The 140617-nt window shown below is 53.9% G+C and overlaps 2 protein-coding genes across 8 annotated transcripts; one reads left to right on the plus strand and one right to left on the minus strand.

The window, feature by feature from the left end:
• Positions 1-24346: 24346 nt before the first annotated feature.
• On the plus strand, positions 24347-90496 carry RAP1GAP2 (RAP1 GTPase activating protein 2). 7 transcript variants are annotated; one of them, XM_075033105.1, is made up of 25 exons: positions 24347-24664; positions 28642-28677; positions 60490-60574; positions 67939-67974; positions 69110-69154; positions 69731-69763; positions 70106-70315; positions 70885-70988; positions 71541-71619; positions 72068-72121; positions 73435-73518; positions 74698-74798; positions 75488-75617; positions 75862-76017; positions 76691-76762; positions 77188-77274; positions 77502-77636; positions 81634-81771; positions 82150-82268; positions 82579-82692; positions 83231-83348; positions 83741-83867; positions 85141-85220; positions 85441-85479; positions 86455-90496. In XM_075033105.1, the coding sequence occupies exons 1-24, from the start codon at positions 24585-24587 to the stop codon at positions 85447-85449; spliced, it is 2232 nt and encodes a 743-aa protein (XP_074889206.1). In that variant the 5' UTR covers positions 24347-24584; the 3' UTR covers positions 85450-85479; positions 86455-90496. The 7 variants fall into 7 exon arrangements, with proteins under 7 accessions (XP_074889206.1, XP_074889207.1, XP_074889211.1 ...); XM_075033106.1 differs by having other exon boundaries at positions 85144-85220; XM_075033110.1 differs by lacking the exon at positions 67939-67974 and having other exon boundaries at positions 24348-24664.
• On the minus strand, positions 89521-95288 carry LOC142032500 (tapasin-related protein-like). Its single transcript, XM_075031140.1, is given in 6 exon segments — positions 89521-89615; positions 93486-93566; positions 94352-94405; positions 94440-94712; positions 94863-95070; positions 95073-95288. Coding segments are annotated over 6 exon segments (927 nt in total).
• Between the last annotated feature and the right edge of the window lie 45329 nt (positions 95289-140617).

Consider the following 140617-nt stretch of genomic DNA (forward strand, 5'->3'; position numbering starts at 1 on the left):
TCGAGGGCTGCACCCGGCAAGTGATGATGGCCACATTCCTACGTGGCAAAGCAAGGCAGGAACCTTCAGCCTATGCCAGAGGCACGAAAGCCAAAGCACAGAGACTAGGGCTGTCATTCCCAAGGATGCTAAGAAGCACCAGCTCCCCTCGCCCCAGCCTCGCAAGCGCAGCTCCCAAAAGGATGGTTGTACTGCAGCAAGTAGGGTTGGGGCTGGAAGTGACCCTGGTCTGATCCCTGCCTTGCTGCTGTAGCTGTTACTTTTCTTTTCCAGACTATTTCTAACTTGCCAAAGCAACTGGTGGTGGAAGCCTTCGCAGTGACCATATACTCTGTGGCTTTGAGGAGTTATGTATGAGGTTAGAACTCTAGAAAACAACCTCATCCATAACAAAAGCCAAGGGTAAGTGATAGCCCTCTTTAGCTTGAAGGATGCTCTATGCCCTCGTGCTTCTGACAGTTGGACATATACACACACACAGGGCTGGAAAGAAGGCAGCTACCCAGAATCAGCCGAACGGTGATTTCTGCCCCTGTTCAAAGGTGACACCTACAGTCTGAGCTGGCCCCTTCTCCCTGCGGAGCTGTAGCTGAATGGCTGTCTCCAGTTTTGGAGACAGGACATCCAAGGGGCTCTGCTCTGTCACCAACAGCTTTCCAGGAACAAGGCTCCCTTGCTGACCATCCAAGATTTGGAGCACAGGACTCCCAAGCCTCTCCCTAGAGTTGCAGGACAGCCCTCAGCAGAGCACTTGGGACCAGATCTTTAGCTTTAAAAATGCAATTTCCATATCTTAACCCTCAACTGCAAATCTACTCAGAGAGGCTGTGAAAGCCGGATAAGTTAGCGGAGGTTTCTGGGCTGCTGAGCCCAAGCAGTTCATGGGAGTCCGCGTGAGTGCAACCCATGAACACGAACATGGGGAGATATTCACCAGGAATAGGTGAGCATGCTCCAGAACGAGCCTCGGAGAGCTGCTCCCTGCAGAGAAAGCTTCCCTGCTATGCCTGCTATGCTCAGCCACCCCCTGCCCACTGCCCCTGCCCGGTCCCTCGGCAGAGGGGTCCCTCGGCCAAGCCCAGGCCACGGGCTGGCGCCCGGTCACGGCACTGGTGTGGGGTGCAGCGGCGCTGTGCTCAGTCCCCTGCAATTCCCCATGCTGGGTGATCGTGGGCATGGTCTTGACTGCTGAGCCCTCCTGTGGGGCCTGCCCCCACCTCTAAAACACATTTTTTTGCCTCACTCCTTACCTTTTCACCATGTGACTACAGTCTTTGGGACAAGGCACGTTGGGAGTCCTGGGTGTTTCAAAAGTGCTATCAGAAGACCTCAGTGAGATTCGTAATTTCATCCCCATTTATCAGAATTCTTCTTTCACAAAACAAAGAGACTGAAGCAGCCTCTTGAAGTAGCTACAATGACAGATTTAGTTGCAAGTTTACTAAGAGCTGATGTCCTTTGCACAGACAGATTGTTTGAGGATTTGCTTCCAGGGCAAAACTATACTGATGTCTGTTGTTTAATGCCAATCAGAATCCCAAAACTTTGACCCAAGAGAAAACCTCAGCTCCTGATGATGCATTTGAAAGGCAGATACGGTATCGCATGTACACATACCCCAGCACAAACACCGTCACACCGAGATCCAGCCCTTATCCGCGTAATCATTTTTCCCCATAAATGGCAAATTAACTGGGAGTCAGAGGGCACAAACAAGGTTTGCAGGAACAGGTCGATAATTTGTCCTGCTGTGGTTGCCAGCAACCCCCTCTCCATCGCGTTAAAACATACGCAGGAATAAACACTGGTACGTATTAGAAATCTATACCGCTTAGTATTTACGATTGCAAAGAATACGAACACCAACTTTGCAACAACACCACAAATGTGAGGAAAATGAGGCAGCAGGAAGCTAAGAAACTTGCAGAAGGTCACAGAGGTAGTGGCAATGCCAGGAATAGAAACTGGAGGTGAAATCCTGGCCTCGGGAAAGTCAGCGGGAAACCTTCCCTGATCTCAGCAGCGGCAGGATTACACTCGAAGTCCTACGTGCTATTCATGATCTACCCGCATCTATTTAAAGACAAAATCAGTACGAACGTTGATTAGAAATTACTGTGCTTTCTCGCAATTCTCTAAACACAACTGCCTGACTAACAGCCAAAGCCGAAGCGTGTCGTTCGGTTGCAGATGCTGAAAGCAAGGCCGTGTTTTCTCCTGCCGGCTCCGGGGGAATTAACTATGGATTCAGCTCTCCGTCAGGAGCGGAATTTGGCCCACCGTCAACGCTTTGAATCAATCATCCTCGTAAGCGGGTGATCCCCGCGGTGCCATCCCGCACTTCGGGAATTTCGGAGCACCGCTTTCCGGTCCCCAGCTCCAGACACTTAACTCCGGAGCTGCCAGCGCCGGCAGGCAGAGCCGCGCCGTGCTGGGAACCGCTCTGCAGCAGGAGGAAGAGCGAGCCCTCGGTGCTTCGGTACCGGCTGGAGCAACTTCTAGACCAGGCACGGCAGGGGCTGTGGGCAACTTCTGCGGGCGCAGCCCCCCCCCAAAGGCGCAGGACCCCCCCATCCCTTCCCCGGGCCGGGGGCTCCGCGCTGCCGCCTCGGGCGCCGCCGCCCGCCGGGGCCGCGCTCCCTGCCCGGGGCCGCGCTCCCTGCCCGGGGCCGCCGCCGCCGCCATCCCCCGCGCCCCGCCCCGCCGAGCGCCGGTCCCTTACCTGGGGGGAGCGGCGGGGCCCCGCGGGGCGCCCGCTGGGCGTCATGGGGCGGCGGCGGCGGCAGGGCCGGGGCCGGGGCCGGGGCCGGGGCCGCGCCGGGCTCCCGCGCTGCCCGCGCTGCCTGCGGCGGCCCCGCCTCGCCCGGCCCGGCCCGGCCCCGCCGCCCGCCGGCAGCCGCGCCGTAAACAGGCGGCAACGTGACCGGAACTGGGGAGCTCCGCCGGGGCGAGGCGCGGGCGGGGAGCGGGGAGCGAGCGGGGAACGAACGGGGAACGGGGCCGCGCCGGGAGCCGGGCCGAGGACACGGCGCCTGCGGGGCGCGGCGGCTCCGGCAGCACCGGGGCGCGGCGGGACACCGGGGCACCCGCCGCAGCGCCGGGGATGTCGCCCCCCCCGCAACCGGGACGCGGCGCCGCTGCCCCCGGGGGGAGCCGCATCGGGGCCGGGGCTCGGCTCCCCGGGGACCCTCGGGGCGGCCGGGGCTCGGGTCCCCGCGGACACCCCCCCCCCGAGGCCGGGGCTCGGCTCCCCGGGACCCTCGGTGCGGCCGGGGCTCGGGTCCCCGCGGACACCCCCCCCCCGAGGCCGGGGCTCGGCTCCCCGGGACCCTCGGTGCGGCCGGGGCTCGGCTCCCCGCGGACACCCCCGCCCGGAGGCCGGGGCTCGGCTCCCCGGGACCCTCGGTGCGGCCGGGGGTCGGGCCCTGCTCCGCCGCCGCTGTCCGCGGTGCTGAAGCCGCCCGGCCGCAGCCGCCGGCAGCTCAGCCCCGGGTGCGCCGGCAGCCGCCGAGCCGCGGGCCGGAACCGGGGGAACTCGGGGTGTGCGGGGGAAACGGCAGCGTTCGCGTCCCCCGTGGGGTTTTTAGGGCTAACGCTACTCAAGGGGGGGGGACACGGACGCAAGTCCAATGTGGGATGGTGCCCGCTTCCGCGAGGAAATCGGGGGGAAGAGCGAGTGGGGAAAGAGCCTCCCAGAAGCTGCGGTCAGGTGAGAAAAGGTTGTTTGCTCATGCGGTTACTAATTCTTCATGCCCTTTTGTGTGTGATATCCAGAGCAGCTGGGGCTCCTCTTTCAAAGACGACTAAATTCATTGCGCCTCTTTCACAGCAGGGGAAGCTCAGATGCGGTGGCCTGTTCCATGTGGCGCGGCAGAGAAGTGGTAGCGTCCTCCCCATCAGCTGACAGTCTGCTGATTCCCGTGCCCTCAAACCAAACCCTGCTACGGAGAGCGTGGTGTTCCTGGTCTGGTGCTCAGCTGGATTGTGCTGCCATCCTCACGTTAAAGCTGCTGCTGTTCCGCACGTATCGGTCTTTAGCGCGCAAACAGCATGTCAATGTGCGGTAGGGCAGCCCGCAGGGTATGGTTTGTGGTATCATTTTGTCATCCCGCATCCTCTCTTCCCCATGGATGTTTTAAACCTCTGACCAAGTGCCTGTGCTACACAAAGTGGTCGAGGGCATGCCGTGAGAAGTAGCCCTGCCTTGTGCCCGCGGGAGGGCAGGCAGAGAAGAGAATAATCTAGGTGTAGTATGGTGGGTTTGTAGCATCCCTGCACTTTAACAGCCGAAGACTGGATCCTTACCTGATGCAAACTGGTGTGGTACGGCCTGGCTTGGTGCTGGCTGATAGCAGAGGAAGCCTGGGCTTGGGATTAGGGCTCTTCTATGGAGAGTGAGTGTAACTGACACTGAGAGAGAAATTGTTAAATCAGGAAAAAAGGTGACCAGTGAGGTCTGAAGGCCTGCACATACACACACAAGCTTCTGATTTGCACTGAATTATTCAGACACCTCTGCTTAAGGCCTCAGCCAGCGCAATCAAGAGCTTCAGTGCTTCCTAATACTCATCCGGTCACACTGACTCCTCTGTGGGCCTCCTCTCAGCTTGTTTTTTTCTGAAAAAAAGTAGTTCTTCCTGCAATGACAAGTTGTGAAGAGGTGAAGGATTTCTGTGAGAAGGGGGAGAGTGCAGACTTTCTTATTCAGAGAAGTGTTGTCTCACTAGGAGCACCTCTCACCCAGTTGTAACCATCAGGTCAACACTTGCCAAGGTGTTGTTTGTCTCTCTCGGTGCAGTTTGCTATGTTTGGGGGGGCTGTTTTTAATATCTCACCATGTCTTCCCCTAACTCATGTGCTAACTCCAGTAGCAGTGAATTACAGACAGGGAGGCGGGGGGAAGAGGGAGGGGTGATGTCTGAATGCGTCATGTTTCACCAGGTTGTACAATTTTCATTGATTTTCCACTGAATAAAAGAGAAGCCTGCAAACGATCAAGGTCAAGCATTTGGGGACAGACAGCTGCCTCTCTAAATGAGGTCATCGCTCCAGGATACAGCCGTGCTGCGAGGGAAGGCAGCGGAGCACAGTGCATCCTCTGCACCCAGCATGGTGCAGGATAAAGCCAGCTGCCTCTGCAGCGATTGCCTGGCAGCTTGGAGTCAGCCACAGTGCACAAGGCCACTCATACTTCCCATCGCCTCTCTCGCCTGCGCTCACCGTTCCACAGTGAACTGCTTTCACCGGCAGCGTTTTGCTCAGAGAGCTGCTCTCAGCTTTTTTTGACCGGGACATGACCTAGCAGTCCCTTAGCTAACGCCTCCAGCAACCGCGATGTCCTGCACCGCAGTTACACCGCGACCCTTCCCCGTTCCCCCCATGCTCCGAGAGACAGGAACCTCTTTTCTGAGGGCTCTGAGGTGGTTTGTGATCAACATAACGAGTCAAAAATGGCAGGAATGCCATTTCAGTCACAGGAGGAGTTGTGGGGTCCCCGCTGCCAGCCCGGGTGCGTGACCCAGCCAGCCTGCTCCTCGCCTGTTGTAACCGGTGGGGAGTCATCCAGCCGGAACGCCGCCTGAAAGAGGGTACGGACGGCACCCACTCGCCGTGACCCGGTGGGTGCAGGCCGGCGCTGCAGCAGCAGGGTCGTGGCGGGGCTCGGGGGGGCCGGCGGCTGCGGAGGGACCCACCCGAGCGCCTCGGCCCCAGGTTTTGCTGCAGAGACGTGGCTCTTCCCCTTGGAAACCTCCCCGGCGAGAGGCCGGCGTGGAGGTTGCGGGGACTGCAGGGACTGCGGCTGGCTGTCGCAGGCAGCAGCAGCTCTGCCGTGCGGGGCTGGGCGCGGGCAGCCGCCCCGCTGCCTGCAGCTCCGCTCCGACGCTGACCTCTAGCGGCAGCGGTGCGGGCAGCCGTGCGGGCAGCCGTGCGGGCAGCCGTGCGGGCAGGGGCAGCGGCAGCTCGCACGGCCCGCGGGGTGACACCGGTGACACCGTTTGGTCCCATCTTGAGGGCCTGAAAAGGCGGCGGTCATCCCGCACTCCGCTTGCAGCCAGTGGAAGGAAAGAGGGAGCCGGGCAGCGCTTCAGGCTGCTCCCGGCCGGGCATCCCTCTTTCCCCCGGCTGCCGGAGGGGCTGAGGGCCGGGAGGCTCTGCCCGCAGGTCTGCCTGGTTTAAACAACTCGCGTTAGGTGAGACCAGCTCACATCCGAGGTGACCGGTGCCGGGATAAAACAGCCACTTCCCAAAGGGAGCGGGCACTGAAGTTAAACCTGCCTCCTGCGCCCTTCTAGACTATGTGGAGTGCCTTTAGACCACTGCTCAACCCGCCCCCCCCCGAGTTATTTAATAGGGGAATTTTTGCATTTAATTTAAAAATGAGTTTAACTTTGCCTCAAATGTTATTTTTCAACCTAATTGAAATGTAATGTGTGTGTGTCTTCTAATTGCTCTGAAGAACCTAATAAGAAGCTCCTTAAAGCGATGGAGGGCTAAAAGCTAGAGGGTTTTGATAAATTTAACATTAGCTTAACAGTTCCACGGCGATTTGAAAGTATCAGACTTGCAAGAATATTTACTTGAGCTAAGTAATGCAATTTGTCCTTCTTCAGAGAGCCTTTGCTCTGCCCAGCTGACTGCGGGGAGGGCTGCAGCATTCCCAGTGACACTGGGGGAAGAAGGCAGGGGAGCGCGGTCCCATGACTCCTGGCTAAATGGAGTAAAAGCTTTGGGAGATGATGGGCCAAATCTGTCAGCCTGGTTCCGGCACGCTGGCCCCGGAGGGATGCCCGGCTGGGATCAGCACGGTGCTGGCAGCATGAAGGGGCACATGAAAGATGTCAGATGCATTAGCGTGTATGTGCTATGTGAACACTCCAATTTAAAAAATTTCTTATTATTTTAGATTTATTTTTTTTTAAATAAAAGTTGTTTCTATTCTTTAGATCTCACAGGCCTGCAAAAACATATGTGTGCTGAAACAGGGGTGGGGCAGTTCCCAGGCGCCAGGGGCAGAAGGGAGAGCTTCAGCCTCTCCTGTGCCCACTCCTCCAGCCCCACATCCCCACAGGGTCCCATCGCTGCTTCCCACTCGTGACCTCCTGCAGCGGGTGCAAGCACTCGAGACTCATCCGTCAGGACTGAGACTCTCTCTGTGCTTACAAGTGTGAAATTCAGCACGGCTCTCAGGCTCTGCAGAGCAGGGATCAGGTTTTTTTATCTGCCCTTGGCTCCAAATCTGATCGTGAGCAACATCAATCCAGGCAGAGCTGGTGCCTGACGGCTGCAGACAGCTGATAACAGGGCCTCGCTGATGGGCGAGCTCGCTTGCTGCCCAGCTCATTAAAACATGATGTATCAACAATTTCCTGGTCATAATTTCAGCCAAAGTATTCAGCTGAGGACCAAGCTACCAGCCCCCTGTGGCACAGTGAGCTGCCAGCTGCCAGACCAGTGTATGGACCCAGCATCACTGGGCGGTTGTTTCTTTCCAGCATTCAGCCCATAACTTGTAAGAGGCAGCAGCTCCTCCGGAGGGTAGGTCACTGCCCAGGATTTAGGAGACCCTCAGCTGAATTCCCTTTACGTGATCCTGAGCAAGGCACCACCTCTCCAGCCAAGGTGGCAAAGCACCCCTCTGTGTCCTAGCAAGGGGCAGCTGAGATGGAGGCATTAATGCCTTTCAGATGTGTTTGGGTGCTACGAGAGTGGGGCTCTAGAATTACCGGTAACAGGTATTTACTTGAGTAATTAATGTCATTTGATTTAAATGAAGCTGTTGCATTATGGGAGCAACATCTAGGTTTGCTGAGTTGTGAAATTGGGTTCTCAAAGATCAGAAAAGTCAGGATTTAGGGCCAGAACATCACTTTAGAGAAATAGCTTTTAGTGTGATTTGAAGCTCCTTGAAATAACGTCTAGATGCGCTCCCAGTTTGTTTCCTGAGCAGTATGGGCCAGCTGTGACTGAACCTGCCCCGCAGCTCCCAGGGACTTCGAAGGGAAGCCCCGGCTCAGGCAGATGGCAGGTTTTAGCTTTGAATCTATGGGAGAATAATTTTCCCTCGGTGTTCCTGGACCTCACGCAGGTGAGTTCTGCTGGGTTGGTTGGTTGGTTGTTTTCAAGGGTCAGCAAGGACTGATGACAGAACTGGGGTTCAAGGGGTGGGCTCCAGCCCCTCCGGACTGCGCTGGTGTGACCTGGAAGGTGCGACCGTGGGGGGGCTCAGCCTGGGCGAGGGGGGGGAGCCCGTTTCTGTGTTTATTGCCACCGGTGACTGTTCCCGAGGGACGTTGCGATACACGGCTCAGACTTGCTCTGAGTGTTTGGGGGGGTGCACGACGTGCATCTCTCGGGGGGGCTCCGGTGGGATCCAGCGCCAGCTCTGCGGGGCCGGCAGCGCTTACGTGCAACCCGGGCGGCTCGTCCCGGGGGGGAGCGGGCATTGCATAAGGCTTTACATAACGGGGCACGGTGAGGTGACCCCCCCCCGCACCTGCCCGGGGCGGGTCCCGTCCCCGTCCCCCCCCCGGGTGCCGGAGGAGGCGGGGGCGCGCAGGAGCCGGCGCAGCCGCCCCAGCCCCCGCGGGGGACGGTGCCCGGGCTCCGGCGCTGCCGGGGGTTCAGCGGGGGTGTGCTGGCGGGGATCCCCCCCCCGGCCCATCCCGCCTTCCCCCGCCCGCCCTGCGGCAGCGCTCCCGGCCCCGGCATGGCCTCGGGCAAGGCGGCGGGGGAGCGGCGCTGGGAGCTGGTGCGCTGGTGAGTGGGGGGGGCACAGAGGATGGGCCGGGGGGGGGCCCGGCTGGTACCCTGGGGGCTCCCGGGAGGCTCGGGGAGGGGGGACCCGGGGGGCCGCCTTTGGGGGGGGGTAAGTTTGCAAGGGGGTCTCGGCTTTGGGGGGGTGGGGTGTGCTCCTCGTCCGGGGGGAGTCCCGGCTGCTGAGCCAGGTGAAGAGGGGAATCCCGGCCGGGGAGGGCTCCGGTGGGTTGGGGGGGGGGCACGGACGCTTATCCCCGGCACCCTGGGGCCCTCCGGGGCACTCCAAGGGTCGCAGCGTTGTCGCGGGTGTGGGGCTGTGGGGGGTCCCTGCTCCAGTCGGGGGGGGGGAACGGACACGTCCCCGGGCAGGGAGGGGGCGGTTCGGGGCCGCAGCTGCTGCGAGGAGGATCTCTGGCATTTGGGGTCCGGTAGAGGTAGAAGAGTCGGATCCCAAAGCGAGATCCTGCTTCTGGGAACTACCCCTGCCCCGCACGGCAGAAGCGGGGGGAGCAGCAGCGTCCGGGTCCCGGGTGTCCCTGGGTCTTGTACCTGCCAGCGGGAAGTCTCTGGGACACGCGGGGGACGCTTTGGGGACACCCTGGCTGTTGTCGTGGGTGTGGAGGGATGCTGAGGCTGCGCTGGGCTTTGGTGTGTGGGGACCCGCTTCTTCCTGCTGGGGACACGGCGATTGCGGTGACCGGAGCAGCCGGGACGGGCTGACATTGGAAACAAGCTTTCTCTGTATTTTTTTTATTTTTAATTGTGTATGTAGTTTGTGACGTCCAAAGCTTGTGACTTTTGAGCAGGGTGCTGTAGCGATGCCAGGCTGTGACTGGGGTGACTCCCGTTACAGCGTGGTGCTGCTGATGTAAGAGCTGGGAGCGGGCCCAGGGCTCATCCTGCATCCCAGCACCGGCCGGGTGGGGAGCAGGGCTAGGCTGGGTGCTGGGGCTCCCAGGTGTGGGTGGGAACCCTGCAAACCTGGGTCAACAGCCAGAGTGGAGATTGTCAGAGCACTACTCTCAGCTTGTGAAGCTTTTTTTCTTTTTTTTTTTTTTTCTCCCCCCCCCCCCCTTGGCAGCCTCCGGCACTTTTATTTCTTGCAGGCATAGACCCAAACTGTTACAATGACTACTTGGCCTGGCTGTTCTGCCATCCCCACTGCCTCACCCCCCCCTTCCTTCCCAAAAGACATTCTGGCTTGCCTGCTGCTGCTTTGTGCAATGTTATCATACGCAAGAGCTGCAGGGGAGCATTGGGACTGCAATGTGCTTGGTTGCTTATACCAAGAAAATTAGTGGGTCAGTCTGTAGCAGGGATACTCAAGGAGCCTTTTGGGTTTCCTTTTGGTGAGAGCGGGAGGTCCTGACTCCTGCGTTGTCACTGCCACCCGGCTCTAGCAGGACCCCGCAGCGCTGGGCTGGGTGAGTTCAGGCAGGCAGCAGAGCCCAGCAGCAGGGAACAGCTCCAGCCATGGTCCTGCTCATCAGAGCTGCAGGGAGCCCATGGTACATTGGCCCCATCCAGGCAGCATGGCTGGATCCCTGTGGTTAATGGTGGGAACGCACTGCCTGGAGCATCCGCACGCAGAGGAGAGGACCGCAAACTCACCCCAGCCCTGGCTGGGGTTTCACGGATGCCGCAGCTGTGTGTGCGTGCGTGTGTGTGTGTCTCCAACCAGTACTACAGGGGCTTTAAATAATTAATCACTTGCTGATGAAATTTCATGTTCAGAGGAAGGTGTGTGAAGCGCAGCTGGTTGTTGGGGCGGAGGCAGGCAGCAGATTTGTGTTCTAAAAGATGGCAACAACTGCGGTTACCGACATTTTGCTCATGTAACAGAGAACCTGTACTTCTCTAATCAAAATAAACACCATCAATTCATCACTTGAATATTACTTACTAAGCCTCAACATCTGGCCTGACATTTGAAATAAGGTTAGAAAGGCATTAGCCTGGTCTTGGAGCCGGTGATAACGCTGGGGACAGGGCTGGTGGAGAGCAGCCGGGCAGGAGCTGTTGGAGGCAGGCTGTGCCCCAGGGTGATGGGGACCGCTGCTCTGGTGGCAAGGAGCAAGGGTGGCCGGGGGGGCCACCATCCCCTCCCATGGGGGTTGCCCTTGAAGGGATGCCCCATCACAGCCGCGGCCGTGTGCTCGTGAGAGCGTCCATTGATGGGAAGGGAAGGACAGGGACGGCGCAGGGATGCAGACAGACGGGGCTGTAATGTCATTTTGCTGTTTCCACTGAGGAACACGTCAGTGGTGCTGTTGGACTTGCAGCTCCGAGCAGCGTGACTGAGCCAGTCGCTCTCTGCGTCCTGCAGCTCCCTCACCACAATCCTGTGCTAATAAATATTTCAGTCTTTCTTGCTGTTATTTTTAGGTACGTGCGAGAAGGCCGGTTTCGGATCGAGGAGAGGACGCTGACGGCTTTCCAGTGGCTGTACTCGCCCCACCAGCACCGCATCGTCAGCCGGGCGGACCTGGGCTCACCCAGCAGGTAAGGGGGGGCCAGTGGGTGCAGGGCTGGGGGCCGTGGGGAGCGCTGGCATGTCCCCTGCCAGTGCTGCCGGTAGCCTAGTCTGTCATGAGCCCTCGTGGTTTTGACATGGGTCTCCTGAGCCTCAGCCTGTCTCTGGAGCCCTGTGAATACCCAAGCATCTTGGGTTTCATTTTAAAGTAAGGTTCCAGATGCAGGGGTTGCAGCTGGGAGCTGCAAGCATCGCATAAGCACCCCTCTGGTTTAAAGCAGTGGAAAGCACAAATTACAGACTGCTTCCCCAAACTTTTATTTTTAAAACCCCCATGCTTCTGGTCAAGCACACAATCTTTTGAGGATCTGCTTCATGCATGTAGGACGCTTGAGATTTACTTAAAAAATAAATTGGAAGCCAGGGGCCGTGTATCTCCCAACCATAAGTTGTCTCTTGAAAATATTTGTTCTGATACCCCGATTTCATTTGCTGCTTAAACTCTCCCCTTCACAGCTCGTTGAGAACATGTCTTGGAGCCACATCCTGGGCATGTGCCATGACTCTCCCTGCGGATGCATATGCATCGATGTCGGTTCAGATCCCAGTGTTTGGTGATAAAACGCCATTAACATAAAAGCCTTGTGGGCCTCAAGACACATATAGCGCAGTGTCTGTTTTCCTGCCTGTTAAGAGCACTGAAACACCCGAGTCCCGGTGTGGCTACACAGCTAAAAGCTTTTCCCTCTTCATTTCAGCAGTAGTTTTGCTCTGAGAGCCCTTAAAGCCCTGAAGTATTTATCTCCCCAGAATCACATGTACCAGAATAACAGCGGGAGGGAGGGGGTGTCCGAAACGCACAGCTCGCTGTGGGGAGCAGGGGCTGGAAGGGGCTGTGGGTGCTCTTGGAGGTCCCTGCAGGGTGAGGGGTCTCTGGGGGTGGATGGTGCAGTAGAGCCCCCAGGCTGGCTGGAGAGGGCCCTGCCCCACTCGTGGGGAGCAGGTGGGGAGGTGACATCCATGCTGGGAAGAGATTTCTAGGAGCAGGAGGGAGGTGCCCCCCACTTTACTCAGTGGGAGCCACAGTGTGCACGTGTGCCGCGGCCAGCCGCTTCCTGAGACGGCGATTCCTCCACCTGCTGCTGGGGAGGCCTTCCAAAAACTGAAATTACCTTGCTGGTTATTGATTTTAACTAACTTTTGCAAATCACTGTCAGAGGCTGCGTTAATCTCACCCCTGATGCACATATATCATGCAGTATGTGGAACTTAAATGCATGCGGTGTCATTTATAATTAATGTTAAGTTCCATTGGGGTTAACTCTACTGGATTAATTTGATTTCCCAGTGGGCTGGGAAGTTACCTGGAGAAGTCTGGTAGAGTGTGTGGGACATCAGTGGCCAGTTATGAATGGTGCCTGCATCGCTCTTAAGCAGATAAAATCTTTACCCGGATTGCAGCTGGGACTGTTGCCCAGAGCAGCCCAAGTGCAAACTCCAGCTCAGCAAGTCCTGGGTTTGGCTAACTCTGACTCTACAAGCAGACAGGAGAGCAGCCCACCTGGGCAGTGCCTGCAGACAGGGAGCAGGGCTGCTGGCCCCGCTCGGGGCACAAAGCTGCCGTGGGCCATGTCATGCCATTTGCTTCAGGAGCTGCGGGACAGGGGTGAGGAGGAAGCCACAGCTGGGGATGTGTTATCATCTTTAAGCCCCTCGTTTGTTACTGGCAGCAGCGAGGTGTCCTGCAGCCTCCCGGCCCTGGCGTGTCCCCGCTGGCATCAAGGGACAGGGCACGGAGAGCGGGCAGCCGTGCCCACCTCCCAGTGCCGATGCTGGTCTCAGCCATGGCACGTTGCTGCAGAGGCTTTGGCTAGGGGACATTTTAGTGCCGCAGGTGGCATGCTGACACTGAGATGCTCTGTGGCATTTCAGTCTGTCATGTTATTTATGTGTCATGTTAATCAGATCACTGTCTCTTTTGCACTTATTGCTTCTTCTTCGTGTAATGGTAGTGACACAGCTGAGCAAGAGGCTGGCTGATCTGCTGGAGGGGATGATGTAACAGGTGTATTTTATTATGTTTATTATTTGTACACATTAATGTGCTCATTGGTCCCACTTGAGCAGCACTTCATAGGAGGACAAGAATATGTGTCCCATTTCCTATGGCTCTTCACACAGCCGGGTTGGTTTTGCGCTGGTCCCACACACACAGTGTCGTGTTTGGAAGCAGCAGGCATGCTGCCGCTGGCAGAGCTGCTTTTCCTGGGATGGGCCTCTCCTTCAGCAGGGGAAGGCTTTTGGCAGCTGGGCCCAGCTGCCCGCTGCCAGGGAACAGTGCCGTGTCTGTGGCTGTTTGGTTTGCAACACAGAGCAGACCTGGGTGCGAGAGACTGTGATGGATTTAGAGTTGGGTGGCTGTTGGTCACCTAGTGCAAGCGCTGGCCGTGTGTGCTGCTGGCACGCTCTGGCAGGGACCGGGCAGTGCAGAGGCAGGAGGCTGGGGAGCAGCGTGGGGTGCAGCGGGCTGCCCGGCTCAGCCCTGAGCGCCTTCGGTAGCTGAAGTCACCTACGTCGATGCTGAGTGATGTTAAATGGGTTTCAGGGCTGCCAAAAAAGGGAGTTGCGTTGGTTTCACTGAATCTCTTTGGGAACCAGTGGGACCAAAGTGATGCAGCTTGTGACGACTGGGCTGAGCTCTGTGGTGCAGGCTCATTCTTTGGGCTCTGCTGGGTGACAGCAGCGTGGGGCTGGGGTAGATGCCCTGTGAGCTAGGAAGGATGGGCCCGTCGGTGGGAATGGGAATCTTGCCTTTCCTTTCAGTGGGTCCAGAGTTTGGTCCTGCAAGCTCTTCTTCTGCCTGGTCCAGCCTGTGTCTGTCTTTAATTCAGCTGTAATAGATGAAGGGGCTCACATGCAAGACTAAAGCCTGCTTTCAAAGCTGAACCCAAAGGGGTTTGCACCATTTTCTAGTTGTTTGTTCACAAAACAACCCTTTCGCTCCAAAAAGCCCCAGGCAGGTTTAATGGACAGGATCTTCAGCTTTCGCTGGCTGGCGCTGCTCCAGCGATGCTACCGAACTCCCCTGGGTGAATAACCCTTGCCCAGGAGCCCACCGCACCTCGAACCCCGTATTCTTTCCTATCTCCCCCCCCCGGGGACCCAGTCCCAGTTTCCAGCTTGCTGCCACGCTTTGCCTGAGCAGCTCTCCTTCCTCTACACGGGTGAAGCGTAGGGGCGTCTGCGGGCAGGGCAGGGCTGCGGGAGGCGGCTCTGCCCCGGCAGCCCCCCCCCCAGCCCCCAGCTCGGTGCTGGCTGCAGCAGGGCTGCCAGCGCAGCCCCCCCCCGCTTCCCAGCCGCCGGGGGGGGCGGGTGCGCAGCGCCGGGCGCGCATTCCGCGGAACCCGGGGGTGCGGTGGCTGCGGGGCTGGGAGACCGCGCTGCTCCGCACCCCCCCTCACACCCCCCCCCAGCGCCGGGGCTGGCAGCGGCCGCGGGTTCTGCAGAGAGAAGAGCGGGGACAGCAAGGTAAGATGCTGCCGAGGGTCGCCGAAGCCGAGCCGGTCTGCGGAGAGCGGCGTCTCGGTAGCGTGCGGGGACCGGGATGTGCACGGGCAGAGTAAGCCTTTACCGGGAAAGGTTTAAGTCCGTGTTTGTCCTTGTTTTCGCCCTGGAGGGGCTCGTCTGAATGCGAGCGGGAGGCAGAGCCGGGAGATCTATTGTTGAAACGCTTCACAGCTCTCGGCTTCGCTGTTGGCGTTTAAATGCGCGGTGACCGCTTCGGGCGTGCAGGCTTTGTGCGCCGGGGGCTGGGGGACGGGCAGGGTGGGATCCGTGTGCCCGCCGTGCCCGTGGCCGACGCTCGCGTTAAATGAGGAAAATCCGAAGGAGGCAACTTCAGGAGGTCTTCTCGGTGCTCCGCTCCCATGTCTTTGGGGGTGCGCGGCGTTGGCGCTCGCTCCGAGCAGGGCTGCCAGGGCTTGCGGTCCTGCCTTTGCAGGGCACCTCTTTGCTGAGGAGCCCCAGGTTTTGGGGTTTTTTTGCGTTTGACAGAAACAGGGCACAGAATGAGGTTTTTCCGAGTGCCCTGTTTGCAGGGGTGACCCTCCTTCCCCCGTCTTTGAGCGAGATTGCGGCTTATCTCCGCCTGAGAAGCAGCGTAATGTCTGCTCGCAAGGCAGAGCAGAGAGCATCTCTGCGGGCAGAGCTCCCGTGTAACCTGGTGTGCGAGCTCCGCGGAGCTGGTAAGGGCTGCGCAAGCATGTCGCCTGCATCCCTGGCTTATACAGGACATGAGATGGAGCCTGCCAGGTACTGCCTTGTTTCCTCATCTTCTGCGCGCTCCAGGCTCCTCTGTTTTATTTAAGACTGCTTGTTGGTTTAGTAGCACAAGGGACATGATATCTGTCCACACGGCACGATTTATTGAGGGTTGGAAACATGCCAAGGAGTCTAAATTCAGATTCAACAAGAAGCGTGATTCCAGCCAACAGGCTCGCTCTCTGTACACACCAGCTTTAACAGATATTTTGTTCTCCCTCTGCTGCTGCTTCCTCCCAAAGGGCAGCTCACGATAACCATAGCAGCAAACTGCCTTTTTGCTTTGCTTATGTTTGTTTTATCATCCTTCCTTCCTCTTCAGCCCTAAGCGTATCCGTATGGTAGCAGGGTCCTGGGGGCTGCTCGGAGAGTCCCTCTGCTGCTGTTGCCTGTCGTGGACCTGAAGTCAGATGCTCTGGTTGTCCTTAGCGGCTGCTGTGGAAACAGGAACAGGACTTCAACAGCAACAGTAGGAAGAGACATGTTTTCCAGGAGCTAAAAACAGCTCAGTCTCCCCAGACCTCTTTCCAACTTCGTGGGGGTAGATGAATCCCTGCTTAGAGTTAACATCTGCCTTCAAGTTGGATGCCAAACCAGAAAGAGCTGTTTCTTGATTTTGATTTGAATCTAGCCCAGCTCTTTCAAAAACCACCCAAACCGGTAGAAAAATACAGGTGATATTGGCAAGATGTAGCAGGGTTTTGAAAAGCTTGAGTTGAAATCCTGTGTGTCTTGTTTGCAATGTTTAAATGGAACCATGTACAAGTTTGGCCTTGAATCTGAGCCCTGACTGCTGCCTAAATCTAATCCTGTGCCAGCACATCTTGGCTTCAGGCAGTCGCTGCTTAACCATATGCTGTTGGAGGGCAGCGTGTGGGCTGTGAGGAGAAGCCCCTGTGAGAGGAGGGTGCGAGGGCACGTGCTGGTTCACCGAGCCCAGCTCCCTGCTGCTGCAGGCATCATCTCGTGCAGTGTCTTCATAAACATGCTGACCATCAGTTAGGGTTGTTTGTTTTTTGTTTTTTTTTTTTTTTGTTCTCCTCCCCCCCCCCCCCCCCTTCTGTTATTAGGAAACTCTTCCAGAGACTGTTTGTATTAAAGATTAGAAACCTCCTAATTCCCAGCCAAAGCATGTTCAGGTCTATCTCATATCCATGCTTTCTTCCCACCCCCATGTTTTGCCAGCCCTGGTTTTTAGTTTAAACAGTTGTTTTTTCTGTCTTGTCACAATTTCTTCATAGGCTGCAGTTGCATCCCTTCCCCATGTTTGTGGTGTGATCTGGGCCAAATGCTCTCTTTTCCTGGCGGTGTGCCAATGCCAGCCTGCCGGCAGGAACAGGGTTTTGTCGGTTTTTGCCCTAACGCATCTTCTCTCCACTGGCCCATGCAGTTCCCTGCGGGGAACAGGCGACGAGCTCCTGCTCCTCTGAACAGCGGCAGCCTGGGACCAGGGGACCGCGGTGTGGGATGCACAGTGGATGTGCAGGTAGCCGTGGTGACGGTGCCCAGGGACCTGGTGCTGGGCATGGCCAGCTGCCTCGCCTGCCAGCTCGCCTGCCTGCCCATCTGCCTGCAGCAGGGTTGGCCCTGGGCGCAGGAGGGGGCACGCTGGGGGCAGCGGTGCCTGCCCTGCCTGGGGCTGGGCTGTCTCTGGAGCATCCTCGGCAAGGCAAGGCACGCCACGTGTGTGTCACAGCAGGCACAGAGAAACCTTCGTGCCTGGTCCTCGGGGGAGGCACGGTGTGTGTGGACACGGGCGTCTGCTGCTCCTCGGAAGTATCCTCTCTCAGGCTCAACTTGCTTGGAAAGGGATGTGGTTGGAAGAGGTAGGGAAGAGACACCCAGAAAATCTTACTAAAGAGAGAACCTCTCTGGGGAATTTCATCCCCTCGCTAACAAGACAGAGCTCCAAAATGGGTGGACCCGAGAAAACAAGCAACTCTGTATGTTAAATTCAGAGTGGGCTGAAAGAACTTAATGAGCCTGGAAGTCTGTGTGATGACTTTCTGTGCATAGCGCTGTGATCAGACAAGATCTGTGTCCCTCTGCAGTAAAGAGCTGGGTTGTGTGATGCTGGGAGAAACCAGTTGCTACTGTGTGTCAGGCTGGGTACCTGGAGAGCATATGTGTGTCCAAAATGTGAATGCTGGAGATGTTCTCGGTGCTGCAGGGTGCTCAGCAAACCCAGTTACCCCCAGGAGGCCTGAAGGCAGCAGCCAGGGACCCGGAGAATCATGTCCAACTCTCCCGACCCCATGCGCAGTGTGAGCTTCGGAGGGATGGGGAGTCGCCTGCTCTGCGTGGCAGGAGAGTGGGGTTTGCTCCTGAACATACAGCCTGGACAGGGCTTTTCTCGCCTCCCCTCTGCACTGCCTGGAACCAACGAGATCAATACTGCAAAGAAAAGACAAGTTAGCGTTGATGGACTTCAGACCCACAAACAGTTAAATGCATTGATTCCTGCTGATGTTACCGTCCTGAACCAACGCAGGCTTTGCAGAGTTTGGCCTTGTTTTCCTCCACAGTGGTCCCGCAGAAGCGTTTGCATTCCTGCTGCCCTGCCAGGCTGAGCACGGCCCTTGCTGGCTCATCCCAGAGCCCTGCTCCCACCCATTGCCAATGTTATCTGGGATGTGTGTGATGGGGGGCTCGAGGACGGCCCTTTCTGTGGTCCCCAGCTTGGCTGATCAGAGTTTGCCTGTCCCTGCTCGTCACTGAGCTGCCTCGTTTAAGGAATGGATCTGGCCTCCCTGGTGCCTGGCTGCAGGCACGGCGTGATTTGGAGATCACTTTACGGTGAGCAGCGGTGCTACCCCGTTCCTGCTGCCCAAAGGTGTTTGGGTATCGTGGGGGTGGGTTCCCCAGCTCTGAAGTGTGTGCGACAGGAGCCCTCCCTGTGCTGGGCTCAGTCCGTCGCTGCAGCCAGCGGGTTCCTCCACCTCTCTTGGTGACCTTGGAGTGGGTCTGGCACAGCCCAGGGCTGTCTGTGCCTGCCCTGGGGGCTCGGTAAGGTGGAAGGCTGCAGTGCCGGCCATGCCGTTGCCAGTGCCTTCGGCTCATGCCAGCTCCTCCCTTTCACGGCGTGCAAAGAGCTGGCCAGAGAGTGCGGGACAGCTGCTTGAGGGGGCGGAGAGGAGCTGGGGGTGCTCTGGGCTGGATGCGGCCCCATGTGGCTGAGTCATCCGACCTTCCCGTCTCTCTGACATCCCCCATGCAGCTCGGGGCAGCAGTGCCAAGAGCTTATTAGAAACCTGAAAGCTGCAGCTGAGCCAGCGGCTCTGGCCCTGGAGGCTGTGGGGGGCACGGGTGCCTGGCCAGCACTTGGGGTAGGGGGTGCTCAGCCAGTGCCTGCGGCTGTTGGTTTCCTGGGGTCCCCTCCTCTGTGCTGTGGTCCCCAAGGTGTAGCCGGGTGCTCCCCAGGCTGCTGGGAATGCTTGTGGTGCAGCGCCTGGCTGTGGGGTCTGGGCTGGGTGCACGTACCCCTGTCACCACTGCCTGAGAAGTGAGTTGTCACGGGTTGAGCGGTGGCTGCCTCCGAGATCTGGTTTTTAGCCATTTTCATAGAACTGAGCAGGAGGGACCAGATTGCTTTGGACGTAGGGATGAGTCCATGAGCTGTTAGTGGTGGCAAATGGCCTCAAGAACGTGGAAGAGGAGCTGGAGCGTGGTCTGCAGCGTGGGCTGGGCATAACCTTGGTCTCTGGAAGGAAGAGACTCTTGGGCCTTATCCAGTACTGAATCTGCCCCGACACGTACATGCTGTGGGTGGAAAATGTGCTCCCCGGAGCCCTGACCCCAGCGTTCGCCCTCACCGTTGCCGTGTTTCTGATGTCCCTGGGTGGGCTCTGGACCCTGGCAGGGGCAGGAGCTGGCCCGCCTCTCCCAGCTCCCCGCTGTCCCTTGCCCCCACCTCGCTCTCCACCAGCTCACAGCTGATGCTGAGCAGAGCATGCGGGACGGGGTGAAAACAGCAGCGGGGCTTTCCATGCGCTGGGCTCTGTGGTGTCTAACCCAGCCTCCCCCCAGCATCCCCAGAGCGGGGACCACAGCCATGGGTGCTGGGGCTCCCGTGGAAACCCTGGTGCTTGCAGGAACCAGAGCTGTTAGCTGCAGGGTCGCTGCTGCTGCCGGCTCCTTCCAGGGGACGAGGTGGATGTGTGTGGATGTGGATGTGTACTTGCAGTGGATGTGTACTTGCACTGGGGGCTCACTGGGCTGCAGTGCATCACCTCTCCTGTGCTGCTGGTGCGTGGACCGTCGAGCCTTGTCATCAGCCTGATAAAACCTCGGTGCCGAGGTCGGAGGCACAGTCTGCCTGTCTCCCCAGGCACTTTCAGCACACTCTTTCTTCCTGTTTTCTGTTCCTCTGGCTAGGAGCATCTGGAGCAGGACTGCCTTTCTTAAGGAGGCTGCTAATAATTTACATGCTGAACTTTCTTTTTCTGGCCAGCTGAGCATTTTGCTGGGCATTAGCTCTTAATTTCTGCGTGGGTGTGTTTGCAGTTCTTGCTCTCTTCTGCAGGCTGATCCTCCCAGTTAAACCTCAGATGTATTGAGCCCTCCCTAATGAGTTTAAGAAGCAGGCTGTAGATAAGCAGGCTGTGCGGCTCAGCAACCCAGGCTGCGGTCTGTCCCTAAAGAACAAAGCAGCAGTTTGGGCTGTTGGAAGGAGGCAGTCATGGAGTCCCCTGCAATGAGCAGCCCTGAGACCGATGGAGGTACGGTACGGTCTCTGGAAGCTCTCCTCAGCTTTACTGTCCTTTGGCTGAAGCTCACCTCTTGGGCGACAAACAGCGTTCCCCCTCCTCGGTGCAGTGGCTGGGGCTGAGGGAGCATGGTGGGAGCCGCTTGGTGCTGCGGACCTGTTGGCTGTCGAGCTCTAAGTAGCCACCTTTGACAGCAAGCTGGGTTTTGTGGGAAGCTGCTGTTTAAGGCAGTGAGTTCCTCACTTCATTTCACTTCAGCAGCACCATAAAGGGGAGAAAATACTGTTAAAAATATTCCATGCACTGAGTCAGAATTAATTCGGACACTGTTTTCCTTTGCTTTGTGCATCGAGGCTGATGATATGCACAGTGTGTTCTTCCTGCCAGGACAAAATCTAATATTTCTGGGTGCCCACAACCTTCCTTAGAATCATAATAGAAAGATGAATACCCTCAGTGCGCCGCATGCAATATTAAAGCACTAATGATGCAATCAGTCTCTCTTAGCCCCAGTAACAAAGGAAAGAATTACGCTGCCCTTCCTGGGCATAATTCTGCTCAGTGGTCTGGGCTCTGACTGCCTAAGAGATGGCTGGGTACCCGTGCTAGCCCCCTCCTCTGCCTGTGCCTGCTGCTTGTCCCTCGGCAGGGGCAGCACCATCCGTGCCGAGGACTCGCGTGGGCAGAGGGTCGGCCCCAGGGCTGTGGGCAGAGGGTCAGCCCCACGCTGCCGCCCGCGCCGAAGCCCCTCGCTGGTGCTGTGTTGCACGGACCTTTGAATGCCCCAGTTTTGGTGGTCTCGCTGGCAGCCGGAGATTCGATGTCAGGGGTGGTTCAGGCCCCGTGGTCCCCCATTAGGTGATGAGAGAACTGAGTCAGGACCATGCAGAATTAGCCTGTGCTTCCTTTCGTAAACAGAATCGCAGCCCGGCAGTTTGTGCTCATTAAGCTCTCGTGTCAGGCGGTTGTCAGCACGCTGCTGTCGGCGCAGCCTCGCGCTCCCTCCCCTTTCTCGCTCTTTTGTTGTGCCTGGTTGGGGGCTGCGATGGAGCCAGCCAAAACGGGGGCACTTCTCCCCCATGCTGGTCCCCCCACGAGCTGCTCCGGGTGCTCCAGGCCCGGGGTTGTGTTCCAGGGAGCTGCAAGTGCCTGGTGCTGCAGGGGAGTTTGGTTTATTAATCAGCTGTTAACAATGGGGCTCGCTGCCCCAGCTGTGTGGCACCCCCTCCCCAGTGTTACTGGTGGGGCTGGGGCTGCTCACCGGAGTCGGGAATGCGGCCAGGGCAGGTCAGGGCAATGGGCTCCCAGTTCTGGCAGAGGCCTCTGGGAAATGCTAATTTTGTCTGGTGCAGATGGTACCAAGGAGGCATCCTCCCCCAGGCCTTTGTTTCTTAATTTTGGCTGATCAGTTACGATTTGGCTGTGCCTCCTCTGAAAGGAGGAGGGTTTTTTTTTCTTTTGTTTTTGAGCCCAACTGTGTGAAATACCTTGGGGGGAAGAGGAGAAGCGAGAAAATGTCATTGCAGTCAAACTATTTCTGGATGCGCTCCCGTGCGGGCGAGGTGATGCTGGGCAGGCGCTGATGTGATACCCTGGAGTCGAGGGAGGCTGGTGGCCTCTGGGAGTTGGAGTTGGGTCCTTGGTATGTTTTTTAACCTTTGCCTCGTTCAAGTGCTGTTTGTCACCTGTGTCTGTGGGGGCTGTGGGACGCGTGGGGATGGGGAGCAGGGAGAGCTCCGCTTCTGTCCCCACCAGCCACGGGCATCCCCGGGCGCTGGTCCCACTGGTGTGGGGCGAGGTGGGCTTCGCGCGGGGGCTGCCTCGCACCTCTCCTGAGCAGCGGGAAATGGAGACAACATCCCTGTGGCTGTATCAAGGTCCTGCCCTCCTAGGCTCCGAAATCCTGGGGGAGGTATGTGAGTCACTCTTCGTGCTTTGGCAGAACTGTCATGCTGACGAGGCATAAGGAAGACCTGCCAGACTAATTTTGACCTACTGCCTCCTGTTAAAGGGGAGCCTGGCCCTGCCTTGCTGCGTGTCTCCCCGTCGCCCTCTCTGCTTCCATGTTGCCTCTGACGACGGCGAGTTCACGTGAGGACTGAAGTGGCAGAACAAGATGCAGTAATTGGTGCTTACAGTGCTGCAAGAGTAAATGTTTAAACGAAGAGCTGGCTGTTTTCCTGGGACTCTCCAAGTTGTTTCTGGTGCGATGCCAGCTGTAGATTGATGCTTCCCATGGCTGCTGTCACTACCTGCCACCGCACCTCTGTGTGCGGGGCTGCGCTGGAGCTGCAGCAGCTGGGTGGTGTTCTGATGCACTGCAGAGCTCGGCCATGCGGGGAAGCTTTTATTTTCAGGCATGTAAATCGTGAGCAGCTCAGTAGAGCTGGGCAGAAATCAACTGGTATGAGTGTAAGAAAGACGTGACCTGGGGGAAGATGAAGTGAGAGGATAACGTCACACTGCTGTTGATGCAGAGCTTTAACACGGAGCATGCACGCCAGAAACAAATGTGCTCCAAGCAAATGTCTGCTCCAAATATTTCATGGTACCTGAGTTATAGCTTTCAAGCCTGCAGCAGGTTTAGGATTTTTTTTTTAAATAATGTCCTTAAGAGCTCTAAAATGCAAAGGACTTCTATCATTTCATCCCTTTAAGGAGAGATGGCCGTGGGCAGAAAAGTAGGAGTTGGTTGAAATAGCTGGATTTCAATCCAAGCTTTTTCCCTGGAGTTGAGTGATTTCTCTCTCCAACTCCCAATCCCCCCCCTCCTTTCACACATCAGACGGAATCCAAATGTCTCTCAATTTAAAGCTTTTGGGTGCTTGGATGAGAGTCTGACTCCTGCAAGTGCCAAGCGCTGGGCTAAGAGCTGCCTCAAGTCCCCCGGGAGCCGCGTGAGCCGGGCACTGCCCGGCGGTGCCGAGTCGAGGGGATGTTGTCTCTGCGCGCCAGCCCTTATTGTAAATCACCAGGGTAGGAGGTGAGTGTTCAAGCAGCCGAACCAGTAGGACCTTGGCAGTCGGAGGCTTTCTGCTGGTCTTCAAACTGCCAGGACTTTGGGAAGCGAGCTTTGGGTTCCGGTATCTCGCGTGCGGTGGACGATGCGCGGCCACGCAGCTCGTCCTCTCCTGGCTGTGGTGCGAGGCTCCACTCTGGTGTCACCCGCACCGAGACCCACCACGGCCCTGGGGCAGTGCAGACCCCCCCCATGCCGCAATTGCTGAGGGGTGCTCGGGATTCCCACCCTTCCTCCTGACTTTGACCCACGGAGGGTGAGCCCCTGTTGCAACCCAGATGTGAGTGGGTGCAGATGGGTGCTGGCGGCTGGTTTGGGGAAGCAGATGGTGTGAGGCTGGGGTGCCCAGACCCCCCTGGGCACTGTGTCCAGCCCCCGGCACCGGCTTCACTTCCCCACAGGCTCTGCTGCGCCATGCGATGCCTGAAGGCTGATGCAGGGAACGATTGTCTGTTTTCTTGGGACTTTATGATTGATAGGAGCTCATACCCAGCTAGAGGTCAGCATTTCCATTTAAATGGGGTTTCTGAAGCCTGCTGTTAAGGGACCAGGGGGGTTCGGTGCTGGTCAGACTGCAGACACGCGCTTCAGTGTTACGGAGCTGCCGAGGAGAGAAAACCCGAGTGCCGCGGGGGCCGGGTGGGAGATGCCTTGCCAGGCTCCGGGGCAGCCAGGGATCTGTTTGCCGTGAGAGATGAGGTGATGAGGTTTTTGCTTACTGAGGTTTAATGCTTTTAGCGAGATGTCCCGTGAAATACACTGGAGCATCAGTTGGAGGATCCCCTACCGGGGAGCCAGCCCGGTGCAGTGAACGCAGCCCCGCCATTCTGGGGACAGACAGGGGAAGAACCACTCTGTGAGGCAGACCTTGGTGTTGCCACCCGTGACCCTTTGCGTCGGGCCCCGGTGGCAAGCAGGGTGGGGGCAGCCCCATGGCACAATGCTTATGGGCGATGCCGTGCCTGTGGCTCGACCGCAACACCCACGCTGCCTGCGCAGCGCTGCCCGCAGCCCCTGCCATTAGGAGAAATACGATATTTGCAGTGTAAGGTTGTGAAAAGCCTGAGGCCACACACACACAAAGAAAAAAACCAAACCAAAACAAAAAACCAACCCCACACCAAAAAACAAAAAGGAAATGACTTTTCTTCTGGTGCTTGTATGTGTGCATGCGCTTCTGCACTGACCAGGAGGTGCTGGGGCAGCGCCGTGCACGCCGTCAGGAAGCGCCCGCCGTGGCCGTCCTCCACGCGGCTGGCACACGGGTGCTGCTGGCCCCGTCACCGCGTGTGTCCCCCCCGACCCCGCCATGGCTGGAGCGCCCTGGCAGCACCGAGCCAGCACCATGTTCCAGAGAAAACGCAGCGTCTCCTTCGGCGGCTACGGCTGGTGGGTGCCTTTCCTTTCTCTCTCCCCTTTGCTACTGGGAGCGTGGGGCTGTGCGAGGAGCTTTTTTTTTTCCTGCTGTGGCTTCAAAGGAGGAAGAGCCGCGGCACTGCGGCACGGTGCCCTTGCGGCAGAGCCCTTCCCGCTGCCCCGTGCCAGCAGGAGCGCGTGGGAGTCGGGATGGACCTTCTTTCCCCCCGCCGTGCCCTTTGGGAGCCCTGCGGGTGCCAAGCAGTGAGGGGACCTCCCTGGGGGCTCGTGGTGGGCTCCCGTGGGCATGTCACCTGCAAGAGGGTCCTGTGGTTCTCCCCCCCCTCCTTTTTCTCGCTGCTGAGGACCTGCTGCCCACTCGTCCTCTGCCCGGGCAGCGACGCTCACAGCCGCCTTCAGCACCTCACAGCGAGGTCCCACCTGGTCCGTGGCACGTTCCCGGTGCCATCGGTGTCTCCCAGAGTTGTCCCCGCTCTGTCTGTGCTCAGCAGAGCCCCACGGCTGCCGCCGGCACCCCGGGTTCGGAGGGACTGTTCGCTTCTCATGTCCCTGCCCTCCGAGATGTGTTGATCTATAGGGGAATGGTTTAAGAAAATGGCACTGTTCTCCCTCTGCCCTTCCTCCAGTTTCCCTCTCTCTGAGGTATTTTATGCCCGTTCCAAGACTGTGCTGCGTGACTGTGATCGGGCTGTGGGAGCTGATGACCAAATTGGCAATTTTGTAATGATTTTGGCTGTGTGGTGCTGGCGCAGAGGGTTGCTCTGCCTTCCTCTCCTGGTGCCGTGGTTGCTATAGGGGCTGGGGCTGGGCAGCTGGGAGCCCCAGGGGCTTTGGGACGAGCACTTGTGCCGGTGGGCTTGGAGCTGCTAGAAACCTGCTGGGGGAAATGCTGAGTACCCGAGAGGGTTGTGGGAGGGCAGCGAACTTGTCGAGGGTTTCGGCAAAGTCTCCTGGGAATAGAACCACGCACCTTACTGAAGCCAAGTGTTTTGTCTCAGCTGGATTTTTTTTTTTTCTTTACATAAAAATGGGAAGGAAGCACTCCGATGAACTTCTGTAAAAATAAGTTTTGTGAAATGTGGGCTCGTTCTGTGGCAGAGAGAAATCGCAGCTATTGGGCAGCTTTGCTCCGCAGCTGCTGTTGGGAGCAGTGGCTCTGGGGCCCCGATCACACCAGGCGCATCCCGGGAGCTGCTGCTGTTGACAGCTTCTGGCTGTGACGGAGCGGAGCTGTTACCCCAAACCCCTTGCAGGGGCATTCAGGGCCGTCTGGGCTTTGCTCAGTTGTTTTCCTTCTGCGCTTTGGCAGTTGCAGGGAAAAGATAACCACGAGCCGAAGAGTCATGCAGGAAAATGCGGTCTGCTGGCTGTTAGGGGGCTGTGCCGCCGTCATGGTCTGGGGCTGGCAGGAAGCAGGGTGCGCGCTTTCCTTTAAATATCAGCATCGGGGTCTGCACAGTGAGGAAGACAGGCTAGGGGGTACGGGGGGGAGCTCCCAAGCAGGGTTGGTGCACGACTCCCTGGGGAAGACCCCGCATCTCGCAGTCATGCGTCGCCTGGAGAGCACCATGCGCGGCCGGGAAAACGCTTCTCCGGGTGTTTACGGGAAAGGAAGGGACCTGCGGCAGCCCCGTACCTGCATCTGCATCTTCTCACGGCTGCGACCGACACACCCTTCCTGTGGGGACCGCGCGTGGGGCGGCCGGGCACACCCAGCCACCGCTGTCGGTAGCTGCAGTCGCTATTTCCAGCCCTCCGCGGGAGTGTAAATCGTTTGGGGTTTGGTTTTTTTAATGTCTACTGGCCATATCTGCCAGCAGCGAGGTCCCGGGAGGAGTGTGCTTGTCCTGGGGCGGCAGACGTGGTTCTGCTGCCCTTGGAGGTAGGGATGCCCATCGCGGGCGATGCAAAGCCGTGGCGTTTGCAGCCCGGGAGCTGCCCCCCAGCCCTGCCTGCCCCCCCTTCCCGGCTCTCTGGGACCCCAGTGAGGGATGCAGGTGCCAGCCTCGTCCCCTCTCCTCCCAGGCCGTGGGCACCCAGCTGGCGTCGGCCGCTCCTTTCCCCCGGGCGCCGCTTTTGGCGGCAGCGGGGGGGAGACACCCCCTTTGCTGGTGCTGCCAGGTCTCGGGGAGCCCCAGGGCCGTGCTGGGGTGCACAGGGAGGAGTCTGGACCGGGGCATGCGGTGTTTCACTTCACCCCACCTCGGGAGAGGGCGCAGGGCAGGGCCTGACGAAGCGGCTCTTGTAACTTAGTCATATTGCAACTGCGGTTTCTCCAGCGAAGGGTTTTGTTTCTCACGTGTTTCTTTTTTTTTTTGTCACTTTTTTTTTTTCCTCTCCAAGAGGCCAAATAACAGCAACTGATTTTTCTTCCTGCCGTTTCGGATAAAGCTGCTCGGTGCAGCTCCCCACTCCGGCGCGGGTCCTGCAGAAGCTGCCCCAGCCACCCGCTGTCCCCATGGCTCATTTGCACCTGCCACCGAGTTTGGCAACAGCTATTTACACCAACACGCTTTAATGTTCAACTCGATTTAATGATCGACAAGGTCTGCGGACAGGCTTGTTAAGTATTAAGTGACAATAGCGAGTGCCCTGGGTCTATTTTTAGGAGCAATAGCGTGCCGGCTCTCCAGGAGCGGACGTTCGGGGAAATGCCTGGAATGAAGCTCCCGTGGCCGTGGGGTTTTGTGAGTGCAATGTCAGTCTGAGCAAGAGAGGGACCCCGGGAAGGGTCGTGGTGCGTGCAGGCAGGGTGGGCTGGGGTGTGCAGGGTGGCTTTGCCCTCGCCCGTGGGGAGCGGGGACACCCCACGCGGGGTTCCTGACGTGTCTGCCCCGGTGCCGGCTCAGCCTGTGGCGTGGCGTGCCGGGGATCCGGTCCCGCTGCGTCACCTGCGGGTGCAGCCTCCTTGTGATGGAGAAGTTCAGCCTGGGAGCGGAGGGTGGTAAAGCTGCGAGTAGAGGGGAAACTGCATTTCTGCAGCCTTGCCCTGTCCTCTGTGATTGCAGTGCAAAACAAGTGGGGTTTGGGGTTTGTTTTGGTGTGTGGGTTTTTGATTGTTTCTTTTTTTTTTGGTGGTTTTTTTTTGGTTTGGGGTTTTTTTTGAGATGTGGAATTAATTTCATGCGGCAGATAACAGAGCATTTGCAATGACTGCCAAAAGACATAATTTTGCATTTTGAGACATTACTATGATTTGCATTAATTAATATTAATGTGACTTTAACCACAATGATTCTGTGGAGATAGGCACTTATTAACGGTGCCAAATAAATAAGTGAAGCAACTGGGCCTACCGGCCCCGTGCGAGCTCTCCGGGGCTGGGAGCGATGGGGCCGCTCTGCGTTCCATCTGCCCAGGGCTCTCGGTGTGTGCACGGGTACTCGCAGCGGCTGCGGGCGGGTAAGGGGGTAAGTAAAGGGTAAGTCGGCGGCTGGTGCCCAGGTGGGGATGGCACAGCCCTGCAGGGATGAGCCTGAGCTCACGCAGCGAGGCAGCGACCAGCCAGGTATGAAAATCCTGCACCCTGCTGTATCCTTGTTCCTTCCCCTGGAAGGCGGCAGGGTCGAGTTTGTGGGGTTTGGCGTGATCTTCCCAGTACGTCGGGTCTGTCATCTTTAAATATGTGTTTTGTGGGAGATGTGAGCCAGTGCTTCGGAGAGAGCTGAGACATGGATAATGCCCTCTGGTGCACAGTTCATCTCTGGCATTTTGGATGAGGAGGCAACAGTTCTCCACTGGTCACCACCAGGAAGTCACTGGGGGGATTTTGTTTTACTTGCTGCCAGGCTTCACTTTGGGTTAAATGTTGGTTGATTTTATTTTCTGGTCAAGTCTTTCTGTGGTGATCATCGCGTCAGCCAGACCGATGGCACCTCCGAAGGAGATGCTGGGGCCGGGTTTGCCGGCAGCCCCCGTACCCGAGTCGGGAGGAGGGACAGCCCTCCCTCCTGCGCCCGCAATAACGCGCTCCTCTGCTTTCTCCCCAGGATCGACAAGACGATGCTCGCCAGCCTGAAGATCAAGTGAGTACCCGCACTCTTCTCTCTTGTGTAAAGCGATTTCCCTGTGAGATGCGCGGTGCGGAGAGACGGCTTTGTGCATGAAGGATGCTTTCTTGTTAGCTGGGCTGTCTTCCAGGGTCCAGCTCTGTGCAGGGGTAGACCAGCCGTTATCTACCCGTTCCTGGAGATGTGTTTGTGCTTGTCATACAGCTTGTTCTCCTGTCAAGTCCAAGGTGGTTCAGGCACTGAGCGTTTATAATAAACGCAGTGACACAGTCGTGGTATGATCAGTGGGTTAAGGCATGCATGGTGCAATTCAGGGGGCACCAGCTCTGCCTTGGGAGGGATGGGGGTGGGAATCAGCAGGACGGGCTGCCACCAAGCTTCTGGTTTGTAAATTCAGTAGAGTCTGGAGGTTTTTTTAATTTTGTTTTTGCCTCTTGCAGTCTGGAAAGGGGGTGGGTGTCTGTGGGATAGTGGGTGCCTGTGCTTGTTACCCAGCTCCAGCTCCCCTGCTGCTGGGGGGGCTCTGGGAGTTGCTCTGGGAGGGGCGAAGGTGCTCTTGGGGCCCAGGAGGGTCTGTGAGCTGGTGGTGTTGCTTGGTGGGTCCATCTCGGGTTTGCCACGGACTTGGTGAAAGCTGACAGTGTGGGCTGCATGACCTCTGGCAAGGCGGCCGCTGGGCCAGATCCTGCTCTGTAATGGAGTGAGGTGTGCGGGATCACCACCCCTGCTGGAAAATGCCATCAGCTGGATGGGGAAGAGCAAGTGAGAAAGGACTGGGAATGGTGGTACCGATGCTCTCTGTCCTCCCAGCACTCGCAGCTGTCTGGGACCTGCCGCCCGTCCCCACCGGGCCTTGTCCTCCCGGCTGTGCGACGGGGGGGCCGATCCTTCCCTCCCACCGTGGCGCATCCTCCCCTCTCCCCAGTTTCTGGATAAGCTCCCCAAGTTGGGGGTTTTCCATTGCAAGCGCATGCTCGGCTCCGGCACTATCAGTGTAACTGTGTGCTAATATAGAAATATTCTGGCCAAGCCTCCCTTGAGCTCGGGGTAATGTGTATGGGTAACGGCTCATGTGGTTTCCCTCTATAATCATTACTTGTGCAAATTATTCATTAATGGAAAAGTGTACAGAAAGCCTTGGGGGAACCTGCTGCCTGAATGAGCCTGCAAATGCCCATTGTAAATAGCACAACAGAGACGCTGTTGCTACGCTCATTGCTCAGGTTTTTGCTGAACTAATGAGAAGTTTAAATCAATGTTTACCGCTTTTAGGAGTGGAGGGAAATCTCAGTAGACTTGCCTTTTCCCATGGAGCTGAGAAGGATTTAGCTGCTCCTCGTATGCCGCCATACACTGTGCCCTGATTTTTTTTTTTCCAGGGCCTGTGCAGCAAATTTGCTGCAGAAGTACCATTTAACCCCCTTTCCCCACCATGCCGGGCAATTAGTGCCGTGCTTGGAGTGCTGTGCCAGTGCCGTGGGGCATGCTGCCATGCTCCTGCTCGGGCAGGGGTGAGGGTCTGTGGCCACGTTTCTCCCGCCCTCCCTCCTGCCCCGGCTGGAGGAAGGGGTTTGCTCAGGGCATTTGGTGAGCATCCACTGGAGTTGTTTTATCCCAGCTACTTGCAGCTAATGCTTTCCACAGCTTCATAGCGCTTCTGGTTTGTGGACAGATTGCTTCATTAAATGGTCCTGTAATTGGGGCTCAGCCAGAGCCACATTAGGTATTTGTAAAAGCTTTCAAAAATAAAAAAATAGTTTTGGTTTTCTAACGCCCTCTTATTATTGCTGCAGCCTTCTGGCTAAGATACCAGGCGTAGGCAATTTTCTTTCAGTGTGTAACTTGTTAACAAAAAGACAAGCTGCTTTCTGCACGCCAAGGAGCACTTCACAAAGCCTCGTGCGTGCTGCAAACATCAATATTGACTTGCAGAAACCTGGCAGGGAAGGAATAGCGAGCGCGTGGTGGTGGATGTGGCCCCGAGAGGGGGTCCCCGTGCGGCCGGGGGGCTGCAGGACCCCCCGTCTGAGCCGGCCCCTCCTGCCCGGGGCGAGGGCTGTTTGCTGGGGCAGCATCGAGCCCCTCCGTCCCAGGGGAGCGGGGGGCTGCGGGTCCCAGCGGGCTCTCGGGGGGCGAGAGCGAAGTCGGTATTTGGCGAGACCGAACCGGGCAGCGGGAGGGCCCGAGCGAGACGCGGGGCTGCTCGCCTGCCTGCCGCCCTTGTTCGGCGGAATAAACTCGCACACGCAGGTGGCACTAGAGCATCAAAGCAGTTTTCCCTCTGTCTGTTTCTCCTTTTTCTTTTTTAATTTGGGTTTCATTAGTTCCTATGGCAACCATGAATATGTCTGAGGGACTCAGAACTGGAGAGAGTGAGTAGACGTTGCGGAGTGGGAGTGTCGAGGAGAGGTGATGGATGGAGAGCCCTGGCATTGCGGTCAGGGGCTCGGCTGGCCCCGTTTGGTGATGGGCACCGCGGGGAGGTACCGGGGCTGCGCTCAGGCGGGGAAGGCGCTGCGGAGGACCGAGCATCCCCGGAGCGGCTGCTGCTGAACGGCCACGTTCGCGCTCAGTCTCTGAAATGCCGAGGAAGCTCTGGTGAGTTTGGGACTGGCTCTGCCTCGGGGAGCTGCGCCCGTGCCCTGGCAGGGCAGAAAAGCCTGAAAGTGTCGGCTCTCCAGCGGGGAGCTTGTGCGCCCGGTCCCACTGCTTTGGGTTTAAACGTGAGGCTGGCAACGGGCCGTCCCTGGCTCTCAAAACCACTGTTCTGGGACAGGAGAGAGCTGAGTTGCTGGCTGCCACGGGGAGCCGTGGGTGGCTCTGGAGAGCTCGGGCACACTCCCACCTTGTGTGGCTGGGGGCTGCTCTTGGGCAGCCTTGCAAGGCACCCAAAGGCAGTGTATGGGGGATGGAGAGTTTGGGGGAGAGCTTGGAAATACTCTACTTGCTGGTTTTGGGGGGTGCATGTCCCCGGGGTGGCAGCAGGAGCTGGTGCTGCGGGGCTCGGGTGCCGCGAGAGGGGCCGGGGCTGCCGACAGCCGCTGGGACGGGGGCCAGCCCCAGGGTGCTGTGAGACGGAGACTGAGGAACTTGTGCAGTAAATGGGATTTGGCATGTGTGGACCCAGGATTTTGGCATGGACCAATTGCATTGTGATCCCTGTTTTTCTGCTAAGTTTTTTTTTTATTTCTTACCAGCTTCATGGGAAAACACTGGGGGCAGCTGAACCCCCCAGGCTGGCAAAAGGGGCATCACGTCCAGAAGGAGCCCTCCAGACCTTGGCTTGGTGCTGGTGTTTTCCTGGGTCGCATCAGGTCTCTGCAGAAAGCTAGCAGTGTCACTGGGATGGTGGGATGCTCGTGTGGTGCCCTTAGTGCTCCTTGGGGCACAGCTTCATGCAGGGCTTGTAAAATGTGGTGGAGTTTGAGGTCAGGTTGTGCTGCCGGGGAAGGGAAGAGCTGACCCGGACGGCAGCTAAACCCACTTCCCGAGTGGGGAGGTCACCCTGGAGGAAAACATCAGCCTATCGAAGGATCTTTGCATATCAGAAATCAACCCCAGCCAGATGAGTCTGCCTAATGAGTGTGTTTGCTTCTCAGAACTGCCCTGCACTAACCCCAGGCAGCACAGCAAGTGCAGGGGTCCCGAGGGGCCAGGCAGGGACCCCCGAGCCCCCTCTGCTTTGGGACATCCTTGTATTGGGGATGCTGGAGGTGGCAAGGTGTGATGGGGACAAACCCGTGGGGACCTTCCTCTGATGGGGATGAACTTGTGGGGACCTTCCTCCTCCATCCATCCAGACTTCTCGGGAATGCACTGGTCGGGTGATGTCCCGCGCGGGAGGTTAGCCAGCCCTTTGCCTGCTGGTGGCCCCTCAGCCCTCTGCGCACTGGTTATTTTCTCTTTGCTATCACCAGTGGGAAGTACTGAGAAACCACAGAGTATTTAAAAAAAAAAAAAAATCAATAAAAAAAGTCCCTTCTTCAGGCAAAGAGTCACCTCTTGCTTTAGCCTTATAAAGCAAAAATAGCAATGAAATAATATCTCTGTGGAACAGGAGGGCCTTGTACACCAATTACCGAGAGTCAGTGTGTGTACAGCTAAAATTCACATGAAAGAGCATGTGATGCTCATCTGGTGATGGGAACAGTGGTGGAAAATAAAGGTGGAAAGAGAAGAGATGAAAGATTTACTTGACCTTCGTAAAACGAGCTGTGTCCAGGCTTGAGGCTCTTTAATATTTGATGGGCCAGAGCTGAGTTAATGGGAAGATGTGGGAATGATTTAGCTTCTTGGCTGTAGCTGCACTGACTATTGCAGTAATCTCGGAGGTTTGTGCTTAGGTCTTGTGAGGACAAGGTCTGGAGAGCAGATTGTGTCTAAGTAAATTCCTTAGACTTTATTACCACCTTTTAAAATGGATAATTGCATGCAAATGTATGTTTTGCAATTATACTTTAGCTGCAGTAGCATATGTGTTACACTGCAAAAAAATCCCCCCAAAACGCTATCAAAACTACTGCTAAGCAGCCGTCTGCAGCGAACAGGGGAGGCGGGCAGGCCTCCTATTTCACTTGATTTGTAACTGCTTATGTCCAAGGCTGCAGGGTGAGACCTCCTGCAGCCACCCCCTCCCAGCCGGTGTGCTGGGGAGGCAGGTATTTGGGCTCTGGTGCAGAAATGCAAGAGAAGAATATGGGGGGGGTGGGGTGGGGTGTCTCAAGGATGCCCTGGGACTTGGAGCAAACTTTAAGATCAGTTAAAATCAGTGTTGGGGCTGAAGGGGCAAAACGAGGTATGGGCCGGTCCAGGCTCCCGGCCGAGTGCTGGGCAGAGTCTCTAAATGGGTCTGTGTGCAGATGAGCGTTAATTGGGTCCCCAGCTGAGGCGAAGGTTGTTTAATACCCATTGCCCTGCCGGCTTGGATGTTCTTCACCCTGGAGTGGTGCCTCTCCCTTTCTGATGTTGTTGTTGTCAGTTATATTAATTTTTGCTGATGTGCATGTGGCTTGTCTAATCACAGCAAATTCTTCTGAGCTTTTCCTAAGCCATCCTTCTCGGTCCCCTGACTCTAATCTCACCCTGATTTTTTGTAAAGTTTTGCTGGAAACTTAAACCGTCCGTGATGGGTCACGAAGCAGCAGTCCCCTCGCAGGTGTCGGGTGGGTTCTCGCAGGATTTCCCCTGTGCTCGTGCAGCAGCAAGGGGCGAGGAGGCAAAGCATGCCCTGAAATGGTACAGTCCCCTCAAAACGATGTTGTAAACCCGGTTTTACCTTGTTTAACGTTTCCCCAGCGAAGCCGCTGCTCTGCCTCCTCTCCCGGGAGATTCCTGTCACACCGTGGCTGTGCAGGGCCGTGGCAGCTTGGAGGCACATGGCTGGACACGGCATCCCGGGCAAAGCGAGTCCTTGTGTCGGCGGCAGGTCTCGTGCCCAGGTCCCTGCTGGGACAAAGCCCCTCACGAGTGCCAGGGAGGCTGCAGGCGGGCGGCCAGGAACGGTGACAGGTCCCTGTTGCTGCCGCGGGCGCTGGCTGCCACTGTCCCCGCTCGCCGTCTGCCGCCTCCGAGCCGCCTCCTGCGCGCTTGGGCCAGCCCTCGCCAAGGCCGGGGGATTGGAGGGCTGCACCGATAAATGTCAGTGCTATCCTCACGCAGACCCGAGGTGACAGCTCTGCCGGGCGGGAGACTGGCTGGTGGGGGGAAGGCGAAGCACCTGCCCCCCCCGGGGCTCCCGGTGCATATGGCTGGTGGGTGGCTGGAGCTGCCGTGGGCTTTGGCTGTGCCGGATCCAGATTCGAGTCCTTCACTGATTCAGTGATGTTCTGGCGGTTTGCTTTTTGTTTGTGTTTGGGTTTTTTTGGTGTGGTTGTTTTGGTTTTTGTTGGTTTTGTTTTTGGTTTGTTTGTTTTTTGGTTGTGTTTTTTTGTTGTTTTTTGTTTGGTTTTTTTTGTTTGTTTGGTTTTTTTGGTTGGTTTGTTTGTTTAGAAAAAAGCAGCCCCACTGACCAGGTTCCTGCTTGTATCCAGACCCAGGTGGTACGATTCGACCCTTCTCTTCTGGGAGGAGGAGATGGACGTGTGTGAAAGCATTTCCAAGCCCTCCTTTACTTGCAGCGCGGACGCAAACAAGCGGGGAGCGGTGGCGGGTCGCTGCCCTGCGGGACCAGCCCGGGCTCTTTCGGAGGCTCTTTCCCAGCCCTGCTGGGGCTGTCGAGGCCGGGGGTCCTGCCCGCCCCCCCCCGCCCCGGTCCCCGACGGTGCTTCCCCGGCTGAAGGCTCTTCCCAGGCGTGCCAGCAGTGGGCATACGAGCGCTCGGCTTTTCCCTGCTGCCGGTTCCCGAGGGGAGCCCGGGCATCGGGACTTGGGGTCCCGCTGCTGCCTGGCCGTGCAGGGGCGACCCCCCCCTCCGGCCCCGTTCGAGGGGGTTTCTGCCTTTTAGCGACCAGGCTGCTGCGGGTCCCGTCACCCGGTTCCGGCCGCCAGTCGCTGTGCGGTGGTCGTCCCTGCGGACCCCGGTGGGAGCGATGGGCGGGGGGCTGCAGGGGACGGGGCAGCGCTCGGTGCCCCGGAGGGGAGCGGGACCGGGCGCTGGCTTCGCCTCTGCTCCTGCCGGGGGGGTCCTGCCCAGCGCTGCGCCCCGGGGACCCTCGCAGGGGTGAGCTGTGCTGCCGGCCCCCGCGTCCCAGCACCCACGGGGGGCCTGTGCCTCCCCGGGCTGGGGCTCCTCAGCGCAGCACGGGGAAACAAGGGTGGGAGTCGGTGACTGAAAAGGAGGAACGTACACCCCGCGAAAGCGGGGTGAAAGTAGGGCAGCGCGTCTGGGGGCCGGAGTGAATCATCAGCCAGCTCTCGCTGCTGCTGCTTTATTTGCTTTTTATGCAAAGAAGTGAGTCAGACGCGTTTTCGTTGCCAGTTTAGGGTCCGGTGGCCTGTGGATGAGCAGGTCAGCACCCTGCCGTCGCCCAGCCGCGGCTGCTGGGGGGCCCGGTGCCTGGCAGCGGTGCCCAGGGTGGGCGCAGGGCTGCTCACCGGGGCCCTGGCTGGAGCTTGGCTGCGGTGCTGGCACCTCAGTCACCACGGAACCGGGCTGAGCGGGTCCCGCTGCCTCGGGAAGGTCCCGTCCCAGCCCCAGCCACTTCTGTGAAATCTGGGCTTTGCCCTCGCGGCAGCACTGGCTGCTGGGCTGAGATAGGGACGGTCCCGTCCCGCGCGGGCACTGTGCTGGGGCTTGGCCCTGCTCTGCCCAGGGATGGCGTTGGGGTGCAGAGATACCCCTCATGGCCCCAAAATGCCCTTTGCTGCTGCCGGAGCCATGTGCTCGTTGGGGCTGTGAGTAGGTGCTGCTGATGGGCAGCGCTGCCCTTCTGCCTGGGCGCTTGGGATGGCCACAGTAGGTGATGCTGGGAGTTAGACCTGATGTCCCTAGGACAGAAATGGATTCTGGGGGTTTCTTTTGCCTTAGTGGTGTTTTTTTGGTATCTCTCTTTTGTGACTAAAGACAAACCCAAGCAGGGCGAGTGAGTCTGCCTCTCCTCCTTGCTCTCCAGCATGCTTGGAGATGAAGGGAAAGGGCTTCTGCCCATGGAGGGCTGGCACAACACCAGGGTTTGGACATTGCAGCTCGGTTGGGGGCAGCAGCTGGTGGAGCTCAAACAGCATGGCATCCCACCAACACCATGTTCAAGTGTAGAACCAACCCCAAAAATTGTATCTATTTTCTAGAGGGGAAGAACAACCTGGGAGATGGGAGTCTTAATAATATGTTACTTTCTTTATGGACAGAAATTACTTTCAGTGGGTACCAGAGCTGCTGTTTTTGTTGAGGCACCATGTGATTTTAGGAAGAAACATCACAAAGGATCTGAGGAGCCTTGGCAAGGTCTGGTTGAGCAGAGACACAGCTCATTGCCCCAGCAGTGAGGATGGGGCAGGGCCCCAGGAGCCACCCTGGGGCTGGGGGCACTGACCCTCCGTGTTGCAGAGGGGAGTGTTTGGAGCCCCAGGGCTGTCACTGCTGCTTGGTACCTGCTGCGTCAGCCGGAACGGGCAGCAGTGCAGCACCAGCCTCAGGCAGCCACTGGCACGTGGGCACTAGTGGAGAATGACAAGCTGGGGGGTCAGTCTTTGCTCATCAGCTCCCAGTGGTGCTGGGGTGGGTGCTGGACCGAGGGTCCCCTGTGAGCAGCATCGCACAGCCGGTCACTGTGTGTTGTGTTGCAAAAGACCTTTGCATGGGTTGTACAGCCGTGGTCAGGAGGTGATGAACAAGGACACGCTGGAGACACTGGCCAGAGGAGGGGTGGTCAGGGATCGGCGGGGAATGGGGTGCAGCCCAGTTGGGGGTGCTTGCCCCAGGAGGTGAGCAGCAGCAGGGGCATAGTCAGTCCTGCCTCAGCCAGCCCCAGGGCTGGCTGGGGATTTACAAAATCTAGCCAGTCCCAACGTCTCCCCACTATCTCCAGTGAGCAGGCGGGAGTGCTTCCCTCTTCGCAGAAGGGCGGTTATCGGCCCGGCTGCCCCTGGAGACACCCAGCCCCGTGCCCGCGCAGCATCCTTGCAGCACATTTCAAAGCCTGCCTGGGATGGAGGAACCTTTCCCAGGAGGAGGAAGGTGCTGTCAGCTTTGAGAACGCGGGGTGTTTCAGCCATTTAATCTGGTAAGATTTATCTCTCTAAAATTTTGGGGGGGGAGGGTACTGGCACAGCTCCACTGATGCTCCCGCCCTGGGAGACTACTCTTGGTATTTGGCTAGGTGCTTTCCTCTCAGTAGCTTGCTGTAGATACTTGGGTTTATTTGGGGGCTTATTACTGCAGAAACCCCAGATACAGCGTGGAGGCAGTGGGCTGGGATCCGGTGATGCAAACGCTGCTTCCCGGTGACGTTGGAGGTAGCGCAGCGGCGCGTTATGCTTGTGTGTGCTACCCAGTCCCATATGTTAAAATGTTGTTGTTGCTGTCAAAACAGCATTCACATATTTAAAGCTAGATTATCCACAATTACATCTGCCCAGAGGACTTAGCAACCCCACGTGGGTCTATTTTTAGCTCTGTTTCAGGACTAATAAACTGTGCTGGTTTATATATCTTTCCTCCTGCCATATTTATAGCCTGTCAAAATAGGAGCTGTTTGCAGACAATTGAAAGGCGGCTGCTCGAAAGAATAACAGCCTTCTAAAAGCAAATATTGTTGTGACAGGGGGAGGGAGCCTTAATGGCTGGAGGGATAGAGACACCATCTGCCTGCGGGTACATGCTCCCAAATATCCGGGTGTGCAGGAGGACAGGGTTGTGTGTGGGAGCCGAGGGGCTCAACCGGGGCAGGGTCCCTGGCTGCTGGCGAGTGCCGGAGGTTCAGAGGGGCTCTTACCCTGCTCGGCATGCCCGCCGGCCTCCCCTTGGCCATGGCTGCGTGTCCGCTTGCCGCTGGTGTGGGTGGGATTTGGGGAGCGCAATCAGCCTCGGCTCTGCTGAGCTGAGGAGCCCCGAGCAGGGCAGGGAGCGCTGGAGCAGGAGCGCAGGCGCTGTGCCAAAGCCTGTGGTTTGTTCCTGATGATAATTTTGTTAATTACTGTACCGCTCCCACCGGCTGTCGCTTTTCCTTCTAGTCGGCAGGGTCCTGGCTTCCCAATGGCAACCGGCGCCGGCGAGCGCCGCGGTGCAGCAGGGACGGGCTGGCCCTGTGCCTGGTGCACGGGAGCTGCCTGGCAGCACTCTTGTGCCGCGGGAAGGTTTGGTGCCAGACGGTGCCGGCAGGGCCTGTGGCCCCTCTCTGGAAACGGCCCTCTCCATCGCCGGTGTTTTATTTCTAGTGGGGCTCGTGATGCTGTTTTCATGCTTCCTTAGCAAATACCAGTGTCAGCGTTGGACCCATACAATAGCTGAGGACCTCACATCTTCCAAAGCCTGTTGTAAAACCCTGGCTCGTCTCAGACTCCCACCCAGAAGAGATGTGTAGAGGCTTGACAGGTACTTGAATAGGTCAGAGCTACATTATGAAGTCTCTGTGAAGACTCAAAGGTCAGTCCTTTCAGACGCCGTCCTGCCTTGTTCCTCTCAAATGTTACCAGTGTCGTGCCAGGGACTGCGACAGCTCCTTCCTCCTACAAGCAATTTGGTGTTAATCCTCTCCAGTTTGGAACGCAGAACTCGATGTTCACGTAGGGGTGATAAGCAGCTGTCCTGGCTGCACTGGGGGCTTGGAAGAAGGGCAGGTTTTCCATCAGGTCTTCGCTGGAGCTCCAAAAACCCAGTGTGACTGTGTTGGCAGAGTGATTCACTCTTTGCTTGCGTGTTAAGCTTGAGGACAGGGAGGTGTGCTGGCAGGCAGGGGAATGAGAACATGATGGTAAGAGTACAGGATCAGACCGGGGTCTGTGTCTGCTCCGTGAGAAAGTGCTCAGGGAAAGACTGACAAATGGGACAAGTAAGTTGCGTCCTTTCATCTGAGGTGCCAGTCCCCTCACGGGCTCTCTGCAGCCTGGGCTGGTAGGAGAGTTTTCCTTTCGACTGTGTTTGTACCATTGCCCACGACTGCTGCTGCTGCAGCAGCTGCTGGCTCTGTGTATGAAAGATGCTGCCTTGACCAGGGCACTCCCGTGCTGCTGCAGGCACGTCTCCTACTAGAGAGAGCAAGCAGCCATCCAGAGACCCTATAGCAATATGGGCAGCGTGCACGTGGAGCCGGTATGGAGCAGGTATCCCTCTCTCCAGCCTCCCTCGCGTGCGGGTGTGGGTACCAGCTGCCAGCGAGAGCTCCTGCCCACGGGCCTTGGACGCCCCCCTGCTTCCCAAAGCCCTGGCATGCTTGATCCAGGTCTCTTGTTCCTGATCATTGATGAGGTTGCACAGTGCGAGGTGATTTAACGAGGAAGATGGCAGGTTTCCAGCTAACAACTGCATCATTTTCTATCTTTTTGATCTGGAACAAGAGGCAAGAAAAAAGCCATAGAGCAATAGAAACCCATTTCTGAATGTGATTGACTTCAGCACATTCCCTATTGTACGGATGTGTCACTGAGATAATACCTGTGTTTTAGCTCCACAAATTATATGTCTTTTAACGCTCTCACATCAAACAAGGTGTCTGAGGGAGACGGGTAATCGAGATGGCGGCATCTCCTGGGGGAGCTGCCGAGGGCTGGGGAGCTGCTGCTCTGGCTGCTGCCCTCCACGGCACCGGGACACGTTCCTGCACGAACCGATGACCACCCCTCGCAGCTCACCACCGGTGAGCGCAGCGAAGCAGGGCACTGATCTCCCCCTGGGGGTTCTGGAGGTGGAAACTGCTTCTCCCTACGTGGCACCCATCTGTGGTGCTGCCTGGGTGCTGGTGCTGTTCCCACGGGGCAGGGGAGCTCATCGCAGCACGGATTCATGCAGGGGCAGCTACAATCCCTCCCTGTCACCAAAACACCCCAGCATCGAGGGAAGTCAAGACCCAGGGACAGTACGAGGTTTTTCCAGGGCTCCTGCGGACACCTGCGGCAGTGCCAGGCTGGTCATCCTTGCAGGCTGCCATCTCCCCATCACATCTTCAGATTAAGTCACCCCTCCTGATGCGGGGGCTGCCGCTGCGGTGGTGGGGGGCTCGAGAGAGAGCATGACGGCAGTGCCGCTGCCTTGTCAAGCGGAATTAGAGAGGCCTGGGTGCGCACTCTACTTGGCTGGGCCTCCTCTTTTACATAATGCGATTAGCGCTTCTCTGGAGCAACCCCTCCCCAGCCAGCTGAATATTCAGCATTACCACGAGGATCTGCATTTGCAGCCACCAGCTCTTCTGCTCGCTCTGTCCAGGCGCGGACCCGCTCCCAGCCTGCGCCAGCCACAGCTGCAGCCACCCGCGCCGGACCCCTGCACCACGGCACCGGCGTGCCCAGCAGTGCCGGGGGCTGCCACGGCCCCTGGGGCCAAGTTAAGCAAAACCTGTGCCTGGGTTTTAGGCCGTGTAGCGTGGGACCGGTGGCACGGTGCTGCATCCGACGCCGTCACTGGATGCTTTGGGATGTTTAGTCTGAGACTGGCTCTCATAGGGATGGGGCTGAAGTGGTGGCTTCCTGCAGCGGCTGCGCTCAGGGACGTGGAGCAGCATCGCCTGTTGCTGCAGGAGGAGCAGCGCTGGCCGGCCCCGCGCCTCTCCCGGCGTTCCCCTGCCCGTGGCTAATAAGAGCCCTCTCAGGGTGGAGGGCAGCTCTCCCCGAAACGCTGGGCTCCAGTGAGCAGTCCCTGGAAGGCTGACCCTTCTGCCCGAGCCCACCTCGCTCCTCCTGCTCTCTGTCTGGGATCTCCCCCCTGCTCCCGCATCCCTCGCAGCATCCTCAGGAAGGGGCATCGCTTGGCTGTGTTTAAAGCTTGGGCCTAATCCTGAGCTTCCCAGCTGGATGTAGATGGCAATTGATTGGAATAACAGTGCCAGGGTTGGTCTTTGTTCTACACGGGGAGCTGGGGAAGGACCAAGGGCTAAGGAGGGTGCTGGTGGTGCTGGAAGCGTCGGGCATGCGGCTGATGTTAGTTTGCTGTGCATCCTGAATCTGGCTTTATTAGTGATGTTAATGATAAATGATGGCATTTAGTTCACTGATTTGCTAGTAAAATTCAAAGGATCTGCTCATGCCGTAAAGACTTATTTCCTCTGCTGATTTGATCTAATTTAATTCAATGCTGAAATCTTGGAGCTCATCTCTTCAGAAAGCCTGTGTTCACAGGGAAAAATACCCCAAATTATCAAGAATACAATTTCCATATAATTGTGCTGCTGTCATAGGCGTGACTACCTTGTACTGTGTTTAACCATCAGAAATAATACAGTCACTCAAGGGAGCAAACCGGGCAGGGGCTGAGGCTGCACCCGAGCCCCGGGGCTCCCTGCCCGCCCATGGCAGCAGCGTGACGCACGCCTGCCTTCTCCTCTCTGCCCCCGATTTGCTGCCCGGCCTTCGGCAGCTCACTTCATCTCCCCGTGCTACCGTTTTCCAGTCTGCAAAACGGCTTTGGTTTATAGCGGTGCTTGCTGGCCCCGCAATGTGCCAAGGAGCCAGGGCCAGCGCTGCTCTGCTCACTGGCACCGAAGGGCGGGCTCAGCACCAAAACGCGACTCTTGTTTTGAAGTCCCAGATGTGTGTGATGGGAGAGTGCTCTCTAAGAGCTTCTTATCAAAGCTGTGTCTCTCTGGAGGCTGCTGAAGGAGGAATGGTTCCAAAAATAAAACCAAGAGAACCTATAGATGTATAGATGCATGTAGATAGATATCTGTAGTTCTTCTTGCATAAAGCAGATCCAGCTGCCTAAGCCACCTGGACTATCAGAGATGGTTTTATCCTGAACACAGACTAGAGAACTGGATGTTCCTGTCTGACCACAGAGAGTTTGATTGGGAAAGCATTGCTGTAGTAGCCCTGGAAGAAGAGCTTTGCCATCGTTTGCGTGGCCTGGCTCTGCTGGCAAGATTTGCTTTGCAAGTCACAATTATAATTTTGGTAATCTTCCTGGGCTGGATGAACCCTTACTGCCATGGACTGCTGCGGCTCCTCCAGCAGTGATGCCAGCTGCATGGGACTGATGAACCCCTGGAAAAGCGTAACCTGCGCCTTGGGTGGTGCTTCATCCTGAGCAGGGCTAATTATGCGGGAAGGGGCTGGGGGGGGCACTTCTCGTTAGGCTTTGCTGCCCTGGTCCCCAGGAGGGGGGACTGGTGCATCCCTGCCCTTGGAGGGAGCCGGGCTGCTGAGGGCTAAGGTTTGGGCCGGCTGGTCGGCTTTTCGGGCTCGTGGCCGGTGGGTGCGCGGTGCGTGCCTCGTGGTGCCCGTCCCACGGTCCAGCCCTGCCTGCTCGCTGCAGGGACTGGGGCCACCAGAAGAAATGAGTGAGCGGGTAATTTGCAGCTCATCTAATTAAAAGGCTGCGATTTTGAAGGCTGGTCAGGGAAGATGAGAAAGGATGTGGCACTGAACGAGAGTGGCTGCTCGCCACTGCCTGGGGACGAGTCCCTGGCCCCAGTACCAGCAGCTGCTGGATGAGGGGGGCCGAGGAATGGGTGCCCGTGGGTGTGGGGGGCACGGTGATGGAGGGGGGGGTGTTGCTGCCTGGTGCTGGTGGAGCAGACGCAGACAAGACCCGTGCTCTGCGGTGCAAATCCCAGCAGCTCTCGCGCTTGAGCAAATAGCCATTCGTTTGACCTCCTGCCAGCCCTGCTAAGTAGGCAAATATTTGCTGCCTCCTTCTCTTAGCTGCTGGATGGAAGGTGAAGGGAAAGGGTATCCTGCTATTGCAGAGCGGGCAGGTCTTGTGGGCCAGCCGTACCACCACTGGTGTTCTGGTACGGGTTGCCTTTCTAGGGTATGAATAGCCACGCTGTAACATCCACTTTCAGTCTTTTGTGCTCAAAGTTTAATTACACTGTGATAATACAAATTCTTTTTTTATCACTGTGCTAACGCAGAGTTATCTTAGTTTGTACTCTGCATGCTATTGCGATATACGGCAGCATCAAAGGGCTACTAGTAACACCACGTGCAGAAGTGTCCAGCTGGATTTCATGGCAAAACACCTCTCCCTTCCAGCCTGCTCCATGCTGGCCTCAGACCCTATCCCGTATACAGCCACACCTGATCCCTAGTTTCCCACCAGTTCTTATCTCAGTTTGAGTGCTCTAGCAAACAGCCCATTTCAGGTGTATTTTAAAGTCTGATTAACAACATGAACATAGCAGCAGTGACATGGTGCTTGGAATCATCTGTACACTCTGCAGCAGTTAACAATTTCATCGTGATGCTCTGGAGACCGTATGACCCTGAGCAGGGATGGCCCAGGGCGTGCAGGGAGGAGGTGCTGCCAACACCTTCCTTAGCTGCCGCTCCTGGACCCCTGCTCTGGTTACCCAGAAAAGGCTGCGTAACTTGCCAGGACTGGGATCTGTTTGCAAGCAGCAGCAGCAAACAGCTGATTGCACTGGGTAACGTTTGTGACGAGGGACTTGTCTTGCTCTTCTCTGGAGAGTACAGAGAGCAAACGGAGGATCTGGAAGGGCTGAGCCTCTTGGTTCCCAGAAGGGAGCAACTTGCACCCCCATGGCTTAATCAAGTGGCGTTTCCTGCCTCTCACTGAAGCTTAATTTGCTTCTTAGTTCTCCTCCGTGGGGCACGGGGTTGTGTGCGAGTCTGGGTGTCTGCCAGCATGGAAACATACTGTGCACAGCCGAGGAGCCGCCTCTGCAGCCCCTGCAGCCAGCCTGCCGCCGGCCGAGGTTTTGCGGGGGCTCTGCCGACTGATTTCTGCGCGGTTTTGGGGTGGGCAAGGAAGGACAGGGGGTGCCGCCGGTGTTCGCAGTGCCGGTTTCCGCACCAGTGGGATGAGACAGGGAGGCTGCTGAGCGCAGCGTGTGTGCGGGAACCACTGCTGGTATCCAGGCTCTGCCCCAGGAGCTCGCCTCCAGTGCTGGTGTCGCTGCCCGGTTTCATGCTGCGGCACCACAGTGGGAAAATTGTTCACGTTTCGCCCTGGAGGTGCTCATAAACCGGAGCAGTAAGGGCTGCAGCCTGCCCTTAGGACCACCTAGGCTGGCCAGAGCAGGTACCGAGGATTTTTGGGCTTCTGCCAGCAGCCTGGGTAAAGCCTGAGCCCACCCCGCGGCATGGGGACCCTTGCTGCCTGTCGCAACTGGGGCTGGAGGGTGCAGTGCGGGGTCAGGGCTTGCCCCGACGGTGGCCATGGGAGCTGTGGGCACGCAGGTGTCCCAGGCACCGGCCACGGCTCTGGAGACGATGTCCTCAGGAGGCTGGGAGTGAGGGGAGGGCACCTGGGGCTCAGTTCCCGCATGGGCCGGGAGCGGTGGTGGCGAGGGCAGGGGGGGCTGGCAGAGGGGGTATCTGTGTCTGCCCACCCTGGGGCACCAGGATCCTGCTGGGGGAAGCTGTGCCCCCTACCCTGTGGGGCCTGTGGACGAGGGGCATTCTCCCCAAGACCCTTTAGTCTCGCACGTGCTGATGAAGGCAGGGGAGCAGCCAGGCGCTGGGATGGCTGACAGCCAGGAACACGGTTCCCTGTAGGGAAGTGTGGATGCTGTGGTCCTTTGAGGGCTTGGCCCATTTGCTGTGGCTTTTTAAAATTTTTTTAAAAATTTTTTTTTAGTACCAATGCCTGCTCTGAGGTGCTGGGAGGTGCTTTCGGTGCTGCTGCCTGCTTCTCTTGCCCTGTTGCTGTGCAAACACAGCGAGGGGACGTCACGAGATGCAGCGAAAGCTGTGCCCCATCTGAAGGGAAAGGGTGGCTTGTGCAGAGGATGCAGCCAAAACGGGGTTAGGTCTGGGGCCTGCTAAGCCCCTAATTATTTTTAGATCATCTTTCGTGTTCGCTTTACATACTGAAGTCTCTTTTCTCTAAGCCTCTCTACCACAGAATGGGTGCTCGTGTGCACCTGTGCTGCTCTTTGCTTATCCAGGCTCCTGGCTGCTTCCCAGCCCTTACGGGTGCCGTATCTGCAGTGCCGTTGACCGTCGGATCCTGCTGCCGCTCTCGTGCGGGGCCAGCTTGTTTTTAATGGGTGGCAATACCTGGCTGAGTCTTGGCTTCCTTCTGCAGCGAGAGGTCATTCGCTTGTAATGAATTTTTGTTCTTTCATTGCAGCTTTGATTGCTTTCCCTGCTTATTTCCTGGGAAGGCTGATAATTGCACTGGGGAGATGAAACATCACAGGCTATGCTCAGCTCCAAGTCAGGCAAAAGGTCGATGCTTGTGTGCGCTTGTGAGGGGGACAGGCTCTGGATGGGGGACAAGCCCATTACGTTGGCTCCCAGTCAAGCACAGCAGATAAATTTCTTTTTGCACATCAGTCCAGTACTTCTGTACAGGAGCCACAGTACCGGGGCGCAGGGAGCCGCCAGGGTTTGGGTGCTGCGGTGCGGCGGGGAAGCCTTGCCGGCTGTGCCGGGGCGGGAGCCAGGGGAGCTGGGTCTGCTGCCCCCGTGCCTTGGTGTACATCGATCCCTCTTCCGATCACTCTAAATTGACAAGGTGCTAAGGTTGCTGGTGACGTGTTGTGCTTGTCTCACACCGTTTCAAGAGAGAGAAAACTTGCTGTGTTCTCACTGCATTGCCTGCATGGAGGAGCTGGCTTCATGCTTTCTTGGTATTTCCTCTATGTCTTTCTAACTGAAGCCATAAAATAAATCTCTAATCAGATTACTTAGGGCTGGATGTAACATAACCTGAAGCTCTATTTCTTGTGATATGTCTTTTAAAACTGGATGCACCCTTATCCTCTTCCTGCAGCACCGTTTGAAACACTGTAATCGCTTTCTCCCTAGTTTGCAAGCTCCCAAATCCTTTTCTTCCTATGCCAGGGAAATGCGAATGTGACTGCTCCTTTGCGGAGAACCGACTACTATTTTTGTCTTTCGGTCCGTGTTGCTTCGGTTCCTTTGTTCCTCTCTGGCTCTGGGTCCCTGGCGCAGCTGCCCCCCCCCCCCCCCCCGCCCCAGCTCTCCCACCTGGGTGGTGCAGGTGCCTGCGCCAGCCACGTCCCGCTTGGGTGGGGGGAAGCATCCACGGGGGTCTCCGGGTGAGTCCCTGGGATGGTGGGGAAGGGTCCCTGGGCAGAGCTCTTGGTGCCCCGTCAGCTGCCACGGCGCTGCGGGGACGGGCTGGCTGTGCCTCCAGCCCAGCCGTGGCAAATGCCGTGGCAAATGCCTGGCATAGCTCGTGTATTTCTGTCTCTGTCCCTCGTGAGTGAGGGAACCAGAAATATCTCTCGCAAAGGGAGGCGCAGAGGGCGTCAGGGACTTATCCTGCACCGTCTGATGAGGCAGCGCCGCGGCTCTGGCCGGAGAAGCCCTGAGTCACCGGAGCGGGACTCGGCTGTGCCCGCCGCTCAGGTGTGAGCGATGGGGCTGTGGGGGTCTTAGTGGGTGGCAATGTGCCTGTGAGGGGCTTGGGAAGGTCGATAGGCTGCTCACCGGTGGGGGGTTTACTCTCACTGCAGCATTAACACAAAAGCCAAAGTTATTCCATAAATATATGGCTTATTAATAATATTAATAGTGTAATTTATTCACAGGAGATTCAGTAATATCAAGGATGAAGGCTTGATCTTGTCACAATCTGTTGTTTTCTGATCCTTCTTTTTTAGCAGAGTGTCCAGAATAAAATGCCAGGCTTTGCATAAATGAGCCAGCCACCCAGGTGATTTATTAATCACGGCGTGTAATTGTCCTAACCTGCCGTGAGCTCTCTCCAGCCCCTTGGGACCCGGCTTCCTCGTTAGCTGCAAAACTGTTTTCTCTGAAGCACAAACATCAGGGCATTTTTAAAGAGATATTTATTTCTTCATAAAACAGGGGCAGCTGCTTAACTTGGAGGTTATTTAGTGATTTTTTTAAAAGAAGGATGGAGACCCAGAAAAGCCCAGAAATGCCAGGGGTGGGGAGGGAGCTCGTGGTCTCCAGGCCAGGCTCCATCGCAGAACAGGCTGTGGCTCCCTCCAGCCAAGCCCAGGAAACCTCCACGGTTGGGGGCTGGCAGCCCCTCTGGGGACCTCTTCCAGGGCCGACCCAACCTCCTCGGTTTTCCCGATTTATTTCCAGTCTAAGCCTCTCAAACTGCAGCTGTCTGTCTTACGAGATGTCCTTTGGCGCATCTGTGCAGACACCAGTCGGAGGGCTTCCGCACGTGCTGGTCCCGACTGGGCGTCCCTCTCAAACCTTCAGGAGGGCGATGCTCTGGTGGCGTCGCTGCGGGAACCGGAGGCTGGCCGGAGTCACCCCGGCCCCGTGGCGTGGGGCTGGGGAGATGCGCTGCGGAGGTGTTCCTTTAGCCAACAAGGACGCCGGCAGAGTACTTGCCCCTTGGTGGGATCAGTTTGACGGGATCCTCTCTTGGAGAGAGTAAAGGCTGAGCTGGGGACGCGCTGCCGGAGCCAAGGAGACCTGGCTCTGCTCCCAGGTCAGGGTGCCCCAGCGACCCGCGGCTGGCGGTGCGATGCAGCTCGCCGTGCCGCGCAGCCTGCCGCGCCTGCCCTGCTCCTGCTCCTCCCTTTGGCAGGCAGAAATGACCCGTGTGTGCACGGTGTGCCGTCCCTTTGCAAGGGGGACCCGCCGGGCGTGAGGGGGGAGCAGCAGGGGCTGGGGAAGGCAGGCAGGGGCAGGAGCTGTTCAGATGCGCTGGCCCTGCCGCCTCCTCTGCTTCCCCTGGCATCCCACTCCAGTCTTTCCTGGAGCCTTTCATCAGACGGCAGAACATAAGAAATAAAGGGCAGCTTCTTCAGGGACCCATCGCAGCCACAAGCGATGTCCTCGGGAGCTGGAGGTCCCTGGTGCTCCTTCACCTGTGCGCCCAGTGGCTGAGCATCCAGACCTCCTAGGAAAACCCACAGCCTCGTAGGAAGATGTTGCCATCACCAGATGGGAGCTTCTTTGTGCTGGGGTGGGGGGAGCAAAGGGGGGTCCGGCTTTTCCCTCGCAGCCCTTTCTCTGTGCGAGAGAGGAGGTAGGTCCCTGGCGTGGCGTGGCGTGGCATGGCATGGCTGCAACCCGGGTACCAGGCTTCTGCCCTGAGCCTTCACTGCCCCGCCAGCCCCTTGCCATTTATTATCTTGCCCTCATCCTATAAATTACAAATCAGGTGCAACAGAGTGCAGAAGAAATTGATTATAGCGCAGGCTCCCTTGCTGTATTTGGGTGGAGAAGAAAATATGGCTGAGTGTGTCTGCTTAAAGTGATTCTCTATTTCCAAATATGAAAGAACTGAACATCTTTAAAAATCAATACAAAGCCACTTCAGCATAAAACAAGAGGAGATTAATACTTAACTTGTCTGGAGAACGGGAAGAGAGACGCTGGAAAATGTCTCCAGAGAGAGAGACTCAATGAAATTCAAAGCTGCCTGTTTAATGCAAGAGGTAAAAGGCTTAAAATTAAAACCCCTCCCCCACCATTAACTGGAAGCTAATGAGGTGCTGGAGAATTGGTATAATTTGGCATGGAAACAGGTTCTAATTTCTTTTCTTTTTTTTTTTTTTTTGCTGTGCCTGAGAAATTTGTCAGACTGATGATTTCTGCTTGAAAGGAAGCAGCCAGGTATTTTCTGCAAGAACAAAGAGATTTGTTGGTCCAACAAAAACTTTATTAAAAGGCTTGGCAGTGCGAGTTAAGCACTCTTCCCTGCCAGTGAGGATGAAGGTAGCACCCAGGTTTAACAGAATTCTTTCCTCTTACCCACTCGCATTCTCTCGCCCACCACACACGGTTTGGCATCATCTGATGTCGTACTGAGGAGGCAGAAATGTGTTTCGGGGTGTTTTGAGAATGGGTTGGGCTTTTCCTTGCGGGGAAGAGGGGACCTCGACACTCGTCTGCTGGAATTACTGTGCTGGAGAGACCTGCTGCTGCTTCAGCCTTCCCAGGGACCCGTCAAAATCTGTTGAAATACAAAAATAGTAATCTTGGATTTAAGTTTAGACCTTGACTCTTTGAAGAGCTACCCGTGTGCTGTGTAGGTCAGCGTGGTTGGTGTGGTGACGGCTGAACTGCTGTCAGGTTCTTCTGGGGTGAATTAATGTGGCATGTTGACAAAAATAACATTTCACGTGTTTTTATCTGACTTACAGTAGAATGCATAAAGAGATTACGTTGATGATGGTTTTTTTCTATTGAATTTAAAGAATACATCTGATTAGAGATTGTGCTGAAACATTTAGATAGAAAAGAGCAGAGCTAAGGTTATGTTGATCACCTTAAGCGTGGCAGGCAGGAGGAGGCAGCGAGAGCGGCTGCTCGTGCCAGATGTGGGCTGTGGCTTTTGCGTTTGCTCCCCAGCAAACACATTTATTACAGACTTTGCCAGGAGAGCCACAGGCTGTTAATGATTGACTGCCCTGGCCAGGGAGTTTCCAGGCACCTTGTGCTCCACGGCCCACCGAGGCTGCCGGGCCGTGGCAGCGTGTGGGATAGCCTCCCGGGTGGGTGAGGAGCGGAGGGCCGTTCTCCCCATCTTTCCCCAGGAGCTGCTGCGGGGGGGGGGGGAGTGTCCCACCTGGGTGCGATGCTCGTTGCGGCGTGGCCGTGGTCGGCCCCGCAGCCCGTGCGTGCCCCCCAGCAGGCTGCCTGTTTGCGGCAGGATCCCCCCAAAAGCCCTGACCTGTATTCGGCTGCGAGAATCGGCCGAACAGCCGCTCCGGGGGTCCTGCAGCCCGCTGCCAGCGGGACGTTGTGCTCTCCCTGCTTTAGGGCCAGGCTGGCTAAAGCGCACGCGTGGGAACACTTTTATGGGCTTGACCAGGCGATGCAGTAGGATTGTGACGACTTCTCGGAGGCTGGCCGCAAAGATGCGGAACAGCGGTGGGTTTTGGGCAGATGCCGATGTTTCAGTCCTGTGCGGGGCTGGAGTTTTGCCTGCGTGTTCTCATACGTGCCTACGGCAGGGACTGTGTTTTTATCCCTCTAACCAGGAACACGCTCAAAATGCGGTAGCTAGTCCTGCATCTAATTCCTGCGAAAATTAAACTCGCAGAGGAGGAAGGTGAGATGGGAGGTGAGGGGGGGGCAGAGGCACCCGGGTGTTTTATCACCATGGCAACAAAGACTTCCAGGGAAAGGTGCTGAGGTTGTGAAGTAGATCATTTACAGTTTACTTAATTAAAAAAAATATATATATGTATTTCCTGGAACAAGCTGTGCGCCAGCTCCCCCGTGTAAGAGGCAAGCCGGCGGGCTTGTGCTCGCTCCCAGGCCCGGTTCCAGCTCAGCCCCGGGCGGGCGGGAGGGATGTTTTCAGCCCCGGCCGGGAGGGACGATGTCCAGCCCCGGCCGCGGGGCCGGTCCCGCACGGGGAAGGGTCGCCAACGCCTGAAACGGGCACCAAAAGCCGTTTGCCGGGCAGGAGCCAGCCCTTCCCGCCGCGCAGGCTGCGGGGGGAGCCTTTCTCCCGGAGCTCGGCGTCGCCCCCCCGCCCCGGGGCTCCGCCGCCGCCGTCCCCGCTCGCCCCGGCGGGGCCCGGTCTGACGCTCGGCGGGGCGGGGGCGACAGCCCGGCGGGGAGGGGAGCGGAGCGGAGCGGGGAGGAGAGCGGCCGCCATTCCGCAGCCGCTCCCCGCGGGGCCGGCGGCCCGGCCCGGCCCGGCCCGGCGCGGCGCTGCCCGCGCACGGCGGGAGGCGGTCGCGGAGGCGGTCGCGGAGGCGCCGCCGCCCCCGCGGGTGCCGCCGAGCGGGGCCGGAGCTCGGTCGCGGCGGCGGCGGCGGCGATGTCCCGGCCGGGCGGCGGGATGCGGTCCCGGCGGGCGGGGATGCGGGCGGCCGTGGTGCTCATCGGGCTGCTGCACCGGTCCCGCCGGCAGAGCAAGGAGACGAGGTGACGGGCGGGCGTCGTTGCCGGTGTCCCCCCCGGGGCGGGCGGGAGCGGGAGTCGTTTGGCCGGAGCCGCTGCGCGCTTGCCGGCCGGCGGGCTCGGGTCCTGCTCGCGGGGCGGGCGGGGGGGCTTGCGCTTCGGGGCCCCGGGTCGGGTCGGGTCGGGTCAGCCCCCGCGCCCGCTTCTCCCGCTGTCGAGGACCGGGAAAGGACGGTCCGCTCCCGGGGACCGCCGGGCCGGCAGCACCGCTTCGACTCGGCTCGACGGCTGCTGGCTGGGCGCAGCTGACGGGCGGGCTCGTCTTCCACCGGCCGCGCCGCGGTCCTACTTCACGTTCAACTCCGCGTTCGGAGGACGCAGCCTGTTTGCGGCCGTGTGTCTGCTCGGCTCGGCTCGGCTCCGCTTCCCCCCCCGCCCCGCTCCGCTCCGTACGGGGAGTTGCTGTTCGCTTCAAAGATTTGCCCTGCTCCGATTTATGCGGCGCGTCCTCGGTCAGGGAGTTCTCCCTCCTCCAGGACCGTGCTGCTCTGGCAACTTTGTTGGTAAAAATAGTAAGAAACGTGCGTCCAAACCTCGGCGGTGTGCGTTTCCTCTGGTGCGGGGTGGAAGCGACGTGGGCACTGCTGCAGATTGAGGTGGTTTTTTGGTTTGGGGGTTTTGTGGTTTTTTTTTTTTGTTTTTTTTTTTTTTTTTGTTCAGTTTGTGATTTAGTACCAAAACCCTACGAATGAAGCATTGATTGTTCAGAATCTTTATTGTAAAGTGTGTGGCCCCCCTGACCCCCCCGCAATCCATGAGCCTGAAAAATCAGGGTAAGGCGATTGGGGATGAAGCTTTAGCTCTTTACCCACCCACAGTTTTGGGTCACAGGATCTATACCCCGTTTGTCAGTGCTGCTGCCGTGGGTGCCCTTGAGAGCAGGGTTTTAGTGGTGCCTTTATGACTTAATGGTGGCCTTCCTGTATAGTTCATGTGTTGCTGTTGTTGTTCTGGGCTATTTTCTTCTCCTTTGCTGGGGTTTTAGGTAGATCATCAAAGCTGAGCAGTTGAAAAAAAACCAACCTGCAGGTCCTGATGGTCCTGAATGAACAGCAGAGATGGATGCTTACCTGAGCTGAGCCGTGCCACGGCTGTGACCCCTGTCCTCCCCTGCCCCCAGCAGGCTCGGCCGTTCCCATTCCCACTGTTGCCCCTTGGGTTTTGTCTCATTTAGCCAAGACCCGTCCCTGCTGTAGCTCTGCCCATGGGCCGTGGGCTCCAGCTATGGGCTAGCAAGTTTTGGAGAGGCTGGCTGGCTGGGGGGTGGCCAGGCCCCCATGCCCCCCCAGCGCTCCGTGGTCTGGAGCCTCTTCTCCCGCTTTCACGTGCTGCATGTAGGGAGTGTCTGAGTGCTGGGGAGGTCTGTGCCGCCGGCGGGGGCCCAAATGCTCCTGCAAACGTTGTCCCTGCTGAAACTCGTTGGCCATCCCACGTTCACCTCAAAGCATGGCAGGGAAGGAAGAGAGTGCTCTACCGGTCACACCGGGCAAGACTTTTCCCAAAGAGTCGTCTTTCCCCTAGGTACCAGGTTTCTATGAATGAGCTCAGCATGACATTTGAGGGCTGAGATAAAATCTGGCTCTGAACTCTCACAGAAATCTGGCCAGTGATGTGTGAGTTTGGGTTGTTTTTTTTTTATCTCCCCCCCGCCCCCCATCATGTTGAGCACAAACCCTCTCAGTGTAGTTCTTGCTGCGGGGTTTACTGAGGACAGTGAGAGTCACACAGACATCTCAAGGGGAGAACAAGACCCTGAGGAGGTTTTTTCCTGTCTGCTGTGGTCTGAGGAGCCTTCATGGCAGCGATTGCAAGAATTCAAGCAGTTCTTTACGGCGGTTGCTTCGTCTTATGCAAGCTGCCAGGGCCATCAAAGTGACATAATCTGCAGGAAAAGGAAGGGACTGCTAGCGGCATCGGCAAAAGGGACTCTGTTCCTCCACCTGCTCCTATTTTCTTTTTTTCCTCCTACATTCAGTCTTTGTTCTGCGTTTGCAATTGAATTTTGCTTTACATGAGCCATATGCAAGCCTGGCAGGACTGGTGGCAGCTGCGGAGTCCCTGGTGGCCTATGTCCCTTTCTTGTTAGCAGCCAGCAAAGTGCAGCACAACAAATGGACTTCACCAAGCTCCCCTCGCAGAGCCGGGCTGGTGCTTACCTTGCTCCCTCCACCTGCGATCAATGTGCCATGCCTGTCCTGCACGCTCGACCTGGAGGGGAGCAGCAGTAACGTGCACCAGCAGCTGGGGCCTGGGGGGCCACTGCTGCGGTGGGCTCGGGCTCCTCCTGGCTCCTGTCCCCCTCCAGAAACCTAGGATTTGGAACTGCATATTTTTATCTAAATCGGTTTTCCTGAACGTCCCACGTGCAAGCGAGGTGATGCTATGGTGGCTGTCCTCTCGCTGGGTAAAGCTGGTGGGTGGGTGCCTCGGTGTGCGTGCACCCCTCCGTTCATGTATCAGTCTCAGCTGTGGCATAGGTGACTGGGAATAAGGCAAATGTCTTTACTCACTGCTGTTAGTTTACTGTTTGGTCCAGCTACTCATGGGTGGCCTGTCTCCCAGAGCCATCGAGTGAAATCTTTGTACTGCTGAAGTCAGTTTTAATCCCCATTCGTTTCGGTGGGACGTTCACCAGAGCAGCATCCCGCACATTTTGGGCCTTTCCCTTCCCGCTCCACCTCCTGCCCCTGGTGCGGATGCCCAGGCGTGGCCAGCGTCCCTTCGCCCTTTGGTGTCGGTTCTGCTGGCGGTTGGAGACGCCGGTTTCTGGGAGCTGTTCTCTGCAATTTGCAAATTATTGAATCAGCTCAGAAACGGCTGCCCAAGGCTCGCTGGCTTGTGTTTGTCAGGAATCGGATCAGACGAGCCTTCTGGTCTTAAAAAGTCTGTGAGTGCCTTGGCTGATTTACCCGAATGCTGCAGGAAATCACCGCTTTCTCTCTGCTCCTGCAAGTGAGATCAGACAACAAAATTTGTAAATGATAAAAATCTCTTTCCACCGTTATTTGCATATCAAGCCTTACTTTCCTAGCCAGACCAAGTGGGAAGTCCTTGGCCAGTTGGAAAGAACCCAGTGACTGTAGAGGTGCAGGCAAAGCAGGAGCCAGCTCTTCACTGTCCCCCTGAGCAGGACGGACAATGTGCAGGGCAGCAGTGACCCGCACAATCAGTGCAGGCAGCACTGCCTGCACAAGCATGGGATGCTCCAAACTGTTCTCAACAATATTCTCCTTGCAGAGGAGTAATTAAAGCTAAGCTCATTGGCAGTTAAATGTCACCTTGCTCTGAGCAGGGCTTTAGTTCCCGCTTGCACGGGCTGTGCAGTCAGGGAGGCTGTGTGTGTGCACAGATGCAGGTTGGCAATTTGCAAATACGTAATTTATTGCAAGAAATCTAGACCAGAAAATGCTGTGCTTTTTATTTGCTGACTCTCAAGCTTCAATGCAAGAAGGTCATGCTTCAGGGTAGGGCCAGCCTGAGCCCAGGACGTGACAAGGTAAATCAGTTTATCAGGGAAGGTGTTCTGTGGCGGGGGCTCTGGCTGGCGCCTGTTGAAGCCCCAGAGCACCGGCAGCTTCACACCGCTGGGTGCACAGGATGAAACCCGGGTCCGGGGGGGGCTGTGGAGCCCTAGGGCTGTCTGAAGTCAGTGGGAGCCCTGCAGCAGTGCGTGTCCTCTGCAGACGTCCTCCCCAGGATGAGTGATGATGCAGCGAGATCTTGCCTGCCTGGAGTCCCCGGGATTGGATGGAGAGCTGTTCAAAGTCAGAGTAAGGTGCTTCGTTCAGGCACTCACTGCAGATTTCCAAGTGTAAAATCTCAGCGAGGTGCCCTTGTCTCTGTTGCAAAAAAAACCCCCTATGGTTTTGGTTGGGTTTTTTTTTTTTTTGCAATTTGTGAGCAGCCAGCTGAGGGCTTCTGGCCGCCTTGGTGCCCAGGGTATCGGCAGGCGCTCACCAGTGTCCCGGGAGCTGGGGGTCGGAGGCTCGGTCCCCGCCGCGGGGATGGAGAGGAGCCTACCGCGGAGGGGAGGGTGAGCAGCCGGGGCTCCGCTCCCACCACCCGCCCCAGGACAGGGGCTTAACCCGGGCGGTGTGAGGATGAAAAGCAATATGGAAGCGCAGTCCCCTGTGAAAAGTTAAGGCACTGGGCATTGAATATTAAATAAACTAAAAAGGGAGCAGCTGGCAAGGTGATGCCCATCAAGGACAAAAAAATGATGAGTCCAAAAATAGAGGCTGTTAATTTACAGGATAATCTTTGCTGTCCTTCTGAAGGATACAGCATCTAGACAGGCTGAACTTGTTGCTGCAAGAGTTTTACACCTCCTTAGGCCAGGTTTCATCCGCAGAATTAAGCGTAGGCATAAAGGTAACCTGCAGTGCTCCATGTTTAATTTACACAGTGTAACAAAAGGTAGAGCTAACCACTTAGTGTGAAACACTTTGCCGTGTCAGATAATATGTTGGCATCTTCTCTTCCCACATGTAATTTATATGAATGTACCGTGTCAATTTAGAGCCTGTCTGGTAAATCAGATGAACAAAAGAAGAAGGTAGGATGCATTAGAAGTTTTTCATTAGGCTTTAGGCTGAGAATGCGGGAGGGAAGTGTGCGCTCGGAGGCGGGGGTTCGGCTGGGAAAGCTTGGGAGCTCTGGGGGTCCCGGCAGCCCTGGCTCTGTACTGAACGGGACATTTTAATCAGAATTTCAGTATGTCAGTGGGGTTTACCAAATTCAGGATATTAATTTGTAGGTGCTTTTGGAATGTGATCAGGGGTGCTCTAAAGATGAGAGAAAGATTTTACCTGCCCTTGCTGTGTTGGGAACTCGCCAGTGCCCGCGCACTCAAAATGGGGGGGGAAAAATCCCTATTTTCCCCCGCTTTGGGGGAAGCAGGGGGAGCAGCCCTGCCCACGTGGGCTGTGCCTTCCTGGCGGGGGCTGGCAGCGGTGGGGTCCCCCCAGAGCATGGCCCCACGGCTGCAGCCCCAGCCCCGGGAGGGGGACGGGACCTGTGCCGGGATGTCAGGCTGATCTCACGGTCTCTGTTAGGAAACCCTGCAGTTGGGCCTGCCTAACTGCATTAAGGTATTTCCTTAATTAGATTTACTAAGTATGTAGGATTCTAATTCTTTTTTTTTCCTTCTCTCTTAATTTGCCTAATGAGAAAAACGAAGAAATAAAGTTACAAAACCGATGCCTGCGTTGCCTTCCGGAAAGGCTGGCGTCCAGCCGTGTGGCCGTGCCGCTCCGGAGGATGCTCGTGCCCGGCTGTGGCCAGGGTGGGCTCGGAGGTGTCGGGGCCGGGCGAAGCACCCGTCTGCCTGCCGGGCACTGGGTGCTGCCTCCGGGGAGCGAGCGCAGCGCCGTAACCTTTGGTTTCCTTATTGATGCTGGAGCCACGCGTCTCCCATGGTGCCAGGGAGAGGCGAGGGGGGAGTGATCGCAGAGGCCGTTTATTGGAGCTGTGCCGTGCCAAGCCCAGGCTTCAGCTCACCACGCTATTCTCGCTGTCCTTCCCCACCCTGTCCTCTCCCCCACTCCCTAATTGCCCTCTTGTGTCGCATCCGCTGTCAGGCTGCGCAGGCAGGAGTTTTGCTTTCTTCTTGCGCTGCACCATCCTGGTGCAGGACTCGGTGGAAGAGCTGTGAGCCTTTTTGGGAAGGCTGATGCGGAATGCGCTGGGGGCTGTGCCATGGGAGGGTCCCGGCCCCCGTGGGGCGAGGGAGGCCGTCCTGCGCAGCGCAGGCAGCGATGCTCGCGCGCTGTGGGCCACCAGCATCCCTTGGCCCGTTGGTGTCCGGCTTTGCAGGGAAACCCCCCGGAGGAGCTGACCGTCCTGGGGCCGCTTCCCGGGGCCCCTGCTGGGGGTGGGAGCTGGGTGCTGGCCCTGCGGGGAGCTGCACAGCGTCCCCCAGCCCCGGTCCTCGCCGGTGAGCGCCTGGGACCTTTGCTGCTGTTCGGAGACCTGTACCCCTGGCGCCAGTCGGGGACCGGGTCACGGCGTGGGGCTGCCGTGAGTGCCCGCCGGCTCTGGTGTCATCTTCAGGGGAGATCCCCGGGGGCCGATTCTCCGTGAGAGCATGCCGGTGCACAGATAAAGACGTGCTAATCTTCCTCATGATTCATTTATCATCCCGTGAGGGTAATCTGTTGGGGAATTAGGCTGATGGCCCTTGACCCTGTAGCTGACGGCAGGCTGAATCATCGGAGTCTGTGGTTGCAGTTTAACGTAACATATTTCCAGTGCACGGAGGCTAATTACAAGCGGTGGCTGGTGAATGGGTTTGTTTTGCTCTCCCCGGAATTGCAGGAGCAGTTCCAGCAGTTTGGCCCCAAAGAAGCAATCAGCATGTGACAGAGGAACACGTTGTTGTGTGAGTGATTTTATAATACTTAGAATATGATGCTATGGCAACCTGCTACAAATCCCAGATCAAATAAAATTATTTGCGTGCATCCCTGTAACTTTAATCTTTGCGAAGTCTGATACGTTTTATGCCTTTGAGGCCACTGTGCAGATTAGTGCATTCAGGCAGAGCTCAGGGTTCAAAGCAAGGAGAGCAAAGGATGGGTGGTTTGCTCCAGATCAGGCTGTGCTTTAGTGTCCTAGAAAGACAAAGAGCAAACAGTAAAAATCTGTCATCCTCGGCATTTTTTCAGCAGTGGAGTCATGGTGAGTTTGTGGAGAGGAGAAAGGGAAGGAGCTTGATAAATGATACGGGTGGGCAGGACATGAATTCTGCTATTGCCCATACATCGTCCCACATCCTTTTAATTCATTTCTTCCATTGAAAAACTGGAAGATGCCAAGAGCTTAAATGCGATGTAATAATGTAAGGCAAATTTGACCTACTCTGATTTAAAAAAAAAACAAAACAAAAACCCCTCATGTGTTGGTTTAACGTAATGTAAAATGTCAGTCCTTGGTCCGGATTCACATTTGGACACAAACCACTGGGTATTTCCCCCAGCGACTGCAGCTGCGGTTGTGTTGCTGGCACAGCCCGGGCGGTGCCGCAGCCCTTGGTGCCCTGTGGCTGCGATGGGGACCGGGACGGGCGCTGCTGGTCCCGCTTTGCCTTTGCCCCTCGCAGCTGCGGGGCAGCTCTCTGCTCCGCTCCTCCCGTTCCCTCACGTTGGAGCCCAGAGGCCAAAAAGTCCACCTTCCTCCTGCCTGCGGCTGCCTGCGCCTCGGGGGAAGCCCGGCAGGACTGTCCGAGTCCAGGACAAGTAAGTCCTGACAGCAGGTCCCCGCTGCCCACACGCCTGCGCCGCTCCAGGCTCCGAGAAGTGCAACCAGCAACGAATTACAAGTACCAGGGGATTTGGTCTGCCGGGTCCCAGGGGTCTGTGAGCCAGGTCCTTCCGTGCCGGCGGCTGGTCTTGGCTGCGGCACTGCCCGGCACGGTGGTGCGTCGCCCTGCCCCACGCCGTGCTGATCCCCCCCGTGCCCCACCTGGGCTGGTCTTATGCCTCTGGGACAGATTTATGGGCTTGAACTCCAGCCCTGAATTTCCCCCGACATCCAGCTGATGTTCCCCTGGCTACGACTGAAGTCCATTAATTCTTGTTCCTTGGTTGTTGACTAATGAGAACTATCGATCTGTGTCCCGTTCGTCCCTTCCTTCCCTTGGTCACAGGCGCTGCAGCTCCCTGCTTCTCCTGTCTCCATATGTGCAGAACGTTAACAGCACGGGCTGACAGCTGGCAGCCCCCCCCGCCAAATCTAATCGTGCCGGCCGCGGGGACGCGGGCTGCGAGGCACCGCCGGCTCCGGCTGCTCTCCACTGCTCTGCCGTCAAGTCAGTCCCGCAGCGACGGGGAGAGATGCCAAATCCCCGGTCTGGGCCGCAGCGCTGCGAAGGGCAGGCTGGGATCCTGCGGCGTGGGGCTGCGGCCGGGCGGGAGGCTGCGGCGCCTTCCGCAACCTGCAGCGTGCAGACGGCTTTCTCCTCGATGCTCATCTATGTGCGCGTGTGTGTATATGTACATATATATGCGTTTCAAGAGACGGAGTCAAGTTTCATCAGGAGCAGGAGAAGTCCGTTAGCAAGAGCAGTTGTGCATGCAGGCAGGGGGAGCAGGAGCCGGCCCTCCTCAAGCCGCGGTTCAGTCTCTTGTTAGCAAGGACACGGCCGAACGGCCACCCCTTTGCTCGCAGAGGTGACGGCGCGGTTTTGCACTCGCCGTTGCTCCAACGCTCTTGTCGAAAACTTGCCCGCGGTGCCCACGGCATCCCCGCCGCATCCCTGCGGCATCCCCACGGCGCACGGCCCTGCCGAGGAGGGGACGCAGGCACCCGAGCCTCCCCCGTGACCGGCGTGCGGTTGTCACCCGCCGTGGTGAGCGCTGGCGCGCGGCGGAGGAGGCAGCGTGGGCGGGAGGGCAGGAGCCGGGGCGGTGGGGCTGGCGGCGAGGGCAGGCGTCGCGGGAGGTGGGGTGCGCACGCTCCGGCGGGAGCTGCGCGTTTTGGAGAGGGCCCCGGCGGGCATCGGTGCCCGGCTGGCGCGCACGCCGTGCCGTGCCATCCTGGGGCGGGCTGCCATGGGAACCAAACCTCGTTACTGGGAGATAAACAGTTGGACGTTTTGGCCCGGTTTCTGCAGGACTAACCTGGCAGGGACGAGAGGAAACTAAATTAAATCTCAGATTTTCTGACTCCCAGAGTAGCATCTGGCAGTACCGCTGCGAGTGACGGCTTGGTTGTCTGCCTGGGAATCTGTTGGTGTGAAAGGGACAGGGTATTTTAATCAGATAATCGGTGGCGGGCTGAGGTTGCGCCTTTTCGAGGTTTAGGGACCTTTTGTGGGGGGCTTTCGTGGCAGGTCCGTGGCACAGGGGCAGCTCCCCGCTTCCCCGGGGTCTTGCATCCTCATGACACCTTTCGCTGCCTCCGAATTCGGCACCGGTGTGAGGTGCCCTCTTAGCAAAGGGGTCCTCGGCCGGGCCCTGCCAAACTCACGCCGGGGTGTCCCTGGGGTTTGCACCGGTGTCACCGAGCCGGAATCCTCCTCCGCCGTGTCCGTGGCGCCGGGAGGGCGATCGGCCGCGGATCCTGCCCAGGCAGGGAGGGTGCCAGATGGAGGGAAACCGTGGGGATGGGTTGTCATAGAAACCCTGCTGTCCCCGGCAGAGCTCGGCACCACCGGCACCGCACCGTGCCCCAGCACCGCGCCACAGCACCGCAGCTGGGCTCCGGCTGGCTCTGGGGGACGGAGCCCGGGCGCTCGGTGGGGCAGTGAGTGGTCCCAGCCCGCCCTGGGCACGGGGCTCTTCAGATGACTTTTATAATCTTTTCATGCTGTTCATTTTTTTTCTCAGATTCAAGATACTATTTTACAGGCAGCCCGCACGCCCGCGGCTTTGCCAAGGAAGATAAGCCCTTATCTCCCGCCTCACGCTCTTGCTCGAGGCGCGGGGGAAGCTGATATGCCTGCGTTTGGTTTTTCAGGAAACAGGAGCTGCTGAACAGCACGGATGTGACCGTCCCGGAGCGGCCGCTGTCCCCCCCTCTCACCGCCCCGCCGACCATGAAGGTGAGTGTGCGGGCGACGCCGCGCCGGCCGGGCGATGCTGCGCCGGGCTGTGGGCGCGTGGTCCAGCCGAGGTGCCGGTTTTGGAAACTGAAGCTGGTGAGGAGCGGCACTTCCAACGCAGCGGCTGTACGGATTTGGGCTGTTCCCGAGGGAGCAGCAGTAGGTGGTTTCTGGAGTTCAGCCTGCAGCGTGTTCAGACACCATCAGCGGCAGCGGGGCGTCTGTGCCGGCGGGCCCCATCCTGCACTGCCGCTCACGTTACGCAATCACGAGCGGCGATGCCAAGCAGGGTGCAGAATCCCAGTGCCGTTATCCCGCTAATCGCCCTCCGTGGGCGCCGTGGCGGGCGGCCGCTTGCCAGCACGAGGCAGACGGTGCGTCCCCGGCAGGCAGGCGCTGCTGGCAGGGTCCGACCCACCGCTCGCCCCTGCCAGGACCGCTCGGACGTTGCCTTTTGCCGTGCCAGAGGCAGCAGGTTGTGGGACACGGCGCTTCCCCTCCGCTCTGCCCGTGCTGGGCTGCCTCTGCAGGGCTCTGCCCCTCCTGCGGTTTTCCCAAACCCAGCGGGAGAAGGTCACGAGCAACCCGGTCAGACTTGGAAGCTGGTCCTGCTTGAGCCGGGGTTGACTGGGCACCTCCACAGCTCCCAGCTCGCAGTTATCTCTCCCAGTCTCAAGCGAGCGGAGAGTGCGCACCGGGACGGTGACCTGGGGCAAAGCTTCAGAACAAGTTGAGCAGGAAAAGTCAATCTGAGACATGGAAATGAATGGGAAAATAGGATAAAATGCAACACGGCTTCACCAGAAGTAGCTTCTGTCAGAGTAACCGGAGACGTTTCTGCGATACCAGAGTTTCCAAAGGCAATCGTAGCTCTTCTCCCCAGGTTGCTGCGGAGCGCTCAATATGCTGCCACCTGGGAAATTACTCATTAAGCTGGAGAAGATGAGATGGATGTGAGGATTACGAGGTGGCTGACAACCTGCTTAAATGGTTGTTAAGAGCAAGTGGGCTTGGAAATAGAGTATCGAGCTGGAGGAGTTTATTAGCGGCGCTTCTGATGATTTGGCTTATTTAGGGTTTTGTGTATGACCTGGGCATGGGAAGGAGCTGGCACAGTTCACCGGTGACATGAGCTGTGGCACCTCCTGGGGCTGCAGAGGAGGAGAGGGGAGTCCTCGGGGGGGCTGAAGCCTGGAGTGATGGGAGGGAGCAGGGACGCGTAGTGTGCCGGGCGCGGGAGGTGCCGGTGTGCCAGCAGCAGAGCGTGCTTCCCAGTCCTCGTGCCAGCAGCGTTCCTTGCCGGCCTTGGGCTGGCGCCCGAGGAGGGGAAGCCAAAGCCCCCGTGCTGTTTACCAGCGTCGGAGGAAAAGAAGTTTCCTGGGATGGCACTGGGTGATGCGCAGCCCTGCCAGGGGCTCGGAGGGATTTCACCTCGGGGGGTGTTGCTGCATCCCACAGCGGGATGCCCGGTGCCCACCCTGCCCGTCTACCACCAGGGAAGCGGCGAGCATCCGTGTTTCTCCTGTGGGCTGTCCTGGGCGAGCGCTGTGGCTCCTCCACGGCCCCGGCCTGCCTGCCCTGCCCCTGCAGGAGGAAACAGTCGGTGCCATTTATTTTGCCTTGCAGAAATGTGGTAAATTGCTTGGTAACACCTGGCTGGAGTTCGGGTAGGATTTTCTGTGGCCGTGAGCGCTGCAGCCCCGCTGCGTTCCCTGGGGCTCGTCCTGGTGCCGTGGTCCATCGTGCCTTCCCAGGCTTTACAGCAGCACCTGCGTCCTGAGAGGTTCTGCCTTTGCCTTTGTCCTTGTCATGTTTTAAATGGAAATTCTGCCTTTTAATGAGCCTGTGAGCCGAGCAGGATGAGCCCTGCTGTGTGGGTGTGGAGGTCACCCCTGGTGCCGGGGTCTGCTCCCTGCCCAGGTGCTACTGCAGGAGGGGTTATGGGGGGCGAGACCCCCGGCACGCCGCAGGCGGGGGGGTACGGCTGCTCCTCAGCTGGAGCTGGGGCAATGTGGGGCAGCGGGAGGTCAGGCTCTTCGACGATGTTTAAACTTCAGTTCAAGGCTTCCCTCAGCTTGGGAAACTTGGCATGGAAACCTGTGGAAAGCCTGGCATGGAAAAAGTATGTAGATGCTACTCCATATGTGTCAGGTAACATAAGCTCCCCAAAAGCAAACACTGAGGTCTTTTTTTTCATGCATCTCAGAGGTGGCCATTTCTTCTCGCATCACAAGCTGTACGGCCCTGTCTCGCTGTGGGTGCTGTGGCTGGGGGGAGGCTGGCGGTGGCTTTGGCTGAGGACACACCGGGGGACCGGTCTCCACGGGCAAGGCTGGAGGCTGCCTGTTTCACTGCTGGTTCTTCATTTTTATAATCACGTCATTAAAGCAATTAAAAGGCGATTACTGACTTGTTCTGCTTTACAGCAGGATTAAAGGGCTCCAGAATCTTTACAGATGGCACAGGTTGTCCTTTTGGAAAGGCGAGGCAGAGCTGGGAGCCCCTGGCACATCCTCCCTCCTTCCCTCCCTCAGTCCCCGCTATGATGGCGATGGCAGAGCCTCTGCGGTCGTGGCTGGCCACGCTGGCACCCCAGCCGGGCAGCGGCAGAGGAAGATCCTGCATCCTGCCTGGACACTGCTTTGCCAGGCGCAGGTAGCTCCCGAGGTGCCAAACAGAAATAAATCCCTATGGTCTTCAGGCCGGGGGTGTCTGTGGGCCACTGGGTTTGTTTGTGCGTCTGCTTGTTTGGAGCTTCCCTGTGCCCCTGCTGCCGCTTTGCTCTCAGCTGCCATCGGCTCTTGAAAGGCAGGGGCTGGTATGTATTTGCTGACATTTAAGAGATGGAACTGGAGACGCCTGGGAGAGGAGATGTCAGGGATTAAGGAGCCATCAGCTTGATGATGGGAAACCTGGGGTGACTGTGGTTGGGAGGCAGAGACCTGGTCCTTCTGGAGATGTCGGCTTGGTCCCCTGACCGTCGCGGTCAGCACGGGGGATGCTGGGCGGTCGCTCAGCGCTCGCGTAGCCGAGCCTGCGATGAGATGCTGCATGGCACGAGTGCATTGAGTCGACATCCTTGGTGCTCACCCTGCTCTGCCCTGCTCTTGGTAGACTTTAAGGTGCTTCCCAGAGATCTGTGCAAGATGTAGTGTGATGGAGAGGGACAGGGGGTAGGTACGGGCATTGGAGCAGGGACAGGAGCAAGTCCCCGTCAGCTGAGACTGCCTGTGCTCCTTCACAGCCATGCAGGCATTTTGGCTGAAGCAGTTGTGTCTTGCCTCCTCCCCGGGTGGTGTTGGGATGGCAAGGCCCTGTCGGTGCTGATGTCTACTCTGCAGCTCCTGGGTCAGCAGGTTGGGTTGTCCTGAGCTGACTCAGAGGATTTATGGTTGGGATTCGTTCAGCAACTTTGGAAGGGCTGTGTCTTTTTTGTGCATGCAGATTTCCAGCTTGGAGAGGTCCGATTTTCTGCCTCCTGCCCAGCACCCCAGGTGAGTGCCCTCCCGAGGGGCACAGTGCATCCCGCCGTGGGGCCGCGCATCCCACCGTGGGGCCGTGCATCCCAGCAGGCGCCTACCTGTCCCCCCTGCAAACCCTCACCCGCTTCCTGCCCAACCTGTTTTGGGCACTTTGCCTCCCAGGGGAGCCACCCTTTGAAATAACAAAGCAGCAGTCCTGCCGTGCCTCTGGCTGGGAGAAACATTAACGAAGGGAGGTGTCGGGGCTGGGGCTGGATGGCCGGGCTGGGGCTCGGCTGCTTTTGCTGGCCACCCGTGAGGAAGCGCGGTCGCGGCGGCAGCCGTGGCGGCGTGGCTGATGCGGGGTGGGGTGATGCCGGGAAGATGATGGATTTCTTACGGGGACTGCTGGTGAGTGCTGTGCGACCCACGGGGGGAGCGCCGGGGGGGGCTGCTGGGCAGAGCTCTGCCCCGCTGCGCTCCATCCTTGGCGGCTCCCGCCCGGTGCAGGGTTTTCTTTCTGGGTGTCATTTTCTTCGGAAACCTGCCAAGCGGGCGCTTACTGGCTGGGCTGCAGCTTCTGCTCTGAGTGCCCCTCGTCCGCAGGTACCCCCTCGCTAACCTCAGCCCGGGGTGCTGGGGCGGTTGAACAGGCACTGTGTGCTCCAGCCGGCTCGGCTTTGGACCCCGTGTCTTGCGTGGTGCTGACGGAGGGGAATCACAAACTTTTCTGTGCTAAAGCACCGGGATGTGACTGTCCATCTCCTCTCACGCTTAGCGTAGCACGCTCGGCGGTGAGGGGTGAGGACACGTGAGCAGGAAAGGAATAGCAACTATACTATTTCGGGTTGAGTATTTTGCATTTCTGAGGTTGTTAGGACAACCTGCTGGGCAGGTTTGTCCTGCCGAAGGTGGCGGGGGAAGCAGCTGTCCGCTCTGGTGTTGCCTTTTGGTTGCATTTAAGAAGCAGATGCAGGTTTAGTTCGGAGCAGACAGTCCCAGCGACCCAGGCTGGGTGAGCGTAACCTTTCCTGCTGGCTGGGCCGGCGGCAGGTGGCATTGCTTCCTGCTGGGCGTCACAAAGGTGTAATTGTCTCCACAATAATTACCAAAATATTTGTGGCCCAGGAAAGTTGGCTTTATGTATGCATAAATCCCTAAAGGGTACAGACTGCTGTCTGCTTTATTAAGTACATGTACACATTTTCTGCTGAACTTGCTTTAGCAGGTGGATCTGGTGCTGCTGTGCAGTTTGGTTCTCTGGTTCTGGCTGCTGGCAGAGTGGGACCTGGAAACTATTTTAATTGACTCAGAGAGCATTGCTCCATCGCAGAGACCTGAAGATAAACCAGAATCTAAACCGAGCTCAGAATAAGGAAGAGCCTTTTTAAAGTGCTTCCAGCTTTGGGCACAGAGCCCTTCTGAGCCCAGGGTTTGTTTTTCCTCCCGTAGATGCAGTAGATAAAAATGGGGCATAGAGACACGGCCAGGGCTGCTTCTGAGCCACGGCAGTCCTCGCCTGTGCTGGCAGCATCTTTCCCCCGTCCCAGCTGGTGTCACTGAGGGCAGTCACTAGGCTGCTCGTGCTGTAAAACTGACCTTTGCTCTCCACATTTATTAAAAGAAAATCTCTCTGAGGTTTTCCTTTGGTCTTTGATTTTCATTTCTTCATCTCCTCCTCTGTTTTTTTCTCTCTTTTTTTGTCTTTTGCGAAATTCAGTCTATTCTGAGAGCTCACTGAAAATCACCCCTCATGCCTTTCTCCTTGGTGCTGTGACCCCTTCTGCCCCAAATCTCGCATCCCTCTTCTGCAAACCATTTCTGATAGCCAGCAGCATCAGGGCTGCTCATCCCGCTTTCTGCTCTCCCTCCTGGACCGGCAGCATCTGCCGTGGTCCCAGCCTCTCCTCGGCCGTATGAGCCATGAGCCCGTCGGCTGCGGCTGGAGCGCAGCGGGTCTCTGGGATCAAACGTGGGTTAGAGGAGAGGGGAGGGGAGGCGGGGGGAGAGGAGGGATGGTGCTGCTGCTGCTTCATGTCTCCAGAAGAGCCAGCTGCTAGTTTACTGGGAGTGCCCCAATATTTACAGCCATAGTTTGACTAGATAATTTATTTGTGTGTACTTGAGAGCAGGAAAAGCCGGATGAGGGATCAGGATCGTCCCGCTGAGGTTCAGGACCGAGTGGGAAAGGTGGCTGGCACCTGCCGAGCCCCGGAGCAGCTCAGCGGCGGCCGGGACCGGGGTCCCTTTGGGCAGCACAGGGGGATCAGGGAGGACGAGGGTTTCCTGAAATTCCCCCCCTTGCCCGCGGAAAGGGGCAGCTGAGCTGGCTTTAACACGTCTCATGGAGAGGCGGCGAGGGGCTCTTCCCGCTCTGGGTTTGTTGGCCCGGAGCCCCTCGCGCTAAGCGTTTCCAGAGGCGCAGGAGCCGCGTGCGCCGCAGCGGCTTGGGATGCTCCGGGGGCTGCGGCACCGGCACGGCCGGGGAGGGAGGCAGCAGCCCCCCAGCCGGGCAGTGGTGGGCTGGGGGAGCGGGACGAGCTCTGGGCTGCTCTCCAGAGGAGCCACGCAGGAGCAGGGTTTTTAATCGGAGCCTGGGGCTCGCTAATCTCTTTAGTTCGTTTGGCAAGTAGGCCATTAACCCTGCACAGGCAGCCCAGCCTCGCCGGCAGCCGCGTTGCCGGCGTTTCCGCAGCCGCTGAAGCGCAGAGCCCAGGGCTTGCACCTTGCAAGGTAAGGGACGTGGGGAGGGCTGCTCTAGGTGTCTCGCTTGCCAGAGGATTTATTTGCTTCTTTGGGTTGATCGGTCTGCGCCTGTTTCATTTCCAAAGGGAATTTTTTTGCTGCTGGTTTGTGTGCACAGACCCCCGCCTGCCGGGGGCCTGCAAAGCATCAGGAGGGCCGCGGGGGCCAGGACACGCGTACCCCGTCCCTCTGCCCGCGGTGGGTCCGGCTCTGCCCCATGTCCTCAGCAAAACCCCTGCCTACGGCCCCGCCGGGCGCCCTGCGGCACTTGGCAGCCGTCTGGGTTTTCTCCCCGCCTGATCCCCGAGATCCAGCGCCCGCAGTGCAGAAGCGAGCAGCACGGTGCGGAGCAGCGGAGCATGGCCGCGGCGGGCGCCCTCCTTCCCTTCCTCCTGCCGGGCTGTCCCCTGTCCCACAGGGCAGGATTGCACCAGCAGCTCCGCTCTCCCTTTGGCATCTCTAGCCCACGTCACTGCTGCAGAGAGCCGGGAAACGTGGACCTCAGAGACCTGAGAAAACACCCAGGGAACAAAAGGAACCCAAAGAGATTGCCCAGCCGATGGTGCCCACACTGTTGCGATTAGAAAAAGAAGTGACTAAAGAACCATTATCAAACCGTACACAGAGCGGGCTGGGAAGTTGTTGGGGCTGAGTGTTACTGGGGATGGCGAACTGCAGCAGTGAAGCCCGAGCTCCGAGTCGGGCTGGACGGCAGCTCCCGTGGCTGGCAGCCGCCCGCTCGCGAGCAGGGAGCGCGACAAGCGCCGCAGCATCCCTCGGCCCATCTTCTCAGGCTTCTTTGGACATGAAATGCAGAGCAGGAGGAGTTAGGGAGGTGGGGAGCTGCCGCCGGTCGCTGCTCCGTGCGCTGCCTGCGGCTACAGCGGGGGCACTTGTTGTGGGATGGCCACTGGTCCCGGGAAGCCGGGGCGGCTGCGGGGCTCTGTCCCTGCCCGGCGGTGGGGCTGGACGGGGCATGTTGAAGGCAGATGCCATCGGTTATGGACAGAGTCCCTTATTTCTGTTCCTGTTGAGGGCCAGAGCCAGAGCGCCTGGTACAAGGTGGGGGGTCTGGTGTCCCTGCCTTGGTTTGGCTTGGGCTGGCTTGCCTCATGTCTGCTTTAATTGAACAGGAGGTTTCCTTCTTTTCTTTTTCAGTCTGCAGAATTCTTCGAAATGCTGGAAAAAATGCAGGTGAGCAGCAGCGTGCATGCCAGTAACGCGGGACTTTCCCCACCCGGCAGAGGCTGCAGGGATGCAGATCCCACAGCGCCTCGTACATTTAATGTGCTGGGAGGCCTTGTACGAACGTAACATGGTTTGAATTGTTGCTGAAGTCGCCAGCGCTCTGTGAGCCCTGCTGAAAGGGGGCACGGCAGGCGCTTCCCAGCTCAAACTGTGCAGAGAGCTGTGCAGAAATGCCCCAGTGCGTGGGGGGAAAGCAGTGGTGTCAGCAGCGTCTTCCTCTGAGGTTGTTCTGCATCTCCCCGAGCAGTTTTGCAGAAGAAGGTTTAGGTCTCGGCCTGTGTGTCGCCAGGCAGGGGCGCACGCTCTGAGACGCGGTCCCGTTGCTCCCTGGTAAAGTCAGGACGCCGCTGCCTGTCTTTGCAGACGGCAGGCTCTGGTACAGAGCACGGCTGGGTCAAGCACTGTCTCGGTACCCCTCGGGCCAGGACAAGGTGTTCTCTCGTCCCACGCTAAAACACATCAGGATCTGCCCGAGGAGGAGGGTCAGGGGTCCAGGGTGTCCGCTGGCACGTGCCTTGTCCCCACGGGAGGGACGCGGGCAGGTGGCACTCAGCCCCGATGCCGGGATGCTCGGTGCTCCCCCGGCGTGGCACGGGCGAGCGCTAGCAAGGTTTGCCGTCCCGGCGCTCCAGCCTGGGACAGGCACTGTGAGACGGTCGGGGCCATCGCCCTGCCACGCGTCGCGGCTGCTGTCCCTGCACCGCAGGAAGGCAGCGCAGGGATTTCCTTTAGGAGCCCATCCCGGAGGAATTAAGGTGAAGCTGGAGTGGGATATGGGGCGTTTTGTGTTTGGTGCTGTGCCGGCACCTGGGAAACCTGCCTCACATTTAGACGTTTTCACTGTGGTGTTGCTGTGTCCCAGATCTTGTCCCACCGCATCCCTGTCACCCATTTTTGCTGTGTTACAACGGGGTCTGTCCTGGCATGCCGGCAGCTCTGCCTCGTTCATCGCGGGCAGAAACCCCCTCCTTTCATGCCATTCATGTCAGAGTGATTTCCGTGTAGCAAAATACTCTTGTGGTTTCATCTGTGTTGTTGAAAACATCTTAATAATTCGATTAATTCGTTTTGTTCCAAACAGGCACCAAAACTTGAAGAACAGAGAACTGGAAGCCAAAAACATAAGGTTGGTTGAATTTCGCTTCTTATGTGGATCTTTTCAAGTCATACCCCCACCTTATCTCAGGGCTTTAATGTGTATAGTCAAAGACAGTCACTCAAAGGACTAAAAAGGATTTAAATGTTGTCTAAAAAAAAGGCACTGACTGAATTGCAAAGATGAGAGAGTGGTGCCTGTAAATCCCTAATCCAGCTTTATGTCCAAACCTGTGTATTTCAGCAGTGAGCTCTGTAAAATGGTTGAGTTCTGCCGCAGAGCTGAGAAGCTTACACCGATAACGGAGACCCCTTTGGAAAAGGATTTACCCTGCTGCAGTGCTTTCCTGCAGACCCCGAGCGGGGAGGCGTCCCCGGGCAGTGCGGTGACACTGCTCCCGAGGCTCGTGCCCATCCCATGGTGACCTCACCTGGCAGCATTGCTCTCCGTTACCGCCTGGCACTCGGTGCAGGGCGTTAGGACAGGAGGGACCAGTGCAGCGGGCGGCTGGGTGCGCTCCCCGCGTTGGATGTGCAAGGCTGCGGTCTTAAGGGACGGCTGGCGGGGAACAGAGTCTCATACGCGCTGTTTTGATTCCTTTTTCAGGAAGACTACATCCCGTACCCCAGCATCGATGAGGTGGGTGCCCTGAACGACCCTGAACGCCTTCAGGCCAATGCCTTTCCAAAATTGCCAATAACAGGGGAATTGGTGGAGATCCTGTTTCTGAGAGGAGCTGCGCAAAGCATGCTCCCCGTCCCCACCTTTGCCGTTGCTGCTTTTCCTCGATAGCACGTGCCCTCTTCGAGGAGAGAGAGAAGAGGTTTCAGAGAGGGGCTGGATTTGTCCCCCGCTGTGCTGGGGCTTGGGGCTGCTGCGGGAGGGGGCAGCGGGGGGGGGGAAGGACACGGGGCGATGAGCCCCTGCACCCCACGTCCACACCCCGGTCCTGCCCAACCCCTCATGGGCACATGTCTGCAGATCCTAGAGAAGGGCAGCCCGTACCCACTGATCATCCTGCCCCAGTTCGGGGGATACTGGATCGAAGACCCGGAAAACCTCGGTACGCCCACCTCGTCCGACAGCAGCATCTGCGAGGAGGAGGAGGAGAACCTCAGCCCCAGCACCTACGGCTACAAGCTGGAGTGCAAAGGAGAGGCCAGAGCCTACAGGAAGCATTTTCTGGGGAAGGTGGGTGCCCCTGCCGCAGGGGGCAATTGGTCAGCTGAAAATTGCATACTTCTCCCCCCCCCCCCCCCCAAGAAAAAAAAAGAAATTCGAAAACTGTGAGCAAAATGGGCAAAATTTGCAACTTCCCTCTTTGCAAGGAGAGGAGGGGACTGGCGGGTTACCGGCCGTGGCAGTGATGGCCACGCACACAGCCTCTGCCCCGGCCCCCACAGCTGGCAGGGCCCCCCCAGGACAGCGGGTGGGCATGGGGGCTCTGAGCCTGCCCCGTCTGCGGGGACCTGGGGCTCGGCCGGGCTCGGGGGACCCGGCGCGGCAGCCGCCTGCCTGCCCTCTTGCTCACAGTCTCGTAATCCTCTTTCTCCCTCTGCACAAAGCGGAGAGCAGAGTGCTAAAGTCCATGGGCAGAGGGATTAAAGCCCTGGTCCCCACGAGGAGGGGTGCGAGCGTGTGTGCCCCAGGGCGGGAGGGTGTCGGGATGGTGGGCGAGTCCTCTGCTCCGGCCGGGACGCGGGGCAGCGTCCTTGCCATCAGCAAGCTGCCTCCCCTAATGCGCTGTTTTCTATTTTTAGGATCACTTAAATTTTTATTGTACAGCCAGCAGCCTTGGGAATCTGATCCTTTCTATTAAGTGTGAGGAGGCAGATGGCACTGAATATTTAAGGATTATACTCAGGTATGGAAAAAAAAGCTTTGTTTAACAAAATATTTTCTCTTCAGGAGTCCCTTGTTTTTTTCCACAGTAAATGTTAGAGCCGGGGTGGCAGCACGCTGGCTGTCACACATGGAGGGGGTTGGGGTAGAATGGGGAGCAGCATCATCATCCTTTTACTGTATCTGCGCTGGGACTGCCTGACCCCCGATAATGAACATGAGACTTTGATCTGTTGCTAAACCCGCTGAAACTGAGTGTAAAACTCTCGGTGACACGGGATAATACCAATCACATCTATCGCCATCCCTCTGTAAGCTGACAGGACCCAGTGCGTCTGAACCATCATGTCATTTCCCTCCAGACTATGAATATTTTAAGAGCTGCAGAGATGAGAAGAAAAATTGAGCTTTTGCTTACTAACCAGGCCCAACAAATTCTGCAGAACATCGTTTCCCAACAGCCAGTGGAGTAGCCCTGCATGCATGCCACAGGGCTGGTGAGCGGGGGGCTGCAGCCGGCGTCTCTTTGCCTTAGACACTGCCTGATGTCTGCTCGTTTCTTTTTCTTTGCTAGGTCCAAAGTGAAGACGTTGCATGAAAGGATCCCCCTGGCAGGATTTAGCAAGCTCCCTAGTATCCCCCAGATTGCAAAGGTAAAATCCCGGGCTGGGCTGGGGATACCTGCAGCAAAATCCGCGCCGCTGAGCCAGGCACCTTGGGCAATGTTGGGCAGCGTTGGGTGGCATTGGGCAGCAGTGCCTGGGCTCTCAGGTCCAAGGACACTTGTTGGGTGGTGGTCGGCGGTGGCCCTGCTGTTGGTTTCCTGCTGATTCTGGGCAGGTCACTGGTTGATATCTGGGGGAAGAGGTGAGGACGTGGCAGCACCTTTGACTTGTCTTCCTGCATCCTCAGTTTGGTACCAGCCAGGCCACAGGGCATCCCGATGAGAGGATGTGAAGAGGGGAGCTCCTGCAATCGGAGTCTGGGTTTAGTTCATTTATAAGACATTCACAGCCTTGCCATGGAGTTTTGGCAGGACAGGGACGTCTGTCCTGCGCACCCAGAGACCCGGCACTGACTACTCTTTCCCCTTGCCCGCAGGCCTTCTGTGACGACGCCTCCGGGCTGAAGTTTAACCCGGTTCTGTACCCCAAGGTAAGGTAACTAACCCCAAGTCAGTCATGTATTCAGCAGAGAAGGTCAGACAGAGTTAACCCTCTCCTTTTCTCCAAGATCCAACAGCTGCTTTGGTAGAGAGCACGGATATTTGTACTGCATCTTTCTAGCTCTCTAGAGCTGCAGAGGGGATGTAAGCGGTGCAGCAGTGGTGGGCCATGCGTGCGTCTGGGCAGCAGGTTAGCTAACGGCCATCTGATGGCATGAGCCTGCCACCGTCTTGTTCTGTCAAGTGGCCACCAAGGATCAATGGCACTTTGGTATTAATCTGCCCTTGGATCATGGGGAAGGAGGGAAAGGTGACTGTCTGTGGGGTGTAAAACCAACCTGGATCTTGGTTTGGTGCCTTAAGGTTTGCTTGAAACCCGGCAAGACGGGTTGAGTCTGTGCTTGAGAAGCCCTGCGGGAATAGATGTAGAGGTGGGTGGGTCACTGCGGGGGCCGCGTTTTTTTGTCCGGGTGGCAGTCCCCACTCGTGACGTACCTGGACTGACTCACCTGTTCTGGGATCGCTCCTTCTTGTGTGCGCTCTTGTGCTGCCATAGAGACCTGCTCCCGGGAAGGTACAAAGCACATCCATCATTTTCAAGTACCTTTTATGTTGAAGACCTTTTCTGTGGCAGGCACAGCAGTAAGTTATAAGGCAGCTTCATCACCCTTTGATGTAGCCAAGGTCAAACTGATTTTGTTCATCCATTGTCATTACTGATGTTGCTATCAAACCCTTGTCTGGAAGTTTGAGAACAGCCGATGCCCAGTCGGGGAAGACGGACGTCTCTGACTCGGTCCCCGCAGAGCGAGGCTGGGACGGGGGGGCTGGAGCACTGTGGGAACTGCCATTATTTGCACCCAGAGGGCCCCAAACTCCCCCAGAAAGCCTGTGAGAGGTCAGGGCTCCCCGTGCCCCCCCGCCACGCCTGGGCGCTGGGGCCACAGCTCGTGCCCACCCGAAGCCCACAGGCATCCAGGCAGTCTGTCGGCGGTGGAGGCTGCCGGGATGCTGATAACCAAAACCAGGGCCACTGTTGAAATCTTTTGGCTTAATTATGTGGAAATTTGGCTTCTGCCCCCCTTCCACTCCCTCGGGCGCTGCTGCCGTACCCCGCTGCAGCTCCGGTGGGCTCTCCCCCACTGCCCGCCACGAGGAGCCGTACCGCGGCTGGTGGGCGATGGCGAGTGTGCCGAGCGGAGCCGTGAGCCTGGCCAGCAGCGCGTGCCGAGCAGGGTTTGCTCTGCCGGACATCACGTTTTGAACTACCAAATGAAATAGTTCGTATTTTGTTTTACTGCAGGCATCCCAGATGATAGTATCTTACGATGAACATGAGGTCAACAACACGTTCAAGTTTGGTGTGATCTATCAGAAGTTCAGGCAGGTGGGTAATCCCCGTGCCGTTCTTGCGGAGCTCATCCCTGCTTGCCAGAGGCCTGTGTTTCACAAGTGCAAATTCAGGCCTGCAGTTAATTCTGTCACGTGTGACACGTTGTGTTACTGGGTGTCCTCACTAATAATGCATTTCTCATTGCTCGGATGTTTCCCCGACTCATTAAAAAATGATGTGACTGAAAAAATTCAGTATGGAAATCAGCCCACAAGCTGCTGTAGGGAAAAGTGGATGTGAAAATGGATTTTAGCAGGCGTGGTATTTTAATCAGATATATGTTTAGACACTGAAACAGTTACAGTTGTCTGGGAGGACTGTGGGCTATGAAGACATGTGTTTGCTGAAAATGCTATTAGCCGAGGGACTCCGGATGGGGAGTGCAGAGGCAGCTGAGTCTTATAACTCACCAAAGATTATTCTGACAGGCACTCTAATTATCTCTACATATTGCATTTTATTTTGGATTGAGTAATTCATGCAAGATGATAATTAAGGTCTCATTGTTTTGAAACATAGCACGCAAGGGACGATGAAGACGGGTTTTCCAATGTAGAATCCATTTGTGTTTTGGTGTTTCCTAAACGTTATCATAAGGTCCTTGCTGTTGGTCGGAAGTCGCTCTCAGCAGCATCACCTTCGGGTGCCAGCTGGGGAGCGGAGGCACCCCGGGATGAGGTGCTGGTCGTGTCCCCGGGGACCCCGTGGATGGGGCAGGAGGTGGCAGGAGACGGGCAGTCAGAGAGAGCAGAAATCACCATCAGAACCAGGGTGGGACAGGTTCCTTTCCCTGTTGCTGTGGCACTTTTGCTGATAGCAAGGTTTGATTTTAAGAAGATGCTCGGAGCAGGGTGACATGCAAGAAGGCGCGTTTCGAAGGGACCTTTCACCTTAGTGGTGTCCGTGGTCGTCGTGTCCGAACCACCCGCAGCCCAACAGGAGCAGCACCGGGAGGTCCCCAGGGGCGCAGGGCTGTCCTCGCGCGTGGCAGCCACCGGGGATGGTGGCTTTGGTCACGCTCGGCTCAGGCAGCACAGGGGCCTCTGTGGCTCCGCCAGACCAACGCCGCGGTGGCAGAACCGTGGCCAGACCCTCCTCCTTCCCCCGGGAGCCGGCGTCTGCTGCAAACAGGCAGGGCTGGGGCTCTCAAAAGATGTGCCCTGTGTTTTGTAGACCCAAGAGGAGGAGTTGTTTGGCAATAATGAAGAGAGCACTGCCTTCAAGAACTTCCTGAGTTTTCTGGGAGACACCATAACACTCCAGGACTTCAAAGGGTAAGTTAAAAGAAATGATTTTACAAATACATTTAACAAGAGATCATGTCATATGTAAAAATATCTACCATGTGAGAACAGAAGTCATCTCACTCATGAGCGGGATGTACAGAGCAGAAGCGAATATAGCTTTGGCTTGTTTTTCAAAGCCGGGGGAGTTTTCCGAAAAAAATTTGGAGCTGCCAAGAGAGAAAAACTTCCTTTCCTGCAGTTTTGAGGTTGTGAGAAAATCTGGCTATATTCAGCCATAGACGAAAGGAACTTTGTTTGGAAACTCGCCCTATCTGGTGCCGCGGGCTCAGCCGCAGCGTTCCTCCAGGGCAGTCGCTGCAGCAGCCGCGGTGGGGGCAGAGACCCCCCGCTGCCGGTGAGGGCTGCGGGCTGGCAGGCGCGGGCAGCCCACCGCAGCAGCACTGGGGCTGCCGGTCCCGTGAGCGGCACCCCCGGCTGCAGTCAGCCCCGACCAGCCAGCACCACTCTGCCGCACACCCTGAATTTCAGACGGGCGATGGTGATGCTTGGTTACAATACATGACGCACGGTTTGTTCTTTCCCGTTTGCTCGCTACTAGATAAAGATAAATGAGCTGGTTTGTTCTGTCACCCTGTCCCCTGACAGCCGCCGGCGGTCTCTGCTAAGCTTTCAATTAATATTTCTTCGTTTCTCCCTGCCTTTCCCTTCGTCTCCAGTTTTCGAGGAGGTCTGGATGTCAGCCACGGCCAGACAGGAGCAGAGTCTGTGTACACGGTGTTCAGGGACAGGGAGATAATGTTTCATGTCTCTACAAAGCTGCCTTTTACCGAAGGAGACACACAACAAGTAAGAGAGATGAGCTTCCCCGCACCGGAGTGTCTGAGCCAGGGTGCGCTGGCGCTGCTCTGCCCAGCGCCGCCAGCCGCCGAGCCCCAGCGCCGCGGCATCCTCGGCGGGTGGGCGGCAGCGCGGGCAGCAGCCGGGTGGGCTCCCCGGTGCGCGGCAGCCTGCGCGCCCGGAGCTGGTGTTTGCTCCCGAGGGAGCAGAGCCGCCTGGCTTTACCGACCAGATGTTTTCCCTTTCCGCTTAGCTCCAGAGGAAGAGGCATATTGGCAACGACATTGTGGCAATTATCTTCCAAGAAGAGAACACGCCTTTTGTCCCAGACATGATCGCCTCCAACTTCTTGCACGCCTACATTGTCGTGCAGGTGGAAAACCCCGAGGCAGATAACACGACATACAAGGTGAGGGGATCGCGACTTGCACGTGCCCATTTTTGCTTCTGCATCTCACGCCGAGGTCTGGAGGCAGCTGCCCAGTGCGCTCAGTGATACAGCCAGTATTACACCTAACTGATGTATGTATGTGTGTATTAAACATACACACACACACACACACGTATATTTATGTATGCACTATCACGTAATGTGTGTGTTTACGTACATATGTGTATAAAATATGTGCATGTATAATAGCATGCTCATTTGCTAAAGACTTTTGATGCTACTCAGTATTTGAAGAAGCCTCCGAACAGCTCATACCCATCTAACACATCACTCAAGTGTAGGTAGCATAAACCCTCTTACCTCTCTGTTTTCTAGTAAGAGAACCAGAGCCACAAACGAAAACAATTCATAGGAAGTAAATGTAAAAAGCGTGCATGGTTAACTCTCTCATGAATGCGGGAGTGATGACGGATGAAGGCTGGGGAGGAGCAGTCTGTCTGGCAGGGCGAGGGCTGTGGGGTGCCCCGTGGCTCTCAGGCGCTGGTGCATCTCGGCTGGGCTGGGCTGGGCTGGGCTGGGGAGAGCATCTCCAGCCCCACGCTGGCCACCCTCCGGGAGAGGGACGTCTCTGTGCTGGGTGATGCCCTGCCCTGCTGCACCCACAGGAATAACGTTTCTCTTGGCTCCGCAGGTGTCGGTCACGGCCCGGGAAGATGTCCCCTCCTTCGGGCCGCCCCTTCCGAGCCCACCAGTATTCCAGAAGGTAAGAGCTGAGGTGGGAAGCATGTTCCAAGCCATAAAAAAAATATATGTGTATGCCCGAGATGTTTCCAAGCTCACCTGCTTAGGGAAAACATGACTTCCGGAATTTACATGGATTTAGTTTGATTTCTAGTGAGGCCCACGGGGTTTATGGTGGGGCGGGAGGCCGTGCACCACCACACAGCATAACCCGTGCAAGGCGGCACTTGCGGCTCTGCTGCCGGGGCACCTGTGTCAGTGTGGGGGGGACGGCCAGCGCAGGAGGGCACCCCGAGCCCGTCTGGGGTTTTCCACCAGTGCTCCCACATCTGGAGGGGGCTGCAGGGTGCTGTGAGCTCGGTTGTTGGGTCGGTACAGCTCCGGTACCAGAGGTACGCAGAGTCTTACGACAGCGGGTGTTTTCCACCGTGGCTCTCTCTCCACCAGAGCCCCGAGTTCCGGGAGTTCCTGCTGACCAAGCTCATCAACGCCGAAAACGCCTGCTGCAAGTCCGACAAGTTTGCGAAGCTGGAGGTAACGTCGCCCACCCGCCCCTGCCCAGCGCCGCGGCAGGCGCGGGGAGGCCGTCGGCGTTCCTCCTCGAAGCCGCGTTTCCCTGCGCTGAGCTGGGTCAGCGCTCGCAGGGACGAGTGACCGGAGCGTGCACGTGTCTCGGCTCGCTCGATGGCCGCGGGACCCCACGGGTCGGGCGCTGCCCCCCTCCCTCGGCACCCCCGGCTGAGCCCCTTCTCGCTCCCCAGGACCGGACACGGGCCGCCTTGTTGGACAACCTTCACGACGAGCTCCACGGGCACACGCAGACCATGCTGGGGCTGGGGCCGGAGGAGGACAAGCTGGAGAACGGGGGTCACGGAGGCTTTCTGGAGTCTTTCAAGGTAAAGCCCTGTCCCTTGCCAAAAGCGGAGTTAAAACGCACCCGGGGCTGGCAAAGCGCATTTTGGTGGAAGGTGCGGGTGAGCAGCGTCGGGGGACGAGAGATGTCCCCTGAGAGCAGCGCGGCGGGAGGAGGTGGGAGCGCGCTGCCGCCACCACCCACTCACCCAGTGAATCCCCAAGCTGGTCCCGGTGGGAGCAGGCGCAGGCTGCGTTGTTGGTCAGTGCCACCATCGGGGTGACCTCTCCAGAGCCCCTGAGCACCAGCTCTCCCGCCGGCGTGCTCTGGCATTCGCCGTGTCTCCGGAGGGGTCTCGGTCCAGGGCCAGCACCCCAGCGCGGGCTGCGCCTGCAGTCGGGCTTCGCTGCTGCAAGGCAAGTCCTGCTCGTGTGCCCGGGGTGCTGGCTGTCCCCGCTGTGCCACCCTGGCTGCAGGACGGGGCTCGGGCTGGGGGGGGAAGGACGCCCAGGGGTGGCTGCCACAGCGAATGGGGAGGAGGTGGTTGTCACGGTGTTAAACGGGAGACACGACGAGAGGTGCTGGGTGCGGAGGGGGGAAATGGTGCTGAGTGTGTGCTGGGAGGGGTTGTTGGGGGTGTGAGGGGAGAGAAGGAGAGCGGGTTGGGAGAAGCGGGGGGAGGAGAAAAAGAAATGAGATAAAATGATGTGGATGAAACTGGGCCACCGTTGGTGGTAGGGACAGTGACCAGCTGGGTGGCGGGGGACGTTCCTCGAAATGGAGGGGCAGCTCTTGAGTCTCAGGGGATGAGCTGTTGCCAGAAGTCTCCGGTGAGGCTCCCCTGCGACAGCGGTGGGAAGGGCTGGCACGTGTAAATCTGGGCTGCGCTCACAGGGGGGCGTTCAACGGAGCCCCCCAGCCAGGGCACCGCGTCCCTGCCATGGGTGACGCCTGTGGCCGTGCTTCTCCCCGTGCAGCTCCCTGACGCTTCTCCCCATCCTGCTCCTGGTGTGTCGGCTCTGCCTGGCAGAGGCCGTTTTAGCTGCATCTGCAGCGGGGAGGGGTGCTGGTGGGGGGTGGCCGTCGCCGTCCCGGGCGGAGGAGCTGCCCCGGCTGGGGCTGTACGGAGACAACTCCTGCAATTACCTTATAGGCACGATTTTCTCTGTAGTACAGAGAAACAGGCGCTGGTAGGAGATGAGTCACCTCATCCTGCACCCAACGGCTCCAGAGGAGGGGTGAGCACCTCCCTGGCCCCCGCTGCGGGAGTGGGTGGAGGCTCAGGTGTGTCCCGTTGAGATACGAGATACGTCGTAGAAATGGAGATGCTGGGCGGTCACGTCGCAGCGTTCGCTTCAGGGTCTGAGGTGCTGGTGTTAAATAATCATTATTTTGCACGCTTTTTGCGTACGAGAAAGTGGACTTTGCTTTCTTGGCATTGCAGGGTGTGCCGGGGCAGGCGGTGAGCTCCGCGGTCCGGGCTGGGCTGCGTTTGCCCATCCGCCTCGGGACCGCGCTGCTGGGCTGCCTGCTAGCTTATGTCCTCCACCGCGCGCTGTCAGAGTGAACGGGGAGAGGACAGACGGAAAATAAGAGGGCTGGGAGGGGGCGAGACCTGATCCCCACCGTTTTGTTTTGGCCGGCTGCTCAGAGGAAAGCGGAGCTTGTTTCTGCTGGGCTCTGAGCAGGCGAGAGGGCTGCCTTCGCCTCCCTGCTGCGGGGGGAGAAGCCGCTGGCCAGCCCCCCCCACCCCGGGAAGGGGTGTCGGGGTGCCCCACAGAGCTCCGCGGCCTCGGCAGCCCCGGGCAGAGACCTTCCTGCCCGCACGGCACGAGCGCCCGCCAGAGCTGCTGGCAGCAAAGCAAGCAACCGGTTACTTTTATCTGCAAACACTGTCAAATTTTGTATGAATTGCTGACCCTAATAAATCAGGTCTGATGGACTCTTGCTTGGTGTTTGTCACTGCGTGGGCAGGAAGGGACAGCGTGGGCTGTCGGGGTGGCCGTAGTCCCTGGCACGGGCTGGGTCTCGGTGAGAGCTCGGGGCTGCAGCTCCCACTTCCCCTGGTGCAGGTCCGCCTGCAGCTCAGTAACCCCTGGAGCCAGCAGCAAACTGGTGCTTGCGCACCGTGGATACAGTGCTGGGCATCTCCAGAAATCTCGCCCTTGATGGCTTGTTTCCTCCAAAATCTCTTTACCTTCAGCAGGGATTCAAGGGGCTGGAGGAGAGGTAGCCATGGCGCAGCGGATAGCGCAGCAGCAATTCAAAGGGAATAGCTGCGAAGAGAAACTTTCCTTTAATTGGCACGCTGGCATCACAGTCCAGTTTGGGCTCCCGTTACTATGGTGACTGCAATAATTGAAATATGGGTGTAGATATTTTTTTTTTTAACTTGTACATTTCACTGCTGCTTTTCATAGCGTGTGCCAGACTTTCAAAAGATCTCGTGGTCGTATTTGTAAGTGCTTGGGACAACAACTGAGAGAAGACTTTAAAAATAGTTCAGGTCCTGTTTAAGCACCCAGATGAGTGTTCAGATCTGCAGAAGGTCTCTGCCTCCGGTATGCGCAGCTCTGCTTGCAACAGTTTGAGTCAAAACAGGTTACAGCAGTCCTGTTCCCACGCTTGTGCCGCCGATGTCCGCAGAGCCCGGCCGTTGGTCCTTTCCCGGGGGACGTGGAGAGCTCCGCGGGGGCTGTGAGTCCCATCGTGTCCATACCCAGCGCGGCACATCTCTGGGCTCTGCCGCAGAGGTGGGTTGGACTCGGTGCTTCTCGTCTGTGCCCGGGCAAGGTGCGCCTGGCCGTGGGCATCCCTCGGTGCACGGAGCTCCGGTGGTGCTCCAGCTCTCTGGGGCAGCCAGAGGGAACGAGGGCACAAGGCCTGGCACTGGGCATCTCGCTCCCGTAAAAACCAGCCTGTGCCAAAACGGACACAGATGTTTCAAGGCAGCTGGGAACAGGCTTTGGTTTGCTGAGTGAGCAAGGTGCCTAAGGCTGTGCGGGAAACGCAGCCCTCAGCCTGGACTGGGAGGAGGCCGCAGGCGCTTTGGTTGAGCGGTTGGATTGCAGGAGGAGTTTGGTGCAGCGGCAGTCGTGGTCGTTGATCTGCTGCATCCAGCGGCGGGGATGCAGCAGGAGAAGCCACACCAGGCTGCAGCACTGGCACAGGGCACGGTGGGCTCTTGGCTGGAAGCTGCGCCCAGACTCGGTGACGTGGCTCAGGCAGGGGCAGTCCGAGGAAAGCGTGTCCAGAGCCTGGGGGATCGTGGCTGATGTGAAGAGTGAAGGAAGGGGGCTGTTTAGTTGGGAGAAATGGAGACCGAAGGGAGCAGGGAGAGTCTGTGGCTGCCGTGGGGATGATGCTGTGCAGCTCATCTCCATGCCTCTTAGAGATGGATGGGCCAAACCAGCAGCAGCAGAGGTTCAGGCTAAAAGGATTTTTCAATCGTAAGCACCCTGAAGAACAGAAGTACTTTTGTGAAGCGGCTGTGAAGGCTCCAGCTCTGGGGATGTTTTGGGGCAGGTTGGAGAGGTCCGTCAGCACACAGGAGAGGTGCAGGCAGGGCAGGAGGCTCCGCCTGGGACCCGTCCTCTCCGAGTCCAGTTTGAATCGCGGGGTGGGTGTGTGCATCCAGACACTGGCTTGCAACTCAGCTGTGGTCCCCGTTCCTGCTGAGGGGCTTTCGGAGGTCAGCCAGGCAGGAGGCAGGGCTCCGGGGCTCATGTCTGCCGCTCCTGGTCCTGTAGCTGCAGTCCTCGGCCCTCGCACGCAGTGTCAGGGGGGCAGTGGGAGGAAAATCTGATTTTGTGGCTGTGGGGCTCCCCGAGGGGCGGCTCATCCTCCGGCCGTGCGGTGCAATGTCTGCTGCCGTTACCTGTCGGATTGTCGTTGGTGTGTGCTGGCTCTCGGGGGGAGGACCAGGCAGGTTGCTCTCTGATGTGCTTGGGAGAGACCTGGGGCTGGGGAGGGAGGGGGTTTGGGGTCGGTGCCCCGCAGGGTGGTGATGACCTGCCGTCCCCTGTCCCCTCCGGCCTCAGAGAGCCATCCGGGTGCGCAGCCACTCCATGGAGACGATGGTGGGCAGCCAGAAGAAGCACCACGGCGGCGGCATCCCGGGCAGCCTCAGCGGGGGCATCGCGCACAACAGCGGCGAGGTGACCAAGACCACCTTCTCGGTGAGCGTGGCCGCGTGCCCTCCGTCCTGCTGTCCGTCTGTCCATCCCTCTCTCCCCAGCCTGGCAGGGCACTGCAGTGTGCTGACGTAGTCTGGCAGTCCCCTGCACAGGCGGTGAGTGTAAAGGCGAGAAGACTTGAGCAGAACATGATTTTATGAATGCTCGAGTTGGGCTTGTTTTGAGGGAGAACCAAAGATTGGCTTCTGGGGGTTTTCAGCCCCAAAGTACAAAGGAAATACAAAAGAAATTCTGGCATTATGAGTTTTCAGGATGCACAGGCTGAGAATTGTGGGCAGCACGGTTCCTCGTAGGATGTTTAGTCTTAGGAGCTTCTAGGAAGGAGCTTTGCTCTCCAACCTGGACTGTTTGTGCTTTCAGCCCCCCGTACCAGCGGCTGCTGCCAAGAACCAGTCCAGGAGCCCCATCAAGCGCCGTTCAGGGCTGTTCCCTCGCCTGCACACAGGCTCTGAGAGCCAGGCGGAGAGCAGGACAAGGTGGTAAGTTTGACATCGCCCTTGTTAAAAACCGCTATTGCATGTTAAACGTTAGAGAAGCTGTTGGTGAGTGCTGGAGACCTTGCCTGGGGCGCAGCCTCCCCTTTCCACACGAGCCAGCAATGAGAGCTGCTTTTGCCGTGTTTGAGGACTTGTGCCTTGGATCCCTTCCCTCTGTTTTAAATCAAAGTGGTGGTATCCAGAGAGCATCTGTGACTCTTACAGTTTAGCATTTGGTGTTGGGGAGTATAATTTGACCATCCTTTTTAAGTGTCTTGTATAACTCATGTGACCTGTCTCTTTGTGCCCTCAGCGACAGTGTTTCTGGAGCCCAGAAGACACCAGATTTGGGACATTCTTCCCAAGAAATGAAATCTGAAACCTCGTCCAACCCAAGCTCCCCTGAAATATGCCCCAACAAAGACAGGTGAGCCAGGAAGAGCCCCATCCTCCTCCGACCAGAGCTCAAGTCACCCTGTAGCTCACAGACCATCAGGAACTTTGTCAAACAAAACCATCTCCAGGTTTTACTATAAATAAGTTTGATAGCAAGGGAGGAAAAAAAAAGATTCTGGTGATTCATGAGCGCAGCTCCTTTATGGTCTGAAAATAGCCATCTTTAAAAAGAAGAGGAAGAGCAAAGAGCAGTATTTGACAGAAGTTGCCCAAACCCTCACGGCATGGGAGTTGGGGAGGTCCGTGGTGCCCATCCCTCCCTGCCGCCGGGGAGTCAGCCTGACCCAGGGGTTTCTGCTGGTGGCACCCACCAGCTGCTTTATCCCATGCTTTTGGAAATGGTGACTTACAGAAGCACCCCGCTATGTTCATCCCTACGGCAGCAGCTTTGCTCTGGGGGTGCGCAGGAGGGTCTGTCCCCGCCGTAGCCCAAGGGACACATCTTTCTGAGTGACAAAGCTTTGTGAATGACAGCCACGTGCCCTGTGTTTTGTTTTGCCTCTTTCTAGGCCGTTTATTAAGCTGAAAGAGAACGGGAGGTCGAACATCTCCCGTTCCTCCTCGAGCACCAGCAGCTTCAGCAGCACGGCAGGGGAGAGCGAGACCCTGGAGGAGTACGACAGCGTGGTAGGCACCGAACACACCCCGCGGCACACTCGGGCTCAGGACCCTGCGGCTCCGTGTGTCCCTGGGCTTCGGGCTGTCTCCGGACCCTCGGGTGGTCTCTGTGCGGGGGAAGCGCCCCGTGGCCCCCCCCGCCAGGTGCCTCCTCCCCTCTGGCATCGAGGGACTTAATCCCGTCCCCGGGTACGGGGAGGAGGAGGGTTGGGGTGCCCGGTGGGACACCCCAGCGAGCTTTGGCATGCACTGGGCAGCGCTCGGCACACTGGGGATGGGAGGTTGCTCCGTCAGGCTGAGGTCTCCCGCTGACGAGCAGGGCTGTAACGGGGCATCAGCAGGGCGCGGGGAGGAAAGCTGGCTCACAAGTGAAAGCCGTGTCCCAATCTCTCCCCGTGCAGGGAAGCCAGCCGTCTACGGCATCGCCGTTCAAGCAGGACGTGTTTGTCTACAGCGCTTCGCCCGGCAGCGAGAGCCCGAGCGTGGGGGCCACGGCCACCCCCGTGATCATGAGCAGGAGCCCCACAGGTGGGTCACGGGAGGGCTGGGGGGAGGCACTGGCTCTGCCTTCGCTCCTGCAGCCCCTGGGGTCCCGCAGCGGTGGGTTGGGATGGGGTCTGTGGGTCTGGGACGGAGAAGCCCCCTCCCCAGCCTTGCCCGGGCTGCAGGCATCTGCCGAAGGTGACGGGGCGAAGCAGCGGCCGCGCTCGTCCTGGCGGGACAGGCATCCCACGGGATGCGGGGCAACTTCTTGCTCATCCTGAAATCCCCATCCTGACGAGGCTGTTCTGGAGAGACGGCCCCGTGTGCTTTATTTCGGTATTTCCATGGGGAATTTGTTTCCCTGCTAAATTAGAGCGCAGAGGTGGCTTTTGCTGCGGCTTTGTTTCCTCCCTCCTCCCCTGACAGGCTTGTGCAATAGTCGTGGAAACTCGCCGTCTCCAAGGCCCGAGCCATGACTCACAAATTATTTAATAAACAAGCAGCTTCCCTTGGTCTTGGCTCCATTACCCCTGCTGCTAACTCACTCACCGACTCCATCCGTTTCAGTCAGCTGATTTGCAAAATGAGGTGCAATTCGACAGGGTAAAATTGGCAGAAATGGCCCGTTGCTGGTGCGTCCTGCGGTGACAGCACTGGTGACGGTGCAGTGGGGCTGGGGGATGTCTGCAGCGCTTGCCCCTCGCCCATGGATCACCGTGGCTTTGATTTCCTCGTGCAGCAGAGCACCTGCTGTAAGGCACCACAATCCAAATGAAAATGCACATTATGAATTTAGGAGCTGCTTGCGAAACAGCCAGGGAGGCACAAATCCACCCTGAACAGCTCTGTGACGGGGAACAACGCGGGGGAAGCGCTGGGCTGCAGAGTGCAGTCTGGCTGGCTTTTTGTACCTCAGCACCCCACAGGTCCTCCTCCTTAATTCATTAGTGATTTTCTGAACTATTCAACCAGCCCCTTTTAATGTTTAAAGTGTTTATTTTGTATTTTTCCTGCCAAGAACATGAAAATCCACCCATACATTATTCGGATCAGTCATTTCTTGTAGCCTTTTCAGTGGCATTTCCAGTAGAAAGACTGTGAAATGTAATTAAGCCTCAATTTGTTCCATCAAAAACATTTAATGTACAGATTTTGCCAAACATTCAGCCAAGATAGACTAAATATTGGTAGCGCTCATGACAGTCTATTGAAGTGCCTGGCTGTCAGGCTGGGCAAGCGGCAGTCAGCACTACAGCTTCAGCAAATATGTTTGTTCACAAATTATTCCTTTTCTTCTTTGCTTTTCCCCTCCGTCCAGCAGATATAAAGAACAGAAACTCTCCAAGGTCAAACCTGAAGTTTCGCTTCGACAAGCTCAGCCACGGCAGCTCCAGCACGGTAGGTGCCAGTGACTCTCGCCAGGCGAGATGCTGCGTGGCCGCATCCTGCCCTGCCGGGTTGCAGGCGTGCGGCGTGGGGGGTCTGGGATGTGCGGGGGCTGCGGAGCAGGAGGCAGAGCCTGCGAGGGGCAGTCGGTGAGGGAGGGGAAGGGGAAGGGGTTTCATGACTTCTTGCATCTTCATTTGCAACCCAACCCATATTCTGTTCTTTGGTTTAGAGCCACTAGCAGGAAGAAGAAGTCATGAACTTGTAAAAGGTGGGTGTTTGTAATACGGTGTTGTGCAAAATGACTTGTCTCATCTGTGGTCAAGTCTGTAGAGCTAACGTTGGCCAATTGCACTGTTTATTATTAAATATGTGATCAGTAATATATCTTAAGGCATCCTAAACGCTTTTGTAAGATGAGGGCAGCACTGAGTGAGAAAAACTGTAGAGGTTTGTGACAGACAGGTCTGTGCCCATCCGTGCCGCTGTGTAGCTGTATGTGTTCCTTTCTGGAGTTCTGGAGTAGGTGCTCCCACAGCGCTTTTGCCACCTGCTCTCAGGGATGATGGGCCACAGCCCAGTAGGTTTCATTTTTTCCCAGTTAGCCTTTATGAAACGCTTGTGCCCATCTCCGCAGGGAGGATGAGGTTTGCTGTGCTTTGCTCTGGGCACTGGGGGTGGAAAAGCAGAGCAGGTGTCCTTACGCCTGCCAAAAACCAGATGGAAACGGCCAATTTTTGAGGTGGATTTTATGGGCAGAGGTGAAGGGAGTGCAGCGTGATTAGCCTGGGCTCTCGGTGGCTGGGGGAATTCCCGTCCAGCAGCATGGCTTTTGCCCCTGCACAGGGCCACCAGCATGAGTGGTGCTTTCACACAGGAGGCATTTGCAAGCCACAAGGAATTTATTTACTGGTTTTCTTGCAGGCTCTAGTTCCTGGAGTCCTATGTCATGAAATCAGGGTTTTCATTAGGAAGTTCCTAGCTGAGCAGAAGAGCCCATAAAACTTGAAACGAGAGAAATTTCCATTTCTGAAAGCACGGGTCTCAGAAGGCCATGGTTTTCAGCCCATCACTGAGTTTCCTCCTCTCCCGGTCCGGAGGCGGCGAGCGGCTTGTTGTCTCCGGGATGGGCACTGCCACGGCTTCAGCTCCCTCCCTGGGACTGGTGCTTCATAGCCGTCACTGCAGGAGTGAGAATATTCTCCTTCCACAGTCTCTGACGCTTTTATCCTTTTCCTCTTTGCAGAGAATTTTTGTGTCAACAAAGGGAAAACTCTTCAACATCCCATGGGAAAATGCACGCCCCGGCAGCGAGGTGCCCTCACCTCCTGGCTGCCCCTCAGCGCCGGGAAGAAGCTCTCACCTTGCCGCGATCTCTGCCCCGACAGGGACCCAGCCACCTTCCCACCGGGTGAACCCCTCGCCAGCAAACGCCCCGCACCCCTCCCTCAGCGCCGCGGGAGGGGACGTGTCTCTGACCGCGTGGCACACGCGTCCCCCCGCCGTGCCGTGCCGTGCTGTGTTGCCCCGCGGGTGCCCGCGTGTGCTGCGGCTGATGGGTACCAGGTGGGCACCATCCATCCCCCCCTCCTGGCTCGCCAGCCGGCTCCTCTCGGGCAGAGGGGAAGCAGGACGGACCCCCCGCACACTTCAGGTCCCTCCATGCTTTATTTGCAGTTATCAGTGGGGAAACAGAGGTTTTTGTGTTTGTTTTTTGGAAAGGTGGATGGTCAGGGCAAAGTTACGTGTTTGCTTGGCCCCGGGGCAGTTCCCTTGCCCCATCGTTTATCGTTGCTCTCCTCTGTTTGGAGACAACGGGGCAAAATTTCCCCCCACGGTGCTGCCCGGGCGGCTCTTGCCAGCACGGCGGCGGCTGCAGCAGGTCACCAGCTGCCCCCTGCTGCCTCCCCCCTCCAGCTCGCTACCCACATTGCAAAGTGGTAGGGCAGATGCAGCCTCTTAATCCATACTTAGTTTCTGGCACAAGAGGAGGACGTGCGAACCAGTCCTGGGGGAGCACAGCTGGAGACTGGGGCCAACTCATCCTCTCGGCAGCTTTGGAAATGGTTTATATGGGCTCCCTGCTTTTTCCCTGCCTGAAACTCTGAGCACAGGCCTGGAAAAGATTAACCAAAGCTAAAGCTGTAGTATATCTAAATACCAGAACTGGTACTCAGAGTGAATTTACCTGGCGGGCTCTGCTTTACCCTATGGGTTGGATCACCAGGCAAGCAAATGCTAAAACTCCGGAGATGTGGAAGGCATTAGGCTGCTCCACTCCTTGCAGAATCTGTCCTGCTGCTTTTGAATGTGCTTTTGTTTATTTTGAAAGACAAAGATTAGGAATTCTGCAAGGTGGCTTCCCTGTAACACCCTTTTCCAAAAAATACCTCTCTCAACATGCCAAGAAATCCTTTTGCTCTTTTATGGAACTTCGTCTAAAGTTTACTGAAGTCTGTCCATGAATTTCACATTGCTCTGATTTCCCTTACCAGTTTTCTGAAAGGTACACTGCAATGCTGCAGAGATGCTCCCTCCCCCTTACCAGAATCTGTGACCTTTGCAAAAAACCCTATGAAATAAGGTTCTCAATCTCAAGTGAAAGCAATTCTTTGAATTCATGATTCCTAATGAAAACAGAACTTTGAGTGCCAAAGTTAACTTTACACAGCTGGAGCTCCAAGGGGCACAAAAGGATCTGACAGCCAATTTTAGGAGGCGCATGCAGAATTGCACACCTGGAAGCAGCCCTGGGCAGCTGCCGTGGCTGGGGCTGCTCCCAGGAGGATGCACCTCTCTCTGGGGGCAAGTGCTTGTCGAAGCAAACCTTCACCTCCCCTGCGCCCCGTCACCTCCCCTGGACCAGAGAAAAGCCAGCCAGGCTCTGCTAACCGAGGCTCTGCGTGGTACTATCTGACAACCTTACTATTCGGTTTGTATAGGTGCTCCCACTTGTGCATCTGATTTCTCCATTTGAAAAGAAAAGGCTGTAGCCCTAATGGGAGAAATCAGATGAAAGGAGGAAAATGCATTGTGGGAAAGGCGGAGAACAGTTTCACAGGCACTAAGTGCACTGTGTAGGACTAGTAAATACCAACAACCACCAGTGGGGACACTCCCTCCTGCTTTCAGTGAGTTGCATTGAAATAGAGTTTGAATCTTGAGGTTTTCTCTGAAAGAGGAAAAGCACAGTGTGCTTAGCCTGGTCTGTAGCTAGCTCTAGGTGTCTCAGGTTCCACATATTTTGCTCTTCAGCACTTCTGTCTGATGATGCTTTGGTCGCACTTTCAAACCCACCCCGAGTTTTTCCCTTTAGAAGCTTTTGGTCTGGTTTTCTTATGCTGCGCAGTGAAATACTGACCGGTGCAACGACTTGCTTTGAGGGTGTGTTCTTGGTTTTTGCTTTTTTTTCCCTGAGAAGTTGCTTGATTCTGTAGATGTTGTTATTCGCATGGGTGATGATCTCTGTGAGATCTTTCAGCAGCAGATGCAGTGGCTACTATCAGCTGAGGTTTTCATTTTTGGTTTTTTGTTTTTTTTTTTTTTTACTTGAAACTGTGACTTTCCTTTTTGACCTAGATTGATTTGTAGAATTATTTGAATGGGATTAACAGGCAGGCGGGACAGTGTGAAGATTTAGGGAGAGAGACGCAGTGCGTTGGGCTTGCCTTTCCCTGCGCCAGCCTGCTGGAACACCAGCGGGGCCCGGAGCCGAGGTCTGGCACAAGGTTTGCCAGCAGCTCCTGCATGCTCTGGGACATTTTCAACAGCACTCCTCCAGGCTGGTTGTAAAAACCTACTGCAACATCCTTAATGGCAACTGGGCTTTTAAAGCTCCTGTCCTAGCCAAGCTCTAGCGTGGTTCCTGCCTCCCTGCACTGCCTTGCAGCTGTGTGTGCGTGGCGTGCTCCTTTCAGCCCCCGAATTGTCCCCGGTTGTCCCGTAGCGGTGCTGGGGACTGACCAGCAGTTGTGTTAAACCTCGGAGGCACTTCCAGCAGTGGGTAAAGGTGTTTCTGTATATATATTGCAAAATGTATTGTGCTTGTAAGTGACACACACACACATATATATACACATACAGAAAAGTGATTTTTTTTTTATATATGTATGTATATATATATAAAAGAAAGGATCCTTAACTGACACTAAAATTATTGGGCAGTGCGTTTTGCCTTCTGATCCCCACCGTTTCCATGCTCATAACTTCTCCCAGACTCGGAAGTGACTTTGCAGAGGGAGCAGAAGGGGCTCAGAAATGGGGCTGGGGGAGGATCGGGGGAGCCCCCGGCTGCGTGGGGAGGTCTCTCCTGTCACGGGGGGCTGCTCCCCTTCTTGCCGGGGTTTCGGTCCCCCCGCTTGCTCCCGCTGCACCCTGGCTGCCGCTTGGCTTGGACCAGTTGGTGAGCTGGGTGAGAGGCAGAGGCAGGTGAGGTCCAGGTCCACCTCCCCAGCGCCGGAGCTGCAGGCTCCGAGCCCTGGCAGCGGAGCGGGGAGGGAATCCGGCTCCCCTCCGCCAGCGTCTCCTGCGTTAGCCCTGGGGACTGGTTTGCAGCTGCGGAGAGCTGGCAGCCAGCTGCTGCTCCGTCTGGGCTTTTATTCAGGAAAGCACTTAGCACATACTTGCATCCTCTTGAAATCCCACAAAGTCAAGCACAGGATTACACTTAAGCACAACATCAAAGTGCTTTTTTTCTGAGCGAAAAGGGGGGATCCTAAGCACAAACTCAGTTTCTTTCCAGAGTTTTGAGGGTCTTCAGGAACGGCAGGTGAAGGGGCCAGGATACGTCCCTGGCATGAATGGGCTTGTTAACCGGGGCCGAGGTTTCTCGGCTGTCTTCGGCTGGACTACAAGAGGTGCTTAGCGCTGATAACTGCTTTTAAGACCAGCGCCTGGTCAGAGCTCAGCACCTCTGCAGATCATACCTTGCACTCACGTTGCTTTGCTGATGTTCCAACTTCTGTCCCACTAGAGCTGGCAAAGAGTCTGTCATTCCCCAGTCCTAGAGCATGCTTTCATTATGTTTTAATGAATGTAGCACTGCGTATATCCTGCAAAGGGAAATGCTGAATTTATATCATTAGAATGTGAAGAGAGTTTATAGAGTGAAAATAAATCTTGAAGAAATGTATCTGACAAAGTTTATTTTTTATGTAGAGAGGCGGTGCTTTGTAGTTCCTGGTGGCCTATGTCTGTTGTAAATAATGTACATTTAATTTATTGCTATGGTAGCAGATTGTATTTGTTATGTATAAAACTAAAGGTTCACAAATGTATATTTTGTTGCTTAACTGTGTCTTTGCAAAATTCACAATAAATAACATATTTTGTGTCCATATGTGTACTACGTTGTGTATATCCATAAAGTGAGTGAGCTCTTTGGGAACAATGATCTTCTTTACATCCCTGTAAAAACCATGCAACGGCATAGACCGGGGCTGAGCTGGTGTGAATCTGAGTGAGTTCACATAAAATCACAAACTGAAGTAGAGGAGTGTCAGAGTGCAAAAACTGGGACGTCTCTGCTGATGCTCGTAACACTAGGACCGTATTAACAGAGGAGGACCCAGCTTGTCTTTACAAATGCATAGCAATTTTAATCAAGTGAACTGTTCTGTTTGAACTGGAATTAGTACCCCATAAAGCTCAATATAAACCGGTCCCTCAATATAAACCAGTCCCTGTCAGCAGCCAGCCCACATGTGGTAAAGAAAATAAACAGGCAGCAATTCAGTTTGTCTAAACCAGCTTAGCTTACCTTGGATCATCAGTCTCCGACATCTTGGCTGCCTTTGGATGTCCTCTGTGAGCTAACAATGAAATTGGATTTTCTTTCTCCAGCTCCTCAGGCTCCTTTCAAATCCCCCTAATTTCCCAGTTCTCTTCCTCTCAGGACACTAAGAAAAAAAGCTGTTATTGTTTGGAGGCGGCGTGTCTGGTACATTTTCTCCACGGCTCAGGCTGAATGAAGCACAAAGCTATTAGCCAGCGTTAGTTTTTTAACATTTTCTGATGAGGGGAACGAACCCATTAATTTGTACCTGTGAGAATAAAATACTTGTCTCTGCCAGGAAAAAAATTCCATCACGAGGAGTGTTTTGTTCACCCTCCGTCGTGCAGCAGCCCGGCTCGGGTGCCTGATGCCCGCAGACCCTGTGGCAACCCCAGCTCGACACCGCAGGGGATGCACCGGCAGGACTGGCCGCAGCTGCAGCTGTGGGCTGTGGGTACCCAGGGAGGGCTGAGACGGGGTCCCGGGTGGGTGCCGGCTGCAGCGGCGGGGGGATGCGCTGGAGCTGCGGCTGCTCTCGCCCAGGCGCAGCAAAGCCAAGGGCAACCTGCCCTGGAAAGGGGCTTGGGCAGCGCTTGAGCTGCTGCCAGCGCTCAGGGGAGGTCACCCCAGCCTCCTTTAAACTGGGGACCCAGGACTTTGCTCTGGGTTGCACGCTTCTGCCTAGAGCAAAGTGTGAACTATGGGGACGTGTTTGTCAGAGCAAAGCGTGAGCTACGGGGACACATTCGTCAGAGCCACTGGCTTCCACCAGGAATGGCAGATGAAGGATAAAACAACCCCCAAAAGTTCCATTTCTCTTTATTGGTGTAGAAATCATTCTCGGTTACCAAACCCAAATTCTCCCCTTGTCCATGATGAACCAGCACGGAATCTGTGTGTCACCAAATCCCATCTCTGGCTAAAACAAAGCGAGGCCAGCCCAAGATGAAGCCACCTCTTTCCTCTGGCTGTGGTCACGTTCCAGTTTGCTGAGGTGAACAGCAAAACTGACTGCAACAGCGGCGAGCGCTTTACAGAGGGCTGGGAACAGGCAGCGCATCAGTCCTGCTATGTGCACACATAGCTAGTGACTGATCGTTATTGGAATTTGGCAGGCAAGTTGTGGGGTTTTTGGCAATGTGCTGGAGATGTTTCTCCTCTCTTAAATTTTTCACTCATACTTTTTTTTTTGATTGTTGCAATGAATCAGGATAAACATATTTGTCTTTTTACGGCTTTTTCATTAGTGAAGTGCCAGACTTGCCTGCATAAAGCGGGAGAAGAAAAGACTTTGGGTGAGCCATCACAGGTGGCCTGGACCAGCCACACCAACCGTGGAGAAAGAGCTCTTCACCTTTAGAGCAGACAGCCCAGAGGTACAGCAGAGCTCTGTGCCCCCCCCGCACATCAGGAGAGGAGTCAAGCCTACCCTGACACTGAGCAACCTTTGAGGCTTTCCACATGTCAGACAGGGATATGAGTTCTCTCCTCCCACTCTTAGCCTATTTTTGGCCAAGGATGACAGGTGGTGCCTAGCACAAAGAGGGCTTTTGCTGGCTACTGCAACAGACACTGCTCTTGGGATATGCTGACGGCTTTATGTGCTCAAGCCAGGGGCAATAATTACCAAAGGAAAAGAAGTTTCAGAAGAAGAAAAGACTGAATGAGAATGGATGGCGTAGGGATGTGGATCAAGTGCTCACCTCGCCCTGCAATGCACGATACTGAATGCTGTCTCAGTTTTGCTGCCTTCTCTTCCCTGTTGTACATGTCTATCACATCTGAGAGCCCCCATCCTACCGCCGTGGTAACCACAGACTCCGGAAAAAATGTTGTCCCAATTGTCCTCCTCCTCCCATTTGCTCTGGGATGCCTTGCAGGAGTGCCATAGCTCTGGCAGGGTGTGGAGGCACCGATGATGTGCAGCCCTTGGAGGCTCCGTAGCGTGGTTCCCGCAGGGAGCGGGCTGCCCACCTCCTGCCGCCCTTGCTTCTTGCTGGGCTGCGCTGGCCGACTCACGCCGCCTCCGCGGTTCCCCAGCAGACAGTGGCCTTCAGGCTGTTATTTTCCACCCTCCTTTCCGGATTTGGCACTCCACATGTTTTGTGTGCTCTTTAGAGGAGCTCTGCTCCTTACCTGGCTGGCACTGGAGGTCCCGTCCCTAGTAAGGTTTGGGCCGGAGGGTAAAACAGCAATGAATTAGCGAAGGGTAAAATGGGAAGCACCAAATGTATTTCAGGTAGAAAATGGAAAACAGAAAACACACCTACCTTTGCAGTGCTCCTCACTAGGGCAGGGAAAAAGGAAAAAAAGAGATTATGACTAAAAGAAGACAAAGCACAGCTTCCACCTCCTGGGTAGTGGTAACCCAGTTTGGTGACAGGGGTCCTGGGGAGAGCCTCGGCCACCCACCCACCGTGGGGACGGCTGGCACAGCAGTGCTGCCACCAGCAGACCCCTTCCCTCCCCACAGCCCAGATTTGGTAGCCTGGAGGTTATTTTACGTTTGTGGTGGTAGCAAAGGGTGCCTGCGAGGCACGCAGCGAGGCTGAGGAGGAGCAGCAGCCAGGCGGTGGAGGTAGCTTCTGCCCATGAACAAAAGAAAGAAGAACAGCAGAGACACGAGAGTCTGACCCCAGCCACGCTGCCTGACCCCGGCCACGCTGCCATCGCACGCAGGGGACGGGGATGGGGACGGGGACGGGACCAGCAGCTCATACAGGTCGACTGCAGGGGATGAGGGTGAGAACAAGCACCAGCGAGCAGGCGGTGATCCTGCAACCGCAATCAGGCTGCAGCACATTTTACTGGAGTTCACTGATCACACTGAATTAAAGGCCAAATTTAGATTTACCCCAAATAGCTTGGCTTGGCACTGCTATTTGGTCTGAAATGCTGTCCTCACTCAATCCTCTCTGCAAAGATTATCTCCTATCTTGCCCAAGACAAAAACCCCCTCACATTTCAAACTTGCTTTGTTAAGAGAGTTCTCTATGTTTTGCTAAGGGCATCTGGCAGATGCTTCAAAAGAGACCCAGCTCTTGCTTATGAAGAAGACTGTTAATTTTGGGCCAGAATTGGCCAGGAGCTGACTTTCCTTATAAATGGACATTCTGGCAAAAAAAAAGTGGTCTACCTAATTTATTTAATTTTGAATCAAGGAGTCAATTTTGTTGTTTTTCATTAAGATGGCAGAAGTCTGATGAAAAAAGAATATTTGTTGGAATTTTTTTTTTTTTTTTTTTTTTTTTTTTGAGAAGAGCACTGGAAGTGAAGAGTGAGAAAGGGGAAAGATCAGTGGGAAGTTCCCCCCCAGCAATCCCATGGGGTCAAGGGTGCAGGGGACAATGTCCCCAGGTGAGCGGTGTACCCCTCACCTCCATGGTCACACTTCTTCTGATGGGGGACTGCAGGCTGGGGTGGTCTACCCAGCATGTGTACTTATGGCCACCGTGTACTTACCCAGCATGTGTACTTATGGCCACCATCCTTCAGGGACGCTGTGAGCAGGAAGCACCTGGAGGAGCTGTAGGTGCCGTTGCTGCTCTGCTGGTCACCAGTCGCGAGAACGTTCTTCATGACATCGGGGAACTTCCAAGTGTCCTTTGGCTCCTGGAGCCACTGAGCCAGGGTGTTGTGTGGGTAGTAGTGCCTGATGTTGCAGACCAGCTTGTGCTGCTCTCCTTCCACCAGTGACAGAGAGGTGATGTTAATGGTCACTGTGGGTTTTTCTGGTGAGTGAAAATTTATTACACTGCTAAGTCTCTCAACTCATAAATTCTGTTTCCATCATTAAACAAAACCAAATACAGTTTTATGTGCTATGCATCTGAGCACTTCCCATTGGTCTTAAAAAAGAAATCCCAAGCCCATGCTATTACCTTCTATTTGCAGCTGGATTGACTGTACCCCAGTGAGAGAAGCCACTGACACCAAGCACGAGTAGGTTCCTTCTGCTCTCACCTCCGCATCTCTGAGCACCAGAGAAGCGTTTCCCTTTGGGATTTCCTCCAGGACCATCTCAGCCCGGTGAGCCACGCGTTCCGCCTGCTTGCTGGATCCACTGTAAGCGAACAGGCGGGTTTTGCGCCTCCCTTTTTCTGGTGCAATACCCACTGGGTGGGCACAGCTGCCCGGTGGTCCGTGGAGAAGGCAGAGCCCAACCAGCCCTCTGTGGCCAGGGCCGAGCGGAGGAGGGCAAGCACTCTGTGTGGGAGAGGCAGCGGTGAGGGGCTGGGATCGGGCAGTGGTGGCATCACCGGGGGGCTCTGTGTGTATGGGGGGGAGCAGCAGGCACCAGCCGCCATCTAAGTGCCCCAGGGCTGTACTGCAGAGCCTGAGCAGGGCTGGGGGCTTGGGTGGACCAGTTCCCAACCCACCCGTGACTTAGTCCCTGGGGCAAGCCTTTAGCCTGGCTCACGGCTTGCAGGCCACCGGACCTTCCCATTTCGTGCACAGCCATGGGACGTGACAAGCCAGGATGCGGGATGCCCCCCGAGTCAGGAAGGCACGGTCCAACACTGCCCAAGCAGCACTTTTATAACTCACTTTTCTTCCATGCTATATTTTGTTCTCAACTCATTTTTACGTGACAGAGCAACAGATGTAATAACCTCTCCGTAACTCTTACTGCAATAGAAGGTTTAATGAACCAGCATTTCTTTCCCACCACACTGGCTGTTGCTTTGGAAATCATCACAAACCTAAAAGCTGCGAGAGAATGTACACAGGAGCCTTCGTGTGACCTCAATGCTGGGAAGTGCTAAAGAGCATCCCAACACTTTGGGTGGCAAATTGAAGTCAGCTGAGTGGCCCAATTAACCTGCTGGGGCTATTATAAAAGGCAGCTGGGTGGCAGTAGCAGCATTAGCTAGGCTGCTTGCAAGAGGGCACTGGGAAGAGCTCTCCCTGTCTTGGATTCCAGGCTGAGTTTCTGCCACATTTTATCTGCTTGGATGTAGTGAGGCTCTATGCTCTCAGTAGAGTGCTCCTGATATGGTAAATAATCCATTTAATTTTTTTTTTTAAATGAGGGATAGAGAAAAGGCTGGTGTGGCCAAGGGGAGTGGGCGGATCTGAGAAGCTTGGTGTGTAGGCATGGGGTTTGTACGTACCGGTGATGGGCTCTGCAGCGATGGATGGTGCTGAGTGCTACCGCTGCTGGTGGTGCTGGCAGCTGCCCACCCCTGCGTCACTGACCCTGCCAGGGTCCTGCTGGGGAGGCTGCATGGGGATGGGGCTGTGAGTCCCTTGCTGCAGTGGCCCAGCCACCATGTCAGGGGCTGCTTGTCCTCAGAGCCTTCCTGCTATTTTTAAGCATTGCAGCTGTGTCTCTCTTGATCAGATAACACCAGGTCGTGGGGGTGGGGGGTCAAGCAACACAAGTTTGTGGTTTGGAGATGGGAACTAGAGCCTTGCATTCTTGTTCTGACCCTGACTTGCAACCATTTTGCTCATGCCAGCTGACCAACCTCTTTCAGTTTCTTCACCCGAAACTTCTCCCTAGCCATAAAAGGGCAGCTCAAGCTGCAGAGCTTGCTTTCTGTGCAAACACCATGAGAGTGCTCCATCTGCTGAAAAACTAAGATAAGGCTTAACGGGTAAGGCTATGTTAAAGCTTTGGTGATTTAAGTTAGGACTTCTAGTGATGATGGTATGGAAGTATATAAATAGGAAACAATTATGGTTTTCAGAAGCTGTTTTGAAGTTATTAGATTCTGCAATGTATGCATAATCCTCAACACAAGGGAGAACATATGCTTTTTAATAAAAGCATTTTGTCTTACAGTATGTTAAGAAGTTAGCTTAAGCTATTTGTAAACTCAGGAGGCTTTTAAAAATAGACTGAGGTGCATCATCACAGAAGTCCAGAAGCTGAGTATTGGGAATTGATATGATGGTGACAATGGTTGCAATGTGTAAGACCATAGTATGAATTTGTAATGCCCCAGTGTAGATAGGAAGGAAAGGGCAGGTTTCCTCCACATAATCCTTCTGAAAAGGTCTCAGGTTTGGGGTACAGTTGAAATACAGTGGGGGTAGCTCTTCACCAATTAACTTTTGGGACTGCAGCTGCAATGCCCTGGCCAACTGCATTTCCCTTCAATGCTTTGAGTGTATGAAAGTCTCCAGGGGAATGTTACTTTTTCTGTTACCTGAAATGTGCGATTGCTCTGCAATGCCTGGGAAAAGCTGTCTGGTAAATAAAGCTTATCTGGTAAAACACAAGACAATTATTATGCAGTGCAAAATTCTTGATGGTTCCTCACATACAGACCAGTATCAATTTTGAGACATTTAAAAAGTTAAGCTTTAAAATTAAATAGTGTGAGACAACATTGACAGTTAAACAGTTTAGACATACCTTTTAAAGGAACAGAAATATTTTCTAGACCTTGCAGATGGGCAAGCTGGGAATTAACAGTTGAATATTCCAGCCAGAATTTAGGAAGTTCCCCAAAGAATCTGGACTCTCAAACTTGGTGGGAGGAAAACTCAAATTCTCCAGACAACTGGAAAATAACTCAAAACAGACTTCTCAGCCAGAATTTCTTCACTCTTTTAGTTTAAACAAACTGTGAGTGTTGTGGAAGCAACCGCCTAAATCCAGGTTGCAGACAATTTGGGGGATAGTAATTGAGCTAAGTTGTTCACTTTTATAACTGAGATGGACCAAATCCTTAAATAATGTTCTTGAGAGTGCTCAACTGCTGGGAGTCCTACTCATCAGGTGAAATACAAACCCAAATATTGCAGGTCCTTTTCCCAAGTCAATCTCTGGGGTTATATTTTCTGGACAGGAAGCTCTTTCGAAGCTGAGGAACCTTCTTTAGTTCTGCCCTAGAATATTTAAGACACTTGCTGTAATTTATTCCAGCAGTAGCTGCAATTATGATATACTGTGTACACAATTTTACAGCTCAGCCTTATTCCATATAATTTTGAACTTGAGATGCTCCAATCAGGATCCTAATTTTCTAGGCTCTGTCTATAGACAGATACACATGATGAGTGGCACTTTGAAACTCTGCTGCTTTTCCTTTTCTTATGAACTACAGAGAATCCAATCAAGCATGAATCCAGGCATAAGAGGAAAATATAAATAATCATTACAGCATTTATCTCCTAGAGGTTTATTACCAGATTACTTACTGAATTAAGATATTTTCTTTGGACATGCAGCTGTCTAAAGGCTTGAGTAATTTTCGTACCTGGAAGTGATCTTTCTTTCTCTGTGCTTTACAAGGCATTAGCAGTTTGCTTGGAGTTTTTAATTCATTCAATTCCAGCTCTCCACAGAACTAAGAACAGATTACCCAGCTTGCTCTTGCAAATGAATTGCATATGTACACAAAACTGGAGCTGAAAATACAGTGGCTTTTGCTTGGCTGCTTACCTGCTTGGAGGACTGGAATCATGGAAAGATGGTTGAGGACTTCTACTGCCCAAGCATCTTTGCTTCTTGTAGGTATGCTCACTATGTCATGGACTTCTAGTACTGATCACAGAAGAGAATAATTTGATCGTTCGGTTACAGGAGCATCTGCAGACATGAAGCATGCTTTGATGCTACAAGCATAGCATAAAATCATACTTAAAACTTCACATGGAGTCCTTAAGTGGGTCACAAACGCAGCAGCAAGGAGCAGCTGTCAGCCCTTTAGGCTTGCAGCTGACTATTGCGAGCCCGTAACCAAACATAAGTCGCCACGTGGATGTTCTGCCTCTCCTGGTTTGAAAACCTCTGACCTAAACAAGCGAAATTTGGGACCCGTGTTAGTGGCAGAACCTGGCGTAGAACCGCCTGCCCTGCCTCAACCGCGCTCTGCGGAGCAGGAAGGGAGCAGAGGCGGGGTGTTTGCATGTGGCTGGGGAAAACCGGAGCCCTTCCTCCTTCCCTGCTACACCGGCTTCGTGTCAGGCAAAACTTGGTCAGAGAAGCCCGAGGTGATGCCCGCTCCCCTGGGGAGCAGCCAGGGCTGCCCTCCGCCCGCACCCCAGCACCGTCGGCCACCGCGGCTCTGCCCTGCCAGGGTGCTCAGCGCCGTCCCCGGGGCGCTTGCTGGGGATGCTCGCAGCCCCGCTGCCGCCCACGTGTGAACCGTGTCACTCCAACCCCAATTAAAAGTGGTTAGGCATTTTAAGGCCGTTCCAAATCATCTTCAGAGCTTATCGGATCTGGCAGAACAGTGCGGTACGTCTATTAGGGAAGCTGATAAGACTTCGTCTGTCTTTTTAATGAAAGTCTCTATGTACCAGATAATCGTGCTGAATAGTGCTCATTGGAAAACCCCCGAAATGTAATTCATCAAGTAATTCTCTAGCCACTGTTAGAAAGTAGAATGAAGAATGAGGTCACAGAATAGTTTGGGTTGGAAAGGAACTTTAAAGATCATCTACTCCGGCCCTCCTGCCATGGGGAGGGACATCTTTCACTACACCAGGTTGTTCAAAGCCCCATCCAGCCTGACTTTGACCACTGCCAGGGATGGAGCATCTGGGCACCTCTGCTAGGTCACTGGTCCAGATCCAGCTGTGATGGATGGCTTTGTGTGGCTTGAGAAGCAATCAAGGCAGCTGCTAATAAAAAGCAGGCTTGGTCTTAATATTTAAATTTGGAACTAGGGACAAGAAAATCCAATTTAGGGATTTTTTTTATGCTCTTGATATAATATGAACTTGATACACTATGAAGAAAAGCTATTCATAGCAAATGTTTACAGCAGTCATTTGTACATGCTATTGGATGAAGTGGAGTATTCGAGGATGAGGTGTGCATTCCCAAAGCACAGGCAGTGCACTGCAGCAGTCAGGCAGTCTAATGGGACTGAAAATCACTTCAAACCTTTCCCTGGGGAAAGACTTGGGATGACACAGAGAAGAAAAACTATGCCTGTTCACTTTAATTATGGTCCTGAGAATTCATTTAACAAGAAGTTTTGATATTTATAGCCAGATTTATACTTCAGTTCGATTTTTTTATAATAATGGATGTTTATTTCTCTCATCCATTACATGTCATCCCAGAAGCTGTACGAATTTATGGAAAACACAAGGTGAAGCTGATGTACTTTCTTTGTAAAATTGGAAGTTTTTGGCACGTGTGGGTGTCTTAAGCATACAACTCAATATGCTGTTGAGCTACTGAAAATGTAAATCTTTCAGTATTTAATTTCAGTAGTGACTGTGTTCCCATGTGGGTGGAGAAGAAATTTCCAGTTTCATTCCTTGGAGCTCCTGAAACTCAGAGGTTTCCTCTTCTGTACAGAAGGTGGCACTGGAAATACAGAAATGAAAGCGTAATCCTCCACTTGCTTTTACAAAACAGGCTTGCATTTGAGTAACATCTTGTCAGAGGGTTATTCTCACCTTCAAAAAAAATGAGCATTCCCTCTTTCTCAGTTATTAAGGGTCCCATTCAGCCTCTTGGAGAGGATTAATTTACAAGGTGACTTGTACTGACTTGGGAGGGAATTCTTGATGTACAGTATGTGCTCCGGGTCCCATCCCAAATAGCAGCATAGTTGGCTAGTTCTCTGAAATGTAGGGTTTTTTTCCAGCCTACACTCACAGAGCTTTTGAACAAACTACAAAGGCTAATGGAAGTTATCACAGAATGTATTAAATATATGTCTAAGCTCCACAGATGAATTAGCATCTAATGTAAATTGTAATAGCCCCGAAAGTTCAGGATAACAAGAAACAAGATGCATGCAGAAGTGACTGTAGTTCATCATTACCTGCCGATGTGTTTGCATAAGCAACATTTAAGTAGTAATTTGATATCTGTCTTGCCATGCATCAGTTGTCTTATTTAAACAGTGCTTTTTGTATGCATTATACTTTCTAGGTATGAGACAGGGCTCCTTCTGCAGAGAGCTCCTACAAAATTAGAAATGACAATACAATGAGTAGTTTAAGCAACACAAGGGAAAGAGATAAATAATAGCTTTCTTGTTATTATATTGCTGGATAACAAGCGTACACCGGCTTAGCTGTAGAATTTTTCAGCTTTAATAATTGAGGTGAGCTTTCCACTACTGTAACACTGCATCGTTTCAGGTGCTAAACTGGGCAGTTTTTAGATGAGTTGTTACAGAGTTTGGTGCCATATGCAGAAAAAGCAGTCGTTATGACATTTACATTACTTTAGTAGTTTAATGAGTTTGGCTCCATTCCTGGAAATGGTGTCTCTGCTGCTTCAGAATGCTGTTAGGAGGGGGATATATGGAGAGGCGTGACATCAGGCAGCGGAGTGGGTTTGCAACTTGCACGTTGTCACAGTACTTTCTGCTAGTGCATTAGCCTAAGGACAAACGCCCTTTACTTTAAAACAGAATGAGGTCTCGACTGCTTATGGCGCAGCCAGCCCTCAACAGATAGTGTCTTATCCAGATTTCCAGGGAAGATCCTGTTGCTGCCCATTGGTTTAGAAACATCGCTTTTGACTGTTTCTTCCAGCTGAATAATTGAAAAGGTTTTTCTGCAGCTGCTTCATTTCCTGCACTAGTTCTGACCACACCCAATGTTTTCTAGGAAACCTCCTGCTGCTTCTCTGCCCTCACCATGGAGATGATGCTCTTGATGCATATTCCTCCTTTCTTCTCTTGCAGAAGGGAAAAGTGAAGGTGTAAGTCCTGCTCTCCTGCCCACAGCTGGAGACAAGCCACAGTGTTTGCAAAAGCATTTTCATGACTTGATCCGTATTATCAAAAATGCCTTAAATGGCACTGCTGGAATTCATCCCTTAGCATGCACTATCTTAAACAATGTATTTAGAGCTACTTTTAAGAGCTTTAGAGTTTACTTCGGAAGGCAGGCGAAGCTGTTTGTTCAGATACCTTCTCTCTAATCTCAGTTTGCTACTTGAGTGCTTGAGGATAGGAGACAGTGAAGAAGCTGAGCTATAAAAAGAAAAGGGGAGGAATGAGGAAGGGAAATCAAAAACACTTGCCAAAAGTCTCTGAAACTTGTACTCTTCATCTCAAATTTTTTGGTGTTTGGCAGTGCTTTGCCTGTGTCTGTGCTGATTACCACTGTATGAGCTGGGGTGGCCACTGTAACTCTTGGCTAATTGCAAGGGTTGTCTGACTTAACCTGTGGTTTGTTGGTGCAAGCAGCTTTTCATTTCATGCTGCCTCAAGTAAACCTACCAACAACCCAGAAAGCCTATGTGGAATACTGAAAGAAAAATAGATGTTTTGCTGCAGTGGTTGTGGAGGATGGGGTCTGTAAGACTGCTCACGCAGTCTGCATGGGAAAATGCCTCTGCTGGGCAAAAAGCGAATGAGAGCAGAGCTGTCACCATGACCATCAGTCTGGGTCCCTGCTGCAGGTGCACGTGGTGCCTCAGGTAATGGGCCATGGATCCTGAAAGGCCTGGAACAGTTGTTCTGAGGAGCTGATCTGCTTGGAACAGAGGGCAGAGATTTTTATTCCTGCATTAAATGGAGTTTAAGTGGTTTTTGGGGAGTGGAAGGTGTGTGTGGAAAGACCAGCTTGAGTGAAAAGCTCCCAGCGACAAAGAATTTGCCCGGCCAGTTCAGCACTGTCCTTTACGCTTACAGTGGACAAGTGCCATCTTCTTTCCAGTTCCTCTCAGTACTAACAAGGAGGGAGCTGCTGTTTGCTGAGCTGGGTGGCAGTGTTTGAGGTAAGTGTCCTAGTGTGCCTTGGTGTCCCTGGGTCGGTGACCAAGAGCCATCTGCTCCTTCCTATGTAGGTCCTCCAGGCTGAACGTTCATTTCATAATCGCACATCCAGTTAAGGTGCAGGACCTCAATCCAGCTTACCATAAGCCAGGACAAAAGGCTCTTTCAAGCTGATCTAAACTGTGTGGACAGATCCTATGTAGGAGTGATGCAAAGGGGATAAGGATGAAATGCTTCATTTGAAAGCAGACACAGAGCTCGGAGTCTCTATGATGTGGAGGCAGAGGCTGGTTCAGGCCATCTGCATGGGAGCCACAGAGCGGCAGCATCGCCTCGGCGGCGAAGGGCTTTACTGGCCGCTTGCCATTGCTCTGGACACGAAAAATAAATTCCAAGCACACCGCAGAATGTAGATGCTGAAGATAAAATAAAAATAAATCATTTTACTTGTATAGGCATAGAGCTTACATGCTTGACTAAAATGGGAGATCCTTTTTTTTTCCAACGTTGGAGGTGCTGCAAGAGATCTCAAAAATCGTACGCTGTAAGAGCAACTTCTCAGAAACAGAACAGCTGCTATTAGGAAAAGTTCAGCACCAACGGCGTGCAGCAAGCTGAAAAAGGCGGGTTTGTTTTCATAGTGTTACTAAAGTCTCCTTTACAACTTTACCAAATGCTACAATTTCAAAGAATCTTTGTCCTAATGAGAAGCAGCAAATTCGGCTTGCTTGAAATTCTTCCAGCGTTACCTCACTTTCCGTGTTACACATAGGGATGCTGAGCAGCCTCAGCGTTTGCCCCGCCGAGTGCTGCTGGAGGGGGTGCGGGTGTCCCCACCGCCCGCGGGGGTCACCCCGACCTGCATGGCCGTGAGCAGGAGCACCCTGCACCTCCACACAGCTTCTACGTGCGGGGTACCAGAGGCAGCACCATCCTAAACTACAGTATGTTGGTTGTTTGTTCTCTGAAACAGCCTTTCAGAGCCTTCTCCCCTTGCGTTTGTCTTAGTTGTCTGCCAATTAACTGAGCAGAAGCCTTTGCAGTTTCATGAAGTCTTTTTTCCCCCCACAGTTTGGAAGAAGATTGGTGACGGATTCGTATGAACTTTGATTTTTCTGAAGAGTTTGATTTAGAGGTTAATCCCATAAGCAGCTCAGCAAAAAGGAAGGCTCATGGTGGGGAAAGCAGTCATAGCATAAGAATGGATTTAGGGAACATATTTCCTGCAAAAACTAGGTATTTTTTGTAGTTAAGTTCCTCACAGCTTCATAATTTTCCACTTAAGAGCCATGCTTTGCCATTAGAGAGAGCGTCCCGCCTGCATCCAGGTGCCCTGTGCACATCTGTAGTGTGTGTTGAAGACAAAACGGGCCTTTTGGGGAAGTTTTCGGCTCCCACTTTTGCAACCAGTGGCTTGTTTATTACTAGTGAGAGCTAAGATTCTGGAGAACAAGACGATACTGTGGCACAGCTGAGGAGCTGGGCTGCCGGCTGCTCACGCTGGTGGTTGTACCTGCAGCCCGCTGAGGACGCCGTGGTCCCCCGGGGCACAGCAGAGGCAGAGGAGCAGCCGAGGGGACAATCAGCGTGTCGGCCAGCAGCACCGTCCCCCTCTGCTCCCTTCTGTTGATGGAGGTTGCCTGCTCTTTTTAAAGGACCTGACATGTGCGCTGTCTGCTTTAGGCATCCAGAATTTAACCCGGGTTGTTAAATGTCCAGGTTTCCTGACTTCTGCTTTCGAGGGTCACTACCTATGGTGATGTTTAGAGGACCAGAGGAACCAAACCCAGGACTGCCCCATGCTTGGTGGAGCTGGCCGTTGCGATTGCCACTGAGATACAGAGAGAAGATTGCTGAATAATTGTGTACTTCTAATAATGACAAACACAGGTTTGGCTAAGGCTCGAGAGCTGACTGAACACCTAGCAGTTCCCATTGTCTTACAGCCAGTGCCACGGTCTTTAATTTCCATGATGTTTCTGGCTATATTTCATATGTCCAATAGGAGAGGAAAGTTTGGAAAGGAAAACTAATAGATCTGTCTTTCTGTGCACGCATGGTACTGAGACCTGTGAGACAAATTGTGTAGCTCTGTAAAGTGCTGGGCAGCATGATAAATGGTACTGCTACATTATGCTCTGCCCACTAATCTACCTCCCCTTTGATTCCTTCCCATGTTACACTCCCCCCATGCAGTTTCCATCAACCTCTTTCTGGGAAGGACCCCCACACCTCCTGAGTTGCTACAGAAATATCTTCCTTTATCCTCCTGATGCCATTTCCCCTCTCTTACCTGAAGTCAGAAGTTGGCTGCAATTTGGAGTATAAAAATGGCCACTTTGGGACGCTCCAATCGTGCCTCTAATTGTCTGTTTTCTCTAACAGGGATAGTATTGCTTTTCTTCTTTGCTCTACTGCACTTTCTGGAAATTAGGTGGAGAAGTAGAGATTGGGCTGTATTTGGCATGCTCTGTTCTCCCTCTGTTTGCTTTGCTTGAGGTCTTCCTGGTGGTTTTTTTATTAAACAAATTAAATGTGTTGGGAATAAAACACAATTATTTATAATTACTGTGTAAAGACTCAATCATGTACCACTGACACCAGGGGGGATTTTATAATGGACGTCAATAAACACAGTATTGTGTCTAAAGAGAGTGCTCTTCTGGCGGTGGTTCTGTTTCTGAAGAAATGACCACAGTTACTGACAAGCAGAATTAATCTGTTGGGTTTTGTTTGCATGGATTTTGCAGGAGTAAAATCCAGCTTGTTTTCCATTTCTGCACCATGAGACGTGTATTGATTTTTCTTCACTTCTGATTGTTCACATTACTGGCTTGCTTTTAAATAGTTGACAGAGAGATCATTCATTTTCCTGCCCCAACATATTTTACAGCGCCTTTCTTGTTTTATTTGTGTGTGTGTGTGTTTCCACAGTTATGCATCATATTGATCACATTTTGCAAATTGCAGTCGGTGTGGGAGTGGAGAAACTGTTCCTCTGTGGGGTTTTTGCTCCCTTCCAACCTTCTCCCCAGCAGCTTCAGCATCTGCATTTCAGGTTCCTGACTTGGAAGCTGAAGGTGAGATTCAAAAAAACCTCTAAGACAAAGATCAGAAAATGCCAAAGAAATAAAATGACCGCGGATAAATCTATAGAGTTGCAAGAGGTGTTAGCGACAGAAATATTGGGAGTGGTCATTTGTGTTTTGTCATTGTAGGAGTGTTGAATAAGGGATGATGTGCTCATCGCGGGATTATGAAGCATTCTTTCAACCCAACAGACACAATAAATGAGGAAACCTCTGGGCATCTTTTTAGTGCAGAATCCACCAGGCTTTGAAATGCTGTTCTAGCCCAAACATACACCAACATCTATTTAAGGTATGTGCTTTAAGATGCAGTATCTTGCTCAAAACTGGACTTGTCTGTGGCACAGAAGCAAGCCATTTAAGGGTTGCAGTAAAGGAGCAGATACCTAGTCTTATTTTCATTTGAAGATTAGCATTAGAAAAAACCCCAGTTACTAAAGGATGTATGTAGCTTAAGTGGCAATGCTAATTTGAATGTACTTGCATATTGCACAGGTACATTATTTCATTTCTACAATTTACCCCTAGGGAGTGGAAAAGTGTTATTTTTTATGTTTGCAGATAGTGATATTAAAACCCAGGCCTCCTAAAATATGCGAATTTGTCCTGCATGGAATTTATGTCTATCTCAGCAGGAGCTGAACATATTGCACGAAGCTTTTGCCCAGAGAGGTTAAAAACATCTTGTCTGTTCAGCAAGACCATGACTAAGCTAGAAATAGTTCAGATGCCTGGGGCAGGAGATGGTGGGGGAATAGTTAACCACTGAGTTAATTCAAAACAGAATAAAAATTTTGTTATATTATCTTATTACTTTCTTGGATTTTTCTGGCCACTTATTTTATCTGCCTTTTGCTTTGAGTGTAGAACAGCAAACTTTGTGGAAAAGGATATTTATTTCTCATAGCTCTTTACACTGGAAAAATAATGGGACCTTTTAGTGCTCATATTAAATGTTATTAATATTGATTAAAGTATTATTACTACTATTAGTCAGCACTATATATAATGATGAGACTATAACGTGGGTGAACAATGCCTTTCTCGTTGCTGCTCCGTGTGAGAAAAACCTGCATGACCAGGAGCAGGTCTCCATCGCAGGCTCTGCTCGGGCAGCTGCTGCCCTGCCCGCATCCTTTGGAGGGCTGGGTTCACTTCTGCAGCAGTTACATGCTCAATACCTGCAAATTTGCAGCACAGACGACCTGGAAAATCCATGTCAGCATTTCATCGGTCTGATTTATGCCTTAGGTGTAGCTCTAGGCTAAAAGATATTTTTAAATGGGATTTAAATGTGAATTCCTCTGCTTCCAGGGCATTTACAACGCGCATGAAAGGCAGAACAAAACTCACCAGAGAGCTTGTTACAAATTTGGAACGAGGAGCGTGCTAATGAAGGCTCACAGAATGGCAGTGGAAGGGTCTGCTACTTGGGCATTTGTAGACATTTATGAATTAAAATATTTTCTTCTGGGGGCTAGTAACATGTCTTCCCCAGAGAAAGAGACAGTAGTTTGGAGACTATGTTTCTCTACTCTGTCTTTATCAGGTCTCCTCCTGTCAATCTAAATGAAGTATCTAGACCTGTCTCACGACACATATTCACTAGAGGAATATGGACTGAATTTATGAATGGTCCCACAGGCTCTGCGTGCTTGCTGCTTTGTTTCTGTCAGCTGTCCCGGCTGTGTCCCCTCCAACCCCTTGTGCCCCCCCAGCCTGCTCGCTGGTGCCGTGGGGGGAGAAGCAGAAAAGCCCTTGGCTCTGTGTAAGCACTGCTCAGCAATAACAAAAACATCCCTGTGTTATCAACATTGTTTTCAGCACAAATCCAAACCACAGCCCCATACTAGCTACTGCGAAGAAAATTAACTCTACCCCAGTGAAAACCAGCACACTAGGGCATTTGCCAGTGGACAGATTCAATTTAGTTCAACGTTACCATACTAGAAAGCACTTAAATAAAATTAATGGTTATTGCAGCATTCCTCAAGAAGGAAGAGAGTGTGACTGGACCATGTTTCATCCTGTCAATATTTGCCTGATGCTTGCCTTCCTTCAGGGGTTGTGAATCGCCACCGATGCAGAGCCATGGAAATGCAACTACCCCACCAGCACGCGATGCGCCGTGGAAGTGCCCTCCTCCCCCAGGTACGGCTGTCACCCAGAGGGGCTCTCTTTAATTTGACCTGCACTTAGGCACTTGAGTTTATCTGAGCCTGAATATTCCTGAAATAGTCAGGCTGGCATAATGATAGGACATGGCAGCAGTAATTGTGCTGCCCTGGAGCCCATCACCAAGGGGTGAGATAAACCTCCGAATGCTCTTTAGCCCAGGTCTGGAGGTCTGTCTCTAGAAATTCTGATGGATTTTGGTCACAAGGTGTTGGATTTGAGGGAACTTTCTCTGCTGGAGTACAGTAGGGTAGTGGTGAAGTAATGCCTTTTGAGGCTGTGTCTTGTCTCACAGATGCAATGACGGTTTTATGGTTCAGGTGCAATGCCATCAGCAGCTCTAGGTACAGGCTCTGCATGAAGGAGCAGCGTTGACTTACTTCAAGGGTATGCGATGGACATGGGGATGATCTGACTGGTACAGAGAGCAGCTGAGAAGTTGGGGCAGCTATTATGCATGGAGGTGCAAGGCAAGCCGTAAAGGTTTTTGGGAGGTGGGGGCTGAGACCTCCATCCAGCAGAGAAGGCAAGTGTGCCTTCAGTCTAGTGCGAGCAGGTCTGTTGTGGGGTTGGTTCGGAGCTCACGAGCGCTCAGCCCTTAGGAACTGCCTTCCCTGGTGGCTAATCCTGTCTCTCCGTGCACATTTCTGTTAAATGGGATGCACAAGTGAGTGAAGAGAGACCTCGTCTCTCTGTGGAGGACTGGCCCACCCCCGGGAAACTGCAAGTGCACAAAGGGAGGCGAGAAGAAACCGTACCCAGAGGTTTCCTCCTGCCAGAGGCACGCTGGAGGACAGCCCCGTTCTCAGCTCTGCCACCGAGAGGCTGGATTCGATGCTGAGCAAGTTGTCTTGTCTCTTCGCATCCTTCCCCCCCGAGCTGTGTCAACTCTTTGGGCTGAAAGCCCTTTGGGAGCAAGAACTGTCTCTCCCTGTTTGCTCAGACAGTGCCTAAAGCAATGGGGTCCTGAGTTCAGTGAGGCCTCCAGGCAACAGGGCAATAGTGCTAATAATGAGAATTAATAATTCATTTATCACTTTACTCTCAGTGAATAATCTCCAATAATCATGTACAAGTTGCTGCTTCAGTGAATACTCTGATAGTAAATAGAACTGGTAGAATAAAGTCACAGGAATGAAAACCCCATGTAAAAGGACTGAGAAAATGGTCAAGACTAATTAATTAAAAAAATTCCAAGGAACGTTTGTGCATAATTGTTTGCAGTATTTGCCTGGTTCTAGTAATGGCCTGGATAAAGCAAACAGATGGGAAGGCAGATAAAAAGAAAAGAGTTGCTCAATCTCTCACACAGTTCTTGTTAGAGAGCCAAATATCCAGCTGTATGATCCCAACAAGGAGCCTGTGTCCTATGGTCACAGGCACACAGACTGGATGATCTAGGAGGTCCTTTTTCCTTCTTTAACCTCATTGTGGGTTGAACAAAGTGCAGTAAGAGAAAACTGCTTGTCACTGAAGCAATCAGGTGGGAATTAAATATTCACAAGGTCCAAATGATTGGGGCATCCAGACTGCAGATCAAAATCAAACCTGCACTGGAAATGCAGAGAAAATTACCTTTTCACATGGTATTGCATTCAACACAAGTAAGGGTGAGTTTGCATATAACTACCCATGATAACTAAATGACATTTACTTCCCCATTTTCTCCTGCCTTTCCTTCTCCCATGATTACTAAATTGCATGATTCATAGGGCTGTGCCAGTTCATACCTAGAAGATCTGGCCCTTACTTTCATTTGTGTTTATTGCAAAGCTGTTTGTGAAAAAGGCAGATACCAGCAGCATGGAACTGTGTTAGGCTGCAGCGTTGTTATTGGAAACTGTTGAAACCCCGTCTCTGTTACCAAATGGAAATCTCTTTCAGAAACAGATTCCACTTGAATTATATTTTTTTATTTGTAGCACGGTGTTTACAGTGCCTGCTCACATTATCCCTCACTGATGTATAGCGATGATGCCTAAGTTAGATTTCACAACGCTGAGAAAATTAACGTTTCAGAAGAATTTATCTCCCCCGTTACTGATGTTCTGTCAGTAGCAGCGTGCTAATATTCTCTCCAGAGAAACTAATGGCACTGACAAAAATCACTGAACTTCTGTTCTCATCTAAATATCTAGATAAAAGATGGCATTTCTGTATGCGAGAAGCATTATTTGGTGGTAGCAAACTGTTACCTGTTTTCCCCCTTTGTGAGTTACAGGGTGTTTGTTAGTTTTTCTTTTTTCTGGCCAACTTTCTGAAACATGATTTGGCAGATGTTATTTACTCATGCTTTGCGCTCTTACATCTTTTCCCACAGAAGTATTAAAGCATTTAACTTTCGTTTAGGCCACCGATTCCCATTCCTTTCAACTAGAAATAACATGTCTGGATACCTGGGAGGATCTGAGTCTCTGTGCTGATCTTTCCACCACTTTGGTTACTGCACAGCTCTGGCAGACAGCATCACTCCCCAGACGTTCCTTAGCTCTGAGAATGGTAAAACCATGAACCTCTGATCTTGAATGCAATTTGCAAATCCTCCCAAGCAAATACTTTTGGAGAGATGAAGCACAGTCAGAAGCCGGATGCAGCCTTTATCCAAAAATGGGTTTGGACTTGAGGTGAGACTTAATTTTATGTTTAATGTTATCATAAAGGCTTAGATTTTTCAAGGGATGTGAAGAGTAAATAAGCTAATTCTTGTCAGATGCTTTAAGCTTCTTTGAACATGACATGCACAAATCATGATTTTTAGGACCATCCGGACTGTGACCTGGAGTTTATAATCACAGGTTGGGTGTGTTTGCATCTGTCGTCTTCCGTTGCACAGTAAGCTAAAAGTCATATTTCAGGGTAAAGTCTTTTTGGAGTTTGTTGTCTTATTGCCTTTTCCCTATTAGCAATGTGGCCTTTCTTCCTGTGGAGATTAGAAGCTCCCTGTGAACATGGTTGTGAAATGGTTTGCAGTCTCTGAGGGGTGGGCATAGATGATTTTTCTCCACATAGTGCAAATGAACTAGACTTTTACAAAACAGATTCTGTGCTAAGTGGAAAAGCGGAGGGTTGTCTCTGCAGAACACCCTGCTGGTGGTTAAATCTGGGGATTGCCTAGCAAGGTCCGTGGCCGAAGAAGTCATGCTCATCTTCCTCAGCTATGTTACCGGGGGGCGGAGGGGCAATTTTTGGATAAGAGAGTCATTTGATTTCTGCGCATAGTGGTGGACTTTGCAAGCATATTAATTAGTAGAAATGATGGAGACAGTCTCTTCAAAATAGACCATTATTAACTGAAATGTCAACAGTAATAAACTTCACAGGGGGGCATCTGGCAGCTGCTGGATTAGGCTAATGGTTTACCATTGACAGCCCTGAGCTGGAGCTGATCAGGAGGCTGATCCTTTGAGGAAGGTGATTTCTGTCCATCCCTCCCTCCCCAACGCTGATTTTCGACTGGGGTGTCATCCCAGTGTTCATTTCTGCAGTGGCTTGAGTCATGCCAAAGGCTGCATTGTGCGAATGCCATTCAGCTGCTCTTTGATTTCATTGGTAACCAGGTTTACTAAACAAATCCCTCCAAATGAATATTCAGCCTTACATACTCAGAAGTTTGTGAATAAAGCCCTGTTGGTGGGATGAACTTCTAGAGCTTTCCTGTACACAAAAAGCATGTGCATTTCTAGATAGAAAAATGAGAGCGTAACATTTTAAAGCTATAAGGAATTGAAATATTTAATGTTTTGGAAAGCTGATTTGAAAGTAAAATCCAGGCAGAGATTTACTCATTTTCTCATTAAGCCACCTGAAACGAATCACAATGGCTGCTCAAGATGCTTTCACTGAAGGACACGGACATTTGCCAGTACTAATCAAAACAGTGTGGGCTTGGGAATACTGCAGCTCGCAGACTTGGCCGAGCAACAGGGAAGCCAGCCAGAGCCAGTGCGTTTGCTGGATCTGCTCTGCCTCGGCGCTGGCGGAGGGACGGCGTGCAGAGCTGTGGCAGCAGAGCATCTCCCGACCTGGGGAGCAAAACCTGCCCCTGCATCGCCGCCAGCACCAGCCTCGCCTGTGTGCTTGGGTTATGGCAAGAGCCGCGGTGCCTGGCTGGTGGCGGGGGGTTGACGGGGGCTTAGGAACTTTCTTCTCCCTTGTGCTGGTGCCAGTTGATGCTCTGAGATTCACAACGCCTGATCCAAACCTCCACGCTCCTGGCGACTCTGCAAGCCTGCAGACCCCGGTGCTACCCACTGCTAAATAAACATTAAACCTCCATCTTATAGGCATGTCATGAGACAATTAATGCTTCTGAAGTACTTTGAAACCCTTGGATGACAAGCAGGCTAAAATATTGCTAGTCCCTGGGGAGCTTTCCCCTTCAGCAAGGAATTTTGGTTTTTTTATTTAGTGAGCAGTACTGTCTGAGGACTGTCCTGACAGTGATTACTTCTGAGGCAAAGCAGCAGCGCATTCACAAGGCGCTGCTGAATTTTAAATGGACTCCAGTTTATAATTGAAATACAGCAATGGAGCAAACAATCCCTGTTGCCCCACTGCAGCAAGCCCCACCTGAGTCTCCAGAAATGGCTCTACAACTTAGTGCAAAAAAACCACACACAGAAATCACAGTGCAATGTGAACAAGTTCAAGAGGTCCTACCTTTTTTTCCTCAGGCAAAAATGTATGGAGTCAGATAATTCACCTTTTCTGTGGGAAAGTCTTACCTTGAGTTGCATCTTTAAGTGGGGTAGTGATCTCTCCTTATACCTCGGGGGGAGGTCTGGGGCAGTTCAGCAATGCCAATAAATGATGTTACGATAATGAAGATTATGTAAATGTACTAGTTTTTCTACCATTTCTTGTGCTACCCATGGGAGCAAGTATTTTCTGGTGTGTGAACAGGCTGCAGAATTGAACCCTCTTCCTTTTTAAAAAATGCTTTACAAGAACAGAAATGTCTTCAGAGGTTCACTTGCCTGATACCCTAACTAGGGACTGTGAACACAGCACATGCCATGCAGAAGCCAAATAACCCTCCAGGAATTCTTCCTATTAAAATAATTGCTAGGGCAGAGGAATACTGCAAACAGCTGTGGTTCATCCCATAAACGTATTCTCCCTCCTTTTGGAGCCTCGGCTTCCAACTTATGCCAGAGCCTGTCAGCTGCAGGAATAGTGGAACATATTTCCTTTGCAGAAATGAAATGATTACTGTTGAATAAATATGTTGTGCATAGAACTGAACTATCCAGTGAGTACTGCATATGCAAAAAGGAAAAAAGTGACAGTGTTTCACACTGAAATGAGCTGAAGTGACAGTTCATCTGCCTAACACGGTGGCAGTGGAGCTGCCTTGTGTTAGCAGCCTAGCAACACTGAGTTTAATGAAAAAAATCCCCTGAAATCAGTTCAGCTCTGAATGGCATCATCTTGCCATTACAGTGCACTCACCCTGACTGGGAAGCAGGCTGTAAAACGTCAGGGGGGATGTGCCAATAGAGAGGTTCCCCTGCAGACCCAGCGTCCTCCTCCTGTTGACAGCCGGTCCCTCTCCGCGGCAGCACGTGCATCCCCAGCCGGGTGTGCTGGTGGGTCGGGGTACCCAGCCCCCGACGCCTCCCCCCGCGCCGCCCTTCTGCAGAGCTGGGAGCTCCAGCGCAGAGCGGGGACCGAGAGGGTCTTCTCGGGACCCTTCTGCTGACTGCAATGGAGGGTGTCTGGGCAGATTTATTTATGCTTAATGTGCCTTTCTCCCAGAAATGGCCCCAAAATGAAAGCTTTGCCGCTTAGCCCAGGATGTATGACTCTGGTCCCTAATCCATCCACCTCTGCTGGTAAGCTCCCAATTCGTTTCAGAGGGCTGAAGCTTCCCGACTGCCCCATCAGGCCACCAGCAAGGGTCCTCCCTTCTCCCTCTTTGCTCTGGCCAAGCTTGGTGTCCGTCAGACTGCGGCGTGCAGCTGCTTTGTCAACTTGGCTCGAAATCGGCCGTTGCAGTGACAGACGGTGCGAGCAGGACGCACGGCTCTCCTGTTAGGTGGAGACTTCATTACAGCGAGGAAAAGCTATTTCCTGGGTTTTGTTTTACAGTGTTGTGAAAAACAAAACATAAGGCCCCTGGGGGTTGAGAAGACTGACTGACTAAGCAGATTGTTAATACTTGATTTGAAAGAAGGATTAAATTTTAAAGCTGGCAGTGGCATTGCTCTGCAGAGGTAAGTGTACTGTGATGCTCACGTGGTGTGGGCGGTGGTGGGATCCATGTTCCAGCCTTGAGACTTGCTCTGAGCAGCCAGCACCATCTCGCCTTGCTCTGACTTTGCCCTTATTTCTGAGATGGCAATGCTTTGGGGAAGGAACTTTCCGAGCCTTTTGCATTCTGCATGTGCCTGGGCTTCTCGGTTGGAAGAGCTGCCACACAGTAAAGGTTGCTCCTGAGTTTGCAGGCGGTGACGGGCGGTGTTTGTTGGCAGCTGCCAAGCCCAGCACTTCGGGGACGGCTGTGTGCGGTGTGGTCTCTGTTCCCCCATTTAGCGTGCCCCGCGAGAGAGCATGTGTAGGGAGGGGGACACGGTTGGAAGGTGGGAGCTCTTTCACCTGGCTTTGCCATTGCAGCCAACACACCGTGAAATAAGTCCCTCAGTTACAGGGAGCATGTGGAAAGGTGTTAATATGTGACATGTTTCTTCAAAGCCTCGGCAGCCAGCCTCTGTCCCCGCGTCTCCTGAGCATGATTTGTGTCCACCAGCGACATCGGCTGGATCTGCTGACACTGTGAGTCCTCCTGGCGCAGAAAGCACCAGGGCAGCGTCCCTGCGGGCACTGGGTGGCCTGGGGGTGCTGGTCACCACTGGCTTCTGCTGCCAAGGGAGCCGAGGCAGGGACCTTCGCTTGGGGTGGTGAAAGCAGGATGGGTGGATCCCAGCCCACGACTTTAGCAGGGCACTAAATTAATTACTGTAAAATGGTCCACCATCGGCGCAGGTCGCTCGCCTGACAAATGGGAGAGAGCTGTGATGGTCCTAATGCCCAGAGCCGGTGATCCCCAGAGTGGGGCTGAGCATAAGGAGCTGACGAATTGCCCTGGAGATATCCAGATGCCTACATCCCCCAGGCTGCAGGAAACACTTCTGAACCAGTTCCTTTTACCCCTTAAATTAACATCAGTGAAGCTGGAGTAAATGTTTTTAAGAGAAGTTGAGAGCTAATAACAGATGGAGCTGAGGCTGTTTTGGCATTCCCCCGGTGCCACAGGGCTGGTTGACACGCAGAGCTGTAAGAGCTTCAATCAATGCACGGCGTCCACGATACCCTGAGCCCGAGGAGCCCCGGAGCACCTCCGCCACAGCCTGCCAGGAGAGCCGGGGAGGTGCACACCGGCATCCTCGCTGCTCGTAGCGCGCAGTGCATGCGCTGGAACGCAGGCTGGTGCAGCCCCCAGCACCGCTGCGGGACTTGAGGTGACTGCTTTGGCTGCAGTCAGTGTTCAGAGAGGCTCCAGCCTGGCTGCTTGTTCTGCTTTCCAACCTGGCCATAGAGTTAGTCTGACAATACTTATTTTTCACAAATATCAGTTGCCTTTTGTGCTGTTTCTTTATTATTTTGACCAGGGGCTTTGCCAAATTATAATCTAATCTTGAATAATTTACAGATGGGCATCATTTTGATCTATCTCAGCCCAATGGGAACACATATGATTCGCTAACGGGTTTTGATTCCCTGGCTGATTTAAAGCACAATCTGAAGAAAAGCCTCATTTGGGAAGGGCTGGAGCTCCTGGGTGCACTCACACCGTGCCTCTCCCCGCGGCACAGCCCTGCCGTCCGTCTGTGTGACCGGTGGCAAAGGCCGAGCTGGGGAGGGCAGGAGGGGGGGCGACCCTGGGGCCAGAGGGGCTCGGGGTCCCTGGGCTGGGACCACCAGGCGCTGCTGGGCTGTGGTTTGCTGTTACAGAAATCTGGGTGAGAGCGGGAGCCCCTGGACCCGCCGATCCATCCAGGGCAGCTGCCTGGTGCTGGGCAGGGCGACGCAGAGAGGGAGGTGAGATGAGACAGAGCAAACCCCAGCCTGTAGCTGCAAAGGGACATTAGGGAAAAAAATGCAGAGGTCAATGGGAACTGTATTTTCCCTAGTTTTATGGGCTTGGTATTCGCCTGACAAAGTCAGACCCTCTGACAGGCCCATTTATTTCTGTAAGTCACGTCTGACTGGAGGAGATGAGCAATGGACACTGCCACCTATGAACCTGATGTATTGGCGAGCTGTCATCAGCCCTTACTGTCACAGCTGTATTTCTTCCCGCTCGGCGTGAGGGAAGGGGAAGGTTTTGCAGGGAGCGGTGCTCGCCCGGCACGCCGGCTCCGCGATCTGCCTGTCATGCTGCTAAAATAGACTGCGCCATATTTGCAAAATATTGTTAATCAAGAGACACAGTTCAAGGCATTTGACTGGCACATCCAGTTAAGTGGTAGCAAACACATGTTGTAAAACTACTGTGCTGAGGCCACCTTCCTAATGAATGCAAAGTGGGAGCAATCAATCAGAGCCTCGAGAGCAGTCAGCACTCAGCTCCCTGCATCTGCAAACGCAAATTGAATGAACAATAATGAGTGTTATCTAATTAGTCCACACAGCTGCAACGTTACAGCCCCATATAGGACATACCTTGTTAAATTTCATGGTATGTATAATAGAGTGTCTAAGTTAAAATGATTGAGATTCACCATGTGCATGCCTAGTACAATACAGATAGGTAGATTCTTAGTAATAAATGCATTATCCTCAGCAGATGGCCTCTGGATTAACTAATGCAAGAATCTCTTTAACAGTAAGCTAGTTAAAGTGCAAATTAGCCAGTGCAACACAGTTGTTTGGTGTGTGAGTGCTTTGGCCCAGGGTCATCTGTCAGCTGGGAGCAGAGACCTCGCCGTCGTGGGGCCGGTCCTCAGTAAGCTTTCTCATGCAGCTGCTTCTCCAGGAGCTTTGTCGCTCGGTTTGGAGGGTCTTGGGGAGGACGGGGAAGAGAGCTGTCTCGGGGCACTGTGCCGCAGGGAGCTGCCGCGTGCATGTCTTCCACGGGTGGTTTCTTTGGAGCCAGCAGTTTTAAGCTGGGGGCCTTAGTCCTCTGCAAGCCATGGAGCTCTGTCCTTTGCCAGCAAGCCTCCTGAGAAGCAAACGTGCCTCCCTCACCCCAAATTGCAGGTGGGAGTTCTGCTTGTGCTCAGGCTCACCCTGTCCCTAAACACACTCCTCAGCAATCACACTCCTGGTGTGACCATCCAGTAGATGTTCTTTTGCTTTGTCCAATAATCTTGGTGTTTTGAAGCACTTGGCATGAAACGATGCTGGAAAGAAAATGATAAATGATTTAGGATCGGCAGCTGAAAACTCATTCTCTCAAGCAGCCCTCGATTCTCTCAAGCAGTGTTTGAACTGGATGCACATGCTGATCATCAGCAGGGCTTAGGAGTTTTTGAGTCACTTGTGACTCAGTCCTGATTGCGTTCATAGTGACTTGTTTACTTGAAGTGGTTGGAGCATCCCTCACCTTTAGGTTGCTAGTAAGAATCCCATGGAAAAAGGTAAGTTCCAGTGGGCAAATGTGGTGGGCTGACCCTGGCTGGACACCAGGCACCCACCCAGCCGCTCTATGACTCCCCCCTTCAGCTGGACAGGGGAGAGAAAATGTAATGAAAGGCTCATGGGTTGAGATAAGGACAGGGAGAGATCACTCACCAATTACCATCATGGGCAAACCAGACTCAACTTGGGGAAATTAGTTTCATTTATTACCAATCAAATCAGAGCAGGATAATGAGAAATAAAACCAAATCTTAGAACACCTTCCCCCCACCCCTTCCTTCTTCCCAGGCACAGCTTCAATCCCAAATTCCCCATCTCCTCCCCCTCAGCGGCACAGGAGGACGGGGAATGGGGGTTGGGGTCAGTTCATCACACCTTGGCTCTGCTGCTCGTTCCTCCTGAGGGGCAGGACTCCTCACTCGTCCCCTGCTCTGGCGTGGTGTCCTCCCCGGGCTGCAGGTGGAGATCTGCTCCACCGTGGACCTCCCTGGGCTGCAGGGGGACAGCCTGCCTCACCACGGTCTTCCCCACGGGCTGCAGGGGAATCTCTGCTACGGCGCCTGGAGCACCTCCTCCCTGTCCTTCTTCACTGACCTGGGGGTCTGCAGGGTTGTTTCTCTCACATGTTCTCACTCCTCTCTCCGGCTGCAGTTTCTGTGCCGCAGCAACTTTTTTTCCCCTTCTTAAATATGTTATCACAGAGGCGCTACCACCATCAACGATGTGCTCGGTGTTGGCCAGCGGCAGGTCTGTCTTAGAGCTGGCTGGCATTAGCTCCGTGGGATACAGGGGAAGCTTCCACCAGCTTCTGACAGAAGCCACCCCTGTAGCCGACCCGCTACCAAAACCTTGCCACGCAAACCCAATACAGCAGGTCAGCCTCCCTCCACTGACTGTATTGAAACCTGAATATTCTGCCCAGGCTCCGCAGCTGGATGATCAGAAGACCTGCCTCGGGCTAGTCCTACCTAACAGCATCCAGCGGCACGCAGCGGTACCCGGGCTGACTCTCACCGACCGAGCACGTCCACCGGCTGCGTCTCTGGTGGGAGCAGCAGCGTGTGCTTGCTGTGGAGCTGATCCAGCTGAAAATTAGCTCTGTGCATTCGTCTGGCTCTCACTTTACCTACACCGAGACTAGAAACCCATTTCACAGTAGTTCTTAACAATGAGAGGGAGCTAGGGCCAAATTTATCCCCGAGACAGTTCTATTCAAAACCATGTCAGGAATTTGGCCAAAGAAGTATTTCAGGGAATTCTTGAGTCTTTGTCACCTTCATGTTCAACAATATCTGCTCTTCCCGCAAAATCTGTGGTGACACCGCAGGGGATGGTGTTTAAATATTGATACTTTAGCAGCTTATGTTTTTAAGACATTTTAAATTATGCACATTTTTATTGGACTCAGAGGTTCATCATCAAATTAGTCTCTTCCAGCTGCGCAGGAGGGTGTTTAGTAGCTCCGCATTGATTTCTGCCTCAACCTTTGAGTTCTTGTGACTGGATGCATCTTAGTGCCTTGGCAAGGTAAACAAATCCACAGGCCTTTATTTGAGCGCTGCTGGTTAGTAGCCATAAACGTGTAATGAACAACTCGGTATCCTTGGAATTAGATCTTCTTAACAATCATTAGTTTCATCCCTTGCCATTTTAATAAACCTCTTGGTAGCAGGCCAGAGCCAATTACATTTGTGCTTTGAAAATTATAAAACGAGGAGAAAAACTGTGTGTTGCCACAAAGAAGTGAAAATTTTAACTGGCCTACGACTGCAACATGTGCAGGACTCATCTGTCGTCTATCTGAGGTTGAGAATTTAGTATTGGAGACAATATTAAGGGAGTCTATATTTATTTTGCGCGTTTATGGATTCTTCCACTTGATGCTAAGGCGACATCGGTGTGCATGTCCTGCTGCGGTGGCTGGACCGCTGGGCTTCCACATCCCTCGCTTGGGCCCTGTGGACCCGAGACACCTGCCCAGCACAACCCACCAGGTCACATCGTGAGAGCTTCAGTGAATTAGCTCTGATTAAAAAGTGTTTTTTTTGAAAGATCCCTGGCCAATGACCCACTGAAATCCTTAGAAGCGAGGATGACTGTTATGATATAGTGACTGAATTTCTTGTAGCTGTTTGAGAGTGATGGAGAGCTGTGGGCACTTGTCACTAAAGCCCAGGTCTGGGAGTCCAAGGGCTGGCTTTTCATTCCCCCCTGCCTTCTGCAGCCCTGGAGAGATCATGGAGCATCCCTGCGGACCGGGTCTCTGCTCCGGTGCTTCCTTGCCTGTCGGGATGAGCCCAAGGCTGCACGTAGCCCAGCGTGGCGCCTGGGAAGGAGCTCGGCAACTCCCAAGTGCTCTTTCTATTCCCGCTGCATTCAGAGTGCCCTGCCCTGGCTGCTGCACAAGGTGAGGGTTTTCCCTCCATGCAAAGAATTTACTCTCTAAAAATGCAGAAAATGGTGTCATCTCTTATCTAAAGGATAAACATTCTTGTGTAACTGTTTTTTTCTTTAGATTTGGTGAATGGGGTCTGTATTGTTCAGTGGGACTTTTGCAAAGCGCAGTGAGGAGAGATGTATTTGCACAAAGTATGACTATTGTGTGGGCTCTTCCTACAAGAAAATCATTAATATAAGATCCATTCATTCTTCTCTGGGCGGTTCTTATGCCATCATGCACAAGATATATTTTTCGAGTGACGTGATAAGTTTCTAGGATGCAACAACGGTTTTACAGGAGAGCCGCTGGCATTAGTGAGAGGAGAATGGTAACATAAACCGTAAAAATAACAGATGGAAGGCAGATATAATAAAATGGAAGCACAGGCAAATTATAAAACCATTCAAACTGTTCATGCAGATAAAACAAGGAAACAAAACCACATCTGAAATCACAAGGACCGGGTGTTTGTTGGGGAAAAAAATGTTTGATTTTGTTGTTTGTTAGTGTTGTTTGCAGTGGAGGCATTCAAGTTCAAAAGACCTGAAGGAGCAGCAGAAATTTCTGTTGCAGGGGGAACTTTTGCTGTGACACCATCATTTGTGGTGAGGATCATTTTCGGTGTAGAGGCTTAAAGATGGTGGTTTTTTTTCTCAACCCACACTGCAAATGTTAATGTTCATCTTGTGCCAGTGCAATTAATTTATTGCAAAAATAAAATATCATCTAAATAATTTAAGAAACATGAAGGGAAAAAGAGCCCTCAAAAACCTAAAGGGCAGCTGAATACAAAAGTGGAAACGCAAAATGATGCTGGGATCTTCTGGTGCGTTCCTGGATGTTTGAGGGGCTAGGGGACAAGGGACAAGGCTGTCCCTGGCTGTCCTGCCAGGGACAAGGCTGAGATGATGGCACGGTGGTCAGGAGCAGACCTCAGTGAGAGCAGGGATATCCCCTGGGGAGACGCAGGCTCCTGGGGGCTTCTGCGAACATGCTGTGCCAGGAGACAGGCTGCAACTCAGGAGTGGCTTTAAAAATAGCCATAGCATGAATGTCTCTCTGTTTTTTACAGGAGATTGTGGTCTCGGGGATTTGCTCTGCGGCTGGAATAGAGCTGGGGTTTATCCGGGACTAAAGGCCCAGGTTGTGGGATGTTTTTTACCGGTAACCATGAGTTGTCCCATTTGAACTGGGACACACTGAGCATCTGGTTGTGGTCCGGACCCCCAAGGGAGTTACAGGCCATTGTATCCAGGCGGGGTTTATCCTCGTCGTTCACTGGCGGCGTTAGACATGCAAGCAAGGTCCTGGGCTCGCCCGTGGACGATCCCGAGGCATCTCCGACGTGCTGCTGCCGCTGGTCCCCTCCGGCACGTGCTGTTCCTCAGCACCTCGGGCTTGCAGATGTAGGGAAACAGCTTTGTGGAAGTGTCGTGTCCGCCTGCGGGCAGGACAGCTTGGTGTGAGGCAGAGCCCAGGACCCGCGGAGGTGGGCAGCGTTTGCAGAGAGGTGAGGCTGTGCAGAGTCCGTGTGAGGCCGTGGGTGGGTGACGTGGAGGTTGTTTCTGTGCTCCTGTAGCAGGGCTGATAACCGTGACTGATACTCCAGCTGCCGGACCCACGTGCTGAACCGAACCGACCTCGCTGCCCTTCGTGCATGGCTCACTGTGCCGCTGCGATCTTGAGAGTAACAATAATTGATCCATAAACCCCCCTGGCTGGACACCCCCTGTGCAGACCCTGGCTTTGAGGGCTTCGCTGGCAGGTGAGCTCGTGGCCCTCGGATCATTGGTGAAGGATGCTGGAGGCTGTGAGCACCACAGAATGTCTGGTAAGATGATTTTAAAAGACCCAAACAAAAGACTAGGTACATTGGAGCACCCAAAATCATCTAGCCAGTACCCTGTCTCCAGCAGAAACTGGACGAACACCAAGTGATCCACGCCTACAAATAAGCCTCCCAGTTTCCAGTAATTAGCAGATTAGAGAATTCCTGAGCCAGAAGTTGCATTGGGACCAAGGGGCTTAATAGCCACGGATAGGTTTCTCCTCTGAATTAACTGAATTCGTCTTGAACCCATTTATCCTTCTGGCCATCATGCATCTCACAGTTTAATTACACAGTGCCTGATGATTTAACTGGGTGACCATTTCCCGTTGTACTGAGCATAAGGAACAGACATTCATAGTCTCATCTTCACACCATTTATCCAAAATCTCACTGCAGGTTTCTACAACATCTGCTGCTTACTAATGCCTCACTTTCTGAAGACACTGAACTGGGAGTCTTTTTTCTTTTTCTTAATGATTTTATCTGTGCATAAAAAGGGGGGGGGGAATCAGATCTGAGTACGTTCTGAAATCTCTATCCAGAAGGTAAACAAAGACCCTCAAGTGAATTTCTATTTTGAAGACTTAGGATTTTTAAGCTAATCTCACATTTGTGGCAGAGAGGAGGAACTGGTTCACTGAAATGTTGTGTATTTAGTAGAAGGTAATGCAGAGCTAGTGAAGGTGAAGAAGTATGTGGGCTCTGTGGAGCTTTCCCAGTGCGAAAGCGTATGGATAGGGCTGGAGATTGTTCTGGTTTCCTTGTGTTCCAACAGCCTGGGGTGCTGCTACAGGAGACCTCTCCGTCTGATAGAAGGGGTGTTATGAACTACTATCCGAATTGCAGTTTATCTGTATTTGTGAAGTCTGTGCAATAGTTCATGAGAAGACCGCGGTAGCTGGGGCTCAGGAAAGAGGGGTGCTGTGTTTCAAGGAATGAAGCCACTGGCTGTTTGCTGCAAGAGGCTCCTCTGCTCAGCTCCAGCCCTTTACACCAGCCGAACCCATTTCTAGGAGTTAACCCCAAAGTTATCCCTAGTTGTATTCTCCAATGCAGGTTTGACCTTAGTAGTTGTACACCCTGATCTTCAACAGTGTGCAGTAGAGTGATAACACAAATAAAACCCAACAGCTTACAGTGACAGCATGTTGCAAACAATACTTTGATAACAGAGGAGACAGGGATGAGAAACTGCAGGGCAGGGGATGATGCCTGTCCTACCCAGCCCATGCAAAGGGGTGACAAATACTTTGAAACTGATGCGAGATATGCTGTGCTGAGCACACAGTTTGGCACCTTGATTTATTTTTAGACACCCTTGAGCTATATAATTGACTCTTTGTTCTGAAAGATTGGCATTATTACTCTAAATTTCATAATTCTTCCCAATATAGAATCACAGCATTTGGAATATTGCTCTGAAACATTTGGATCATTACAGTGGAGCTGGGTGTTATAGCTAGCCATTATGTTTTACTCTGCAATGGGTGCAATTAGAGATACAGCTTCAAAGTAAAATGTGGGAAAATATGACTACTGGGGGGGGGATGAAAGGGAGGAGAGAAAAAAACATTGCCTAGAAGCTGATTCCACATACATAAGAAGGAAAAGGTTCATGGCTAGTTCATCAGGATGAAACCCGAAGTGTACCAGCTGGATTTCTCTGTCCGTCTGGGGTGTTCTTAATAGCCCGTTTGCCGCAGTGCCTGTGGTAGGTGTCGGAGCTGCTGCTCAAGCACAGGGGGAAAACTGCGATGACTGCAAACTTCAGTGGGTGCTGCTGCCTCTCTGAAGTGCACAGAGAGCTACCCGCTTGCGAGGGGACTGAGACATGATGTGCCTCTCCCAGCCTTTTTCTTTCTCCCGCAAGACCAGAGATGATCTGACTGTCCTGTGCAAAGACCTGCAGTATTATATCGTGTGGCAGATGGAAGAGAAAATAACTGTCAAGTCTGGGCTCAGCGGACAAAATTGGAGTGGTTTAACTTTCTTATGAGTTGTACCTTGAAGAAGCATGAGAGCTTCCGCGTTCCCGCAAGACCCCGGGACTGCTCAGCACCTCCCTCGCAGATCCCCCAGCTTCTCGTCCCAGCACAGCTTCAGGCACCGGAGCTGGCGGGATGGTGCCCTCGGGATGCCGGGTGCCCTGCGGACACCTGGGCACCTTGGCTACCTGGCTTGGCAGCTAGCAGGCTCGTGTGACTGCATGGATGTCAGCCCAAACAGACGTGGTGCGGTGTCCTGGAGCGACTGCTCCACGGCTCCGGTGGCCTCTTTCACACCACTGAGCTGGGTCCTGCACTCCTACTGAGGGAGGGAATGGGCTGAGCTTTCCGTTTTGCAGATTTTGGGGATTCAGGATCTGCTTGAGGTCACATGCAGATGACAGTGATGTTTCCTCATCCTCTTCTTGCTTTGCTTGTGGTTGGAAATATTTTTAATTTTTTTTGTTTGTTTTTTCTTCAGAGGAAAGGCAAAGGACTAAACCTTTCAAGCTGCTCATGATCTCTTATTGATTTTATGCAATTATATTCTTATTTATAACAGCATCAGGTCAGAATTAGGCTTTTTCTACCAGTGTTTATGATGATGCTGGCAATTTTATGAGTCCTTGTCTTCCAGACCAAATGAGTGATTAAAGTTTTGAGTGACCTTGTGGTAGCTACAGTTTTTTGCATTTCACTCTGGAAAATCTGAGCAAGAGAAGCCATTGGCCTCTTTGCACTGTTAGGGGGAGGGCAGTGGTGGATTTGTTTGTTGGTTGGTTGGGGATTTTTTTGGCTGGGATTACAGGGATAATACTTTATCAGAAATCCATAGTTTTCTGTGATTCTTAAAACATTCCAGTGTATTTTACATTTAAATAGAAATGAGGCCGCCTTGAAACAAATTTATTCCGGTTGGCTTTGCACATTGATGATTAAAGAACGTGGTTCAATTTTTTTGTCTCATTCTGAGCAATGTCTCATTAGATTTGCTTTTTATTGCTTTTCATATCCATCATGATTTGTGTCAGCAGAATGGTTATATAGATGGACAGCTTATTATCAGCTTTAAGTGAAGAAACAGAACACAAGAATGGTTGCTAAAAAAAAGGGAAAGGTAATTAACACTGGGTGCCAGAATATAAATGAAGCCTGACATTTTCACTTTGTAAATCCAGATTAACCCCTGTTTTAACGTTACAGAGTGCAGGAGGGAATGCTGTGCCTCTGCCCACGTCTCTGCATCTCCCCGGGTGCTGCGTGTCCTGGCACAGCGTGGTGCAGCGCGGCGATGCCTGGCGTGGCTTCAGCTGCTGGCGTGGTGGGATCTGATAAAGATGTGGAAACTGCTGCAGAGCTCGTACACCCACATCTGAGCTGCTTAACCTGAGCTGCAGTTAGCCCACGGTGAGAGCTTTTGGTCAGTTGGGAATTCAAACAATCGCTTTTTCAGCGCACTTTGCTGTCCCCTCCTTAATTTTCCCATCCTAATGTGATATGTCTGCAAAGTAATTAGGCTCAGTTATTTGATGTATAAAGTGGGAGTGGGAGGGAGGGTCAGGGAGGACAAATTAAAATGAATTGGGAATCTCTAAGTGAGAAGAAAAGAGGACTGGAGGGAGCCATGATAACGCTTTACAAATACTTAGAGGGACATAATAAAGAGGACAGGGACCAATTACTCTCATTAGTGAGAACTGAACAAGAAGTAATGCCTTATTCTGCAGAAGGGAAACCCAGATTATGATGGAAAAGATCAAAGAATAACACCACAAAAGGAGCTGCCACGGGAAGGTGTTGGTCCTGCTGCCCCAGGACTGCACAGGGAGGGCTTTCAGGGGCACTTCAGTCCCTGGGGGGCTCTCAAGCGGCCGTGCATGTCAGATGCCCAACTTGCCCAGAAACACCTACTTGCATCCGTAAGTTGCCGAATATTTTGAAGACGTGGTTGTGAATGCTCAGTGCCCCCTCTCCACCTGCTCCTCCTGCCAGTACAGAAAAGCTTAAACTTTTGTCCAGATGTGGAAGCTGCTCTGCTTAACTTCTTTCCGTGCAGCGAGCCCGGGGCTGCTGATGCCCACTTGGAGACGTGTGCTTCAAACAGCTTCGGGAGACTGGAGCGTACCGCGGATCCTGTTTTGCAGCTGTGAACGCTGGGTTGGAGACATCACCCAGCTTGCCTGGGGCAGGCAGCTGTCAGCTGGGACGACAGCCCTGGTCACCCAGGGCCCAGCAGATGTTCTGCTGGCACCCGGCTGTTCTCTCGGCGAGGAGCAGTTACGGGTCCTGCCGCTAAAGCTGCAGTGTGGATCCTAACGAAGCAGCGCTCGCATGAGCCTCGAGCAGTACAGAGACCTGCTGCTGCTGGACCCTTGTGAGGTTGAAAATGCCCTTAACACCTCTGAAAAGCAACCAGTAGCACCACTGATGATTGTCTGATAACTGAGCAACTAACGTGTGTCACCACTGTATAGTGTTTCTTTTGCTATAATATGGGGATTTTAAGGAAAAAATGAAACCTGCCAAGCATCATTACATGATAAGCCTACCAAGCAAGCAACTATTCAGCTTTCAGTGGCCTTGACTGAAGAACCTGGTAGGGTTCAGACAACTGGAAAATGCAAGCTTCTGGCCAGACTCCAGATAATTTACCAGTACATTAGAGAGAATTTTTTGCTGGCTTCATGTATACCTGGTGATTCCTATTCAACTATGGAATTTTTTCCTGTTCTCGTATAGATCCTCATTATTTGAGGTGACATATTAGGTACCAACCTACAGTTTGTTGCTCCTACTCCTTCTGATCATATACTTCTCATTGAAATGGAAATGAAAACAAGAAAGACTTGGGAGAAATCTGAGTGGGAATCATGGGGAGTGTATTAGCATTTGGTGAGCTGGGCACAAGAATCACTCAGGAAATTAAAAGGAGGATGATATTTTGAGGTGATAAAACATTAAAATACGAAACTTGCATTTGAGTCAGATCCAGCCTCAATTTTTCCTTTTTAAGCTGTAGCTTATGAAAAGTTGAGCCCATGCCAGTAACAAATGAAGTCTTTGGGCTATTGCAAAAGGGAGAGGGGAGAATGAATTAAATGGTGTTAGTGCTGGACTTCTCAGTGAAGTCCTGATGAAATGAAATGAGAAATGCAGAAACAGGTCAAAGGACAGAGAAGGTGGCCATGTAGTTGAAATAAAAAGGCAGGAAAGCCTACTTACATGACGTGTTAATTAAGGCAATGTAGTTGTAGCCATCCCTGTTGGTGAGGGTCACCGGGCAAGGAGGAGGCAGTGGAATGGCTATTATTGCCTCTTTGATAATGAATTCGGTTTGGCCGGCTCCTACTGACATGCACAAACATGATGGACAGTGACAACCCTTCAGAAGAGTCAAATCCTTAATGGTGCAGCTTCAGCTTCAGTGGTTCTCCTGCTGCTCCACCAGCTGGAGGGACATGGTGATCTCGAGATACCCAGCACAGATTCAACCTGGTTGGTGTCCGAATTCGATTGGAAGGTCTTTAATTTGCAAAAAAAAATAGCAATACAAATCCTTCCCCATCCTCCAGCTTCATGCGATTTTTCAGCCCTACTCAAAGCTCCTTTGAAGGGTGGCCAGAGAGGTCAGGGAGGATCTGTGCCCTGGCGGGATGGGGGCTTGTAAAACAGTTTCTGCATTTCTCTGGAAATAACAGAAAAGAAGATGCAGGCATGAAATGGGGGAGGACATGCTGTACAAATGGCTTCTGGGGATGGCTTAGGACGAGGACCGTCCCACGGCTGGTGCGAGGGCTGCCAGCTACAGTGCCAGGGCCAGGGCTGTTCGCCGCTGTGCTGGATTTTGGCCGAAACCGCTCACTATCCTCTAAAGGCGATGGCTGAGCATCGGCACGTGGATGCACGTGGATGCAGGCAGCGGGTGCCGGAGCAGGCGGCGGTGCGGGAGCCAAGGGGGAGCGGATCCTGCGTGGGCTGCCCGCGGCGCTGGCTGAGCCTGGGCTGGTACCTGCACGGCCCGAGCGCGGCGCGAAGTGGCAGGGAACGAACGTCGTTTCCCTCCTCTTGTATGAAGTCTCATTTATTAATTGGTAAAGTTATAAACCTTTTGCTTTGTTGCTTTTTTGTTTGGTGTTTTTTTTTTTAAATTATTTTTAAAGTAGACGTATGTAGCTCTGCTATGGCCTATTGGAAATAGACGTAAAGAGATTAACAAAGCATGCTGTAAAGGCAGGAATAAATAAAATATCCCAAATGCAATGTAACACAAAAACCTCAGGTGGTTATTTTGTGCTGATTTTTCTGTTCTCTGTGTGGGTATATGGTTCAGTGGTAAGAAAAAGTATATGCCCTCATTACAGGCAAACTGCAAGCTGCACCCAGCTCTCCCACAAGCCCTAGCCAGATCTTCCTTGCAAGCATGAATTATATAGTCCCGAATACACAAAGCAAAAGAAAAATGGGAGAGCGGGTGCCACCGCACGGAGCGATGCCTGCGGTCCCTCTCCCCGTGCTGAGGCTCTGCCCGTGCCCGCGCCTGCTGAAGGATGCGCAGCGGCTGGCCCGGCTCACGCCCGCCTGCTGGGGCACCGGCCCCCTCGTCTGTGTTTGTTTTCATTCATTCAGCTCCACAGCACGACGATTCCCTGGGCGGGCGATTATTTTATTGCTGAAATTTTCTCATTCTCCTTTGTGGTCGTTATTGAAGGTAGAGCTTTCATTACATCCATTCAGTGGAAAGAGATGATAAAAACCAAAGGGGAAAGGCAGGAAAACACCATTTAAGAAATAAATGCAAAGTTATGACGCCTCTGTCTGCCTGAGAAAGAGAGATTTTTATGCAGTTTTTGGCATTTACAAATCCTTTGTGAAAAGGTCACTCTGTACTTGGAATCTTATTAATACAGGAGAATGGCCCAGAAAATGTCATGTCTTTTTACCATGATATTTACACAGAAAGGAGTGACTCACCATACGAAGCTTCTCAAGCAGGATGGCATTAACGAGGCCGGAGCCCGCAGTCGAGCTGCAGGGATAAGTGGGTTTGGCAGCCCGCCGCCCCAGCCGGACACGGTGGGGGCTCCCGGCGCCGCGAGGTGACGATCCCCAAACCGTCGCCGCGGGACCAGGGGACGGTCGCTGGCGACAAGGATGCTGGCGGCCGGGGGGGCTGGCCGGGGGGGCTGCCAAAGCGTCCCCTCCGGTGAGCGGAGCCGCTGGCCTGGTGCGGGGCAAGCGGGTCGGCCAGCTCGGGGACCCGAGAGAGCTCGGAGACCCCCCCCAGGAGCTGCCAGTGTGCCCAACCAGCAGAGAGGGGAGTGCGGGGGGCTGCGAGTGTGAGGGGGCACGCTGCGCACCCCGCTAACCGGAGAGAGGCACGCGCACCGACCCCCCGCTGTATGGAATATGTATATAGCTATACAAAATATATATAGAAACATATCTATAAATGCAAATAAATGTTCTAAGAATGTACACACATTTTTTATAGTTATGGGTATAGTTTTATGGATATAATTAGATTAGATATAATATCTAATTATATGATGTTATATATAGTGGGTGCACATACAGAGACAAATGCGTGCACACAGGCATGCGCGCTCTCTCTCTGAGTGCATGTCTACATGCGCACTACACTGCACACATGCACACACACTATATAGCTCTGTGTGTATATGCGCGCACGCACACCCTTGCTGCTCTCACACAGTGTGTATCTGTACACACACGCTCCCACACACGATAGAGATGATACATGCACACGCTGTCTCGCTCACACACACACACAAAACACACATACACTATATATACTACAAATACATAAGTACACACTATATACACACTCCCTGTTTATATATACGTATATGTATATATACTATATACTGCATACTATATTATGCATAGTAAATAAAACACACTATTCATAATTATAGACCATATAGACTATATTATATATACATACACAGAATATATATTAGATATACACAGTATACTTAAACACATATATACTATAAATACATAAAAGCCACACAAACTATATACACATTTACACTCTCTTTCTTCTCCCCATTGTATATTATATACACCGTGCTGTATATAGTACATATTCTATATACTCTTTATTACATAGATTTTGTATGCAAACACATTCTCAACACACACACACACACACACACACACACACACATCTCTCTTTCTCTCTACACCCCCCCGGCCCAGTGTCTCTCTAGAAACCATGTCTGCCCCCCTGCCCCGCCCCTGCCGGGTTCCATATTAATATTATAAACTATATTATATAGTTTATATACTGTAAGTATATACTAGATTTATAAGGCATACTATTTATAATTATATGCTATATACTATAATGTACACACGCTATGTATACACACACTATACAGATACATGCACACTACATAGTATATATGTTATGTACCCATACACATAAACTACATACACTTTCTCTTTCTCTCCACCCACCACCATATATGTAGAAAAAATACATTTTATATGCTCTATAGTATTTATAATTATATACTATGTTTTGTATATACATACACAGTATAGATACACACACAAGCACACTCTCTCCTCTCTTTCCCACTCTGCCCCCGTTTATATATTTTTAAATACAAAGCGTTATACAGTATTTACTATACAGTATATAATTTATACTATTTATAATCACGTACTATATATTATATACACAAGCATTATTATATATACACAATACTCTCTCCCCCTTTTCTGGAGAACCCACACAGTATATTATATACTATAGATTAGATATAGCATATGTACTATATACTATTTATAATTATATCCTATATATTACATATATTACACATACACTACACAGAGTCTATGTATTACACTATATGTATGTACACACACAAATGTGCTTACTCCTCAAACGATATATTGTGAACTATATATTTTTAAATCAGTTTTATATATACTATATGATATACACATATATACATGCAATTCATGTGCTCTCTCCTCACACTGTAGACACTAGTATACATATGTATACAGATGTAGTATACACATATGTATACTTTATATAGTATGCATGAACATATATAGTAGACATTATACTATCATCCAGTATACATATATACTGTATAATAGCTAGTGTGTAAAAGAGCATGTGCTAATGTATGTATATAATAGATATTATACCATCATCCAGTATACATCTATACTGTATAATAGCTAGTGTGTAAAAGAGCAGTGTGAATGTATGTATATTATATACTCTATACTTGTCTATATACTATACATACATACACACGCTTCATACAGTATAATTATTATATATTATATACTAGATAGTATACATACGCATACTAGATAGTATAATGTATACTACATACATATACATACTATACAGTATATATACACTATAGTATGGGCACAATATGTGATAGTATGTAGTATACATGTGTATATCATATAGTAAATATACATATATGTATATCTATAGTATACATATAATGTATGCATGTAGTATATGCTATACCATCTAGTATACATATGTATACTGTCTAGTATATACTATATAACAGCTATATTTTGCGCAGAGGGAGTGTGAGAAGTGTGTATATGTACGCTATATACATACACTTTTCACATGCTCTCTCCACACACTATACGTGTATATGCATATTATATGTATACTATAGATTATATAGTGATATATATCATATAGTGTGTATATATACTGTATACATTATATAGTACGTATAGAGATAAGTACTACATATACCCTATAGAATATATACTGATAATATATATTATATATATCATATACATAATTAATATATATATCTACTATGTGTATGCATATCATGTAGTCTATACGCACTATATGACATATATGTACACACAAAGGTTTATGTATAGACTACTTACCTATAGCTGTTGTTTATCTACACTGTATGGCACGCATATGTACAGGTATCACACAGCATATACTCGACAGTACATAACCATATATACGCCATTCTGTGTCACGACATGCCACCCTTTCTACACAGACCCAGTATCCCCCGGCCCGTGCCGGCGGCAGCGCCCAGGTCGGCCCAGGCGGGGTGGGCAGCGCGGCGGCGGTTGCCCGCCGGTGACGCCAGCGCAGGCTGCCGGCGCGCCCGTCCACGGGTGCCGCGGCACGTCCCCGGCCACCCGCGCAGCGGTGGTGGGCGACCGGGCCGGGGGAGCCTCAGCGACGGGCCCGGTGCCGTACGAGCCGCCGGCTACGGGAGGGAGCAGCGTGGGAGAGCTGTCCCGTGGGCCGCCGCGGCCACGTCCGCGCTGAGGCGCTGGCGGGTGCCGCCGTGCCCCGCAAAGCCGCTCCCAAAGACCGGCGTTGCCGCCCCGCCAGCCCTTTTTCTCCTGAAAACGATCGCTCGGTGAATAAACGACAATCCGCCCAGCGAAGAGGTGAGGGGCGACCACCGGCCGCTGCCGGCGTGACCCGTCCTGCCGGAGCGGTGGTGCTGCCTTGTTCTGGAGACAAGCCCACTCTGTTTCCCGGCTGTGACTCCTTACGCCAACATTAACGTACCAGCGCCCTCGTTACCGCCGGCGTAATGGCTCCCCACTGAACCGTGTCAGGGCCGTTATGTCGGTGCCGTCGCGCGCTCCTCCCCGGAGTCGCGCCGCAGCCCCAGTAACGATGATTAACTGGCTGTCGGACGCTCCGCTGGGCAGCCCGACCGTGGCGAGGACATTTCCCACCGACCGCGGGAGCTGCCGCACCGGCACGTGGGGTGGATGGGCGCTAGACCCCCATCGTAGAGCAGTAGCGTTCATAGCGGGTCCTGCACAGCTTGCGGGATGGGGGCTGTCACCGTGCACCTCAAAAAAGGGAAGGCACAAGCACAGAGCTCACTTCTTCCCCCCCTGAAGCCTCATTCTGTTCACTTTGACTTGCAGCATTACCTCGCGCCTTGTGGTGCTGCCCACAATCCCCCCCGGGAGCGCAGCGGTGAGGAACCCACCTGGGAACCCCGTGCTGGGGAGGGATGGCTGCAGAGCGGGCACTGGCCAGGCTGGTCCCACTGCGGCCGAGCCGGGGCAGCCGCCCCCTCGCCTTGGGGCTGCCGGTCCCCATCCCTCCGCCTGCCGGTTTCAAGCACCAGTATTGCTGGAATGACGGCTACAGCACGCTTGTCAGCTAGCAAGAAAATAACTCTTTATTGGGGGGAAAAAAGCTCACATTTAGCAAACTCTTAATTATGTCGGCATCAGCAGAAATGATCCTAAATATAGAACCTACAGCTGTCGAGAGAGCCAGCTCCTCCAGTCGGGGCAGCAGTAGGGACAGCCCCCGTGCTCTGTGGGGGCTTTGTGCTGGTGTCTGTGCCCCAGGGTAGCCCCTGGCACAAAGCTGGGCTTTGGCTGTAAAATTTCCTTCTAAATTTTAATTCCAAACTTCTTTTTTTTGTTCCAACAGGACAGACAGCCGTGCACCCCTCACGCCTGGGGCAGGCGATGCTGCCGGCCGTGGGCAGCCCCCCCTGGTGCCGGGGTCTGGCAGGGGCCGCAGGAGCAGGGTGTCCCCGCTGTACCAGTGACCGGGGTCAGCCATCATGTCACCTGCATGGTGGGGGAACGGGACCGATCCCCGAAGCCCCTGGGGCAGACGGGGAGCTTTTACCAGCAAAGTGGGTTTCCACAAAGAAAAACCAACTGAACATTTTTATCTTCTCCTGTGGATGCTGCAAGTTAAACACCAGTGGTTCGGGGCCGGCAGGGCCCCCCCGACGCTGCCTGGCCATGCGCAGCCCACGGGACGCTGCGGCCCCTGGGGGTAGCGGCTGCTCCTTGCCGACAGGGAGCCCTGAGGAAGGGGTTTTCCTTGGAGTTTGAATACATGAAAGAAATGGGGACTGTAAACAGCCTGTTTTGGCCATTATCCATTACAGTCTGTATGGAAGAAAATTACTTTTCTTAATCATAATCAACGCATAATAATCCTTGCTTGAGACAGACTAAAAAATAGGCCTCTAGTTTGAATTTCTATTATTAATTCCTCTTGTTTCCATAGCAAGAAAGAAGAAAAAAATGAACAGTTTTTTTTCTTTCTTCTCTGCTTTTCATTAGCAAACAGATTATCTGAGGGCTGGCTGCAAAGCCTCCTCGGGAAATACCGGCAGCCCGACCCGGCTGGGATCCCGCGCGGGATCACCATCCGCACACAGAGAGCCCGTCGGCTGATGCCAGATCGCCTGGTCCCCGCAAGCCGAACGGTGCCGGGGGTGCCTGGGCAGATCGGCCGACACGGCGTGTGCCATCGCTCACGTGCACGTGAGCCAGGGTGAGTCCCGGGGTTAATTCTGCAAAAAAAGGTGTCCTTCAGGCTTCGGCTCCGTGATGAAATCCCTGACACAAGCTGGGACCCCCGCAAGCTCCCCTCAGCCCCTCTCCCCTTCCCACACCCTGGATCACCGTCTTTGCCCGCTTCCCAGCCAGGCTGCAGGGGTGGGCGACCGGAACGTGCCGGTGGGTGCCTGCGCCTTCCCCACGTCCTCCTTCCTCCGGCACGCTCCAGCCCCAGCTGAATTTGACAGAAGCCCAGAGACGGTCGCACCTCCGCAAGTGGCATCGAGGAGCAGCCAAGAGGCTGCGGCACAAGGTGCCGCGGTTGGCGCCGCGGTGGGCAGCCTGTGGCACTGAGAGGGGAGAAAGGTGGGGGGCGAACGGCCGCCCCAGAGCAGACCAAAAAACCCCGTGCTCGCAGCACCACGGCTGCTTTCTTTCAATTCCCCCACTTATTAAAGAAATCTTGTGATTATTTTTTGAAGCCTGACTCATATTTTTTAAACGCTTGGCACCATCAGTGCCAAGGAGCAAATATTATGGGAAAGGCATTGATTCCTCAGAGATTTATTTTCTTTTATTTTTAATGATTGCCCTGGATGCCCTTTTACCTGAGCAGACGTGTAGGGCTCCTTTAGAAACAGTATCTTGCTAATTGTACCAGAGTCATTTTGCTGCATAAAGCATCTTATTTCATAATGATGTGAGTGGTGCAGTGTAATGAATGCCTGCCTGGGGAAATTAAAGTAATCAATTGCTAAGGCCAACACATTTTAGAACAAATACAGAAAAAAAGTGTAGATAAGGGCTTTTAAGCCACGGGGTGGAAAATACGCACATAATTCTCTGATCAGTTTTAAAATGTGAACAAATGTAATTTCTTCATCAGCTATGGAAATAAAAAAAAAGGGCTATGTGGAGTGGGGACTTCACCCTCTGCTGAAAACTGCCTATTGCAAGAAACCATGAAAGCCTTTTCTACCAGAAATCCCGGCCCCGCTAAACCACGGCAGCCCTGCGCTGAGCTGACGGGGCCGTGCCTGCCCAGCCCCGGCCACTCCCCCACTGCCCAAAGCCAGACTTCCCTTAAATATTAAGCAAATCATCCCACAGGAGGGAATGTTGCCACTTGCTCATCTGTGAGGTTTAATTAATGTTTGCAAAACACTTGGAAGATGAAAATCTACTCCAGAAGCGCTAAGCATTATATTACAGCCACCTCACTGCGGTACTTCAATGGAATTTGCTTAAATAACGTCTGTAGAGCACTTTGAGCTCTCGGGGTAAGGGGTGCCAGGGCAGCGCACGGTGCCAGCGTCCCCGCAGACCCGGTGGCCCATCGCGCCGTGGTCCCTCGCCGGTGCTGAGCCGCGGCTCTGCCGTGGGGCGGGCGCAGCGGCCGCGGCCCCGCGTCGGCGTGAGTCGGGACGTGCCCGCTCCCGCGCGAGGGCTGACGGGCCGGCACCGGTGCTTCGGCTCTTCCTAATGAACACTTACCAGTTTTCCTTTGTAAAATGATTTTCATCATAACCACAGTGGACAACTTGAACACAGCAGATGTTTTCATGAAGGCGTGGGACATCCATAAAAGACCATGCCACAGATAACACAGGGAATACAGCATGTTTATTACTTGTTACGTCAAATTGAATTGGAGCGATGATCTGATGCTGAAAGGCAGTCGGAAATCAGTGGGGAACTGCAGTTGTACGGATTGCTAAATGTAAGTCGTAGCGGCATCCCTGACCCACCGCTCCCCGGCTTTTGTTGGGGAATTTATACGGTACCCACACAAACCTCTCCTTAATTCGCCTCGAGGGGTACCACATAAATTCCCCAACACTCTCCCGGTCCCTGGCTCTCTTCCTAAGCTGACTCACTTCACCACCACTTCTAGACAAGGACGGGACTGTCTACAGTACTTTGAAAAGCAGAAAATGAGCAGGCTCTCCAGCCTTTCTTTTGTAAAACTCAATCCCAGCACAAACCTTCATCTTCACCTAATCCAAAACAAGGGTAGCCATCCTCATACCAAAAAAGACCAACACCTCCTGCCCCCACCAGCCACACGAGCACCAAAACTGTTTCAGATCTGGCAAAAAAGGAAATTTTTCAGCCCTCTTGTTCCTAAAACTGATTTCCAGTCCCTGGGTGTAAACTTGGCTTAGCCTGAACTGCAGTCTGCTCCTGCCCGTCCCCAGGTTGGCTCCCACCCACCGGCCCCACGCCGAGGGGGCTGCCTCCCTCCCCACGCAACACCCTCCGGCTGGGGATGCTCCAACCTCGGCAGTATTGCTCCCCCCATCCAAACCCTCCGCAGTGTTTACGTGTCTCTCACGTTCCCTGTTCTTCCTTTCACAAAGTCACTTTGTCATTTACTCTTGGTGACAGGTCACCACAACCCAAGCACCAGGCTGCAGCAGTGATTTATTACTGCTGGACCTGCTCAGCTCTATAAAAAGAGCCATTTCTGCTTTTTTGGCTAGCACTGACAATTACAGATAGTTGACCATTTTTCTTACGAGCTTCAGCTTGCGGCTTTTTCATTCCCAGGCAGCTCTAGAAGTTAACAAAATGCAGGTGGGCTTCTAGGTCTGGAGAGAAAGTTCCTTTTCTTCGGCTGGCACGATCTCAGCCACAGACCTCTGGAGAAGGGGAAAAATCCTACCAGCTGCTGGCCCCCTTCTCAGCTGTAGGGATACACCTATTCCTAAGCCCTGTTTTAAGTAATTTGCATTCTGCTTGCCTGTTTACAGGTAGTACGGACGGGAGGGCTTTCGTTGCTGCACTCAGAAAACGTAGTTCACGTTCCTCGAGCAAGAAGCTGACCGGCAGCTGCAGGTTTGGCTCATTGTAACAGTGACACAGTTTGCATGAAAGTCGTTTCTGAACAGCGAAGGACAGATTGCTTTATAAAAACACCCAACACCAAAACCTAATTAAGACTATATTAAATTATTAGATTGTGGCATCTGGCTGTCCAACTCCTGAGATTGCACATGTTTTTTCTAATGCTTTAAACTTTGTTTTGAGCTTGTTTAAATTCATTACAGGATGCCCTTTCCAACAAAGTTTAGCTGGCTTAAGATGTAGTATTATTCTAGGTCTTGGCAGCTCTTGGTGCTCTGCTTGTAACCAAACTTTTCACCAGAAGAGTTATCTCAAGCACACCTCCTGAAGAGCCCCATGGCGAATGAAGCCCCAGACTGGCCAGCACGTCCCTCTCCGCTTCTCAGGTTGTAAAACATCAACAGAAAGCGTTACATATACTTTTTTTCACTTTTAACTTTCTGACAGAAACTCCTCATGCGTTCAAATCAACCTGACAACTTGGCTCTGCATTTCTTTTGAGTGAACAAATTAATTGGAAAATTTTGCTCTCGAGAAGCGGATCCTCGCCGCAGAGCGGGGCGGGTTGCTCTGGGGTGAGGCCCGGTGCCACCAGATCCCCCTTGCTCCAGGCCAGGGGCTCATCCCCTCTTTCGCCCCCCCAGCAGATGAGCAGTGGGTTTCTGGCTATTTGGTCTTGTAAAACACCCTTCAAAGACATATTCCAGCCTGCCAGGCTAATGGCGAAACCTGCGTGCTCGAGCCCACTCTGCGTGTTGCTCCACACGCTGGACTCTTGCAGTTGTCTCCCTGTGGTTTAAACTTTAACACACGAGATCTAAAAGCTCTTCCCCTGCTTAGTCCCCAGAATAATTTGTACCAGGGTTCTTACCAGAGGGAAAAAAGACTGTTAACAATTTCACGCAACTCAACACACAATGCACTGGCTATATCTGCAGCCTATTCTATTCAATTCTGCTTCCTCATTAAAAACACCAACCCAACCATTGATTACATCCCGCTGGCTTTAATAAGCTCTGTGACTATTGTTCTCGCCCACAGCAGCTGTAGCTGCCCCTTAAAATGGTCTTGACTTCTCACATCGGCTGTGTGGCCTTTGTGTTACTGCTCAACCCCCTTTCCTCCACACGCAGCTAATAAATAAGCGCTTTTCGTGTGGTTTTGTGCCCCTGTGTTTCGGGTTTCCAGCATCACGGCAAGATTGAGAGAAGTTCACGATGAAGAACTGAAGAGCGGGGGCGTCACTGCTATTAGTATTAGCATCCCCCGAGTGCCTGGCAGTGCAAGGGGGACACACATGGCCCAGGGGTCGCAGCCAAAATGCAAGCAGCTGGAGAGCAGAATGATTATTCCCACTTTTAGAGCCAGGGAGCTACAACAAAGAGGCATTACATGATTTGTTCAAGGTCACCCCCGAGGACCCTGACCAAACGCCAGCACTGTGCCCAGAAACAGCCCGGCGGCAGTGCCCCCCCCCCACCTCGGCTGGGTCAGGCTGCCACCACTCTGGGAACTGGGAAGAGGGAACTGGGAAGAGGGAGACCCGAGCTCGGCATCACCAGCTCTGCTGCAGGAGGGGCCGGACACTGCGTGCTCCGGCGTTCCCAGCGCCGACGGACGACGACCGCAGCCTGGCCGTGCTGCGCTGGCTGGGGGTGCAGAGCACAGCCCCGCATTTGGGCCGTGCAACACGAGCACAGTCTCCCACCTGGAACCAGCCCTGAAATCATCAGAGAGGAGGTCCTGTGGTCCCCGTTGCACTTCAGGCGCAGGGGCTGCGGCCCCGAGTCGGGACGCGAGGAGATTGAACACTCACTGGGGTGCCCAGGCGAGACCCCAGGCGGGAGGGGAGCTGCTGCCTCCCGGCACCGCGCTCCTCGAGGCGGCAAGGAGGCAGATTGCACCGCGAGAAACACAATATAAATGCTTTTCCTCTGGAAAATTACTGAGAAGAAGTTTGTTCCTCATCTGCAATTTAACTTTGTATTTCAATCTTTAGTCTACAGCTTTTAGTTATGTTTGCGGCCAGCTCAAAAAATGGAAATAGCTTAACTTTTTCAGCCATGAAGATAATATATTCACAAAGCAGAGATTAGAAGTTTAGGGATTCATTCTCAATTCTCCTTGATTTGATATGGGGAAAGAACCTGAAAGAAAAAAGAGACCTTTTCAAACTCCTTCACTTGTTAGAGACATTCAAGGAGCTTCATATCCTTGTCTTTTCCTGAGGACTTGTAGGTATTTATAGTTACTTCAGATTTAGCCTCATTGCAGGCACGTACCCCTAGCTAATTCCTGCTCATCAGGTTTTCTAAAAATGAGGGGTTTTTTCCTTCCCCTCTCACTGAGGGATGAAGGCTAGTTGAAGCCATTCCATCTCATGAGGCTCTTCCCTTGCCCCGCAGCCGTCAGCCCTCGCGGGGTTTGGGAACCTGCTCCGGGAGCCGATAGCTGGACACCCGCCAGCGCCAGCCACTGGATCCATCCTGCCCATGCCCCCGTTGCTGCCGGAGCAGCCATGACCAGGAGAGCTGCGCTCAGCACCATGGGGGCCGGCCTGGCACAGACCCCGTCAGCGGGGGACGGACATGATCCCCCAACCACGACAGCGCTTGCTGGTTCATGCTCGGCGAAGGCTGAACCAAGAAACGATTCCCTGACAGGCTTTCCCATTAGGTACGTATACATACATGGGGGGGATGTCAGGCAGACACGGACTGGCCCTGGGCCCCGTCCAAGCGCACAAAGAGCCCATTGCTTTGTCCCAATACTGCTATTATTTTTTGTATCTCCATACGCATAAAACATATATAAGCAGCTGTGACTTTCCCACAGGAGTTGCAGCTGATGCAAATTCAACAAACTTTAAAAGGGGGATTATTCTGCCTCAGATGCCTCAACTCAGTAAGAGAAAATAAAAAACAAACAAAACCCAGCAAATCGACCTGGGAAGGAGAAAGCGCAACAGTTTTGCCACCTCACCTCCACAGGGCACTCAGCAGCCACAGCCATTCACTGCCCTTGGGGTGAACACCTAGCACAGGAACCGGGGCAGGGAAAATTCCCCAAGCATCACCCACAAACAGAATTTAAAAGATTAAAAGGGGGCAACGTCAACTGTCACGGAGACTCTGAACCGTCCTGAGCTGGATGTTTTTATCAGTATCCAGTCTGAGAAAGAGCTATTTTATGACATCTCCCATGCTGCAATAATCCTTTAGGAAAAGCACCTAAGACTTGGGCACACGGACAATGGCTTTTTTTATCCTCGGCCTGCCCAGTCTTCCCAGCTTCGTCAGTCCCAGGCTGGAGCCCAGCTCACGCCACTGCTCCATCCCCTCGATGGACCTCACCCCTTGGTGTTCTCCTGCCCACCCTTGCACGCCTGGTCCCCGCCATAGCCTGTGCCAGGCAGTTGCACGAGCTGCCGGGGTTACTAACAAGAACGTTTCGCCTTCCTCGGGAGAGCCCAGCCCGCGGAGCTGACCCACCACGGAGGAGCGTCCGCGGGCCTGCAGCCCCCTCGCGTCCCTCCTGCTGCCGCGGGCAGGAGCATGGGTCTGCACCAAGAGCACCGTTCGCCTCCTGCAAGGGAGTTTTCTTTTAGTTTGCCTTCGTGGTGACTCACTTTACCTTTAATATGTTTTGGCAGGACTGAGGTATTTATTTTAGCGAAGTAGTGAAAATAGTTTTGAGCATGTTAG

This window comes from Buteo buteo, chromosome 7 (genome assembly GCF_964188355.1).
Source record: "Buteo buteo chromosome 7, bButBut1.hap1.1, whole genome shotgun sequence".
Taxonomy (NCBI): domain Eukaryota; kingdom Metazoa; phylum Chordata; class Aves; order Accipitriformes; family Accipitridae; genus Buteo; species Buteo buteo.

What these genes read in the sequence shown, in the direction of transcription:
- RAP1GAP2 (XM_075033105.1), top strand. Translation starts at nt 24,585, where the DNA reads ATGGCTGGAGCGCCCTGGCAGCACCGAGCCAGCACCATGTTCCAGAGA. An exon ending in GGAAGCATTTTCTGGGGAAG is followed by an intron (nt 70,316 to 70,884) that starts GTGGGTGCCCCT and finishes TTCTATTTTTAG; the next exon opens with GATCACTTAAATTTTTATTG. An exon ending in GCCCACCAGTATTCCAGAAG is followed by an intron (nt 76,763 to 77,187) that starts GTAAGAGCTGAG and finishes TCTCTCCACCAG; the next exon opens with AGCCCCGAGTTCCGGGAGTT.